At 38.8% G+C, this 144,179-nt stretch overlaps 7 protein-coding genes and 5 pseudogenes across 16 annotated transcripts in view; 5 read left to right on the top strand and 7 right to left on the bottom strand.

The window, feature by feature from the left end:
* LOC110063004 (uncharacterized) overlaps nucleotides 1–3,058 on the bottom strand; it is a 14,583-nt gene extending 11,525 nt beyond the window's left edge. Inside the window, exons 1-2 of the mRNA XM_089275825.1 lie at nucleotides 2,875–3,058; nucleotides 1,229–1,388 (exon numbers count right to left, since the gene is read on the bottom strand). Of these exons, the coding sequence (XP_089131951.1) occupies nucleotides 1,229–1,388; nucleotides 2,875–2,985 (271 nt within the window). The 5' untranslated portion in view covers nucleotides 2,986–3,058. The remainder of the gene's footprint in view (nucleotides 1–1,228; nucleotides 1,389–2,874) is intronic.
* Nucleotides 3,059–3,962: 904 nt separating this feature from the next.
* LOC149101327 (jmjC domain-containing protein 8-like) lies at nucleotides 3,963–9,805 on the top strand (annotated as a pseudogene). Its single transcript, XR_016203169.1, has 7 exons — nucleotides 3,963–5,041; nucleotides 5,663–5,741; nucleotides 6,593–6,734; nucleotides 7,372–7,554; nucleotides 8,407–8,609; nucleotides 8,790–8,825; nucleotides 9,369–9,805. The product of XR_016203169.1 is annotated as a jmjC domain-containing protein 8-like (transcript).
* A 3,267-nt stretch (nucleotides 9,806–13,072) lies between these two features.
* LOC110062992 (uncharacterized) lies at nucleotides 13,073–25,539 on the top strand. 2 transcript variants are annotated; one of them, XM_089275962.1, is made up of 8 exons: nucleotides 13,073–13,912; nucleotides 18,027–19,655; nucleotides 20,272–20,505; nucleotides 21,892–22,169; nucleotides 22,788–22,908; nucleotides 23,286–23,446; nucleotides 23,802–24,039; nucleotides 24,818–25,539. In XM_089275962.1, exons 1-8 carry the CDS (start codon nucleotides 13,819–13,821, stop codon nucleotides 25,327–25,329), a joined length of 3,267 nt encoding a protein of 1,088 aa, XP_089132088.1. In that variant the 5' UTR covers nucleotides 13,073–13,818; the 3' UTR covers nucleotides 25,330–25,539. The 2 variants fall into 2 exon arrangements, with proteins under 2 accessions (XP_089132088.1, XP_089132089.1); XM_089275963.1 differs by having other exon boundaries at nucleotides 13,074–13,912; nucleotides 18,030–19,655.
* Nucleotides 25,540–26,028: 489 nt separating this feature from the next.
* Nucleotides 26,029–31,883, bottom strand: LOC149101326 (S-adenosylmethionine sensor upstream of mTORC1-like). The gene is made up of 4 exons (XM_089275964.1): nucleotides 31,730–31,883; nucleotides 29,359–29,641; nucleotides 29,140–29,254; nucleotides 26,029–28,095 (listed from the first exon to the last, which is right to left on the bottom strand). Exons 1-4 carry the CDS (start codon nucleotides 31,812–31,814, stop codon nucleotides 27,346–27,348), a joined length of 1,233 nt encoding a protein of 410 aa, XP_089132090.1. The 5' UTR covers nucleotides 31,815–31,883; the 3' UTR covers nucleotides 26,029–27,345.
* A 231-nt stretch (nucleotides 31,884–32,114) lies between these two features.
* LOC110048728 (transmembrane protein 168-like) lies at nucleotides 32,115–35,412 on the top strand. Its single transcript, XM_020754505.2, has one exon. The coding sequence runs from the start codon at nucleotides 32,115–32,117 to the stop codon at nucleotides 34,179–34,181; it is 2,067 nt and encodes a 688-aa protein (XP_020610164.2). The 3' UTR covers nucleotides 34,182–35,412.
* On the bottom strand, nucleotides 34,611–42,963 carry LOC110063005 (queuosine 5'-phosphate N-glycosylase/hydrolase-like). The gene is made up of 2 exons (XM_020769959.2): nucleotides 42,568–42,963; nucleotides 34,611–37,107 (listed from the first exon to the last, which is right to left on the bottom strand). Exons 1-2 carry the CDS (start codon nucleotides 42,898–42,900, stop codon nucleotides 36,394–36,396), a joined length of 1,047 nt encoding a protein of 348 aa, XP_020625618.2. The 5' UTR covers nucleotides 42,901–42,963; the 3' UTR covers nucleotides 34,611–36,393.
* Nucleotides 42,964–43,182: 219 nt separating this feature from the next.
* Nucleotides 43,183–56,320, top strand: LOC110063006 (uncharacterized). The gene is made up of 9 exons (XM_020769960.2): nucleotides 43,183–43,414; nucleotides 43,492–43,617; nucleotides 44,944–45,421; nucleotides 45,916–46,186; nucleotides 46,461–47,363; nucleotides 47,767–47,924; nucleotides 48,815–53,614; nucleotides 54,358–54,410; nucleotides 54,910–56,320. The coding sequence occupies exons 1-9, from the start codon at nucleotides 43,320–43,322 to the stop codon at nucleotides 55,019–55,021; spliced, it is 6,996 nt and encodes a 2,331-aa protein (XP_020625619.2). The 5' UTR covers nucleotides 43,183–43,319; the 3' UTR covers nucleotides 55,022–56,320.
* Nucleotides 56,321–60,156: 3,836 nt separating this feature from the next.
* LOC110062989 (uncharacterized) lies at nucleotides 60,157–138,195 on the bottom strand. Of its 8 annotated transcripts, none has more exons than XM_089275956.1 (34): nucleotides 137,945–138,195; nucleotides 134,207–134,534; nucleotides 131,931–132,057; nucleotides 127,149–127,188; nucleotides 122,047–122,574; nucleotides 121,376–121,654; nucleotides 120,146–120,417; nucleotides 118,928–119,033; nucleotides 117,905–117,951; nucleotides 116,660–116,795; nucleotides 114,735–114,956; nucleotides 109,027–109,258; nucleotides 108,661–108,752; nucleotides 107,618–107,782; nucleotides 107,040–107,296; nucleotides 106,771–106,816; nucleotides 104,623–104,703; nucleotides 101,342–101,422; nucleotides 96,042–96,122; nucleotides 92,761–92,841; nucleotides 89,481–89,561; nucleotides 86,203–86,283; nucleotides 82,927–83,007; nucleotides 76,736–76,816; nucleotides 68,573–68,656; nucleotides 68,109–68,182; nucleotides 67,422–67,461; nucleotides 66,179–66,274; nucleotides 65,578–65,676; nucleotides 65,110–65,193; nucleotides 64,518–64,604; nucleotides 63,848–63,906; nucleotides 61,902–63,424; nucleotides 60,157–61,237 (listed from the first exon to the last, which is right to left on the bottom strand). In XM_089275956.1, the coding sequence occupies exons 2-33, from the start codon at nucleotides 134,503–134,505 to the stop codon at nucleotides 61,904–61,906; spliced, it is 5,640 nt and encodes a 1,879-aa protein (XP_089132082.1). In that variant the 5' UTR covers nucleotides 134,506–134,534; nucleotides 137,945–138,195; the 3' UTR covers nucleotides 60,157–61,237; nucleotides 61,902–61,903. The 8 variants fall into 8 exon arrangements, with proteins under 8 accessions (XP_089132082.1, XP_089132083.1, XP_089132080.1 ...); XM_089275957.1 differs by having other exon boundaries at nucleotides 60,157–61,241; nucleotides 114,750–114,956; XM_089275954.1 differs by having other exon boundaries at nucleotides 60,157–61,241; nucleotides 137,945–138,194.
* LOC149101325 (uncharacterized) lies at nucleotides 98,220–100,101 on the bottom strand (annotated as a pseudogene).
* LOC149101324 (uncharacterized) lies at nucleotides 111,901–113,626 on the top strand (annotated as a pseudogene).
* Nucleotides 138,196–138,998: 803 nt separating the features above from the next.
* LOC149101323 (uncharacterized) lies at nucleotides 138,999–141,228 on the bottom strand (annotated as a pseudogene).
* Nucleotides 141,229–141,859: 631 nt separating this feature from the next.
* On the bottom strand, nucleotides 141,860–143,090 carry LOC149101322 (uncharacterized; annotated as a pseudogene).
* Between the last annotated feature and the right edge of the window lie 1,089 nt (nucleotides 143,091–144,179).

Genomic DNA, 144,179 nt, shown 5'->3' with positions numbered 1-144,179 from the left:
GGGGTGAAGGGGAAGGCAACTATATGTGGCCTACCATGAATTATATGCCAATTGTCCCTGCAACCTAATTCTCCTAGTGTGTGTCGACCTTTAGTCATTTGGTGTTCAAATGAATACAAGAGTTTGATTTGTTAAGAACTCTTGTTGCAACATCTTGTTCTTAAATGATCCAGCCTTAACCCATTGACCCCTGTGCCGCCCGTAACCAGCTGTGACAAGCCTTGGCCTTTGTTCCACTTCTGGCATCATCACCTTTGACCAAAATTGACATCATCTATACTCAACTTCTGCAAGAGGAAGAGATCTTTCCAATGATACCCAGATCAGAGTGACTGGCTCAATTTGAGCCTGAAATATGCACAAAAGTGCTCAGAAATTTGAGTGAAAAGCTCAGAGCAAAGTTTCCTGCGACTACAAGTGGTTACTGCATGGTAAAAATTGCCCGTCTTGATGATGATTTCTCAGAATTTTTTGAACTGGAACCAAGCCCAGTAGAAGGTCAATCACTGCAGCAAAAAGATAAGAAAAGGAGAAAAAGGAAAGGCAAAAAAATGAAAAAAAAAAGAAAAGCCTAAAGATGTAGGTCTCTTTCTCATCCAAAAAATCTCAAAATTTTGATTTCTGCGCATGCCCAAGCAAAAATGTTGTAAAATGCCATGCTAGTGGAAAGAAAGGCATGCTGTCATGTTGCAAAATGCATTTTTGAGTAGATTGGAGCTAATTTGGCCCATATCCAGCCTGAAAATCTCCAAAGTGTCCAAAAAATGCGTTTTAGACAAAAAGCTCTGAGAGTCATTATGGATTAATGCACATTAATTATCACACAGACAACATGGTTATTACACTAAGAGCATGTTAGTAAAAACCGAGAGACATCTACCACTGATTAATCTAATAAAGAGTTGATAATTAGCTAGGGAGGAAGAATTAGGAAAGCAGCGTGGCCGAGTAGTTTAGGGTGCTCGATTCGAAATCGGGAGGTTCCTAATTCAAATCCCCCACCCCACTGTTATATAGATTTGTTCTCACTAGTTACGAGTTCAACTCCTCTACCACATTGTGTAAATAGCCAACTGATCAACTGATATAGTTTATGTTCTATTTGTAATATTTTTTTATTTATTTACAGTGTCCCCAATTACTGTAGCACAACCGTGTAAATACAGTACTGTTATAATTATTTTTTCATTATTATAGCTGTAAAGAGGTGCTAAGAGTCAAGTCGTACCTATGTTGATGAAGAGGATGATGGCAAACGTGTAGTCTGGCGTATCTTTCTTTAGTTCCACTAATCTGTCAATTGTGAGACCAATTGCGATCAACACATTTACTACAGATATGATAAGAAATGCCACCTCATCGACCTCCAGCCCAGCAAAGGTTTTCACCTAAAAACATCAAAGTCATGTAACGAAATATTAAAATGTGCAAACTAAGCATGCTACAAGCACGAATGGCACTTAATGTCAAGGCAAATTGCTCATTCTCACATAGGTTTGATTTTTAGCTACTTTTCAGGAAACAAGCCCGCATTCCTCTACAAAGACCAGAAGCGGGAGAGTGGCGGAAATCAAGCCTACCGGTAGTTCTCACACAGCTGGCAAGCAAAACACGTAAGCCCTGCAAAACCCTGTATGAGACCCTTCAAAGCATGGTCGTGCTGACCACTAACCAGCATTGGCTTGAGTCAAACTTTACCTAAATTACATTTAGCCATATAAAAAGTATCATTATCTCCCTTATCCCCATAGAAGGACAATGTTGGTTTGAATCCCCCCTCTCCCACCCCCTCTGGAAATTCCAGTTAAGCATCATTCGTATCTGAGACCCCTCTCCCTCTTGAAATTTCTAATGACCTTCCTAGGGGTGGGTAAGGATAATTGTTTCTCAGAGAACAACACAATTATTATCAAGTATCAAATATATGTCATTTAGACTGAACTACAGTTAACACAGAAAACATAATTATTAACCAATATAAAAACCAATTCAAGAATAATGCTGCATACTTAAACGGATCATTTTATGTTTTCAGTTAAACTTGTCAACCTTCTGCTTAAATTATTTCATATCTTTATAAAACTATATTTTCATGTCAAATATAGCTATCCTACTTTTCCACACTTTTCAACTGAAATTGCATAGGAAGAAATGGCAAATTTCTGTGACCTAAATAAATTATGTTCGTTATAACAATGAGCGTTCATCTGAAACTGAATTACCATTGCACTTCACTTTCCAAAAAAAAAAATTAAAATTAACTTTATTTGCTGTGAAAGTGGAATGTTTTGATATTCAGTCTTGCATTCTGTGTGTAGACAGAAAAAACCTGGTATCACAACATTTAGAATATAACGCAAATATTTCTTGTATGAAGCATCAGCAAGCTTGTACCGAGGCATCGGGGTAGGGTCCGGCGGGTTGGATAAAGGAGCAGGGAACTCTGACTATGGGAGGCACAGGATGAGGGGGCAGAAAGTGGAAGTGGAAGTTTGGATAATGAAATCCCTTCAACTTCACTGGCCTTTGCATTTATACAGGGATATGTCTTGGCGATCGAATGGCAAAAACTACAATTTTCATAGACTCTAAAGTGAGCCAGTCATGTGAGCTTTACGTCTAAGATTATGTTTTGACTAAAAGAAGTAAACTTATAAAATTGCAAATATTCAATTATAATAATGGTTATGTAAATATCGCAATCGAAACAGCACATACATCGACCTACATGGCTACAAAATACCCAACGAAGGAGTTAAGTTATGTTAGGTTACAAATCCATGTAAACAGCAGAAACAGTCGTGCTTCCACCGATCCCTGCATGTGTAGTTGGTATCATGAATGGATATATTGAAAATTACAAATTTGATTCACCTTTCCAATCGTTGTAACAGTCGTTTTCTCTTTAAGACTGTCTTCAGAGCATCTTAAGCTATCTGTTTCTTGCTCATCTTCCCGAACAATCTGGTCACGAGAGCTGAACATCCTAACAAGCACCTTTGCTCTTCTCGGTTTCCCAGGCAGAAAAAATCGTGCAGCTTTCAGTGCAGCAACAACATTTCGTGACGAGCGTGACTAGTCACGTGGATAAACCAAACCAGATCCCAGGCGGCTGACTACAACGTGGGTCCGCAATGCGTTCATGTCTGAACATGATATCGCCCTGCCAAAACGTGCAGCTTAGAAATATTATTGTACCACTTTTCATCATTGTCATATCATAATTATAAGGAAAATCTTTCCTTTATCACCTTTCCTGGATCGTAAGGTAATGTAGATAGGGGCTTCAAAGGACGCTTGCAGTCAAAATATTTAGGTATTTTCTTAGATGAAGAATACAAAAGCAGAAACCGACGCAACGTAGGATGATTTTTTGAAGGTCCTTCTTCAGGTACAATGAGAATTTTACATTGGGACGTGTTTTTATGTGTCCGATATTTTCGTAATACCGGGAATACGTAAAGCTAATTGACAGTGTAAATTAAAGATAAGCAGACGGTAAAATAAAAGAACATAATGAAAGAACATTATAAAAGGAAACAAATGGAAACAATTAATATGTTTCTTCACGGATGTTCAGACCATCAGGATCAATTGTTCTGCCTTTTTGAATTAAAAAAGCTTCCCTGGCCTTACGGATAGACTTTCGGTTGGAAAAAATTTTTTCAATGGGGATTGATTGCATGTCGTTAGCAGTGTGGTTAGAGGAGGAAACGAAATGTTCGGCGGCTGTAGTAGGTTTAGATTTGTTGTTAGGGTTATCTATGGTACGGCGGTGTTTATTGAATCGGTCTTGTAATCATCGTTTCGTCTCTCCTATGTGTTTTAAATTACAGCGGTTACACTGAATCATGTAGATGAGGTTTTTAGTGTGACAGGTCAGGTTAGATTTTATGGGGTGAATTTCCCCGGTAGAAAAGAAGGTATATATAGTAAGTTCGTGAGAAATGTAGGTACAAGTAGCACAGTTTTGCTACAACGGAAAGAACCAGAAGGGAGTTGGGGATTAGAAGAATTAGAAGAGAGTTTAGCTGTAACTAGTAAGTCACGAAGGTTAGGGGAGCGTCTGAAGGCTGCAACAGGCAAATGCTGAAAAACGTTTTTGCAGCGGTTAGAAGAGAGCAACAAATTGTAATGTTTTTTTGTTGATGTTAGAGATGTGAGGAAGTGATGGATTGAAGGTAGTTATAAATGGTATACATTTAGGTTTGTTGACGTCTTTGGTTTGTAAAGTGAGTCTGCGGGGGATGTCGGTGGCTCGTCGTATTTGTTTGGTGACGAAGTTACGGTTGTAACCTCGTTTAAGGAGGTAAGTTGTAAGTTGAGCAGCGCGAGTATTAAACGTGGCGTCGGTAGAACAGATACGTCGTAAGCGGAGTGCTAGACTGAAAGGAATGGCTTTTTTAGTATGTAAGGGATGACAAGATGAATAGAGTAGATGTTGGTGTTTGCCTGTAAGTTTGGTGTAGAGGTCAGTAGATATACTACTGTCGTTAGTAAAAGAGACACTAACATCAAGAAAAGGTATGTTAGTAGAAGAGTGTGAACTGGTGAATTTAATGGTGAAGTGAATGTTGTTAAGATAATCGATGAAAATTTTTAGGTTATCTGGAACTCCGGTCCAGATCATAAAAATATCATCGATATATCGTAGCCAAGTGTGGGGTTGAAATGGGGCATTTTCCAAAGCGTTGGCTTCGAAATAACCTAGAAAAAGGTTAGCATAAGAGGGGGCCATGAAATACAACACCACTTTATGCACGATTGAAAGAAGAGACGCGGCAAGTTTGAATTCTGAAGAATTTGAGAGAATCTGCAGGCATAAGAAACCATTGATAGTGCACTTTAGAAACGGCGCGGCTGATTTGACAGATCCTATGAAATGGACAAAGTCAAGTCTGTTAAGGTTGTACAGTCAGTGGTCTATTCTAAGCGGGACATCAGAGGATATTGTGCGGAGAGAACGCAATGAAGATACACAAACATCGTTTAAGAAATATTTAGACATGATGCATAAAAAGAAACATAACGACGAACCCATGTAAGTTAACTTCAATTTTTTATAAAGGTAAAGGAACCAAATGCAGCTCGCAATTGTTTTACGTACACTGCTATCGATGACTTCGCTGGCCCCCAGAGCCCGGGCCCAGAGCTTTTCCATTAAAGTTTGGACGGGGCGTCCCATTCAAATTTCAAGGAAAACCCTGGGTTTCGGCTGGTAATTGAAGGAAGAAACAAGAAGAAACATCGAATGAAGCTAAAAAGAATTCTATACTTTTGGCGCAGTTCGAGAAAGATCTTTGCAGTGTGAACTGTAGACTGATTGTTACACTATATTTAATTTTTCGCGAGTAAGAACCAGTCAATCAATCAGAGAGTACATATGCACAAATGCGTGAGCCGGCGCTCAGTCATCGCGACATGAGTTTTTGGCTCAAATCCCGAACTTTCGATCGGAAGGAAAGTCGTGAATGTCGATGAGAAAATTCAGATATTTTAGGCAAGAGAGCAGTAGACTCAAAAATGATTGAAGATAAAACACATGAGACGAGCATGATAGATGACGTCATTCGGTAACACGGCTTAGCAAACGGCCCTCGCAGTCTAATTAATTTTGAAACCCGCTGTTTATTCACTCGCACTTCTGTTTTAATCTCTTTAGGTACGTCTTTGATAGGGGTTTCTATAACGATTCTGATGTGTCTAAGAGTATCAAAGTACCGGACTATTTCAACATCAAGGTATTCAAAACAAGCCCGGTCATAAGGTACTCCGTAGTAGAGGTCATTCTTAACTGACTACAAGTACAACCGGTACTAACCACATGCAATGCTTCTCCTACCCTGACCCTAACAAAAAAAAAAGGGTGTCTCCCTCTCTAGCCTGTTAACAAGCTCTCTAATGAGGATGGGACGATGAGAAAGCGGGGAGAAAGAGAATGGAAGAGAGAGGAGGGATCGCCCCAACCCCCAATCCAATCACACACCCCACCCCCTTCTCTCTCAACCACTTCACACCGTCAGTTCCTTTTCGGTCCTTCTGTCCTCCACCGGCTGGTTCTATAGACAACACTCCACTCCAACCAAATACATCTATCTATACATAACCCTTACCACATGAAAAAAAGGATCTCCATTCTCCAAGTCGCAAATGTCTTGCACAACTTTCTGAAGAGCTGCTAATTTACTTTTGGTACCTCAAGGGAGGCGGTTAATTGGAGAGTTAGCGCTTATCTCTTTTTGAGCATATGCATCTGAGTGTGGTCAAGAGATTATCATCTCTTGATGCGGTACAATACGTAATGAAAAAAAAACAGTCGGATACTTAAATTCAAGAACTATAACAACAGGTTCTCTGATAGCCACAATGTTCAATATTACGTTCAGATAAAGCAGACTTCATAATTTATTCGTGTAGTCAGCCTATTCTTTGTCACTGACTGGAATAAGGGTGCTTATAAAAAAAAAAAAAACGGCGCTTGAGAGGGACGCTTATTAGAAAGGGTGTGCTTATTCGAAGGGGGGCACTTAATCGATCAATACGGTATATTCATTGTAAAAAATTTGTTTGCTGTTTAAATCTTTCTTTTCAGGATGAAGTGGACTCCAGTATATTTTTTCTTGGTGGATCTGGTTCCGGCGTCAGTTTTCATAAGCACGCGGACGCTTGGAATGGTGTAATTTTCGGACGAAAACGTTGGTTTCTTTATCCACCTCAGAAGACACCATCAGGAGGTAAGATGGAGCACGCACTCATGTAGCAGACAACGTTGAAAGTTATCATGTACCTGTGGCTTTTACTAGGATCCTCAGGAGTTTTAGCCTACCCAAATTCGAAATTAGCCAATTAGAAGCCGTGTCTACTGTGCTGATATCCTGTGATATCAAGTCACTGACTTGATAAGGTTACGATATCATGGTCACTTGACCGAATTTGGTGAAATACCTAATCGTACCCTTTTGGGTACGCTCAGTGGCATATCAGACTCATTTGGTCTCTCCATGGGAATTTTGGCTCGACTAAGTCTCGCCAGAATACGAACCATGGCTAAACCAAACTCGCCCGATATACTGCCGAAGCGTACAAACAACGTACGATTAGGTATAAAAATCAAATGACCCCGGACAGCAAACAAAAGTCAAATATCTTCTTCTCTGGTAACCATTGTCAACTTAAGCTTTTCATCATCAAGTTTTAAATGCTAAATGAGAACTTTACTCAGTGGTCACTGGTGAGACCCGAAGCGGGCCAGAAACATAAACATCAATATTCTGGTTGGTCCATCCGTCGGAGACGAGTCTGTTCTTAAGGTTACCTTCTGTAACCATAACAATATTTTATGAGTTTTTCAGTTTATGAAGGATAATTTAGCTCGGTTCATAAATATTACTTTCGGTGTTTGGCCAAGTTTTTCTCAACTGGATTGGATCAATAACGTTTATCCTAACTTGCCATCGAAAGACAAACCATTGGACTGAGTTCAAGAAGAAGGGGAAATTCTCTACTTGGTAAGTCCAGTAGGAATAAGGAAGTATTTGAAAAGGGTTTTGCAGTTATTTTGAAACTCGCCACTTTTCTTATGCAACTGGAAGAGCAAGTAGTTAGTCGGTCCCGATGACGCATTTCCGCTCCCAGAACTGACCCTGCAATTCTCTTCTCAGCTAGCAAGGAGGTTGCTAAGTAGTAGTAGTAGCCTATATGCGACTTGTCCAGTTCTGTTTTACACGAAACGCATGACACGATACCCGCTGTACCTAAATTTATACTGAAGCTTGGACCAAAAAACATTTCGAATGCGCACCATGACAATCTCTGTAAACTAAGTTGAGGAGCTTCGCGGGCGCATGCTAGCCTTCCACGAACTCGTTTTGTCCTTCGGATTCCATAGCCCTTGTGAATCCGCCCCCTTCCCTCAAAAAAACCGGGGATAGGGGCGGATGTACACAGGCCAGGATACCAGGGAAAATAAGAAGAAAGGAAGACAGGTAAAGCGACGCATGTTGTAAAATTAGTAGCCAAAGGAGATCGCTAAATGTTTTTCACAGGGTGTTGTTCCACATCCCGACCTCAGACTAAGAAGCGGGGAGCCCCCCAGTTGTGTGAACTCGATAAAAGCCATTTTAGAAATTGGTCAAAATACTGGAGTAAACTGTAACATGAGCTAGAATCTCAAGGCTATGTGAGGACCTCCTAGGGGCATTCCTAGGGGGATACGTGTTCCCTTGATCCCTTAAAATTTCGCACTTTTCCTCTTGTTTCCCATCGATATCACATTGGTCTCTGAAATATTTCGACAAAGTGAGCATATCCCTTATTTCCTTGAAGTAAATGATTGCGTTCCCTTGTTCCCTAACCCACCTAGGAGGCCTCCCTAAATATCTTGACATAATAATCAAAGAAAGTAAGTCCCTCCTTTGTTTCCCCTACAGACACTGGAGAAGGCTGTGCGAATGGACCCTTTGTTTGTAATAGTCAAACTCGACCTCGCCGGATATTACAGTCACCATGGAAACGAGGAAAGAGCAGAACAAACATTTGAACAAGCCCTTGAAGTTCATCCTGACAGTTTTGATGGACACATTCACTATGGAGAATTTCTTTATGACGAGGTGTCCGAGTTCATCGCTTTTTAACCTCGTCAAAGGGCAGTTTGAAATAATCTCAGTTAAAAGTGTGTGTTTAATTGTCGCGTTGACTCCTTTTCAGACTTAACGTCAGTAGTTATGAAAAGTTTTGTAAATGAAAGAGCGAGAAACAGGTTCTTGAATTGGTTTCTTTTGTCTTGTCAGGGTGATTATGGAAAGGCAGCAAGCCAATACAGACAAGTAAGTATATAAACGAATTAAACTTCTCACAAAAAGCTGGAGTCTAAACTCTAATCCTTCGTTTTTCATCTTTCATCTTTCTGAGTAGTGAAGACTAGAAAAGCGCTGGAAAAGATTCTAATTCCGTACAAGGGGGGCAGAGGAGAGAGAGTCTGGGAACGATGTTGCGTTTTGCTAAGCAACAGACAAATCACGCGGGCTTATTCAGTCCTCGGGGTTGGTTTTAGAACGTGAGCAGTCTCTTTTTTTGCCCGAAGCAATCTAAAATCCCAAAGGAATTCACGAACAAGATAAAACTGGTAATTAGATTAAATTTTGGAAACCGAACAGAAAGGTCAAACAGTAATAATGGAGACGTTAGCCACTACACGTCACTGCTACAACCCGATACAACACTAGTCTTTCATCTTATTCACTTGCTTCACTTGCCGTCCTATGCTTGTTAAACTCAATTTGTATTTCCATCATCACATAGCCTGTCTCTGACCGATCCTTAGAACTCACTACTCTCTACTTTATTGAGTTATCTTGCTTGATTTTCAGCTCACCAAGTTAAGGCCTGACAAACCATTTGGTTACTACCAGTTAGCCAAGTGTCTTGATGAAATCGGTGACAAAGATGGAGCGAAGACTGCTCGACATACAGGGCAGCGGGAATCCTAAACAAGCGTAACGCAACCTCGTGATCGACGCTTTTTTCTCAAGAAAACATCTTTAACTAGCAAAATGGGTTTTCAGCACGCCTGAAAGACTTGCCAAATAAGTTGTTGTTACTGTTGAAACCAACTGGTAGGAAAGCCTAAACACTGAATTAGGTTTTAATGACCTGCGAACAAATGACTTCTGTGGTTCTATTGTAATCAATCCCGTTATCGCGGAGCGGAAATTGAGGTCTGTAGGAGCTGTCTATCTTGAGTGACTATAAAGAATGCGATAATGTGCAAATGAAATAAATGATATATGCCATAAAAGCGATCAAACACTTGTCGAAATGATACTTTGACATCAGACCGTCTCAGAGAAAAAATACTGGGCCCGCGTTTCGTTTCGGCAGCGGGGTTGCTTAGTAACCCTAAGCATCCTAATGGCGCGAGCTCACGTAATCGTGTTTGCTTCAACAAAAATATAGGGGCATGGAAACGAGATCAGAGTAACGGCCCAGGGACTGGGGACATGATTACGTGACAGCAAAAGGCAGAAAGCACGTGATTGGTGCATCTATCATTACCGTTTGAAAATAATACGCCCTTTCTCACTGACTCATTATTTAACAAACACTTAATCTTTCCTAATAGAAAGCACTTTAATGATAGAAAAGACCAGTGAAAATCAAGTGCCGATTGCAAGCAATCAATAATTTGAATTTCAAAAAATAAAAACTTTGACTGGAAATTGTCCAGCAAAACTATTTCTAAGACCCGAATTAGTTTACCCAACAAGTTAAATAAGCCCTTGAATTAAGTACTAACTTATAAATTATAGATATCTGTATATTTTCAAAGACTAGTAGCTATTTTAATAGCAGTTCACTTAGCTTTTTCGAAAGATACTTGACCAATAAACGTTCTATTTTAATGGCAAAGGTGGCAAAATAGCTTTGCAGTTCGATTTAATTTGGGTGAGGATTTTAATCGCAAAATAAAATGCAACAGGTTTTAATAGCAGGGGTCACTTTGAATGGTTGGTAACATGTATATTTAGAATACAACAAAATTGTTTTCTTTTACCTCTCAAGAAGCTAATAAAAGTAGTTTTTGTACTGTGAAATTTTCATAGTGACATATTTCAAGAGAAGTCGTTGACAAAAGTATCTGTGGGTGAAAACTTGGCTCGAACAGCTATGTCAACAGTTTACATTGTAAGCTTTCATTCTCGCGCCAAACTTAGACAACCATATATACAGAGAGAAATAACAGGTGGTCCCTTGTAAGCTCCATGCAGAAAGCTGAATAACACAATGTGATTGGTAAAGAGGTTGCACGGGCTGTCATATTTCCAGTGTTGACAAGCATTACTATAGCAACCTGTCGACTGAACGCTTTTTAAATATTTTATGTCATTTCGCGCGTGGGTGAAGAGCATAACGAAGCTGTTCAACTATAAACAACATAACAAGCATTGGAATAAGGCAGTCGACAAGTTGTAAGTTCTTAGAAGTGGCCATATTTGCTTCAGGTTTTAACAATGGCAGACGCCGAAGCTGAACCCCAGCCTGAAGCCACGCCGCCGGCCGAAGGAGAACAGCCTGCAGAACCTGCCGCCGAGGAAGGTGGAGCGGAAAAACCCGTCGAGGAAAACGCGAACGAAGAAGCCGGAGGGGATAACGATGCTAAAGACGGCGGCCAAGCGGAAGAGAAAAAGGACGAGGAGAAACCGACTGAATCTACGGATGACAAGACTAGCGACGAAAAGAAAGACGAAGAGAAAAAAATCGAAGAAGAGGAGCAGGGCTGCTGTTGTGTATTAGTGTAACAACCCTTATGGGCCTCAATTTTAAACTTATTAGCTGACTTTCATCACCATCATCTTAGAAAAAAGGACTGAATAAACAACAGTGAAGAAACATTTGCTGAGCTTTGCTTCAATAAGAAGCCAACGGTAATGAACATTTTTATGGCTGTCGGTGAATAGTTAGAAGTTGAAAACACTGCAAACAGAAAGGAAAATTTCCCGTGAGAACTTCGTGGCAAACAAAGCATCTTCTTGGAGTTTGAAGACGATTGTGCCAGCTAGCAAAGGATACTTTCGGGAAATATTATAATCGTTTGCAGAAATGTTCAACTTTTGGGAGCAGAAATGACAAGATTCGTATTTTGCAGTTTTTGATGCATCTAAATTTTCGAGCGACCACACCTTAGATAAATTGATGTAAATATGAACATGCGGGTTTTTTTTTTCAAATTTATTTGCAAATTAAGATATAACGATAGTTTTGGAATTATTGTACAGTTGCTAATATCGTGTTGTAAACTACATCAGTGTAGAGATCTTCAGAATAGAAACAAGTCGAAATATTCCGTTTTGTATTACAGAGCAGACATATTGCTTTCCAAATTGTAACTTGTACCTGTTAATCCACAAATTTTTACATTTTGTTAATACATTTAGATATGACCGGTGTTTTTTGTCTTATTTTTTATGGTTTAATTGTAATTATTAGACCAAAGAATGGGAGGAAATTTAAAAACGGGAAGGCGTGTGTAATTTCTGTTCGCTTTCAGAGAAAATTGTCGTGTTTATCCTGGTTTTGCGGGTAGAAATAAAATTTTAATGACCAAACAGTCTTGATGTGTCTTTTTTTCGTCCAATTCCACTTCTCGGCTCTTGACATAAACAAATGACTGTTATCTAAAACCTTGATTGAAATTCTGCTTATATATAAGCGAGCCAGGATAACTGACTCTGTAGTTACAAACCTGCAAGTCACTTAAGCTCAATTAGCCGGTGTCACTTTCAGACTGGCCAACTTCAACAACCTGTTCGTTTAATGTAGCCAGTAACAAAAACAGAACTTCAGAACTCAATTGTATGTCTATAAAAAGAACCACGGAGATTTTAGGTAGCAACAGCATCACGAGAACGTCACATGATTTAACGCGCGCTGCACGTGCACTATACACAGGTCCCAGTTGTTCAAAGGGTGGGTAACACTCTCCACTGGCTGAGTCTCTATCAATTGGATAGCGTGGTTTGTTTTGTCAACACTCATTCACTAAACTAAGATTTATCCGGTAGATAGCGTTATTCACCCTTTGAACAACTGGTTCATTTCTTAACCATCTTCTTCGACTTAAGCATCATAAAGTAACCAACTGAGTGAACGTTTTAAGGATATAAATTTTCTAATATTTTTATTAGGTCTGAGAGGCTCTTTACATACTCTGGCCTGCAATGGCTGCGGAAGCCCTTTCTTTTCTCGTCCCCAGTGCTACTCGTTTTAAAGTATCGTTTAGACGACTACGTGATCAAAAGAAACGGCTCTGGGGAAGAGAACAGTCCCCAGCTGTTCGAAAGGTGGATAACGCTATCCACTGGATAAATCGCTATCCACTGGATAAATCACTATCCACTGGATAAATCGCTATCCACTGGATAAATCACTATCCACTGGATAAATCACTATCCACTGGATAAATCGCTATCCACTGGATAAATCGCTATCCACTGGATAAATCACTATCCACTGGATAAATCACTATCCACTGGATAAATCACTATCCACTGGATAAATCGCTATCCACTGGATAAATCACTATCCACTGGATAAATCGCTATCCAGTGGATAGCGATTTATTCGGTGAATAGCGTTATCCACCTTTCGACTCGCAACCTGGGCCTAGGGCCCATTTCTCGAAGGTCCCGATATGTTTTCGCACCCGCAAAGCCGTAGCAAAATCTCAAACCTTATGATTATCGAGGCATTTTAATTTAATTGATTTAAATCTACAAGTATAAAATATACAATTTGCAAGTATAAAAGCAATGTGAGGTCATGTAACCGCGCATTCAAATGGTATTCCATTTGAAAAATAATAATTTCAGATTTGTGAATGGCTGGCGATAATGTACATACAGCCTTACAGTTGTAGCCGTTACGTCAGTCCTGCGTTGTGTTCGTATGCAAACAAAACGGCTGATGCGCGCGCAGTATAGTAGACGAAATAGTTGAGGTTTGTGATTAATTCCCCAAGGATTTTACACAACAGTGTGCGTGAGACATTGATGAAAAGTTGTTTCCATGACTTGCTTTGTCATCATTGCCGACACAAGAAAATCTCTCTTTGTGATAGGCATTTCACTGCAAGAAAACTCTTTTTTTAAAAACCCTTCTTTCCCTCCCCTCCCCGAAGGAAACGCTCGCGTAGCCGCGGGAATTCAGCGTGTGACGTCACGCTGGCGTTAGTCAAGGAAACGGACAATTTCGATTTCGCATCGAGAGTAATCCGTCGATGTTGTTTTTGGTTTAGCTTGGTTCATAGTATTTAACCATAAGATGTTACATGGACGACGACTAACCACGCTTCTTCTTATTGTGGTCCTTTTAAATCCGAGTCGAATTGACAGCGACGGAAGTCGGGGAACTCGAGGTGAGCTATTTCAGTTGGCTAGTAAACCACACGCTTTTGCGTGTAAAGATATTGAAGAAAATATATCTCTTTGGTTTTAAATGGTTTCTTTCTGATAAGATTTTTCACGTCGGGCCTAATTCATGTCCAAATTTGATAGATACAGAATACAATGCTTAAGATTCGTTCTTTTTCCAGTTGTTTTCAAAAGTCGTTGTTGTCGGAATCGAAACCAACGACCGGCGTTAAAAAAAATAGCTAGTTTCAATCCAAATTGTACATTATCCGAGCCTTAAGCTTATGTTTAATGGCTTGTGGCTTATTTTTACCCTGGAATTCTTAAATTATCCATTTTCAGCCCAAATTTTTTTTAAAAAAGAGGCTCATCTATGTAGACTGCAAGTTTCACGAAGCAATATTGCAAACTGAATTCAATTACAAGATACCATTCAAATTTGAGCAATGGCAGAGAGTTGACAAGAAAGATAAGCTAATCAGATAAATTGTGTGAGATTTGGAGGCATTGGTTGTGTTTAAAGGCCAAAAAACGAAATATTGAAGGATTTAGCTGCGAATGACAATTTCAAAGTAAGAAAACGGTAAAAAGTTTTCCTGAAACCACTTTCAGCGTTCTGCTTTCTAACTACCTTTCGAAAATACATACCTTTAGCGGAACACAAACACAAGTTAAGTAACTGGAAGGGATCCATATTCTAATACTGTATTCCTGAAAAAATGCTCTCAAAAGCTGACATTTCAGAAATTACTACTTGCTTACTTTGGGTTTGTATACGGTTTTTGCGTTTCTGTAGAGAAGTCGCTCGTATACTTCTTTTGGTAATAGAAACCCGGCCTTTGATTTGTAGTTATTTGTTGATGTACGGAACAATCCTTATAGCAGAAACTAGAAAATTCTTGCTGCCTAATCGTAATTGAATAAACGCCGGAGTAACTACAATTATTTGAAATATCTTGAAGCACAATCAAGCCAAAGTTTCGAGAACTTCATTTGATACGAAACTAGTTCGAACCAACAATTTGACCGTTTCGTAACAAGTAATGAGATAGTTTCGTAACAATTCCATAGCAATCTCTCAAAAATCAAACACCAGCTAACGCCAAAAATAACAAAATATCAAAAGTGCACAAAAATAACACATGAATCAGCACATGAATATAAGGTGTGATGTTGAATAACACTTCTCTACAAAAAAAAGATAAATGCAAAATGCATATTTTAACATAGTTTTACCTCTAAACAGTCGCTTTCTGTTCAGATTGAAATTGCCTTGAATTACGGCAATGGGATAGCATTCATAACTTAAACTTGACGCTCTAGGAGCGTTTACTCGGGCTTCGTACCGCAAGTAAGCGTACCGAACACAATAAAAACTTTACATTGTGTCTAGATACCAGACAGCCGGGAACTGTTTTCAAAAAACTAGTACTAGATACCCGGCAGTCTGAAATTATTATAGAATTTCCACGAAATAACTCATTGCTTAGAATAGTAGATCTTTGTTTAGAAATGCCAAGCGATTTCAGGTATTATTTTTGTAGTTGAGGAAATTTTCGAGCTTGGACAAACTATAAAATCTCGATGTTTTGACATTTTGTCCACAATGAAAATATTTTTTTTTTTCAGAAATGCCAAGCGACTCTAAATAATGTTTTGGTTTTGTAGTGGACGAATTCTCCCAGCCATACTACAAAAATCTTGACTCACGGGCAAGGTTGTTCAAAATACTAGCTACCCGGCGGTCAAAACTTCATAGATTATCAATTTCCACAAAGATTATCGTTATTATTTGAAACCTCCAGCGGGTATTTGAGTATTTTGATCTTTGGTCATAAACACCACGCGATCATGTTATTCAATGATTTGAGTTGGCAAGTTGTCCGATGAACTTTGTGTGACTCACAGGCACGGTTTTCAAAAAAACTATATATACCCGGCAGTCAGAAATTCTTTCTGTTTTTCCACCGAAATGTCCATTCAAACCTGCTGAGAATGCTCGATCTCTGTGTAGAAATACCAATGGATTTCCGAACTGCAATTGACCACATCACATCGAAAGTCCGCCACAGGGTGCGTGACATTGTTGATACCAAGACCTACTTAGTTACGGCAGATCTATTATTCTACTGTATTCTAAGAATTAGATGAATTATTCCGTGGAAATTCTATAATAATTTCAGACTGCCAGGTCTCTAGCTTTTCGAAAACACTTCCCAGCTGCCGGTTAAAAACAAATAACAGAATCAGATCAGGATACTTTTTTAACACAAAGAGTTACAGTTATACACCTGTCACTGTGAACCCCCAGCCCCTTACCCCGGGGAATCATGGGGCATGGGTGGGGCTTTGTGGGGTCTTTGACTCTTTGCCTTGCCCGAGGAGGTGGGGGATTAATTCATATTTTTGCGTTGCCTTCCCAGAGAGGTGGAGGATTAGTACATTTTAGTACGTTGCCTAATCAATTTTAAAATAAAAATACTTCTGGGGCAGCACGCAGCAACAACTAATGATCTTGTACAACTGAGTTTATTAATCGACCGGTTTCATCGGCTAGTGAGACTTCGTCAGGATTAAACTACAAGATACAAAGATGGAACTTATTTTATACTTAACATTGGTAGTACAAAGTACGCTCCTACTGTAGGATGTGAACAACAAAACACCCACAAGAAATACGTGCAGAATATGACTAAAATGCTATGCTAGAAAATGTACCATGTAATATAACCGGTGGCTCATGGATTCAACGTTAAATCATAGGCATCATGATTTGTTTTTGTCTGTGTTTTCTTAGTTTGAACTCGTAAATGGCTCCTTTGTTATCTCGTGAGAAGGAGCATGAACTTTGCTTATCCGGCAGGCTGTCAAGCAATATAATTCGTGGGCCAACCCGTTCCGAAAACAATCCCGAACAATCCCAAACTTTTTCTTTGCAAATCACAGCATTCTCACGAAGAACGAGAGCTGCCGCATTCTCATCCCCAGTTTCCTCGCACTACGCTAGGAACGCCTGGGACCATGACCCCCATTTGGCGACCAAATACGACGAAGACGACGACGAACGGCTTGCATTTTTAGACTCAGGTTTTCCTACGGAAGCCTTAGTAAAAAAACATGCCAAAATGCTCTAGAAAAGAAAATATTTTTACGCCACGTCTTTGGAATAGATTGCGTCCTTATCTTGCGATTTTTAGTTGAGAAATTTTGAAGCGCAACCTGAATAATGTTTTTTTAGATTTACCGCGTATCTCATGAACCGAAAAAGCACTTGTATCAACCGAGATGGCGGGGAACCTAAGCGAAGAAATTCGAATGACACTTCAATCTCCCCGAGATATCATTATCTCCTAATTTTTATTTCTGAAGGGAACTAAGGAAAATTCCAATCATATAGTTGAATCTCTAAGTAATTGAGTTTGACCAATCCTATCTTTTCCTATTGTCGAAAGTCTTTTTTCGCTAGTTCATATTCTTCCACGGCTGGAAAGAGGTGTGCGTCTCCTTGCGAGGTCATGGGGGATTGGTGTAGAGTCTCTGACTAGCAATTCATCCGTTTTGAATTTCACATTTTAAGATGAACTCCAATAGAAAATCGAACAATTTCAGTTTTAAGTGAACAAAAACCTTGTTCTAGAATAATTTTAGGTATATAACAGTCCTTTTTTTATTTTCTAAAAGCTAAAGATAGAAATATTTGCCTGAAATGACACCAAAAATAATTTCATGGAAAGTCGAGGAAATAAATTCCAAGTTCAGAGAAAGTGTGCAAGCGCAGGTAAAATTTCATCATCAGTGTCATTTCACCAATACTTTCAAATGTTTCATATGAACTTCAAAATATGTTTTCTACATTTGATGTTGTTAGAAATCATCTCTTTTGAGAAGATATTAAAAACAGCCTCAGCGAATTTTGCGATACAATTCAAATCATCTTGGTACAAAGTTTTTGTCCACTTGTTACACGACCTTCTAGTGGATTCCCTCTTAAAAACAAGTCATGGGACACTGATCCCTGTACAACTTTGCTATAAGTACAGGAATTTTGGGCCAAATTTCAGACGCTCGTTTCGAGCGGGAGAAAATTTCCTGAGGCTAAAATACACCTTATTTTCAAAGCAGATGTTGATAAAGATGGCAGTATCATAGCGGGCTCGTCAAAGAAGGCATTTCAACAAAACGACGAAACAAAGCTGATTCGTGACGTAGCCGCTGCGTTTCAACATGCGCAACATCACCACACTCACGAACGTCAGATACAGGAAAAACTGGTTATTCACCATGCTAAGGAGCCAGGCCTGGGGAGCGAGAAACATGACGAAAATAGCATCGAAAATGAAAGCCATTCTGAAAAAGATGGAGAGGTTCATGTGAAAGTGTCGGACAGGCTTGGGCGAGATGAGGGAGCGGAGAAAGAGAGTTATTCTGGCGATGAGAGCCGTGTTGAGGTCAAAGGCGTTCATTTTCATATCCATAGAAGTGACCCTCGTGGAGAGAAACGTCTGGAAGAAAGAAAAGAGATCGACCCCGAAGATGGTGAGCATGAATTCTCTGGAGAAGACGGTGATCCAAAAAAGCTTCATGTTCATGGCAAGGAGGTCCGTGATTTTAACAGCCATGGCCCAGTTGACGACGAAGACACGAGAACCGAATGGGAACACTTTCAAATGCATCTTCACTCCCACGAAAAGAACGACGATGAGTTTGGTTATATCACCAATGAAGAAGAAGATGATGATTCTGAAGAAAACGACGACGAATCACTCTCGGGTGAACGGGACGACGATCACGCGCACATCAAAACCTTGCACGTGCATCGCAGATCGAAGCAGGTGAAACACGCACGTGATAGTCACGTGATGGGCAAGATCGTGGGAGAAGAGGACGAGGAAGTCGAAGATGGACATTCCGGAGAGGGCCGAGGCCTCAACAGGATTTACGATCGGCGGGATTTACAAACCATCGAGCAAGACAATGAATCAGAGGATCATGAGGGGAGCTTAATCTTCGAAGACGAAGAAGATGTGGTGAATTTATCCGGGGCAGAAGGCCTTTCTGTTAGAGACGAAGACAAGATCCTAGAAGAGGACGACGGAGACACAGTGTTGCAAGCAGAAAAAGCCAGAAAGAAGAGAGAGGAATCAGGCAAAAAAGGGATCCCAGAAGAGAACAAAGTAGACCCACACCGGCAAACCAAAAACAACAGGAAAGGAAACAAACTCGGTAACAAAACAAAGATCCCGAAGAAAAAAATTATCAGAGAAAAACAGAAAAAACCCTCTTCGAGTAAAAAGAAAGGTCCTGCAGTTAACAATCAAATCTCGCATCAATCTGAAAAGCTTAAAGTTCACGCAGAAATCGATCTCTCGCACAGGAAAAACCATTTATTTCCCAAAGGAAAGACCAGCAAAAAACCGAAAGATGCAATTTATGTCTTTAAAACTCGAAAAACCCCGAAGATTAGGGACGTGGAATCTCAAACAGGAGCAGAAAACGATTTAAACAACGATGAGGACTTTTACATTGATGAAAGCGATAAACCAAAAGAGAGAATGTTTGCTGTTGAGATGCAAGACGCCAAGAACGACAAGGACCATGGCGAGAATACCAATCCAGGACATCGAAAGATCAACAAACGAACGCAGACTGAAGATGGTAAAGCTGAGCGTGGTCAGGAGTTCAGGAGAGGCAACTCTAGACATCTACTGCAGTTCATGAACATGAGTGATCCTTTTAATGCCTTACCAGGTCAGTGGCATATTTGGTACATGATTTTTTTTCCGGAAAAGTTTTCGAAGTAATTAAGCAATAATAGCACTGGCTTGAAACTCTTTCAATTCGTTCTACGACGGGTTTAAACGGTTTTGTTTAACAATCGATGCCTGTGGGAGACCAACACACATTACGCATTGTGTTTTCAATCGGCGTGTTAACACAAGATGTTCTATTTTCCGTTATTTTTGACGCAGTAGGCAAATCCTAATGTTAAAAATCACGTAGCCAGAATCGCTATCGAAGTTGGATTAACTAACAAAGAGAAACAAAAAGCTTCAAAAGCTTGGTACTTTTCCTTTCAGAGGAGAAAAATCGAAAAATAGATAGTGGTGTTAAAGGTAGAGATTGGATAGCTAGAAGGCAAGCAATTCTGCCAGGTTATTGTGCGCAATGTTGAAGATTGCGAAGACGCGTTGAAAATGCCGCGCATAATGTCATAGCTATGATTCTACGGGAGATAATTTTAGGGGTTGACACATTGTGAAATTCAGACCTTGTAGCAATATTGCAATGTCTTTCCAGGCCTTGAAAAAAATTTACCTTGATAGTTGCCTTCTTATATTGAACCATGATTTCATTTCTGCGACAGAATCCTCGACCTTCTGTTCTCACCAAGCCCTCGGTGAGAAGATAGCAGACCAAAGCATAGTCTACATTCGAACGGAATGCCGCTTGTGCCAGTGTAAAATGGGTGAGCTCATCTGCAATCCAAAGCCTGAACGTTGTGATCAACATCTTGCTAAGCCGTGTGTTATGTCAAAGGGAGAACTGTTCGATGGCGCAAGGCACTTTGATGGATGCAACAACTGCGTTTGTCGTAATGGTAAGAGATGTAAAAATCGTTGGAATCTAAACTAGTGTAAGACGGCCAAAACGGTCGACGTAACAACGGCAAATACGAGTGTACGATTTACGAGTTTATTGACAAAAATAGCGGAGACAATAACAACAGGAACAAAATAAACCGGAACGAGTAACACAAGGGTTATTGAGAATATAGCATTCGAACTAAACCAGTGCTTGACTTGAGAACTTGAGTATAGCTCAGAATAAACCAACTGAATCAACTGAATTTGCTGAACAAATGGTTGCCAATTTATAACAGATTTGAGGAAACTGTAGGAATAACTCTAAACCAAATAAGGCTAGGGAGTGTATTTGTTGCCCACGAATACAGGATTTACCTAAGGGAACTAGGAGGTAACTTCTGCTACACAACAGGATTTAGCTAAGAGAAGTGTGTGGGAATGAATCACAAACACATACCAAAATAAGGGGTGTAAGGAAACCAAACTAATGTAGGAAAATAACCCAAATAGTAAGAAGAAAAATAACAACACAACACTAATAAAAAAGTTTGAAAATTAGAACTGAAAATGAACTAAAGTGACCTTGTCACACTAGAAAAAAAGATACCTAGACCAGGAAAGAGTATGGAACATAACGATAATGACCGGTATGGACTCTTTTCCAGACTGCGACAAGTGCTTAAAATACCCGGGGGTGGGGGATGGGGTACTCTACAGAGGTTTTGTTCGGGGAGGCTCCACCCCTAGGTCCAACCCCTTACCCTTTTGTATACCACAATTAAGACAAAAAAGGTACCCTTTGCTATACCTTTCATAGAAAAAAGGTCTCCCTCTCACGTACCTATTAAGAACACTGCATCCTTGCAAGTCAGTGAACAAAACTACAGGTGAACATCAAGCAATACCAGAAAAGATGTTAACCAAAAGATAAGTATCATTTATTCAGTTCCCGTTAACGTTACACCTGAATGACAGATTTCCCTACCCTTTCATACACCTCATCTTGTGAAATCCCTAACCTTTTATATACCTGAAGCCTGAAAAAGGTACCCCCTTAGGGCGTAGTTTCCCCGTATAGCCATTTGTAGGGAGTATCCCCCGGGGCTTAAATGTTGAGTGGTCAATTGCTAAACGGTCAATAGCAGAAACTCAAAAACCCTCTCCACCCCACCCCTTTGATATTTGCTCCGTTAGAGATTGACCATTGTGTCACGGTTACTGTGCGTTCGCAGTCCATCACATTGAGGTTCAACGTTTGTTGAGCTTTGTACCTCTGATCTGTAGATTCATAACCCAAGTCTGGAAACGAAATTAATGGCCTGGAAGAGGTATTGAAAACGACCTGAATTTTGAATACAAACGATGTGTTCTAATCCTGGGCATCAATTATATATTTTCAGGCGAGCTGCTATGCACCCGTACTCGCTGCGCCGCCGTTAATTACAACTACACCAATTACCGAACGGGTTCCGACAATAAAAGCACTCCGGAAAACCTGCTCCTGGCCATTGTGAACGAAGGGGTCGTCAGAGGCAAGGACTGGTGCATGGAATGCGATAATGTTCTAGTCTCCCCTGTGTGTGGCCCTAATTGGAAAACGTATCGATCAGTTTGCCATGCTCACCACTGCGGAGGATATAGCATCGAGGATGTAAGACAGGGAAAGTGCGAGAATTTCGTAAGTGTTTTTTTTTTTGTTAATGTAGTCTAATGCTACACACGGTCTGTTTTATTTGTGTACTAATGCTTTTCCAAACCGTTGCTGCTTCGTTCTCTTTTGAAAACATATATTAAGAAAAACTGGCTAGACAGAAACGTTTAGAGACGGCGAACAGACCCAATTAAATTAAGACAGATCACTCTGCGGTATTCACTGAGGCGGGTCTGTTTTAAGTAACAAAAGTTCTGACCAGAAAGTTCTTTCTTCTTTTCACCGTATTTACCAGTTAATGAACGAGCAACAGCGCCACAAACTCAAAGGGAAAGAAAGAAAAATAGAAAAATTTGTCTGACTATGGACCCAGCTTCAAGATTTTCAGATTTTGCTTACTGAACTGCACCAGGACGCTTATCTATCATCCAGTTGTTCATAGAAAACCCTTGACCAGCGACTGAAATTTTGCTATGGCGTTGTTTCAATGCTGCAATTTCATTCTCTGAATAAGTTTATCCACTACTCTTGAAACAAGCTGGCCAAGGAAATATTGGTGGATTTTTTTTGTTATTTAGGAAGTCTGGTCTCTTCTTTGTTTTAAATTGGCCCCTGAATGTTTTCAAAACTAAATTGTTATTTCAGCACCCCTGCGATGGTATCAAATGTGCAGACCACGAGATTTGCATTATAGACAGGCGAGGACCTTGCCTAGCGACTACCTCAAGGGATGGAGATGTTATTGAATGCCCACAACATCGGTGTGGTAAGAAATCAGATAAGTTATGCGTTAACTTTAATTTTGCGTCGGCTTCGAATTCTTGCCGGTTCATAAAACACACGCAATACTCTAACCAATCAGAAGAAACATGCTGTGACCTCTTCCAATCACATCACAGAAAAAAACTGAAACCAATCATGAATTGGCTGACGCGCGTTTTTCCGCGCTTGGCACACCGGTTGTAATTTTTCTCGCGCTTAGAACCAGTTACATATTTTCCCGCGCGTATATTAACACTGGTATTAGCACCGGCTCTTTGCATACTTTTGCTGAGAGTTTTGATTGGTTCAATGCGTAACTTCAGTCTGTCGTGATTGGCCGCAACCGTATGTGAAACACTTCTCGTATTGTTTGTTTTCCAGTCACCCCCAAAGACAAGTTAAACTGCAGCATGGCGAAGGTGGAAAAGATGTGTGGAGAGGACCACAACATTTACATGAGCAAGTGTTCTATGTTCGGCAGAGGAGTGGCATTGGCTTATTACGGGTCGTGTAAAGACGAATGTCTCAAAACTGAAGCAAAGGTGAGATTATCTTCATTATGTGCGACTTGCGTGAGTCACGGAGATTAGTCACGCAACAATACTAAGCAAATAAGTCAATCAGACGCCTGCAAAGGAGATTGTTTGTAACGCTTGACGAGCTGATCCAATATCGAAATTCTCTTTGTTTGTATCTATACTTTTCTTATAGTACCTGTAAGGAGAATTTTTTAATCAAACGCGTGAAATATTTGGTGGCCTAGTCCGCAGACGTGCAACAAGGTAGCAAGAGATGTCTTGTTCCACGTTCGCTAGAAAGCTCTTGTCATTTTCTGGGTGAAATTCGAACTGGCTTCTAAACTGAGTTTAAATTATTTACACGTCCTTTCATTCTCAGGTGTGTGGTGTAGATGGTGTGACGTATCAGAGCTCCTGTCACGCATCTCTTCACAACAGTTACGTAGACTATCCCGGACAGTGTGACGAAGTGTATCCGACGAACAACCCTTTTCCGAACAGCGCGTTGGGGGGGCATTTCAACGCTCGCTGTAAAACTGTCTCAGAACTCCTTAGATGTCCTGGAGCAGCCTGTGAAAATCCTGTCATTCCTGAGGGAAGCTGTTGCCCCATATGTGGTAAGGAGTTCATCCCAAAAGTGAACATTTAAAAATGGTATAAAAATAATCGACAAATGTAACAAGCCAAAGAGTTGGGCTGATATTAAACTGGTCTGGTCATAAAACAGGGCAGGAATTCTACAACACGAGGGAAATGTAAAAAGCGCGAATCATAAGGTAAAAGTTTTCACCTGTCTCAATTGTTTCCAGTTGCCAAAGTTGGTCTGTTTAGATTCATGTGATAGAGATGTATACCGACCTGAAAGCATAAAGCACCATTTTTCCTTTATATTCTATATTTCCTTAGCCAAAGAGTGCATGCGCGCAACTAAAACTGTGTCAAGTCTACTAACCATTTCAAAAACCCTCTTGCACAGAATCTAATCTACATTTGTCTCAGGCCCCGTCCACACTACACGGGAGAAATTTGAAATGGCAGTTTTATTTTCATGGTTGGGCCTAGCGTCCACACCAACCCGTCTCGAAAACGGGGCTATTTGGAAATGCCGGCTTTGTGTTCTAGTGTGGACGGAAAATATTTGGAAAAGGGAGCTTTTCGAAAGCAATTACATCACAATAATCATGTGAATCCCTGCACGAGTTTTCCTCAAACACAAATCCACAATGACCGGTGGTGGTTGTTGCGTTATCAAATTCCTCCGGTGTAGTACGGACGGAAAACATTTGATGCGTTTTCAGAATGAAAACGCCTTTTTAAAATTTTCCGGCGTAGTGTAGATGGGCGTTAAAGCGAATACTCAATTGTAGTCGTTTCTAACTAGTTTCATTCAAACAGGCACTGCTATAAGCATTCGATTGGACACTGCAGCAAAAGATATGATCAGCTTGAACGCCAAAGTGCAACCACCTCAAGACCTTAACCGAGTCGATGCTATCTTCACCGACATAAAAAACCTGTTTGACCAGACAAGTCATGTTGATATGTGTCAGCTGACCATAGATCTTGTGGACACCCACGACATTTCAGTGGTTTACGAACCAATCACATCCCAGGATGAGGACACGTGCAAGCAGGTGGCGATGAAAGCTGTCGCGTTCATTAATTCTCCCGCCAAAAGTGACGAGGAGCCCGCCAAAGCGCTGCTTGCTGTCGCTGTCATCAAAGACCGCGCGGAAGGGATTGGTTTACCCAGAGCCGAGTCACTGAAGGCTAAACGGCTAATGAAGCGAGACGGTCATCATGACCATGAGCCGTTTTTCAACAAAAGTCACCGGATTCGTCTTCATCATAACCTTCTCCTGTTTCTGGCGATCCTGAGTTTGTACTGGTCTACAAACCATAGCTAAACTCTGAACTGATTTGACCTTGATTCCGATCTCCAATAAATCAATTATTTCCTGCTGGATAGAAAAATGTTCTCATTTCAACCTAATTTCAAGATACATGTAAACATGTTGCTAATTTCTGCTCTTTGATGTAAATTTATTTCCTTAAGGCTGGAGAACAACAAATACTTTGTATGCTGGATATTCAATAAAAAAATCTACTATGTTCTACGCCGGCGTATTTTGTCATTACGATCACTTCGCAAGTAGAAGGGGCTGACAATTACGTGCAAAGGCTAAATTTCATCAGATGTTTGTCCATCACGAAAACTTTCGCGCGTAGAATGTAGGGATGGCGTAGCGGTGAGAGAGTGCTTGCCTCCCACCAATGTGACCCGGTGTCATATGTGGGTTGAGTTTGTTGTTGGTTCTCGCCTTGCTCCGAGGGTTTTTCTCCGGGTTCTCCGGTTTTCCTCCCTCCATCAAAAACCAACACTCCAAATTCCAATTCGACCAGGATTGAGGACCTGCATGAAAACCAGCTAGGGCTGACGTTGCTTCCTCTCTAAATATTGTAAATTGATTTTATTTACATTGCGTGCAACGTTTTCAACGCGTGTCCGCTGTCTGAACGTTACGCGCAAGATAATGGCCAAATTTCATGTGTCCATTCCTAAAGCTGTTGCGCGCAATATCTCGAAATCTACGCGTACAACACTGAGTGCAACGATTTAAATGTGTCCACCATCTATCATTGCAAGTAATGGCTAAATTTCATTATCTGCCATCCCTTAAGTTGTCACGCGCAATATCGCAGAAACGTTCCACTTCCACAACTTTGCGCGCAACAATTTCAACACGTGTTTAATGTCTGTATATACAAAATCAGGGGCAGTTTCTGAGAACGACGCTCCATTGAAAACCGTTCTAGTCAACGTTGCTCGCCTAATGACACCTAGCATGTGTACCGATAAGGAGCAACAACTACAAGAGATGACTTGCTGAATCTTTTGTGATTTTAACGACAACATTTTGCCACATAGTCTTTCTTCTCTATCTACAAGCTCAATTCTTCGGGTGTTAACGCTTCCTTGTAAAACGCGCACGTGATACAAAAGTCAGGAGAAGAATTGCAGTTTTTGTTAAATCTTCGTTTCAGTATTCCTACGGTTTCGGATCTTTATTCTTCAATCAAAGAATAGAACGAGCATACGAGAGTGCTACGAAGGTATGTCACGTCATCACGGTTTGATTGGTTGCTTAGTTACTTCAGGAAGAAGATTGCGGCTCAATCCAGTGTTGGAGATCGGAATTTGTCGTCAACTGATACTCATATCCCGGCTACCCGATGTACAGAGCTTGACATGCGAACCAATGCAACAGGCAAGAGTTCAAAGAAAGTAAAGATGTTTCCCCGGGGGGCACTCCCATAAAAAAAAAGGACGGGGCTGCTCGTCGGATAATTTTGAAAAGAACCCCTAAGAGGTACCAAGATCCTGTTTTATGGGCGTGGCTTGAAATTTTTTTTCCCCTAAGAGGCACCAATTCTGAGACGAAGTTAAAAATCAGTTGATTTTCAACTATCTCCTGTCATATTTTTTCGGCTTAATAGCACCACAAAAGCTCCCGCTGTGGACCTTTTGAGGCTAAACACCCTTAGAGGTACGAAAACCGCGTTTTTAACCCCTAAAAGGTACCTTACGACAAGCACTCCCGTCCTTTTTATATGGAGGTCCCCCCAGGGCCCTGTTTCTCGAAAGCCCCGGAAACTTTTCGGGCCCGGAAAGCCATAGTAAAATCTCGAACCGTACGATTACAGAGCTGTTTTATTCACATTTTCTTAACATGAACATAGGTTTCCTTCATACAAGAAGTTTCAGGGGTATACACTTCTCCGTTTTTAGATACGGATGAACTGAGAATGGCTTTACGGGCCCGAAAAGTTTTGGGGGCTTTCGAGAAACGGGCCCCAGGGGTTGTTTCAAGCTAGCTGAACAGAGGAAGGAAAAGAGCACAATCAGCTCACAGCAGCTAGAATTATAAATCCGGAAGTCCGCTAAAACACTCCATTACTACCGATTCGTCATCCTCTCTTTGCCAACTCACACAAGAGCCACCATCTTCTTCCTCTTGGAAATCTTGCGGGATGTACATCATTTCAGCGTTACCGTTGCTACGGTTACAGGAGTGGCACGGAGCCACCTTACGAAAAGCCATGCAATGAAGATGAGTTTGTTTCTGATATTTCCATCGCACAAATCCTAAAGACTCAATCCCAGCCTTCCATGATTTCATCATGGCCGCGTTCTTATTCTGGTGGCTTGAGTCGGGTGTTATTATCAATAAGAGCCCATTAGGGCGTAAGAGTTGATGAGCTTTACGGCAACAGTTCCATCTTTGTTCAGCAGAAGGAAAATAGGACAGCAGAAGAGAAAATACAACAACATGGAACAGTCCAGATGGTAAAATCTTGACTTGTTTTCCTTCTGTTAAAAAGCTCTCCAAGTATACAATCTTTGTTCTGTCTATATGAGGAGAATCCGCTAAGTTTGACTTATATGAGTTTGTTTCATGTTCATCATTTGGATGTGAAGTTACAGTACTTCCCTGTTGCATTATCCTGCCTTCTTCAAGGCTCGTGACAAGTCTAGAGCGTTCATTTGACAAGTACTGAAGTTTGGAATATTTTGTCTCTGTTACATCACCCCCACAATCAGAGTGTAAGTCTTGCTGTGAGTGTGGCACATCTTGAATTTCCAGATTTAGAAAGTCACATTCATATACCATCTGTGCAGATAAAAGAAAAAGTGCAATACGTTCAAATATCTAATATCAACCCTTAACTAATTGTCACAAGCACACTAGCATAAGTATAGACAACATACACAGACTCGGCAAGGTGTTGCTAACTACTGTATTTTTTCGGCGCAGCGTTTTTGTGAAAATATGCCTGTTCAATCGAAATTTGTTCTAAACTCGGGGTGCGTCTTATAGCCGAGTATGGTCGCGCCACAAAAAATAAAATTTGCCAAATTTCCCTGATGATTAAACCTGTCAAAGGACTCAAGTACTCTAAATACCGTAAACATAAAACAAATATTCCTGGTCATTGACTTTTTCAGATTTGTGGTTCAGAAAAGAACCTTCGTTTCCCTCGGCTTCGCTTTCCGTCTCGAACTCGTAGTCAATTGCGTCTTCTGCATCTTCTGCTTCCGTAATGCCAATAGCATTAGTGATACCACAGGATGTGAAGGATATGGAAATCAGCGCTGCTGGGATTTCATTCCGTGCTCGATCGATCCACCTCCAGTGGCGGATCCAGAGTTTGAGCTGGGAGAGTACTTCCACAGCCAGCTTTTCTTCCTTCTGCGATTTTTTTTACCCAAAATAAGAGGGGGCCGGGCCCCCCGGGCCTCCCCTTGATCCGCCACTGACCTCTGCTGGGCGCCCGCTTCTTTCCGGAAGGCGTGTAGGTAAACGGGCCTTTCACCATCCAAGCTTCATACTGCGCACAGACCTTCGCTTTAAACGGCTTATTGATGACCTATCCAAGGGCTACAAAACTGGAGTTAGTCCACCGAGGATCACAGCAACATTAACGTTTCTTCTGGAAGAGAGATCTTTGACTGCAACCGTTAAATGCCAAAACAAGAAGTGCTTGATTAGCCTGTGTACAGCCGGATATACACAGGCTATGCTTGATGCTCTGGCGTGAATCGAAGAAGGTACCAACATCTTAGAGTGTCTGCGTATATCGGCTTATGTTTATATTTATGCGCTAGTGAAAACCAGTCTCAACCCCTCGTAGTGTGATTTTCAAGTTTAACTTACTTTCTCTGCCGGCTGAAGGTCTATAGCAACTGAATAAACATCTTCATACGGGGAAAATGGATCAAAACAGCTTCCAACATCAAGAAGTAAAAGTTTTTCACTGACTGCCGGATATCTGGTGGTAGATTCATCAGGAAAAGATGTTAGCTCAAACTTTTGGGACAAAGGTTATCATTTTGGGATAACAGACTGTTCACTGGACAAACAAAATGTACCTACACTGTAGTTGAACAAATCTTAGTCTTTTCTGTAACAAAGCAACAGCAACACTCTCTCACATCTCCAGAAAACTGCCTCTTCCTCCTCTGTTTCTCCATTAACTTTTTCAGTCCTTCCCCTTTAAAGAATTCAATTGCCGCCTTGTAACACCACTCAACCCTCCCTTCAGGGGCCTGTTTCGTCCAGTGATTGACGGCCAGCTTACGCATGGCTGAAGCATACTCCTCCAGGGTTTCCTTGTCATTGCAGTGGTTCTCCCAGACTTTTTTGTGGTCACCATTAGCTTCAGGAGAAGCAGACAGTAGAGAACAAATAATAATAATAATTTTAGATGGGGTATAGGAATTTTAAAAAGTGGAGGCGCAGTGGCCTCATGGTCAGTGTGCTCATCCCTAGATTGAGCGGTCCAGGTTCGAGCCCTAGCTGGGGCCCGGGAGGGGGGCTACTCCCAGAAAAATCGGATGGGGGTGTGCAGCCCGCTTCCCAAATCCCTTACCCTATTTATGACCAAAATCTGCGATATTCCCTACCCTATTTATAACCTGACCAAAAATTTGAAACCATATTTATGACCTAACCCTTAAATCAAAACCCTGTTTCAGAGCCGTGTTATAATAAGTCCCCTAGTTCAGACCAATGTTTAATTACTGTAAACATAATTTGTGAAGGGCTTTTGTTGATTTTCTTTTCGATAATGACGAAAAAGTGGCCTCTTTTTAAAAACATACCCATATCAAGGCTAGAGTGCAAAAACCATACCCTATATATGACCAAAATGGCCAAAATAAGCTAAAATCGATACCCTATTTATGACCAAAACAGCTGAAAAACCATACCCTTAGGGGCTGCACACACCTATATAGCCCATATAAGGGAGTACCCCTCCCCTGGGGGGCTGGGGACACTGTGTTGTGTTCTTGGGCAAGACACTTTACTCTCACAGTGCCTCTCTCCACCCAGGTGTATAAATGGGTACCAGCAAACTTAATGCTGGGGGTAACCCTGCGATGGACTAGCATCCCATCCAGGGGGGAGTAGAAATATTCCTAGCCGCTTCATGCTATGGAAACCAGGATAAGCTCCGGTAGCTATGAGCCAGTCGGCTCCAAGGCTTCACTTTACTTAGGAATTTTAAAAGGGTAAACTTGGGTGATAGTGAACCCACCATTGGAGCATCAGCTTATCCAGATCTCCATAGCATAAAACAGCTAGTTAGGACTAATGCTAGATGGGTTGTAACACTGTAGGCTACTGCAGATGACCACTCTCCCCAAGCCCCGGCATTTTATCCCATATCAAGTTACCCTAACACTCCACATGAACCTATTTTTCCTCCCAAGTAGAGTCGGAGTAGCACTGTGAAAATCCAGTCTCAGACAATTCAGGAGTCAATGTGCCTTTTAAGTGCATACACAAAGGGGGAGTGGGAGGGGGGTAGGGCGAGGGGTGAGAGAGTGGTGGGCTGCTTTTCATGTACACCCACATGCAAGATACCCCAATGCTAAGGTTAATTTAGCCACAAGTTGATCTACTAAGGCGGAGCTTGCAAAGAGAAAGATGTCTGTGATGGTGCAAATGGCATGAGGTAGAGGAGCTCAAATTTACACTGGAAGTAGCTATTCAGCAAAAACTGAATGACTTTCAGGAAGCCTTACCCCAAGGGTTCTCAAGTTCTGTGCCAAAGGAGTCATCTATAAGCCAGCTTACGTAATTTGGTTCATGCCAAAGATTATGACAGACAGAGGAGTGGTGGTGGCGGGAGGGGGTGGGGTTGGTAAAAGGGCCAACAACCATGAATTTCTGTCTTTATGGCATTTAACTACTTTGCATCAGCCAGATTTTTTAATTTTAAAACTTTTGTCGGGAATCTTCTTCTTCTTCCTCTTCTTGAAACGCAGAATAATCAAACCATGACATTCTATCAGACATTAGTTTAAATCTACTAGTGTTCTATCACGAATGCCGTTCTCTGATTGGCTACGCTACCCACTATCTATTCTATGATAGATAGTGAGTAGCGTAGCGGTGTGTGCTTGTCAACAAAATGACGGCCGCTTCTTGGCGTTTTTGAAGTGTCTGTGAAGAGGATTTAGATAAAGTTTTGAACGACTAGTAGATTTATACTAAAACAATTAGATTATTCGCTCTCGATTTCTATCGCGTGATAGTTGACGAGAGCGCCACGCGATAGAAATCTCGAGCTCATAATCTTATTGCTAATACATCAGTGCGTAGTTAGTAGTATGATCAGTGAAATGTCCTGGCTAGCCATGCTGTTTGTTCAGCGTTTTTAACGCTTCTTATTTCGTGCAGGGATAACCATTTCCGCATCTTAGTGTTAGTTGATAAATTAAAAAAATTAATTTCTAACCTTCTCTTAGTTGTTTTCTTAGTCTGCCGTGCAATCCTTTCACGATATCTGAAAGTTTTTGTTGATCGCCCAAACCATCCGCCATCTTGGAACATGAGCTGCAAAATGACAGGAAATGTACAGCAGTCACTGGTTACTAAAACGTGCGCAGTCAGAAGTGATATAATTAAAAATGGCGGACGCTCAACGTGTCAAAGCAAACGTCAAAAATAGGAACCATTTGATTTGAATAAGTGTGTTTCAGCTTTGACCACACCAGATTTCAGGAAGGAACGGCGAGTTGCACGTATAGAGCCTAAGGGGCAGGATCAAACTCGAAGGCCCTACACAATCTTAAAAGAGAAAGCATCATTTGCAACGGATGTGATTTTTCTTCAAATTTTAAATGTTTGCTACGTTCAACATGCTGCCGACAGTCTCAAGCAAGCTTTCGCAGTATTTGTCTGCCCTTTGCTTTCTCCTTTTCTTCGCCGGAGCTGCAAATGGCATCAGAGAGCGCTGGCTGCATCATACTACAGATGGAAGCATTCATTTTCTCGCCATTGCGGTAGCCTTTGCAGTATTGATTTCAATCGTGAGCTATTTGTACGGGTACAGAGATTTTGGACGCGGATTTATTCATCTTTGGATGGGTGTTCTCTTCAGTGTGTTATCCTTCACGGAGATCGCATTCGACCATTTAATCGATTCTTTGCACGACTTAGATGTCACTGACATTCTTATTATGGCGAGCACTGGTGTACATTGTCTCAAGGTTTTGGTTCAACGAACATGTTCCTCGTCAGAATACGAGTCGATATTCCTTACTCTTGAAGAGTGCTTGTTCCTACTAGGATTTCTCTCAGGCGCAACGGGAACGCTGCATTTTGGTAGCATGGTAACAATAATCCTTGCAGTAACTATGCACTTAATGGCTTTTCATATGAAGTCTAGCATTTCTCTCCTGGGTGCCATTTGTTTGTGTTTTTTTGGAAGTGTCTACTTCTTTCCTGCCAGTGATGTCAACTACAATCCGTACATTTTATCAGCTTTCATTGTCCACCTTTCCTTTGAATCACTGGTTGATATTTATTTCTCCAGGTTGTCGCTTTTGGAAACCTGGAAAAAGTTTATCTTCCAAGGACGGTGCATTCACAGATTGCAAATTCTTGCAGTATTAGTTCTGGAAGCAATGTTTTATGCATTCAGTACTCAGCTTATCAAAGAACCTGACTTGCCAGTCTACAGATTACCCATATTTGTGTTTTTGTCCATACCATGGGTGTGGTTTCATTTTATGTTTATTGTAACTTGCTGGGGATTTGTTGGAAAACTCGAGGAATGTTCCAATGTCTTGAAAGCAAGAGGAGAATTTAGTGACAACAGCATGTCAGAGGTAATGGCATCCAAAGGGCTCCGTCATTTCTGCCTGGTGTCGCAGATTGTCACGCTATATACGCTGCTGTCGACATTTCTTGTCATAGCTTCAGGATGGCAAGAAACCAACCCTGTATTCATTGGAATGCTCTTGGCCATTCTTCCAGTTGAACTTCTCATGTATGACATCCTGGCCAAGCTTGGTAAATCTGTTGGGGGAACAGCCATTGGTTATGCCGTGGTCGCACCTGCCCACAAGTACAGTCCAACTGGCGATGTTGTGATTCTTGCTGAGAATGCATTCCAAGCTGTCAACACTAAAGCAATGGAACTAATAACTATTGTGTCAAGATTTTTTTCCAGTCACATGATTCACAACTTTGGCACAGACTTCTCAACAAGTGGCATTTCGGCTGACTACATTGAAAAGAAAATCACGTCATTTTTTGAGCAGCGTGTTCTTCCAGGCTTACATTATGACACTTACATTCTGTACTACAGTGGCCATGTGATAAGCAATGGAGACTGGGCCCTTACAGAAGACAAAACCCTCTCATTTGATAGCATCTTGAAGTGGTGGAGGAACACAAATGCGACAACAGGGGCCAGACTTTTGTTGTTTCTAGATACTGCTCATTCAGATAAATGGGTGGACAATATTTGGAAAGTTGAAAAAGACTTTATAGCAATCCAAACTGGAAAGCTGACTGCCACATTTGACGCTGAGCTAGGGAATTCATTTCCTTTGGGTGAATTTACCAAAATGTGGGATGATTTCAACACTACTGCTGTCAGCGGCAAGCCTGGAGACTTCTGGGACAAGAACAGCATGAAAGTGAAACCAGTTTATGGTGTTTCAAGAGAATGGTGTTGTTTTAAGTTCCATGAACCAACAGTGGAAGATATAGCTCAGCACGTGGAACAAAACTTCCCTAGATTTATCAAACCAATAACAAAGATTTTCACTCATTTGCCATGCAACACAAATGTGCTCAGTGTCTTTGACTGGCTTACACGTGGCTGTCGTCGACTGAAGATGCGTTGGTTCCCTCCAGCAGTATATGATACTGGTCACGGATTTAAACTTGTTCGATAAATTTTAGTGCCAATACTAACTAGTCACTGACTGACATTTGAAATGCCAGCCGTCAGCCCGGGGTAATGCTGAGGGTGGGAGAGGACTGACATTTCAGGCTATGCGTATGCTAATAAGCAATAAAATAGTTTTTGTTACCGTTTGGCCTCCTAGAAATGGTGCTTTTTGAAAATCAGCAAGAGCTACATGTACACTTAAGGCCATTTTTGTTCTTTTCTGGTCAAATTCTGAATTCTCCTTACAGATTGTTATACATTTATGTTCATGCTAGTTATGAGAATTTCTTGGTGCATCAGTTACATAAAACATTCCAAACTTGATAATTTTTTTTACTCTTACCACCTGTTAACTTAAAGGTGTTTGTGTTGTTGGGAGAAATTGGACGACATTGATCATCAGGGTATGACAGAAATTGTGACAATCCCAGGGTTTGTTAAGTCATGACCAAAACTAAAACACAGTTTATTTAATTTAACAAAGGAAAAATAAGTACAACTTGTTAGGAAATTAAACAAAAGATTGGTCTAATAAAAAAAAACCTGCTTTGTATATTTTCATGTATTGTACAGAATGGTATTAACACTGTTTAGACAGGTATTAGATTGATTTGGAAAAAGCTGTTGTGATTTACCAATATTATTATTGCCTTATTGTGTTTATTTTTCATCTTGATATCAAGGCATATCTTTTCCCTTCAGGCCACGAAGGCCTGAAGATCATAATTATTTATCTGCTAAGTCAGATGTGTGAAATCCGATATTTTAACATTAGAGGTTGCAAAACAGGAAATTTCTGAGAAAACATGCTTTGTTATTCCTAAAGTAAAAAAAAAACTTATGGTTTGAACTTTTATATATATGCTCAATTTATAACAGGTTCTGCATACAGTGGAACCCTGTTAGTCTGGTCACCTACGGGCCTAAAATAATTTATACGGCTGTGTTAATGGGTTGGTTGTATTAAAAAAGTTCTTAAAATACAAAAATGACTAACTGAGCTTTTATTCTGGCCAGAATAAAGTGGCCACAATAATGAGCTGGTCATATTAACATGGTAGCTGTAAGGTGAGGTTCCACTGTCTTTCACGATGTTATCTAAATGTAAGCTGAGAATGCTTTGATATTGCACACAAAAATATTTAACATGGGGTTGACATTATTATTAAAGTATAGCAGCCATATTTCAAATGTTTAAATAAATAAATAAATAAAATGTTGAAAACAAGAGTAAAGTTCCAGTATTGTTAAATAACCATCACTTATAACCTCTTATTTATTAACAAACAATGAGGCCTCTGCTTATTACAGTGGGTTTCAACATAAACCTTTTTATCTGTCCTACAATGTGCTACAATCAGCAACTGCATGATCATAGAATACATCCAGAACAGATTTCATTTTCATTTGACAAAATGAAAAACGATCAACGCTGGCTTGGAAAAATGACATCAGACTTGCTGACTCTTTTTCAATTAAAACTCGTATAAAATACCACCAGAAGAATACAAAAGAAAGTAACACAAATGTCAACAACCATGTAGGTTATAAGTTCTGAGAGAGTAATGTCTGCAGAACTTAAATTGTACATGACATATATTTTTTTAATTTATAATTTTTATGGAATCTACACAAGATCGTTATATGGAAACCAGAAAACAAAAATACTGTTGTTTTCTTCACCACATTTTAGCCGTCTAAAAACAAGAAATTTCACTTCCGGTTAAGCCAGAAACCATGGGGGGTTAAATACTGGGACTAGGCAGGCTTTGATGCTAAAACAAGAACAGAATGAACCAAACAAATGAAAAAATAAGTGAAATATGCTAGGAATTAGGTAATCAAGCATTATTCCATTTTTGGGTCAAAATTGTACACATTTATGAAAGATATGTAGACCTACCTTCTTGTTTTGATGTCACAGCCTGACTAGTTCCATCAAGCAAATAACAGAATATCTGTCATATACATGTACAGTTTAACTCTTCATCTTTGCAACGCCTACAAGTCTTAGTTTATACAATAACATTTAGCCCACATGGCAGGAGTCTAAAAGGGAGAAGGTAGGGGATCAGAACTGAAAAACATGACGGGGAAACTCGAACGGTGAATTCCCTTCAGTTGCCTCTCTCCTGTCTATGTCCCAGTTTTACACCTGCAATGCAGGCTAACCAGATTTAAGGACATTTAAATTCAACATATAAAAGGCCATACTATCAATAAAATATGGTTCTTGTTTTATGACATGGCAAGTTAGTTGACCCTTCCAACTTTTCTTTGGCAAAGTCCCACAAGTAAAAATCAATGATAACAGAATTTATAATCAAACTTAGTTTCTCAGGTGACAACAAACTGAATTCTGCATCGATCTTTGCCTTTGCTTTCACTTCTTGGTAAATTAGCTCCACAGCCCAGATAGAATTTCCTCTGATCTCCAATTCTAATCTGTCACCAGCAGGAATGATCTCTCCACTTTGTAACCTTTGCATCAATTTGTCAGTATATTTCAAGATTCCCAAATGCAACAGCGACTGCGGCACTTTGTAATCAGCAAACATGGTCAGGCAAGTAATATCAGTGAACTTCCCCAGGGATTCCCCTTCAAAGCAAGCCCAGATGTCAGAAACCAAAATCTGTGCACGCTTGTAAAAAGACACTTTTTTACCATCAAATTCTGACTCGTCTTGAAAACATTTGAAGGTGCTTGTGATTAGGCCAAGAAGCTTATCTGCACTGTGGTCACATTGTGACAGCACATTTACAAATGAGTTCTTGTAGTCCTTCACTAGCACTTTGCCAACTTCATTTAAATTGCTTGTCCTTCCTTCCAGAAGAGGTATTTCAGTTGGTGTTTCTGATCTGAAGATGTGCTGACACTGAGTTTTGGTGATGTTAGCATAATATGATGGTGTCGTGATGGGGATTCCCTCCTGACAACACAAATAAACTACCAGGTTAGTTTTAACCCTTGTGGAATTAAAAAAAGAGGTTCCTGAGATGGGTGGTACTTCATAACTCCCTGACTCCCCTGCTCAGTCAGCATACTTAAGTTCTTTTATGGGGGTGTCGGGCATGCTTCCATAAAAGCTTGTTCTATTTAAGACCAAGATATTTCATTTTACATCAGAAATAGAAGCAATAAAATAAATTTATTATAGATGTGTCTAGAATGCTCCCCCTCTGCTAATAGGAGACACCTACAACTATGTATAACAAAATAGGGGACACCTTAAAACCTGAGTTGAGTTGAGTTGACAACTTTATTATGATAATAGCATAATGCCTAAGTCTTCCTAACTTTATTAAATCCATTTTGAAATCACTGGTTATCCTTGCAATCTGATTGGCTCTCAGTGGTGCAATTTATTCACGAATCGCACTATTTTTGCTCTAAATCCCATCTTTTTCTCAGCTAATGAGAATGGGACAGTAAAACAAAACAACCAATCAGATTTCAAGATTGGTTTAAAATAATCAATAAAATTTCAGGAAAATGAAAGGCAAAAAGCCATTGTGTGGAGAATTTTGCAACTACTATTGCCAAAACTTTGTTGTTATAGTAGTTTTTTTCCAAAAAAATTGACGAATTTAATTAATTACAGTTTCTGAATGATGATTATGAGCTCCCTCAGGCTGAAGACCTACTTTAATGGAAACTTCCAACTTTCAGTGTCCATTTTGACGAATATTTTGGTGATTTTTCTTGAACATCTGCTCAAGATCTGTATGATACCGAGTCCAGTAAAACATAAACAAACGAAAACCACACAACAACAAATTGAGAGCCATCTCAAGAAGGTAGATGTTTCCAGGTTTCCGGTAGTTTCAAACAAAGCAACAAAAGAGCTCAACTCTGTCGCTGTGAATAAACAGTCAAAATACGCCACACTACACAAAATAGTGAATGAACGAACGTCTTAGGAAGCCCGTGCCAGTCCCGCCATCTTGGAAATATCTTAAAACAAATGGCGCCGCAAGAACTTGACGAGGTGCTGAGTACTGAGTCCTATGCTGAGGTTACAAAAAGAAACGGAGATGATAACGAGCTGGACTCCCTTAAAATCATGCCATTGAACAGTATTTAAAAGGGAAAAAAACGTACTATCCACTGGGCATCGTACATTCGAGGGAATTTCACAACTCAAAAGAAATTGATCACAGAATTACACAGGATATGCACCTTCAAATTCCTTCTCCAAAGACAATGAAAAGTCTCAGCCTCAACCACAGAAGAAAGGAAGGCCTTCCATAATTGATTCAGGCGACGAGAATTGAACTTTTATACCTGAAGTTGACTATTTTCGTTCTGACTTCAGAACTGCTTGTTTCTTTGTCATGCTCGAATGAGTTTTCGTCACATGACATCATTTTGCATACTAAATGAGACGTAAAGGCTTTTCCAGTTCCGCTTTTTTTAACAAACCGGCTACTGGAACAATACATCAAAAATCTAAAAAAAATTGTGCGATTTCAAAATGGATCTAATAAAGTGGCAATTGAACTTCGGGTCGTGCAATTTTGGTCTGAAATCATACTTGTGATTTCAAATCAAACTCGTGCTGCACGCTCGTTCGATTTTGAAATCACGCGTATGATTTCAGACCAAATTGCACTCCACTCAGTTCAATTACCATTATAAACTTACTAGTAATTAATACAGTATTATAGGAAATAAAAACCTATCATATCACTAAAGCTGCTTTTCAAGGATGCCGTGTCTCATTCAAAGCTGTAATGGCACAGTTTAAGTTTAAATTTGCTTAAAAGAAACTGTACACCGGAGTTCATGAGACAGGCTGCGGGGCTGTTATATTCCTCAGTCGATACGCAGGAACATCATTTCTAGATGCGAATCAAGATTGTAGATATTCAGGGGTCAATGCATGTAAAGTTTTGAACATTATAACAGAGGTGGTTACTAGCCTTTGATGACTAAGTTTTTGCCAGCCGAGTGCCTGGAATAGCTTATCAATATCATCTTCATACTTTGCTTGCACACAATAAAATGACTGGGCTGTGCGGTTTCAGATCTGATCTAAAATTTAATACCCTTTTTCAGACCTCTTAATTCAGTTCACATCTCTTATTTGTAAACTCATGTAGTCATGAATGGTTTCAATTTGCATAAACATTTACAGGGCTGCTTCAAATTCCACTTTTTAATAAGGGAAAACACAGGAAAATCCCTTTAATTTGTGTACCTCACTGGCCAGTATTTGCCAAAATAAAGGATACCCTTTGACCACTCATACCTATATTTAAGAAACAGAAAACATGAACCATGTTTCTATTGAGCTAAAGAAACACGAGTAGAAGTTTGGGAGAACGAGAAATGCTCTGGGTACACAAGTCAACAGGCGAGTGTCTCCACAGTTTTTTTTTAGTTCTCCCAAACTTCCACAAGTGTCTCTATGACTCAAGAGAAACACAGAGAACACGTTCTCTATTTCTTTTAGAAAATTTTGTAACAAAAAAAAAACAACTTGTTTACTTTGATCATCAAAATGTAAATTCCCTTTGCTTGCACCATCATTACATCAACAGCTTGTGCTAGTTCTGTGTTTCCATTGAGTTATAGAAACAAGATTTTAAACCAATCAGCACGCATATTATCATAGGGACATTTTCTAAAGCTAACATATAAGGGAAACCGAAAAACCCTAAGCCTCACTGGATTTACTTGTTAACTATACATTCACAGACCAATAAAATACATTTTTTACCCCCCTTTGACACACTACCCTGTTAAAGATGGAAGACCTGCCAGAACTATACCCTTTCTGATGTCATCAAAAGGGGAAGTGTCCCAGGTAAAAAAGGTTTGTAAAGACCATTGCAGGTTGAAAAAAAAGGTGATTAATAGAATTTCTGAAAAGAGAAGAAATAGGAGGGAAGGGAAGAGAAAGCAGTTTTGTTGAAATTGAGAGGAACATTCCTCTTGAAAGGCCAAACGACAAGTGCCTTAAGAAAGGTTTTATAGTACCCAGTGTCTTCCATAACAACCCTTGTACACTCAAGCACTTTAAGGCCTGGGTCAAAGACTTTTACTGGTAAAAATAATTTATTAGTTATATTTCTGATGACATAAATGACAGTGAAACCAAACCTAGCACACAGTTTGGTTTTAACATCCTCAACATTTAAAGGTAGAATTGGTACTTCTGACAGGTCATGTGATGTGTCACATGCTGTTTAGAGGAATTGGTGGAGCTTTTCAGTAATCATCCAACAATAACGCTTTTCCTCTCATGTTTGGCCAAATGACCGTCCCTCTTTTTGCAAAAAAATGTTATAGGGTCAAAGGTCGTTTTTTTTCAACAAAATTTGACCTTTGATCATTTATATCTTCTAAAACCAAATCAAGGGAGATCATTCCAAACGTTGGAAGGTAGATAATTTAAATTTGCATTGGAAATGCTCATTTATTGATCAATACAATTAAATTTTGCCATCATTTTGCCGATTAACCAAATTTAAGAAAATGATCACGTGACAGGTCACGTGATCAAAATAATATGTTCAGGCAAGGCAGGGCACTGAGTTTTATAATCAGGGAAAATTTCAGCTTGGAGAAGCAAATAATTATAAGCAAACAATGGCCTCCATTTTGCACGAAAATATGCCCAGGTATTTGTCCGCAGACATTATCTGTTCCGAGAAGCAAACAGCATTCCAAGATCGTAGTTTGAGGAAAACTGTGAGCTCCAAGGAATGGATAATGTCCAAGGACAAACATCCATGCCTATTATTGCACCAAATGGAGGCTATTTGTCCGCAGACATCATCTGTTCTGAGAAGCAAACAGCTTTCTGAGAGTGTAGCTCAAAGAAAACTGTGAGCTTCAAGGAACAAATAATGTCCAAGGACAAATATCCGTGCCTATTTTTGCACCAAATAGTGGCTATTGTGTTTATTATCCTTCAAATATTTTTTGCAACACATGCAGTTTTGAAAACTGGGGAATATTCTCATGACATCTTTAGCCCAATCATGCGCGAGCAAAAATATTTCATGGATTATAATAGACAAAAGACTATGAGCTCGAGATTTCTATCATGTGATAGTTGATGAGGGCACAGCCTGAGTCAACTATCATGCATAGAAATTGAGAACAAATAATCTAATTGTTTTAGTATAATCCATCAATATTTTCAGTCGTGCAAAAATACTCGAGCAGTCTCAGTCAGTGCAGTCGAGCAAGACTAAACCAAACACAAAATTGGTGTTGAAATTACTTTAAGGTAAGAAACCATTGCTTTGTCTCAAATTTAACATAACCAATAAGCAAAGTGTTTATGTCATTAATTTATTTAAAAAATTCAACTTTTGTCAGTCTCACAATTGTTGACACAGTTCGATTCCAGGAAATAACATCAAAACATCATCAGTTTGATGAATAACCACATAACCTTAAGTTTAACCTTGTTTTCCAACGCGAAAGTTCCAGTCCGTTTCAGGGCACAGTAGCGAGAAAAGTAGAGCTCACTACCAGCTCACGGCCAACTGTATCCCAGCTCCAATATTCAAGACAACATCCAAGCTTTTTGGCTCACAGGGCTGCTCTAATGACAAAAACTGCCTTGACGTTTTGGCACTTTCTTTAACATTTCTAGATCTCTCAGTTCAATTCTGCTTTTGCTGTAAGTTTTCAATCCACGAGAAGCGATTTTCGACTGAAGTTTGACAGTAGCATGATTTTCCTGGACCAATCACAATTCTTTGCTACACATAGCAACCAGTGAGATTGCTTCATTTTGTATAGATAATAGATCATGTCAAATGGCTTTTTTCATGTTTGGCAAAGTGGGCAAATGCCAGCTTTTGAGTTATGTTGAAAGATTTTGAAATAAAAAGATCTTTATCTGAAGTGGTTTGTTTCATTATTACATAAAACAAAAAGATTCCATGTTGCCGTGCATCTGTTCAGTAATAGATCACAGAAGACGTCAAAATGTGGTAAGAACATCAGTGACACACTCAGCTATCGCCTTGTGTGCCACTTATTTATTCTTACCACATTTTGATGTCATCTGTGATCTATTACTGAACAGATGCACGGCAACATGCATATGGTATCTATTTATTAAATAGATAGTGAGTAGCGTAGCCAATCCGAGAACAGCATTCATGATAGAACGCTAGTATTTATACTGAAAAGAGATACAGCTGCCCAACCACAATTCTACTTTACACTTCTGACCCAGGCCTTAAACTGCTTGAACAGAGAAAAGCAAAGATAACTAACACACAACAAGTGACCTTGACACTTCAATAAAGTCCTACTCTACTACTCCTACTACTCACATGTACAAAATTGTGATGACGCAATGTTCTTCCTGACACAACATACTAATAAGAGTTAAGACTGTTCAAAGTTACTTTCTTCATACCTTAAGAGCTCTGTTTATGGAGGCACAAAGGGCCCAGTAACCTGTGTAATCCTTTCCTTCGTAGCGTACCGTCCACGGCTCGATATCTTCATCGGTCCAAAAAGAAAAGTTTAACGTATCCAATACAACAATCCAGTCTACAGTCTCCTTCGTCATTTCGCTCGGGTGCAATTCGTGTGATTTCCATATCTTAAAACTGTATTTCTTCGATTTGAAGCAGTCGAAAAGGATCTTAGACGCTTCCTCTACGCCTTTTCGGCATATAGAAACGTCCTTACTCTTATAGGAGATCAATTTAGCTGATTCTCGAGGACTTAGCGGTTTCATACGCATTTTAACAATACTACACGTGGCTTGCCATTAGCAGTCAAAAACCGGCTTTTTTAAGGGAGGGAGGCTAAGTACAAAAATGTTCTCTAGAGGGGGGTGGTGAGGTGTAATCAGTGATATTAGCAATCTGTATATTTAATGATTTTATATTAAAAAGCTTAAGATTTGGGAATCCCCCTATTTCACTTTCTTTATGGGAGAGTTTCAAAATTATTTTAAGAAGGAGAATTATGAATTTAGTTTTATCGGCCGCGCAAATCAGTCGGAGTTTGGTACGTGTGAAAATCGATCCGTAAAAATAAAAGGTGACACAGTCCAGAGCTTCCGGCGTGAAGAAGTTTCGTGTTTCATTTGTGCAGTCGACGATCGGACCAGAAGTTCATTGGTGTTCAACTCCAAGCTCTCTTATGACATTATAAATAATGCCCTCAATAGGTGGAGACTTCTTAGAAGTTCGAGATTGTGTCTTCATCAAAGGATTTCCATCGGACTCGGGAATCGACGTTTCCGACGTGAGGTAAATCTGAGCGCCTCGCATCTCAATTTTTGGCATGTATATTGTTCATTGTTGATTTGTGCTTATGCTTTGTTTAGGGAGTATTTTGAAAACAAAGTCGGAAAATGTTGCGTTCAAATGACTGCTCTTTCGAAGGACAAGCGCTGGGCTTTCATCACTCTCAAGTTTGACTCGAATGCGCTTGCTGAAGATGCCATTGACAGGTAAAGTTGAGCTCAAGTAAAACTTCAGAACGTGCTGGCTGAAATAAGGCTAATAGCCCTTTTGTTTATCGAAATATACGCTTTGCACGGTTACATAATTCACGAAAATTCCAGTGTCTTATTAACGAGTTGATTTCTAGTTGTTTGCAATACGTTAAGCCGGTAATAAATGCATTCGTGAAAATGACCACGCGGTTTTCGCGCAGTGTCAGATTCAGCAGTTTTTGCTGACCCGTTTTCCTACAGTGAACATTATTGAGGAAGACACATTTATTACTTGTATCGCCTTGCGTCAATGTTGTATTTAATTCTGCAGTTATTAAATGATTAACTATTGTCTTCTTCCAATTTTTCATTCAATGAAAGATGTTTTCAACATTGTTTAAGGCAGCCATATTGCTTGTCCCAAGAGACTGTTGTTAAAGCCCCTCGACGTCACATTGTAAAACGACTGTAAAAACTTTATTCACTTGGACGCTGGCAACCGCAGCAGTTATACTTTGACAGATCAATACTACTACTCTTTAATATCAAGTGATGTTACCTCAGAACAAGTCAGGTTATGTTCTTGCATAATAGGTTTCCATAGTAACAGCACAACCTGTTGAAAAGACCCTATAACTTATCTAAATTCTTCCTAAACTGATTTATCTATAATAAATAACTACTGGAAAGTGCCAGAAACTGTTGCCAGCAAACTTAAATCATCATCTTGAACTCCACTCCCCTGTAGAATCTTTTTTTTTGATAAGCCCTCCCCTGCTAAAAACAATAAGCCCTTCCCATATCACCTCTGGTTAATCAATTTTCTTGAAATTTTACAATTTTTGGAAGTGTAGAAAATAGGAATTTTTCTTTTAGCTTTAAAACCATGATCTATGATTTCTTCATCAAAATGGACAGACTAGCCTGAACAAATATTTTATATGTTTCCTTGTGGGAGGATTATATGATGATAAATAAACAATAACCTACATTTGGCATGAAAATATGCTGGGATATTTGCCCACGGACATTATCTGTTGCGAGAAGCGATCAGTTTTCCGCAAGTGCAGCTGAAGGAAACTGTGAGCTTTTGAGGAACAGATAATGTGTATGGACAAATTATCCGAGCTTATTTTTGCACCAAATGGAGGTTATTTGTTTATAATTTTATCCTTCAAATACTTTTTGCAACATGCATGATTTTGAAAATTGGGGAATACTACTTGGATGTTCCCCAGTTTTAGCTGGGGAATATTCAGTCAAGTGATGCATTTAGACCAGTTGCGCAGGAGTGAAACTATTTGATAGATTATAATGAGATATTATATTTTTATTATTAAGGTTCAATGGAAAATATCTTTGGGGATATAAAGTACAGATAAGTTTTTGGAGAGTACCTAAGAGCTTGGCTCAATCAGGAAGATTTCAAAGAAATAATCACAACCTTAACAGCAGAAGATGGGACGACAAGAGAAGCTTTGAGGAAGCAACAGAAAAATCCTCAAGGCATAACAACGACTTTTCAAGGGAGACTAATACAAAGCCTACAGTGTCAAGAGAATCTGTGGGTTATGATGGTAAAGAGGAGTTTAGGGTTGATCAAGATAATAGAAGGTATCCTGAAGGAACTTTTGCTGAAAGAAGAAAGAATTTCAATTATAAAGAACACTGCAATGGGTATTCACAACAATACTGGAATGGTGATGAAGGAGAAGAAGAAGCTTATCCAATATTTGATGAGAACAGGGCTGGATGGGACTCTGACTTCAGTGGCAGAAATGAAAACCTTTCGGAAAGAGAATACTATGACAGAGAAGAGGTTTGTGCAACCTACATGCAATAGACATTGTGCATTTTCACATGGAAATGTCCCAGGTTCAAAATAAGAATTTTTGCTAATTGCTATAGTAACAGTTATGTGAATGTTCCATGGAAGATCGAGTATCCCTGTTAATGTCGCTAAATACAATAATATTGTTCCACCAGAGGTAAATGACGGTGAACTATTCGTCAAATGATGTCATTTCATAAGTGATGTGATTACCATCATAACACTGATATCTTGTGCCACAGTGTACTATGGAGTAATGAGTTTTATCTTAATTGTGATGTTTACCCATCTGAATTCAGTGGTGGAAGTGGTGGAACTAGATCTTGAGCTATGGGGGGGGGGGGGGGAGGGGGTTGTTTTGCTTGCCCTGTCGGCTTTTCTTCCTTCTGTGATTTCTTCTTTCTTACCCAAAATAGGGGGGGGATATGGGTCCCCCTGGGCTCCCCCCTAGATCCACCACTGAAATTGTATTTGTACGTTAGGAATTGTCACATGCTCATGAGGGAGATATTTGGCCAGAAAGGGAAGAAGATCATGAAAGAGAGCAAGATTTTGGTCAATATGACAATTATCCTGAGATATATCAAGATAACTTGAGAGAAGAGTGTGAGGATAACCATTATGCCTACAGTGAGAGACTGTTTGAAGATACACGGGAAGAACCACCTTATAGAGGTGAAGATCTGATGCCAAGGAACAGACAGTGGTATGATGACAGGGAGTGCATCAACACACAAGATTGCAGAAATCAAGGTACAGTGAGGGTTATTAAGATCTAATTTCTCTTTGCAGTGTCACTATGTTGTCAAGCAGGCAGGTTATGAGAATATTGAATATCATAAATAGAGGCTTTTTTTCTTGATTTACCACCAAATTCCCAGATCTAATATTTGAAGAGATTGTTAAGAAATCAGCGGAGAGAATTGATTATTTTCAGTCTTGGAAGTTACAGATTTAAAATTGCCAAATTTTGGTTCCGCATTTCTGTTGTAACAGCATTACTATCTCACTTACCATTTTTCTATAGAGGGCAATCATAACAGTTTCCCTTCATTCGATAAAGAAAGGCAGTGGCCAAGATGGGAGGCAGTTACACCTAGCAGCCCAAATAGGAAGAAGCCATCTGACCCAGCCGTCATCACAGACACACCCAAAGACAGTCCGTGGGTACAGAACCCAAGATTCTGCAACAAGCTTAGAGAGTTCACCGGTAGAAGAGCTGCAGCATTGTCAGACGAAAGGTCACGATCAGATGAGTGGGTAAGCAATACTCACAGACATTTCAGAGATAGAGGTCGTCATAGTGCTTCGCCTGTGAATGTACGTCCGAAGGCCTATGGTGACCGAGAGCCCCATCTCTTGGACAAAACGTTAAAAGATTCCCCAGAAATAACTTCTAATTCTGCTCATTCAAGAAGAGGTCGTGGCAGCATTTCGCCAGCCAGAAATAGACACTCTTCGGCGAAAAGGGAAAGCAGTAGAAGTTTGTCTGCAGAAAGGAGTTCTGATTTTAGACATCAGGGAACCTCACCGGGCAGCGAAAGATCAAGTCAGGCCTTCAATAAACAGCGGCTAGATCGAAGAAAAATGGAGAGTCGCAGTTACTCCCCAAATCCAAATACCAAGGTGCCATTGTTGAGAGAAAGAAGTGTCGAGAATGGAAATGTAAATGGTGGCAGAAGAGGGACTGATCTGCGACGTTCTCTGATGTTACACCAACAAAGAAAACATTCTTCATTAAGAGAGAGAAGTAGAGAGAACAGTATAAAGTATTCGGAAAGAGCCACAAAAACCTCTCCAGATAAACGTGATAAATCACCGGGTTCTTACAGCTCGGCCGAGTCTTCCTCTTCCAATCAAGGTACAAACAGGAAACGGCATAAGTACGATGATGAAAAAAGACGAGATGACGTTGAGACTATTAAAAGAAGTAAGTTCGCTTCTGGGTTATTGTTAATTCGTTGGAAACGTTCTTATTTCTGGGTTAAGAGCAGGTAAACGTGATTATGACTTCAAAATATAAGTACTCCAAGTTGTTGTGATCTGCTGTTACCTTCTCTTGCCATTCTGGAAAAAAAATTCCTTTTTAGTCTTTCTAGTGACAATTTAATTTGAACCCGTCATCGATAGAGCGAATATATAGAAGCAAAAAACTGATAAGAACAAACAATAAATGAAAAAACAATAAGTGATGATACTTTTACAAAATGTACATGGCACAAAACATTCCATCGCTCTTTTCTCAGTAGTTACAGGCAAAACTGAATGACACCAAAAGTTTCGCAGCATTAAAATCTATGTTTTCTCGTTTCTTTGTAATTATTCCTTTACAGGACGAAAAACGAGCCTGAATCACTCTGATAATGCCTCAACGTATTCTGACCCAGAAAACGGAAACAGGGATTCCACCGGGAAGAAGAGGCTAAAAACAATAAATGAAAGTAGGATCAAGAAACTACTTCCTCAGGAGCAAAAAAGAAAATCAGGACAGGTAAGTATTGAAATTTAGTTGGACAATGATACATGGCCATTCCCTCACTCCACGTTGCACCAGAAATGCTTGTAATGGTGCGAACAAGCAATAACACATGGCAAGTGCACTTGCAGGAAAAGAACGTTTTCACTCACGTGACCAGGAGACCAACATGGCCGCTGTTTCATTGTTTTGGAACACCAATATGGCTGCCATGACGTCATGTCCAAACGCTCTATACAGTTTCTCAACAGGCGAACTTTGCTGACATCACTGTTTACATTTTTCCTCAATAAATTACGCTTTTGCGCAGAGAAGTCATCACGCCAGACACGAATTGACTACAAACATTTAAAGAGCTTGTGAAACTTAGTAGTTTGTGAAATATTTGGGTCTTTGGATTTAATATTCGAGGAGAAATTGGCTTTCCAAAACTGCAGAATTTCTGGGTGGTAAAAGCGCTAATGAGCTCATACATTCAAGTTTTGAGTTTCTAAACCCGCGTCGCACAAAACGTATTCAATACATCGGGCTCAAATTTTTTGCGACAGTTAATCGTGCTGTGCCCTTTCAATATTCACAACTAATGTTTTGCAACTCCATCAGAAACTGTTTCGCTTATGCTGATGAGGCAAATATTTTACTGAAAAGAAGATTCTCCTGTAGATAGTGCTCTTCACAGAAGACGACCGTTTGCACGTTTTGTTTTGGTGGAGAAGCGCTGAACATCTTGATGACAACACATGTAGCCAAAAATTGTGCTAGGCGTCATGATTAGGTCTGACATATTATTTGGCTACGTGTTTAAATTGTTTATATTGATAAAGCACGACAACCTAAGTTCTTGTATTTACAACCACTTTTTCCAAATCTACTGACATTTGTGCTCGTGTTCTTGTTGTCCACAGCAAAGACAGCATGTCACAGACTATTCCATCAAAAAAAGAGCAGATCACCTTTTGAATGCGGTAGCTGTCACTTTGACAGAATGCAAGATACTCTTGAGAAGACCAGGAAGTAAAGAAGGTTCCTCTAAAGAAGGCACATCGAGCAGTATTACTTCTGTCGCACTTAAAGGTGTTGACAGTGTAAGAGGTTACACCACGAAGCCCGCTGGACAATCTGAAGAATATCGTCCTAGTGAAAAGAGTCGCCTGGAGCATGCCCAGCCTGTGGCCACTGAGAATCTGCAATCGCTGGATACATTTGAGGTTGATCGGTGTACGAATGAAACACCAGTTGAGGAGTGGGCTGTAGGAGGGACACCTGAAGGAAACATTACTACCCCTGACAACAACGCCAGTCACCTAGCAGTCCCCTGCTGCGAAGGCAGTTCAGATCAGGACATGAGCGAGGTTGAAGAAGATTACAGCGGTTATGACTTGTCGAAAGAGAATTTAGATTATACCGAGAAAAACGCTCGGACTGAAGACATCTCAACAGAGAACGATGACTTTATGGATGTAAAGAAAAACTCTACCTTTATTGTAGATGACCCTAAGACAACGGACAGAGTGGAGGTTCCTGAAACTGATTTTCAAAGGACAAGTAAAGCGGATTTTATGGCGGAAATGGAAGATAAAGAAAACTCTTTGCAAGGAAACTGTCACATGGACGAACTGAAGACCACTAATGAACCGGCTGAAAAACCTGTTCATCCGGCTGAAAAACCGGTTCCTAATTCTTACGATTTCGCCTTATGCCAGAGCCCCGTGAAAGAAAGTAAGATTTACACAGAAAATGACACATCCAATGAGATATTGTCAACCAATTTGCAACATGCTCACATGGAAATTTCTTCAACTGAAGAAAACACACCTAAACTGGACTTAGTTCAAGAAACGTGGCTGCCAGAGGATTTTAGTGTTTGCGGAGAAGGCGAAAACCAGCTTGGAACAAGTAACAGTTCCATAATTGAAGTTGGCAAGGAAATTGATGGTAGTGTCTGTCGGAAGGACTTGCAAAGGAGTGTTTCCTCTGACGAGACTTCGCCAGGAGTTCTTTTACCAAACAAAGTGTTTTGTCACCCTATGGAATTGAACAACACAGAAAATGCTATGGTTGAGAGGGGCGAGGAAGATCATATTATGGAGGAAGATAGTCCTGATATTACAAAAGCAGAGCACAATACCTCCGAATTAGGTAATGATTGTCACAACGTCAGTCCCACAAGATCTGAAGTCCCACCCCCGGAAGTAGATGTTTGCAGTATTGTACGCAATGCAGAGGCCTTGAAACAGGGAGGTTATAACACGGAGCAATCTAATTGTAATAACAGTGGAATATATGCAGCATGTACCATGGAAAAAGTGCAAGATAATGCCATCTACGTAGGAAAGGAGCAGTATGTCTCTGAGAATGAATACGGTACTCAATCCCACCAAGTAAATAATTTCGACACGGGGGCTTGCAAAACAGAATGCCGTGAGGTAATTCCTCAATATATCGATGGCGACAATGGAGATATGACTGATGTGATTAGTGCGGTGCAAGAAGCTCATGAATTGGAAGATGATGTTAGTTTCTTCAAATGCCAGGAGGTTACGTATATTATCGAAAAAGTGTATATCCTTGAAGGTGCCAAGGTCACAAAACGAGAGGTTTATGACATCAGGGACATTGATCACGTTTGTAATTCTAGAAATCAGGAGTGCCAAGGAAATGATGCTGATTTTGATGTCACTAACACAGAACAAGTCTGCGTCACTGGTGTTAATAACACACAACAAAACCTGTCTAACAAGGTAAGTGTTGGCGAGGATATTCCTGACAGAGAGTGTACCAATGTGGAGGATGTTGTGGTTGATGCCGGTGGCCTAGATCAAGAACACGGTGTCATAGAAAGTATCGATGTCATGCGCAGAGAGGAAAACAGTAATAACGTTTGGAACATGAAAGACAAGAAACACAACTCTGAAAATGCTGGATTTAATGGATTTAACACAGAAAAGGTTTGTGATGCGAAGAGTAATGATGTCACGAATGGTGTTAACAATGCAAAGAAAGAAAAGCACACTTCAAATAACGGTTATTTTATCAGCGAAGAACGGAAATATGATGACATAGAGCATAAAGTGTATAACATGGTGGATGGTTGTGTCATGCAACAGGATGTGTATTGCTCCAACGATGGAAATCGGTCAGATAACACGAGAAAGGAGAACCACACTGAGATCAGTGGAGGAGTTAATGAGACAGATACAGACCAGGAAAGTTATCACGTGGATACGAATTCATATAACATGGCTGATGCTCAAATAAAACAAGAGACTCGATCCATAGCAAACAACACCACTGAGGTTGTAAGGTTAAAATTCAGTAGTCAAGAGGTTCAGCTGAGCGAAATAGCATCAAAAGGCAAACCTGCTGATATTGGAACACATCATCCGAGTTGGACAAGCTTAGAACCTTGCAACTCGAGTGCGGCACAAGCTCAGTACTCAACGACTAATGTTGATGCTACTAAATCAAGCGCTTCTTTCTTTAGTATCAGTAGTGTCAATCCGCAAGTGAAAGAACATCATTTGATTACCGAAGATTTTGAACACGTCGATAAGGAGATATCCTCAGCGGAGGAACCTCGAGATCACTTCAATGGGTCATCAATCTGTGTGAATACCAGCACCAGCAGTATAGAAAGTGATGGTGGCAAGCCTTATTCTCCGAGCAGCCCAACTTGGACAAGTGACGAACATCGTTCCCCACTTCCTAAAAATGATACATCTCCGTATTCTCCAAGTCACCCCACAAACGTGAGTGGAGGTGATGTTGAGGTATGTACCAATGAGGACGTGTCGTGCCAGGGTGGTGGACATGAGACGGATGCACCTATTTGTGAAGCGATAGAAGTTGTCCATCCTGAAGTATGTAAGAACAAACCAAGAAGCAGGGCTGCTGACGAGGAAGAAGAGGTTTTGCATTTCAATCAGATAGTCAAGGGTGATAGTATGAGTGATACAACCCCAAGGTCTTCCAGGTATTTTAGATCACCTAAATCTGGGGCTCCAAGAAAAAGCGTTTCGCTAGCCAAACATTTCATTGATGGGAATTTGCCAACCAAAGACCTGATGAAAAATCACATAGTTGCTACCAGCGATAAAGACGGGAAGAGTGTTGCCAAAGATAGTGAGGTTTGTTCGGATAATTCCATGACAGGCGAAGGGAGCAAACACAATGTAAAGCCTTTGTTAAGAAGCGAAAAGAGAACGAAAAGTTTACCAGCAACTGTCTCCATGGATGCAAAACCTAAGGTAGTGTATGTGACCGCTGCCAAGACGTACGACTTTAATACCAACAGAGTCACTCAACATAAACCCCGCATACTTTATGCAACCAATGATAAAAGTGCTAGACCTGTGAGGTCTCTCTCTCTGGATACAGCGTTAAGAAAAGGTTGGCCTCTCTGCGAGAACTCTAACAATCGCCCAGTTGATTGTGATCAGCAATCAAAGTTTGTTGCTGAAGCGATCTCGACTGTTGAAGTAGAGAAACGAAAGGATGGCAGAGAGACTGATGGTCACTTGAGACTGATGCTTCCAGATGGTTCTTTCATTAGTGATGTTCCTTTGAAAAGGATGAAATTTGTAGCTCACGATGATGACCAGGAAGTCGTCAAAATCAACAGTGCACCCAAGAGTGTAAGGTCTGAAGAAGGACCTGATAATTGCACCGACTGTGATGGTACAAGCGGTGCTTTTAGTGTTGCCAAAGAATCGTTACCTTCGTGTTGTAAAGCAAATCAAGATACATTTCTATCGGGAGATCTTCCAGAAAGTGATGGGTTATTAGTTACACAGCCGCCATTGGACTTGAGACAAAGTCATGTGCCTAATGAACATTGTCTTAGCACAGACCAGATACCAAGTCAAATAACAGGAAGTGAGACTAACTGGGGAAGATCTGATGTCAGCAACATGAGTGAGACTCCAGGGACATCTGATAAGAGACCTTTTGCGTCTGCTGGTGAGAATAAGGATTTTGGATTTAGTGATCAGGGAACGTCGATGCCAAAGAGTTCTGTCCTGCCAGGAAGTATAGTTTTAGAAATAGAAGGTGAAAACGAAAAAGATGCGCAAAGTGAATGCTTGAGGAAAATTCAGCAGCAAGTTTTACCTCTTGGAAATGGGGAAACGCTTTCCAATTCGACGTCTTGCTCTGCTAACAAGAGGACCCACCCCGATTCTACAAGAGATGCATCTCGTCCTTGTAAAGTACCACGTAAGCCGCTCAAGCTTATCATACCAACCACTCCACTGTTTAATCACGATATCAAAAGGACACCTCAAGCTGCTCACTGCGGGAGATATTTCAAGAAAACTAGCACGTCTACAGTTACCCATGTAAGTGTGAATATGGTTCCAGAGAGCAACTCTTTGAAGATTTTGCAAGGTGATGGTTCATCCATCAATGAGTTCTCTGGTGACAAATATACTGCGATGACAGAAAAAGACACTTACAGCGAGAATGCGGAGTTGGCGTGTAGCTTATCACCCGCGGTAAGCGGTACCCCTGCTACAACTGACTGTCCACCCCGTACTTGTAAAACCAGAAATACGTCACCATTTACAGCTCATAGTCCGCCGTGTAAAATGTCCAATGAAAATACCAATATCATGGAAAAAAAAGCAAACAGCTGCAGTGGAAAAGAAAGTGAGTGCATCGCTTTAAGGATGGAACGACTTAGGAGAAAGAAAGAAGAAATAGAGCAGGTAACCATGTCTACTTGTCAAGTGCTTGTTGTCAAGTGCTTGTGGTTATTATGTCCTGACAAACCGAGAGGGGGTTGGGTGGGGCCTGATAAGGACATTTTGGGCAATATTCCCAGAAGTTGCTCTCGGGATGATGGTTCGTAACCACTCTATCTGCTGGATAGTGATTTATCTGTTGGACAGCGTTATCCCCCTTTGGAACAACTTGGGCCAGGTATTTTGTTCTTGATCAGTTCTTTCTTCACATTCACCGTGGAGGATCATTAAAAAACACAGGTTCAGTAATTTGTAATCTTTACATACAAGGTGAAAATTCATCAGGATTTACAGTACTTTTATTTTAGGTCTTGTAAGGTTTTTTACTGGGAGAGTAGCATTGCTCAAAAGAAAATTCTGATAATTCCAGATGGTAAAGGATATTGCTTGTCTAAACGAATTAACGCCGCAACAAAGTAAAGTTTTTTTTCTTTGTCGCCGGCGCAGTACGCTTCTTAAAACGTACGCTAGGGAAACATCGCGGGGGGAGGGAAGGAAAGAGTGGGGAGAGGGGGGGGGGGTGTTCATCTATTATTCTGCACAGAAAGTCAAGCTACATTCGAGGTCGCTTTTTTCGCTACTACCGGTACATTACAGCATGCTTGTCAGTCTTGCCGCACGTGTTTCCCTTAACATTTTCTTTACACTCGACATGATCATCTTACAGTTATTGGATTCATGACGCTTTTTTTTCTTTGTTGTCGCAGGTGTACAAAAGGGAATGCCATACTGTTGTCAATGTAGTTAAGATGTTGGTAAGGTAAGTGATTGAGTCAATCTTCACTGAATGAGTTTTCTCGTTGATTCTCTGCGGGCCTTTTCCTCAACCTCCACTATGTTAGTTGCAAAAACCGTCTGAATTGGCGATGACTGTCTGTAGAATTTTCCATCTAGTGTGATATAGGTTATAAAGACTTAATGATTTAATGGAATCGTTCTCCTCACAGGAGTATGTCGTTTCGGAGCAGAATTGCCGCTACGGATGCTCTACAGTGGCGGATCAAGGAAGGACAGGCCCCTCCGCACCCTTTCCCTCCATATTGGCGAAAATACGTCAGGCCCGAGGAGTCGCAAACCTTTTTGAACCCCTACCTTAATTTAAGGCTCGAAGGATGGGAAACATTTTGGGTCCCCTACCTTTAAAAGAGGTCTGGATCTGTCTTGAACCCGACGTGGAATTTAAGAAAGGCAAACAACAAACAACGTTCACTGAAAACCTTTTCTGTTCACGTTTTCAATGGATTTATTCTCTTTTGCAGCAATGATCCAAGACTGGAAGGACTTTTACAGAATGCTGTTCGTCGTAGCTTGCAGGATATGGGACGAAGATGCGTGCAAGAGTTGGAGAAACAAGTTCGTCCTGGATCTTGAATGTATTACCTCTATTGGCGAAGATGTTTGGTTTCCATTCCGGTAGTCCAGTCCTGCGTTAGATATTTTTGGTGTATACAAATGGTCTAGGCCTATAAGATCACTACCGTGCTGCTATTTGTTGACCAGTTGAATACACTAATTGATTGGCAACCGCAACTAAAGACATTAAACGATGCGAAAAGTGTAGTTGCCATGTCAAGAAGCGCAACTGGTGGAAGCCTCCCATGTGACAAGGTTGGGATGCTCTTCGGGCAATTTGAATTAAACCCCTAAAAGAGACCACTCTGGGAGACCAAGTGGCTGGAGCTGTATTTAACCCCTACAACATACCACTTTGAAAAGGACAGACAGTGTTCTTCTATTATTATTTCGAGTGCAACCCTAAAAGATACCTTGAAGGCTAAGCATAGTGGCGTTTCGTCGTCAACACCCTAAGTGAGACCAAAATCCGTGATTTACACCCCTAAGGGAGACGACGCGCATCCCTAACCTATTCACATGGGAGTCCCCCTCCCCCCACCCCCCGACGGGACTAGAGGAACCATTCGAAGAGCGCAGACATGGTGCGAAATCAGCAGTATATGTCAATCAAACGTAAAACGTCAAGTTAAATAATGCCCGTAATATGTTGCTTCTGAGATCACAATTTCTCGAGTTAAGAAACCTAGCAATATGTTCTTAATCACATTTGACGTCGGGATCATAGATGTATACCTAAACAAGCGTAGGTAAGACTAAAGAAGATTGTTTAGACTACAAACGGCGAGCTTGAAAAGAATAGTGTAAGTTTTTCAAGACGCGCCGCCTGTGGCCATGGAAAGAGTTCCATGCGAAACGTCACTGTACTCTAACAAATTAGAGCTCTCGCGAAGTGAATTGAGTTTTATAACAGACCGCGAAAATTTAATGAGAAGCAATCATGCATCTTTAGGTGATCTGATTTCACATTAAACACTGTATCTCGGGCAATGTTCTTCCTTCTCTAACTGGATAACAGGCTGAGTCATATTGGAACGCTTGTAGAAACAAACTAACACTGTATTCACCAGGCTGATGACCGTTTTCCGTTGAGTTTTCCTTTTAACGAGCCTTACTTAAATTTTTAGATGATTGAATTTTTTTCTGTTTCCTGTTACAAAGCATAGTTTTGGTTCGTAATAGCAGACTTCAATCAGTGTTGCAAGTAGCAGGCGTGTTAATTTAAGGGTGAAGTTTGTTTTAAACATCTTAGTATCATGAGTGATATTTTGATTTCTTGTATAGAATTTTTCAAATAAATTAACTTTATTCAAAGTGGTTTTCTAGCGTAATCCCTTTGTAGAAGAAAGAAAGGTGCATACTGGATTTAAACTAATTAATTACAAGAGAAATGGAAAATATAAACTAACGAGCAACAAAAACAAACCAGGCTCTTCTTTCGATTGGCTTTTCATTCCTTGTTTGGATAAACGTCAGAGTGAAATTTGTTTAGGAGTGGCCCTAATACCTAATACAGTGGACCTAATACAATCACTTCGCACGTTTGGTCGCGAAGTAGTCGTACCTTTGAGCGAGGAATTTTAACCTTCGCGCGCATGTTTAATTAAAAGGAAATTTGAATAGCCAATCAAAGAAAAGAATCAATCGGACTCGGCCAGATTCTCACCGGCTTAGTAACTTCTCCTCTGGCTTGAGAGTAACGTGAGCACGCGAATGAACGACGATGAAAGAATTAATCACCAACAGGAATAAAGTTAAATGGAATCAAAGGCTCTTGTGAGCCAGCTCTGGACGAATTGGATCAGTCTAGAAAAAAATAGTCGAATAATAAAGAGGAATTGGTGGGATGAGAGTATTGAAAGTTATTTGGAACGTTAAGGAACCCACGACAAGACAAAATATAGGTCCGCAGAGCATACACGTGCCTGCTTACATTTAGTTGATATAGTTAGTTTATAGTTGACAATTTTTGAAATGACTTTTTGAACGCCAGTTTGAAAGCTCAAGGAGTGCATGTACAGTGAAACTAGGTAAGTATACAAAAATTAAATCACAGGCTGTTTATACAGACCGCTTATAAATTTTAAAATGGAATATATTATTTTGATTGGCACTGGAACATTGTTATTGTAAATGCCATCATAGCTCCTAGCTCTCATCTGGAAGAATAGTGTCAAATAACTTCTACAATCTATTGCACAATGAAGCCATTAAATGAGAATTCACCATATTCACCCAGTCAGAGGAGTTGGTTATAATATGTATAATACATGTATTAGTGAGTCTGCAGTGCATTTTGGGTCAAGGTAATTTGTTCGTGGTCCTTGTCCAGTCAACATTCGACTGTTGCATTATGAAATGGCTATATTGCAACTATATAGACAGTACGTCACATTGTTTTGACAGTTATAATTTAAAGACAATCAGCTTGAGAATGCCAAGAATATTTTGCACAATTTTACTTTACTGGGACGCAGGTATTGCCAAACTCTTGTTTATTTCATGCCATCGCAAATGTAAACAATCTGGTTTTAGCTAGCTGGTAAATGGGAACAGAGAGAAAAGTATTTCTCGAAATATTCTAAGAATCATTTCAGGCAGTTTCCAGCATCCCTCCCAGAAAGGGCTACTTGAAACAGTAACACTCTGCCATGAAAACCCCCTGCTAAATCTTGTACCAAAAAAGTTCAATTTTGTTTTGACCTTGAACCTGAAGTGAAGGGGATATTTTTACTTACAATATAAGTTTTCTCCATACAACCATACCCAGGGAGAGAGGGAAGGGACTTAAAAAAGTTTTATACAAGGAGGCTCTGCCTAAAGGTCCAAATCTTTTCCCTTGTGTTTTTTCCAGAAAAGGTTACCTGTCACATACATGTGGCCTCGAACTTGAAACCCCTTTCACATACCCACAGTAGACCCAGTACATCTCTTTTCATGAATAAATTTGCAATTATTGTTTAAAATCCCTGCCTTTTTATCATACCTCCTCCTAAAAAGTGCACCTTTAGTCAACTATAACAAAATAGAGGGTATTGCAGATTGTAATGCAGACAAAAATAACCATAATTTTCTTTCTTGGAAATGGAAATCACAGTGTTCTATTCCTATCTTGGCAATTGTTTGTGTTAATTTCACCAGCAATGCATAGATATTCAAAACGATTGTTGACAGGTACACTATTTATGTTTATTTCGAGCTTTGATTCCAATTGTTTACATGTCTCGTGTCTAGAAGCAAAATAGAACACTACGTACATCACCAGCCACCATGCGTGTTTGACATGATTGGACAGTAAATCTCTCTTGCAAAAAGTAGATCTACACAGGCGTTGATAAAACCCAGAACATGGAACATTCTGGAACATCCTGGCACATCAAAAAATTATAATAATCATGAGAAAAATATGAAAAATTAAATTTTTAAAAATAAAATAAACAAAAATAAACCGGTATCAGCTCAAAATATGAAAAGAGATTTCTTGGGGTAGTGGAGTCTGTAGCGGAGGGTTAGGGAGCGTTGTTTATTCATTCAACTGACCACAATGAGCACAGGGTCCTCTTCTTTCCTGCCATTTGCGTCATATGGCTTTACATCACTCTGTTTTTCAACACAAACATGGATGATTCGGATGATCAATGCCAGGTAATTCATTGCGTTTCCTTTGTTAATGTTGTTATCATTCCCAGTTTTGCACTCTCCAATAGGAATGCCTGGCACTATGACCCACCAAGTGCAGACTCAACTTTTCCAGAAGCCTGAGTAACAAGCAAGTTATTATTAATAAGACAAGAAACTCAATACTAAAGAGTTTCCATTTCTATCTCATAGAGAAACTATTTCTTCATGAGAAATCATGTATACGCATATCTTTGAATTGACGTAATGAATTGAATAAAGAAATCACACTCGGGTACTCATATTTTTCAGTCTGATTAAAGAGTTTGAACGCTACCATCTCGATTTTCTATGAAAGAAATCTGGGAATAAGGGACAGTCACATGATTATACTGATGGCGAACAACTGGAAGGTATCCTTCACTCATAACAGTCATTTCCATCTTCCTTTCTTTTTTTCTTGTTATGTTTTTGTTTTTGTTTTGTTTTTATATTCCGAGCTGATCCCAGTTTATTTTTGTTTAATTCAAATTTTGAAAATGTAGTTTCACATATTTTTCTCATAACTGTTATAACTATTCGATGTTGCAGGATGTTCCAGAATGTTGCATGTTCCTGGTTTTATCGACGCTCGATCTACACAGTCTCTTGGATGTTCATTGGTCTAACCATGATCCCTCTCTCAAATTTTACAGTATATTTACTCTGTCATGAAGGCTGACTTATATACCATCCGTGAAGAAATGTTTACTCTGGTCGAACTGCATAGAATACAGAAATGTAGAGTGATCAACAGCAACTTCTTGCTTTAAGTAAGCTCATTTTCAAATACACATTTAAAAACTTCGATAGGAGCACCGCCAGAATTTCCATGTGTACAAAAAAATAATACAATACAGAAACAATGAAGCCAAAACTTAACAAGAACTTAGGCTTACCTTGGACTCTACAAGGAGAGAAAGCAAGTGGAAACCATCAAATTCTCTAGCTAGACAAGAAAAAAAAGCTTTCATGTTTGCTAAACACAATGTCACTTTCTAACTTCGTCTTGTATCAATTTCTTTGACCTCGTCGGTCATGCTGTTGTGACTGATACAGGACCACAGTCATAAATACCTCTCTCAGCTTTCATCTATGTGCAAGCAAAAGCCCATAGGTAAAATACTACATATTTACAAAAGCGAGACACATGAAACTGAAATGGCTGATCCTTCCAGAACCTCGTACCCAGGCTCTCCCTGATATCGGACGAAAATGTATGCCTTTCTAGTCCCCCCTAAAACCTGCCAAACATGGGCTGAAGACTCTTTGACAAAACAATACTTAGCGGGGGAGGAAGGGGAAAAATGTATAATCCAGGTTTAATGAATAAATTAATTACAATGGAGTGAGTGAGTGAGGGAGTGCCCATCTGACTGCCTGCTAAAGCTCATGGATGATGTCATCCATGAGCTAAAAGTCAGGATTCCTGTTATAATTGCAGTATCAAAACAGCTAGCCACACAGAAAAAGAGAAAAAAACGTTGACCACCATGTCATAAAGACAACTCTTCAGTTTATTGAGTAATAATGGGTTCATGTTTCTAATTTACTGCCTTAATAACACTCCTGTACATTTTTCAACTTAACTTAGGCTCTTATTTCTCATCAGTTGAGGCTGATAACTCTTTTTGAAATAAAAAGAAACTTATGTTTTTTAAGGAGCCCACAAGCTCCTAAGCAACAAGATTAAAAGATTGATCGCTCTATTGATTGATTGACACAAGAAATAAGTTAAACCTTGCATATTAATTAGATGTTGAACCATTTTGATCATCTAAGGTATTCTCTTTGTGATTCAGTAACGTTCTCGCCAGTGAACCTTCCAAAAATGTGAACTGTCTTCCCCCTGTGCACACACTATTTGTACTCACTCTGTTCTTACTAACCAGGATATGACAGTATAATACGCTCTCTGATATTGCGTGTTTCAACAAATCAATAATAAAAGTGTTCACAAAAGCAATATTATCATACATGCAAAGGATTTTTACTTTCGGACAGATTCTCTGTCTAACAGGTATCACTAATCAAGACAAAGACATGCAAAACATTTGCGACTTCTATACTATCACATTAAAATGTGTTCCTTTTGTCGAAGATGTCTACCAGTTCGATATTTTTACAAAAAAACTGATTAGAAAATTACTACATTATGTAATAAGACTCTGCTAAATAAACCAGTGCTTTCAAAACACTACCATAATTTTGACTTAAAATTCACCTTAACTGCAATTTCAAACTATTATACAATGCCTGTAATTCTCTCGAAATCTTTTTTCAGTAAAAACTGCATGAGTAGTCATATTTAAAGGGACTAAAATCAGTTATCATCAGTTAACAATCTACCAAAAAATTTTGTTGCACTAATTGCTCAAAAATACATTATGTGGTACAGTACTAGCAGATAACTATAATGCAAGAATGACCAGTTCAGAGTGTTAATGCTAAGAAGAGAAACATGTGCATGACACTTGTTATTAACGATTATGCTTTATTCAGACGATGTACCCAAACAGAAAACAACAAAGTCACCGCTTGTTTTTCTTGAATCGACTTTTCCTTCCATAAATCTTCCTTTCTAAAACAGAAAAAGAGAGCCAAAGAAAACAGAATTAATTTGAAGGAATTCATCGTAGTTTTTGTTCCTCAAATTAGTCTTGACTAGTGTATAATACAATTCTCATTGAGTACAATTATGTTAACTCTTATCCTAAAGCTCTCAGGTAAATGTGCCCAGGGTGGTACAGTAAAAATGCAGTCTGTCGTTTCTTGTTTTGGTTGAGAAGGAAAGGGGCAGGGGGAGAGGAGGGGGTGGGGGATTAATTGCTTGTTCCAAAAAGGGAGCGCTTGCTCGTTGCTTGTTTTTAGGTGTGTGTGTGGCAGGGGGGGGGGGGAGGGGGGGAAGGAGGGTGGGGGGAGGGGCTTAATAGAGGCAGGATTAAAGAAAAGATATTGAGTGAATAAAATGGCATGTGACAATAGGCATGAGAGTCAGGGTCAACAATGGCTGATAAACAGGGAGAGCTCAGGCTTGGAGGTTGCTATGAGATGCCAAACTAACAAAGATATAGCTTACATCCCTTCTGTAGCGTGAAGCCAATTAGGAGGCAGAAGGAAAAAAACACAAACATTAGTCCGGGTTTTGGATTCTGACCTACGCACTTTAAATTGTGAGTTAACTCCCTCAGGTTAAGGGTTATTGACTTGTTAACACCCCCAAGCAGCATAACAAACTTACTTTTATTCTCCAAAGTCAAATGTCACGTCATCTCCAATCAGAGTAAACGGTGCCCAGTCAGAAACCTTGGTAAAGCCGCTACCTCTCATCCACTTCATGGCCTGGTGAAGAGACTCACTGGCACTCTCCCCACGAAGAAGATGCTCGTAGAAATGACACATCAGCTGCTCTGTTGCTCCGTCATTTAATGCCCCTAATGCCACCAGAACTGAGCGTGCACCGGATCCTAAGAACGCTTGAGCTATTCCAATCATTCCCTCGGATCTAATCTGTCCGCAGGCACTGTGACAAGAGCTTAGTACAACCAGTTTAGCTCGCAGCTGAACTTGTGAAATGTCAGACGTTGTTAAGAGATAGTCGTCTTCTTGTGGAGTTACAGTAGTAGGGTCTAGAGGGGCAAGAGCAATTTCTCCGCTTTCAGCATTACCATGTGCAGCAATATGTATCAGACTCACTGACATTAGCCTTTGAAGTACCACTTGCTTTGTTGCGTACTGTCCTAACAATGGCTGAACACCCAACAGTAGTCCAACCATCTCTGCTTCTTTTCTTGCACCAGGCAACGGTACAAACTTTCTACTGACACTTCCCCTGTAAATCACCTCACCAACAGTAGGATCACCCACTACCAGAGCACCAGTCTGACTGTGATAGTCTGCAGGACTGTCCTGAATGAGCTTGAGAGTCGTCAAAGAAGGAATGATGCGGATCCTGAAAGTCTCTGATAAATACTTCCCGCTTTTATCATCGAGTAACGCTGCAAATGGAACTAGACACAAGCCACCTTCTGGAACAATGAGGATGGAAGGCTCCTCGAGTAAGCCAGACACAGGATCGATGAGTAGTTTGTAGCACCAAGTTAAAATCTGAGAAGAATCAGGTTTCGGCTCATTGCCATGTACAGATTGATCGTTGCAATCCTCTTCAGATAAAATGCTATTAGCCATGTTAGCAAAAACTGCATCCAAATTTGTAGCTAATTTGGCAGGTGGCATGTTGTTATCCACTGTTATTTTGCGGAGAGAAATTGCTCCACTCATCTTGAGAATCCATAAAAAGACTTCTTGACCATAACAAGAAATGTATAGACAAGTGCTATTACATTCATTCTTCATGATTTCATCAAGGTAAGTCCACGAATGCGGATTACATGAGATTTCCCTTTCAAAAGAGTATTGAGTTGCCATCAATTCTGCCAGCGCTCTAGCCCGTCCCAGCTCTTCGAAATAGAGGGCAGTTTTAGGATTTGCTGCACTGAAAAAATGGCAGGACAAAAGGTGCTCTGATGAAACGTCACTGCAATCATCCAGAAGAAGTTGCCAAAGTTTGAAAACTGAATTGTCGACTGGCAGTATACTATCTGGAGTAAGTGGTGTTGGTGGGTGTTCTTTTTGGGCCATTTGCTCCTCACACTCCACCTGGTGGATAGGACCCCCTGTTGTTCCCAAAATGGGAGTATTTTTTGGGCCTTTTACCACTGCAGTTGGGAAGTTCTGATTTGCCTTGTCAGATACCAAGAGAAACTAAAAAACAAACAAATTAATTTTGAATCACCTTTATGGCGATTAAAGACTAAGGCATTGTCATGTACCAAATGAAAAATAAATGAATCAGGACTAATGGCAGCCAGTAAGCCAAACACCAAAAAAATGTTTTGGGGTGTTAAGTTTACTGGCTGCCATTAGTCTTAATTTTTCAAGTAAGTTTGGTAAGGCTTCTAACCATGGAGCAGTCATTGTACTAGGCAATAGGTAAATTGTTTCCTGCAGATGGCATCCACAAGCAACTTGTTGCTCAGTTGCACACCAATTCGATCCAGCACTAGATTACTTTACAACCCTGAAGTTAATGGATAACTAATCCAAAGCCAACACAAACATTTTTCTTATACTCAGTCTGTTTTGCAGCTTAAATTGCACAGAGTAGGCTGACTAGTTTTTGCTTACCTTCATTTCTGCCCATTCAGAGACTGAATCATGGTGGAACCAATGGTCAAATAAGCGTGCTGAAGACAAGGAGGGATTCATGTGTGTGTCAGACAAGTTTCACTATTCGATAGCACTTGGTTTTTCAAAGAGAATGCTAAGATATTTTTAGTGGTTAGTCAGGAACTTTTTCGAGCTTGTTCTTGCATTTCTTCAGGGTGTGAAACTACTTTATGAGGACCTTCTCATGCTGGTTGCAATAGTGTTTACATATGGATAATTACAATAGATCATATATTTCCGCTCGCACACGATTGGTCTAAACATGTCACGTGACTGAATATGCCCCAGCTAAAACTGGGGAATATCCGAGTGATATTCCCCACTTTTCAAAACTGCACGTGTTATGAAAAATATTTGAATAGCAATAAATGCAATAGCCTCCATGACATCATCCATTCCTAACAGCTCACTGTTTGCTTCTCAGAACAGATATGTCCGCAGACAAGCATCTGAGAATATTTTGTGCTATTGTTTATTTAGGGTTGTTTGTGGCCCTCTATACCTTCACGTGAGTACGTGTGCGTGTATCCATAATAACCTGCATCGCACAGGTCACAGTGAAAACAATATACGACATACTTGTTAGTTAGGTATCCCTTGCAAATTGATCCCTAAGTGATAAACTTACATGTCTCTCTAACTCCCCCAAGTCTTCGTTCCAAGCAGCTTGTCATGGCTTCAGTTACATCAAGAAGTGTAATTTCCTCATTATCCCCTAACCAAATGAATCATAATTGATGAGCCAATTGACGTACACAACAGAGCAAGACGTGGTAAGAAAAAACAAGCTAAAAGGAAAACTGCATTAACGCATGGCATATTTGCGCAGAAATGTTTCTTTTTTTTATGAGTTTGTCTTCGCTGATGGCATAAAGGAAGAATTACTATTAATCCCCTTGTGGTTCTCTTCAACCCACTTCTGGCTTCTATGAGAGTTAATGCTCGCAGTGACAGTTTATTTTACTATGTTATCTCCATGTTGATAATAAGCAGGGGGTAAATTTCCATTGCCACTAACTCTGCACAACATTAACTTGAGGTGAGAATTTTTCCACAATAAAACGTTGAGCTGTTTGACTATTCAACAGATTAATGATATGGTAAAGCAATATCACTGCAAGAGGTGTAATACAGGTGTATACATGGTCTGTGATTCCATGGTTATCTCATTAGTCAGGTATCACTTGTAAATAAGGTTGACCTCTAGGTAACAAACTTACATCTCTCTACAAGTTCCAAGGTGAATCTTGTTTCCGAGATAATTCCATCCAAGTCGCCAGCGACGGCTACAAGAAGTGTTTTTCCTTGAACCATTAACCAACAAAATCATAATTGATAAGCCATTTACACTACAGAATAAGAGGTAATAAGGAAAAAGGCAAAGAACAAGACTGCAAAAGGCATTGCACATGTGGACAGGAATGTTTTTTTTTATGACCTTGTGTTCGCCAATGGCATAAAAAGAAAGATTATTATAGCAATAAAATTGTTAGTAATCCCCTTCTGAATCTCTTCAACCCACTTCTGGCTTTGAAGAAGGGCTAAAGCTCACGACGACGGAAGTTTCATTTACCATATTACCATATTAAGAGAGTACATCACCCTTCCTTTCAGGTGTATTCATGGTCTGTGATTCCATGGTTATCTGACTTGCAAATAAAGTTGACCTATAGGTAAAAAAAACTTACTTCTTTCGATGAGTTCCCTGACTCTTGGTTCCGAGTTCATTCGTTCCAAGTTGCTTGTGGTGGCTTTAATTCCGTCAAAAAGTGTTTCTTCGCGATTCCCTAACAAACAGAATCACAATATATAAACCATTTACATTAGAGAAAAAGACTTGGTCAGGAAAAAACAAAAGCTAAGAGGAAAACTGCAAAATGGGTTGCATATTCCCACAGGGACGGGGTTTTTTTTTTATGACCTTGTCTTCACTGCTGGCATAAAAAGAAAGATTACTCTAGTAAAAACATTACTACTTATTCTCTTCCGTGTCTCTTCAACCTACTCATGCTCACAGTGGCGGTTAATTTACTATGTTCAATCCATGATAACAATAAACAGAGTCTAAAGTTTCTTTGTCGCAGACCCTGAACAACAGCAGCTTTACATGAGGCTTTCTCTCACAATAAAATGTTAAACTGTTTGACCGCTTAACAGTTGAATAATGTCGAAAAATAAAATCACCACTAGGGGTGTAATACAGGTGTATACATGGTCTGTGATTCCATGCTTATCTCATTAGTTAGGTATCACTTGCAAAGAAAATTGACCTCTAAGTAATAAACATACTTCTTTCTATGAGTTCCCCGAGTCTTCGTTCTGAGTTAATACGTTCCAAGATACATGTTCTGGCTTTAATCATTTCAAGACGACATCTCAAATTACCTATTGAACAGAATCGTAATTGATAAGCCATTTTAAATTACAGAAAAGTCTTGGTAAGGGAAAATGCAAAGAGGAAAACAGCAAAAAGGCACTGAATAATTGAACAGGGATGTGTTTTATGGCCTTATCTTAGCAGAAGGAATAAGAAGAAAAATTGCTATTAATTACTATTACAGTTATTTCCCCTTCTGGGTCTCTTCAGTCTACTTCTGGCTTTGATCAAGGAATAGTGCTCACAATGACAGTTCTCTTTACCATGTGAATTGCATGTGGATCATAAACAGAGTGTAAATTTCCTTGGTAGTAGACTATGTACAACAGCAAATTGGGGAGGAATTTTCTCACAATAATATGTGAAGCTGCACTATAGCGTAAACAATTTAATGATATGGTAAAAAAAAATCACTGCTTGAAGTGTAATACAAGTGCACATATGGTCTATGATTCCATGGTTATCTTCTCTCTGCACGTTCCCTGAGTTCTTGTACAAAGTAGTATACTAAACAGAGTAACGAGTAATGAGTTACGAAGTAAAGAGAAACCCAATAACAGTAAAAAATTTCAAAGGGTAAAAAATTATAAAATCTTTTAAAAATGCTCATAATCGATTATAATTGTTTTTTTAGAATTGATATATAAATAGTATCTACAAAACCAACTCACAAAGAAAGCCTGATGAGTAGTGGTTTTCCTGCGATGCTATTTAATTAACCCATATGCTCAGAAATAAAAGTTAAATAAAAGCTAACAAAATCACTGTGACTTAACAACCAGGGGCCGGTCAAGGTTGTCAAAACCCTAAGTGAACGGCAATCCAAATTTTTAAATTAACTTTAAATTAATTAATTCCAGTAAATAAAAGGACCTTAGCCAATCCAAACTATGATATGTCGACTAAGAAGTACCACACGATTCACATGAGTCCAAGGTTTTAGCAACGCTGCACATAGAATACTGACGAAGCCACGAGTTGTGACACTTAAAAAAAATTCTGCATAGTGTACCCTTCAAGGTTTCCAAAACATGACCAGCAGTCTGATTTTTAATTGTTTTAATTATTGTGGTAAATCATAGTTTGGATTGGCGAAATTCTTCTGACTCGGTCACCATGGCTTAGTTACAATTTCTTCTTTCTTCACAAACTTACGTTCTTCAAACAGCAGATCTAGTCCTGAGGCGATAGTCCCCTAAACAATAGAATTGTAACTGATAAGCCACTTACACAACAGAACAAGACGTTGTAAGGATAAAACAAAAGAGCAAGGAGGAAAACTTCAAAAATACATTCCCTGTTTGCACAGGAATAGAAACCTTAAGCAATAACAATGGCGATGTCAAGGACAATGATGCCTAGTCAGAAAGGGATTGTAATTTACCGTTGAATTTCACAATAATCTAGATTTGTTGAGCCTGCCAATCAGTCTAAAAACCTGCTCAAACTAAATATGTAACACCAGCAATCAGTTCCAAGAGAAAATACCAAAAATTAGCCTTCATTGCTCACATTCTACAAAACACCAGGAACTTGATCATCTCACATTGTTAGAGACCTTAAGCATGTCAAGACAGTAATGGCAACGAGAACGTCACCAAACAAAAGGTTTGATGAGCAAAACAATGGCTGTGCACGTGCATCTTTAGTTTGCGAAAGGGTTTTAGACCGCTTGGCGTACTGAAAAGTGCTAGATAATCGTGAAATTCAAAGGTAAAATATATTAAATGCATTTTTTCCAGCCCTCGTCCTTGGAGTCGCCCTCATTATTGCTTAAGCTCCCTATATCTGTTCTTGAGAGATAGATCTACATCTCCTCTTGAGTTCCCTGAGTTTTCGTACTTTTTCCAAGACATTTTGTTCCAAGTTGCTCATGCTGGCTTTAATTTCATCAAGAGCTGTTTTCCTGTGATTCCCTAACGAACAGAATTGTAATTGATGAGCCATTTTATTTCACACCACATAACAAGAAGTGGTAAGAGAAAAAAAAGGCAAGAGGAACACTGCAAAAAAAATATTGTATATTTGCAGAGGGATGTTTTGTTTATGGCCTTGTCTTCACTGATGGCATAAAAAGAAAAATTACTATCAATTATTATCACTATTAATCCGACTCCTGGTTCACTTCAACCTTCTTTGCGCTTAGATCAATGACTAATGCTCGCAATGATAATTCTCTTTACCATGTGAACTCCACGCTGATTATAAACAAAGTGGTACAAATACAGGTGTGTACCAATTCCATGCCTATCTAGTTAGTTAGATATCACTTGCAAATTAATTTGACCCCTAGGTAATAAACTTACTTTGGCTTAGGAGTACCTTGACCCTTACTTCCAGGAGGTGTAGTTGCCGGTCAATAGAAGTATCATCCTCAATTTGAAACTGACCTAGTTGTGATCAATAAGCCATTTAAACAACAGAGCAAACAGAACAAGAACGGACAATGTAGAGACACAATTCTGCTTCAACTTGCAAGGTTTTAATATGTATATTACATAGTTAACTACTGTAATCATTTCCAGGATTCATTACAGTCAAAACAGCAGAAGTGTTCCACCCAAATAATGACCAGTACCTTTACTAATTCAATACATGTACGGTATGGCTTCGATATTCAACATTTCAACTGGATAATGTAATGTTTCAAATATAGGACCAACTGAATAATTATCTAACATTGATGGAATTAATGACTTGATTAATGAACTATCTCTTTCCATTGCAGCAAGAGAGGTGATGGTAAATCTTGAAAACAAAGTGAAAATCTGAGTGACTTGAAAAGAAAAGTACAGGGGTTTGGTCCACTGACTGAGATTTGACTGAAATTTGCATATCTGACAGTTATCCAACAGCAATTTGTGGTGCACACTCCTCCAAATAGGTGATGGCAAATGCTGCACCTGGTTTGACATCGCTGTGAGACATGCAACTTTCAGTCAACTGTAGAATTTGTCTGGTCTGAAAAGAATATCAGAAGCAGTCATGGTAATAACACACTGTAGTTTTTAATTATCAAAACACTCAAATTTCCTCTTTTTGTCCTCATTTGATGTCATCTCTCACAGGGATGGAAAAGGATACTTGGTCATTAATCCAGTGAAACTGCAAAATGCATTGCATATTTGCACAGGGATGGGGTTTTTATGACCTTGTCTTCACTGCTGGCATAAAAAATAAAGATTACTCTACTAAAAACATCACTACTAATCCTCTTCCGTGTCTCTTCAACCCACTAATACTCGCAGTGGCAGTTCATTTACCATGTTCACTCCATGATAACAATAAACAGAGGGTAAATTTTCTTTCCCACAGACCCTGAACAATGGCAACTTTACATGAGGATTTCTCTCACAATATGTTAAACTGTTAAACTGTTTGACTGCTTAACAGTATAATGATATAGAAAAATAAAATCAGTGCTAGGGGTGTAATACAGGTGTATACATGGTCTGTGATTCCATGCTTATCTCATTAGTTCGGTATGACTTGAAAATAAGGATGACCCCTAGGTAATAAACTAAGTTCTCTCTTGGAGTTCCATGATGAATCTTGTTTTGAAGAAAAGCATAGGTAAGACGTCAATGGAGGCTTCAAATGTTGTTCCTTGAACCATTAACGAACAAAATAATTGATAAGCCATTTACAAAAAACAAAAAGCTAAGAAGAAAACTGCAAAATGCATTGCATATTAGCACTGGGAAGGGTTTTTTATACCCTTTTCTTCACTACTGGCAAGAAAAGAAAGATTTTACTCTAGCAAAAACATTACCATTAATTCTCTTCCGTGTCTCTTCAACTCACGTATGCTCGCAGTGGCAGTTCATTTACCATGTTTACTCCATGATAACAATAAACAGAGTGTAAATTTCCCTTGCCGTAGACCCTGAACAACTGCAACTTTACATGGGGATTTCTCTCACAATAAAATGTTGAACTGTTTGACTGCCTAATAGTTTAATGATGTAGAAAAATAAAATCACTGCTAGGGGTGTAATACAGGTGTATACATGGCGTGTGATTCCATGCTTATCTCATTAGTTAGGTATCACTTGCAAAGAAAATTGACCTCTAAGTAATAAAAATACTTCTTTCTACGGGTTCCCCGAGTCTTCGTTCCGAGTTAATACGTTCTAAGATACGCGTTTTGACTTAATTATATCAAAATGAGCTTTTAAGTTCCGTAATGAACACAATCATAATTATTGATAAGCCATTTAGATTACAGAAAAGTATTGGTAAGGGAAAATGCAAAGAGGAAAACAGCAAAAAGGCACTGAATAATTGAACAGGGATGTATTTTATGACCCTGTCTTAGCCGAAGGCATAAGAAGAAAAATTACTATTAATTACTATTACAGTTATTTCCCCTTCTGGGTCTCTTCAGTCTACTTCTGGCTTTGATCAAGGAGTAGTGCTCACAATGACAGTTCTCTTTACCATGTAATAATAGTAATAATAATCATAATCATAATCATAATCATAATCATAATCATAATCATAATAGTGACTTTATTATTGTGTCAATTAGGGCCTAGATATCGAATTGAATGTTTTCTATACGTAACAGTGTTAAATCTAGGTAAATGAAAATCTCTCTGCCGTAAACTATAAGTGTGGCTATTAGTATAAAACATGTTACAAATAGTCCACGGGCACAAATTGTGTTTAACCTTATACCTTAAAATACATATGTCTTGTAATCTCCTATTATACAATGTTGGTAGATTGGCTTTCTCTAACAGCTGCTTGTAGCTAGACAACTTATCTCTAAAAATAGCATGCAGTCCTCACTCCTGTACTCTCTCTAATCTACAAGTGTCTAAGGCTCCGCAAAAATGCCACACCAGGTGGCAATATGTAAGATAAGGGAGAATAGCTGCTTTGTAGAGGTGTAATTTGGCTGCAGTTGGGATAAGATTCCTCAACCTCATGATCACTCCAATTCACTGGCTAGCTTTCTTACAGACATTACAAATATGCACATTGAAATTAAGATCGCAGTCTATCGTTACACCCAGGAGTTTCAAATCTTCTGATTCCATTATATCCTTGCTGTTCACGGTTAGACACATTTTGTCTCCACAGGTCAGTCAGACTTTTATTCCGAATGCTCATCGTTTGATATTTCTTCAGGTCACCCTGAAGGAGTTTTGAATCATACCAATTGGTCGCTAGGGTGGCACTCTTCTGAAGTTTCGCAAGTACTGTACACATGTTTTGCCCTTCCTCATAGGTTTGATGATCATCCGCGTACATTGATAACGCAGAATCTACGTTGTATGAAAGATCATTCTGAAAGATGTTCCACAATAGTGGCCCTAACACGGATCCCTAAGGACAGCCACATTCCACATTTCTCCATAAGCTAGTTACTGACCAAATGTGCACTCTGCATAAGCGATTGCACAAGTAACTGTGCAGCAAATCCAGTGCTCTGTGCTGGAAACCATAAGCTTTTAATTTGCATAGCATAAGAGGTGGGTGTAAGCTATCGAAAGCTTTGGACATATCTGTTGATAATATTCCCACTGTCAGATGATCGTCCCGAGCCAATTTCCAATCGTCTACTAACCTGATCAATGTTGTTTCACAACTATTGTGCTTTCGATAAGTCGTAAGGCCATCACCAAGATGATCATCATACTTTGTTGTCACCCGATTTCCCAGTAAAACTGGAAATGAACTGCATGTTGATCATAAACAGAGTGTAAATTTCCTTGGTAGCAGACTACGTACAACAGCAAATTGGGGAGGAATTTAATGGCATGGTAAAACAAATCACTGCTTGAAGTGTAATACAAGTGGACATTATGGTCTATGATTCCATGGTTATCTTCTCTCTGCAAGTTCCCTGAGTTCTTGACTGTACAAAGTAGTTTCCACTGGTTTTAATAACAACCAACCATTCATTTACCAGAAAATAAAGAATAAGTAAAACTGTGGCTCTCTCCAACAAACTTCTGGCTTTGATAAAGGGCAGGTGCTACTACATGTACACAGAGTAACGAGTAACGAGTTATGGAATAACAGTCAGAAACCGAGCAACAGTAAAAAATTTCAAAGGGTAAATAATTACAAAATCTTTTCCAAATGCATATAATCGATTATAATTAAGTTTTTAGAATTGATATATAAATAGTATCTACAAAACCAATTCACAAAGCAACTCTGGTGAGCAGTGGTTTTCCGCGATGTTATTTAATTAACCCATATGCTCAGAAATAAAAGTTAAAGAAAAGGTAATAAAATAACTGTGACTTAATGACTAGTGGCTGGTTGAGGTCGTCAAAACACTAAATGACTGGCGATCCAAATTTTTTAATTACCTAAAAATTAATTAATTCCAGTAAATAAAAGGAACTTGGCCATTCCAAACTATATGTTGATTAAGAAGTATCATGTGATTCACACGAGTCCAAGGTCTTAGTAATGCTGTGCATAGAATACTGATGAAGCCATGAATTGTGACACTTAAAAAAATTCTGCATAGTGCACTGGACCCCTCAAGGTTTCCAAAACATGACTAGCAGTCTAACTTTTAATTGTTTTAATTCTAGTAAATCATAGTTTGGATTAGCTAAGGTCTTTTGACTCAGTTGCTATTGCTTAGTTGCAATTTCTTCTTTCTTCACTTTTCTAGTTATCATCGTAAGTTGATGTCTGCTCTGAGGGGGCTAAATTGAATCTGAGTAACGATACCGTTCAACTTTGAGTGACTAGAGCAACACCATAATCAATCCAACAGAAAATCAAACATTACTGGTGTGCTAGAGAAAGATGAAAGTCTCAAATGGGCTACATTTCACCAGGATCTGAGTTACCATAGCAACAAAATGATGCCATGCCCCATGTTACATAAGATGGAATAACTTGCCACCAGGGATAATTTTGAAAGTACGAAGTCAGGATCTCAGACTTGACATAGTTGTCTTAACAATGGCAAATTTAAAAAAAAAATCCATGAAAGCGTTTTCGAGAAAATGACTGAAGTTTCAAGGTGTCAAAATACAACAAAACAAAGCCGTTTTAAATGTAATTGTAAACTATGTCCACAAGACTTCACTAAATGGTATTCTGGTCTTAAATGAATCTGACAACATCTAATTATCTCGAGTGAAAATCTCAGAGAAATCGCTCTGCTTGACTTTCAGAAACATTGGCTTGAATATCAACTAGTGTGGGGTGTCATTTTGCTTTTTATCAAAAATTGCCCCTAAAATTACTAAACTGGGAGACTTGGTCCTCGATGGGATAAATTCATATTCAACGTAATCCCGGAGTTTCAAATTAATTGAAACATTTTAAGGCTATTATTTTTCAGTGTCTCCTCAGGAAAATATTGCACTGATTTTCACTCATGTTGTTTCTTGTCTGCATTATAATGTTCTTTTGTCTTGAATCACCATGGTATGGTACATTTCTGTATATCGATCACGAATTCATAAAATGTGCAATTGCTTTATGAATTCAAGATATACAGAAATGTACAATAGCATGGTGATTCAAGACAAAAGAACATTATAATGAAGACAACAACCAACATCAGTGAAAATCAGCGCAATATTTTCCTGGGTTGACGCTGAAAAATAGCAGCCTTAAAATGTTTTAATTACTTTGAAACTCCTAGATTACAGTCGAAAACTTCAGCAAAAGGTTTCTCATAATCACTCTCATAGAATTTGCTTAAACTCACTACACATTAGGCACACTATCTAAACTACAAGTACAGTAGACAGTTTAGAAGGAAAACCTCTAGATTTCAAGAAAATCAATCGTGAGTAAAAACAGCAATGTCATTGGATTGCTATGGTAACTCCGATCTATATAAAATACACCGCACCCGAAAATTTTGGTCTATCCCTAGCAAGAGTGTGGATATCAATCTCCTACATTATGTTTTAGTGCATTGTGATTTACACACGTATTTTAAGTTGGAAGGTGTCACTATTGAAAAATCCAATCGGGCCACTTTGAGTTATTCGACCACTGCAACTGTCCGTCAGGTGAAAGATTTCCTTTCTACCAAATTTACTGACAAAGATGATATGTATAGTATCAAATTTCAGGTTTCGAAAACTTTCCACGGTGATCCGCCGCAATAGTCTTGGGCATTGGCCTCTATAAAATTTAAGAGTTTTAGACCTTACCCGCTTTGCCTATAATTTTGAACACTTTGAAATAAGAAAGAAAAATATACACACTATCCAGGTCCTTCCTTCAGTGCGGTATCATGTGTACATTTAATGATATAGGCAGCCATTACATGCATTTAAAACAGCGAAATGCCTTTCTGTGCCTTGAAAGACATTCTTTCTTCGGGGCTGTCATTAAGGGCCGTAACCCGTAACACCTGTTACGGCTGAGTTCACTCGATGTTACAGGTGAAGATGTCGATTGATGGTACGAACATGCTACACTTACCTAATTTATTTTTAAACATTTACCTGTTGAAATAAACATAAAGGTTTCTTGGTGTCTTCCCTCCTTGGTTCTACTATTTATATTTTACTCTGGAGACAAACTTTCAGTTTGCTTAATCGTCGTAAATTACATTTAGACGCCATTTTAAGCAGCAATACTTATTATGCAATACGTTGCTCCTACCTTTTGAGAAATTCCGCCGACCGATGTAGAGTGTTGTCTAGGCTGCTCAATCGTGTTTGGTCCCGCGCGTGTGTAGAGAAAGTTATGTTTTAATATGAATAAGAGAAAAGAACCCACGTCAAAACAGCCTGGGATCGACAGAGTTTTTTCTAAATCCCAATGGACCGATGGAAATGAGGAAGCTCACAAAACAGCTGGTCGAGGTGGTCGACAAATACCAGGGATCACAACTTCAAGTACTGCAAGTACTTCAGCCGCACGTGGGCAGCCTGTGGAACCGACTATTATGCTACAAAGAGTGGAAGAAAAATTTCCCGAGTCTAGAAATGGTAAAGTATTTCATTCTTATTACCACTGTAACGGAAAGAGATGTTCAATGTATGATCCAGCTTATTTGAGCTCCTCTAATGGTGAGATAGCTCGGTAATGTAGAGATGTTATTATAATTTTTATTTCCGGTTTCACTCCCGTTTTATGCATTTGACCATAATAACGAATTATTATAACTAACAGCAAGCATCAAACCATATTGCTGATTACGGACTGTCATTTTTTTTTTTGTTAACAAGGAACACTCAAGTCTGTTGGAGATATTTTATAACTTTATTCATTTGATCTCTGTAAATTAAGGTGTATGAATTTTAAATTATGCACTGTGAAAAACAAACAGTACTAAAATAAGGACCACTTGCATAGGTTGTTGCAACAAAGATGTTATTTCACTATTTGCTGATGATGCACTATAACCTAATATCACTCTGTTTTATCAGCATTTTTGATTAGGAAAATTGCCATTTTCATGCCCTAGAAAGCAGGAAAATGCATTTCCAGGGGTTTCATGTTCAAAAAATTTCTGAACCCCCTAGATGCTCAGGCCCTTTCGGGCCTTTGGAATATGGCCGTGGGACAAGTATTTCACTGCTACGGGTGATAACTTACATGCAACGGCTGCTTCAAAACTTAATGACAGCCCTGTTTCTTTACTTTTTATCTGGTTCAATCACTTTTACACGTGTCTAAAAGATTTTACAATTTTTCCCCGTTACTCGGTTTCTTGTTATTTTGTTCTTCTGTTACATAACACCCCATGAATGGCCAAAGCTCACAATGACAGTTTCATTTACCATGTTACCATATAAACAGGGTGTAAATTTCCTTTCCTTTCTAGCACCACTTGAGGTGCAATACACATGCATACATGGTCTATGATTCCATGCTTATCTTATCAGTTAGGTATGATTTGAAAATAAGGTTGACCCCTTGGTAACGAACTCTCTCGGAATCTTGTTTTCGAGATAATTCCATCCAATTAAGCAAGTGGCCAATGACAGCTTCAAGAAGTGTTTTTCCTTGAACCATTCACCAACAAAATCATAATTGATAAGCCACTTACACTACAGAATAAGAAGTAATAAAGAAAAAGGCAGAAAGAAGACTGCAAACGCATTGCATATGTGGACAGCAATGCTTTTTTATGACCTTGTGTTTGCCAATGGCATAAAAAGAAAGACTACTATAGTAATAAAATTGTTAGTAATCCCCTTCTGAATCTCTTCAACCCACTTCTGGCTTTGAAGAAGGGCTAAAGCTCACAATGATGGAAGTTTCATTTACCATGTTACCAGATTAACAGAGTGTATATCTCCTATTCTTTCTAGCACTGCTTGAGGTGCAATAAAGCTGTAAAAATGGTCTGCAATTCCATCCTTATCTCACTTGCAAATAAAGTTGACCTATAGGTTAAAGACTTACTTCATTGCTAGGGGTATAATACAGATGTATACATGGTCTGTGATTCCATGCTTATCTCATTAGTTAGGTATCACTTGCAAAGAAAATTGACCTCTAAGTAACAAACATACCTCTGATTTCTCTGCATCTTTCTAGCGAGGCAATCAGTTTTTTTCTGGCTTCCATCATATCAAGACGAGCTTCTGATTTCCCTAACGAACAGAATCATAATTGATAAGCCATTTAAATCACAGAAGAGTCTTGCACCAGCAGTCCAACTTTTAATTGCTTTCATTCTAGAAAATCATAGTTTGGATTGGCTAAGGTCTTTTGACTCGGTCGCCATGGCTTAGTTGCAATTTCTTCTTTCTTCACTTTTCTAGTCGTCATCGTAAGTTGATGTCTGCTCTGAGGTGGCTAAATCGAATTTGTGAGTAACAATACCGTTCAACTTTGAGTGACTAGAGCAGCACCACAATTAATCCAACAGAAAATCGAACATTACTGGTGTGCTAGAGAAAGATGAAAGTCTCAAATGGGGTACACTTAACCAGGATCTGAGTTACCATAGCAACAAAATGACGCCATGCCCCATTTTACATAACACAGAATAACTTGCCACCAGGGATAAGTCGGGATCTCAGACTTCACACAGTTGTCTTAACAATGGCAAAATTAAAAAAAAAAATCCATGAAAGCTTTTTCGAGAAAATTACGACTGAAGTTTCAAGGTGTCAAAATACAACAAAACAAAGCTGTTTTAAATGTAATTGTAAACTTATGTCCACAAGACTTGACTAAATGGTATTCTGGTCTTAAATGAATCTTATAACATCTAATTACCTCGAGTAAAAATCTGAGAGAAATTGCTCTGCTTGACTTTCAGAAACATTGCCTTGAATATCAACTAGTGTGGGGTGTTATTTTGCTTTCTATCAAAAATTGCTCCTAAAATTACTAAACGGGGAGACTTGGTCCTTGATGGGATAAATTCATATTCAACGTAATCCTGGAGTTTCAAATTAATTAAAACATTTTAAGGCTACTATTTTTCAGTGTCTCCTCAGGAAAATATTGCCCTGATTTTCACTCATGTTGTTTCTTGTCTGCATTATAATGTTCTTTTGTCTTGAATCACCATGCTATTGTACATTTCTGTATATCACGAATTCATAAAACGTGCAACTGCTTTCCGGCGCTTTTCCAAAGCATGCTAAAATATCCCATGCTAGCTCTACAATAGCAATAAAATATACGTCTTGCTTACGTTTATGTTGAACATAAACAAGATATCAGGCATAGTGATTTTCCACTTGCACTCACAACTCATACATGTTTTAGCATGCTACGGGACAATCGCCGGAAAGCAATTGAAAGGCCGCGTGCAAGAACGTCCCCTAGATTTTTCGGCCATTTTTGAAAGTGTTTAAAACTAGCTGAATTTTGGCATGTGGGCTTCGTTTCACCTGAGAAACATTGCTCTGAAGTTTTTTTCGGTGGGTTGCTTTTCGTTCTCGAGAAATAACGTATGCAAAAAAGGCACACAGGTTGGAAAAACCGAGTGGTTTATTGCATACGCAATATCTCGAGAACGAAGCGAACCTTAGTGCGAAAATTACGGGACATTGCTTAACATACCTGAACGAAACTGCATGCGAAATTTGGAGCGTTTTCGACAAAGTTCACCTTTGATTAAAACACCTGATGCCCTTTTCCCGCCGAGTCCTTCAAATAAACAAAGCCAGGCCTTTGCTATGATAAACAGAGCCGATCCTTTGTTATAATAGCCAAGCCAAGCCTTTGTCGTAAGTCTCCTTGGTTTATTATAACAAAGGATCGGCCCGCCGCGACCGCAAGGACTTTGATTTTACTTAGAAACCAGCAAAATGTCAATTTCACGCAGCTTATATAAGCTCAAATTTGTTGATTTCAGGTCAAAAGTGCTTAAAATGTTGACTCATGTTAACGCGCGACGGCAAGGATGTTGATTTCTCTTAGAAAGCAGCAAAATGTCAATTTTATGCAACGTAAAAGCTCAAAAATGTTGATTTTAGGTCAAAATAGGTTTAAATGTTGATTTCATGTTAACCCGTGACGGTAGGTATGTTGATTTCACTTAGAAAACAGCAAAATGTTAATTTTACGCAGCGTATAAACTCAAAAATGTTGATTTCAGGTCTAAATAGGTAAAAATGCTGATTTCACGTTAACACGTACCGGCAAGGATGTTGATTTCACTTAGAAAACAGCAAAATATTAATTTCACGCAACGTATAAGCTCAAAAATGTTGATTTCAGGTCTAAATAGGTAAAAATGCTGATTTCACGTTAACGCGTGACGGCAAGGATGTTGATTTCACTTAGAAAACAGTAAAATGTTAATTTCACGCACCGTATAAGCTCAAAAATGTTGATTTCAGGTCTAAATAGGTAAAAATGCTGATTTCACGTTAACGCGTGACGGTAAGGATGTTGATTTCACTTAGGAAACAGCAAAATGTTGATTTCACGCTGCGTATAAGCTCAAAAATGTTGATTTCAGGTCTAAATAGGTAAAAATGCTGATTTCACGTTAACGCGTGACGGCAAGCATGTTGATTTCACTTAGGAAACAGCAAAATGTTGATTTCACGCAGCGTATAAGCTCAAAAATGTTGATTTCAGGTGTAAATAGGAAAAAATGCTGATTTCACGTTAACGCGTGACGGCAAGGATGTTGATTTCACTTAGAAAACAGCAAAATGTTAATTTCACGCAACTTATAAGCTAAAAATTGTTGATTTCAGGTCTAAATAGGTAAAAATGCTGATTTCATGTTAACGCGTGACGGCAAGGATGTTGATTTCACTTAGAAAACAGCAAAATGTTAATTTCACGCAGCGTATAAGCTCAAAAATGTTGATTTCAGGTGTAAATAGGAAAAAATGTTGATTTCACGTAACGCGTGACGGAAGGGATGTTGATTTCACTTAGAAAACAGCAAAACGTTAATTTCACGCAACGTATAAGCTCAAAAATGTTGATTTCAGGTTTAAATAGGTAAAATATGGCGGCCGGAAAATAGTGTTAACATCTGGAACTTACTTTGGTTATCTGGGACAATGATTATCTGCACTGAACAAATAAACATCAAATAAGCACTTTTCTAAATACAGCAACGTCTTAAATGGCTAAAAATCACGAGATAAATACATATTTTTAGACAAACGCGATCGTAGCTTTATGTCACGCACCGCCTAACAGATTAACAAATTAACCCGTCTGCGCAACGTACGGGTCTCCATACATCTGCATGTCCGCTGATCCCAGAAGTTCAAAACACTACAAATCATGCCGATATGAAATAAAATCAACGCAACCTGGATCACAGATCTATGTTACAATCGATCGCTACTTGTTGGCCATTATTACCTTTAAATGAAAAAAGCCGAAACAATCTAGTTACCAGTTCGAGAAACGCGAGCAGAACGTGATCGCAATGCATGCCGGGAAGGGTCTTTACACCTCGTGCGCGGGAAAACATGGCGGTCGATACAAGACAAATTTTATCACTCAAAAACCAGTTCTCGCTTTCCAAACTTTGACACTAGCAACGCTTGGCAAATGGGCCACAACTCACGAGAGGGTATTTTTCTTGGGCAAGAACTGCTCTTGGACTTTGCTGCCTGGCTCGATCTGACTTCGAACGCCGATAACACGATTACGGTATATCAGCTACCTTCGAAGTTTCAGAACACATTTTGATTCTTTAAAACGTGCTGATGACTTACGGGTTTATCGAGGCTTTATGATGCCTCTCAACCACCAGGCAGGCACACAAGGTACTTTAACACTATGCTTAAGATACTAGTTGACAGAGCTCTAATGCGGCACATCTCTTTTTCGTTCGATGGTATTTCGTTTGCCGCTCGATCGATTCACGTGTTGTGTTTACGTCACAATAACCGATGTAAACAATCTGTTCCCAGATTTCCGCTCTATATACTATTTTCCTTTGACTTTAAGACAGCTAAGATTCAGTGGAATACACTATAAACAGTCTGCCTGTTTGCTGTTCAACAAAATAATAAGGTTTCTTTTGTTTTTTGTTCAACAAAAGATCTCCAAAAGATGCCGCTTGGAAAACTGAGCTTTTTGCATACGTTATTTCTCGAGAACGAAGAGCGCCCCAGCCAAAAAAAATCCAGAGCAATGTTTCTGAGGTACAACGAAGCCTACATGCCAAAATTCAGCTATTTTTGAACACTTTCAAAATGGCCAAAAAATCTAGGGGACGTTCTTACACGCGGCCTTTCAATTGTGCGCTTTAGCAATTCATGATATACAGAAATGTACAATAGCATGGTGATTCAAGACAAAAGAACATTATAATAAAGACAACAACCAACACCAGTGAAAATCAGTGCAATATTTTCCTGGGTTGATGCTGAAAATAGCACCCTTAAAATGTTTCATTTAATTTGAAACTCCTGGATTACGCTGAATATGAATTTATCTCATTGAGGGCTGAGTTTAAAAGAAATTCATCAAGAATATTTTTTAATATTTGCCTCAGTGTAAAAACATAGCCAAGTTTTCACAAAAAAGCAAAATAGCCACCTTATTCAAGTTCATATTTTTCCAAATCAAATGAAGCGATTTTGTTCCACTTTGTAGGAAATGTGGTTCATGTGTATAAAAATAATGTGCTCCAAATGCGCTTTCCCTGAGCCCGGTAAACATATACTGGAACGACTCGATTAGATTTGTGTCATGTTAACAGTTGAAAACTTCAGCAAAAGTTTTCTCATAATCACTCTCATAGAATTTCTTTAAACTCGCTACACATTAGGCACACTATCTAAACTACAAGTACAGTAGACAGTTTAGAAAGAAAACCTCTAGATTTCAAGAAAATCAATCGTGAGTAAAAACAGCAATGACGTCATTGGATTGCTATAAAAACTCCAATTTCGATAAAATACACCGCACCCGAAACTTTGGTCTATCCCTAGCAAAAGTGTGGATATCAATCTCCTACATTATGTTTTAATGCATTGTGATTTACACACGTATTTTAAGTTGGAAGGTGTCACTATTGAAAAATCCAATCGGGCCACTTTAAGTTATTCAACCACTGCAACCGTCCGTCAGGTGAAAGATTTCCTTTCTACCAACTGACAAAGATGATATGTATAGTATCAAATTTCACGTTTCGAAAACTTTCCACGGTGATCAGCCACAATAGTCTTGGGCATTGGCCTCTTTAAAATTTAAGAGTTTTAGACCTTAGCCACTTTGCCTATAATTTTGAACACTTTGACGTAAGAAAGAAAAATATACACACTATTCAGGTCCTTCCTTCAGCGCAGTATCATGTGTACATTTAATGATATAGGCAGCCATTACATCAATTTCAAACAGCAAAATGCCTTTCTGTGCCTTGAAAGACATTCTTTCTTTACTTTTTATCTGTTTCAATCAATTTTACACATGTCTAAAAGATTTGACAATTTTTTCCTGTTACTCAGTTTTTTGTTACTTTGTTTCTCTGTTTAGTAACACCCCGTGAATGGCCAAAGCTCACAATGACAGTTTCATTTACCATGTTACCATATAAACAGGGTGTAAATTTCCTTTCCTTTCTAGCACCACTTGAGGTGCAATACACATGAATACATGGTCTGTGATTCCATGCTTATCTTATCAGTTAGGTATGATTTGAAAATAAGATTGACTGCTAGGTAATGAACTCTCTCAGAATCTTGTTTTCGAGATAACACCATCCAATTAAGAGAGTGGCCAATGACGGCTTCAAGAAGTGTTTTTCCTTGAACCATTCACCAACAAAATCATAATTGATAAGCCACTTACACTACAGAATAAGAAGTAATAAAGAAAAAGGCAGAAAGAAGACTGCAAACGCATTGCATATGTGGACAGCAATGTTTTTTTATGACCTTGTGTTTGCCAATGGCATAAACAGAAAGACTGCTATAGTAATAAAATTGTTAGTAATCCCCTTCTGAATCTCTTCAACCTACTTCTGGCTTTGAAGAAGGGCTAAAGCTCACAATGATGGAAGTTTCATTTACCATGTTACCATATTAACAGAGTGTATATCTCCTTTTCTTTCTAGCACTGCTTGAGGTGCAATACAGGTGTATCAATGGTCTGCGTTTCTATGCTTATCTCACTTGCATATAAAGTTGACCTACAGGTTAAACACTTACTTCATTGCTAGGGGTGTAATAGAGGTGTATACATGGTCTGTGATTACATGCTTATCTCATTAGTTAGGTATCAATTACAAAGAAAATTGACCTCTAAGTAACAAACATACCCATCATTTCTCTGCATCTTTCTAGCGAGGCCATCATTTCTTTTCTGGCTTCCATCACATCAAGAAGAGCTTCTGATTTCCCTAACGAACAAAATCGTAATTGATAAGCCATTTAAATCACAGAAGAGTCTTGCACCAGCAGTCCAACTTTTAATTGCTTTCATTCTAGAAAATCATAGTTTGGATTGGCTAAGGTCTTTTGACTCGGTCGCCATGGCTTAGTTACAATTTCTTCTTTCTTCACTTTTCTAGTTGTCATCGTAAGTTGATGTCTGCTCTGAGGTGGCTAAATCGAATTTGTGAGTAACAATACCGTTCAACTTTGAGTGACTAGAGCAGCACCACAATTAATCCAACACAAAATCGAACATTACTGGTGTGCTAGAGAAAGATGAAAGTCTCAAATGGGGTACACTTAACCAGGATCTGAGTTACCATAGCAACAAAATGACGCCATGCCCATTTTACATAACACAGAATAACTGGCCACCAGGGACAATTTTGACAGTACACAGTCAGGATCTCAGACTTGACATGGTTGTCATAACAATGGCAAATTTAAAAAAAACTTCCATGAAAACTTTTTCGAGAAAATTATGACTGAAGTTTCAAGGTGTCAAAATACAACAAAACAAAGCCGTTTTAAATGTAATTGTAAACTATGTCCACAAGACTTCACTAAATGGTATTTTGGTCTTAAATGAATCTTATAACATCTAATTACCTTGAGTGAAAATCTGAGAGAAATTGCTCTGCTTGACTTTCAGAAACATTGCCTTGAATATCAACTAGTTTGGGGTGTTATTTTGCTTTCTATCAACAATTGCCCCTAAAATTACTAAACTGGGAGACTTGGTCCTTGATGGGATAAATTCATATTCAATGTAATCCCGGAGTTTCAAATTAATTGAAACATTTTAAGGCTACTATTTTTCAGTGTCTCCTCAGGAAAATATTGCGCTGATTTTCATTCATGTTGTTTCTTGTCTGCATTATAATGTTCTGTTGTCTTGAATCACCATGCTATTGTACATTTCTGTATATCATGAATTCATGAAACGTGCAATTGCTTTCTGGCACTTTTCCAAAGCATGCTAAAATATCCCATGCTAGCTCTAGAATAGCAATAAAAAATACGTCTTGTTTACGTTTATGTTAAACATAAACAAGATATCAGGCATAGTGATTTTCCACTTCCACTCACAACTCATACATGTTTTAGCATGCTATGAAACAATTGCCGGAAAGCAATTGTGTGCTTTATGAATTCTTGATATACAGAAATGTACAATAGCATGGTCATTCAAGACAAAAGAACATTACAATAAAGACAACAACCAACCAGAGTGAAAATCAGCACAATATTTTCCTGGGTTGATGCTGAAAAATAGCAGACTTGAAATGTTTCATTTAATTTGAAACTCCTGGATTACGCTGAATATGAATTTATCTCATTGAGGGCTGAGTTTAAAAGAAATTCATCAAGAACATTTTTTAATATTTGCCTCAGTGTAAAAACATAGCCAAGTTTTCACAAAAAAGCAAAATAGCCACCTTATTCAAGTTCATATTTTTCCAACTCAAATGAAGCGATTTTGTTCCACTTTGCAGGAAATGTGGTTCATGTGTATAAAAATAACATGTGCCAAATGCGCTTTCTGTGAGCCCGGCAAACATATACTGGAACGACTCGATTAGATTTGTTTCATGTTAACAGTCTAAAACTTCAGCAAAAGTTTTCTCATAATCACTCTCATAGAATTTCTTTAAACTCGCTACACATTAGGCACACTATCTAAACTACAAGTACAGTAGACAGTTTAGAAAGAAAACCTCTAGATTTCAACAAAATCAATCGCGAGTAAAAACAGCAATGACGTCACTGGATTGCTATGGTAACTCCGATCTCGATAAAATACACCGCACCTGAAACTTTGGTCTATCCCTAGCAAAAGTGTGGATATCAATCTCCTACATTATGTTTTAATGTATTGTGATTTACACACGTATTTTAAGTTGGAAGGTGTCACTATTGAAAAATCCAATCGGGCCACTTTAAGTTATTCGACCACTGCAACCGTCCGTCAGGTGAAAGATTTCCTTTCTACCAACTCAGAAAGATGATATGTATAGTATCAAATTTCAGGTTTCGAAAACTTTCCACAGTGATCCGCCACAATAGTCTTGGGCATTGGCCTCTTGAAAATTTAAGAGTTTTAAACCTTGACCTTTTTGCCCATAATTTTGAACACTTTGACGTCAGAAAGAAAAATATACACACTATCCAGGTCCTTCCTTCAGCGCGGTATCATGTGTACATTTAATGATATAGGCAGCCATTACATCAATTTCAAACAGCAAAATGCCTTTCTGTGCCTTGAAAGACATTCTTTCTTTACTTTTTATCTGTTTCAATCAATTTTACACATGTCTAAAAGATTTGACAATTTTTTCCTGTTACTCAGTTTCTTGTTACTTTGTTTCTCTGTTTAGTAACACCTCGTGAATGGCCAAAGCTCACAATGACAGTTTCATTTACCATGTCACCATATAAACAGGGTGTAAATTTCCTTTCCTTTCTAGCACAACTTGAGGCGCAATATATGTGAATACATAGTCTGTGATTCCATGCTTATCTTATCAGTTAGGTATGATTTGAAAATAAGGTTGACCCCTTGGTAATGAACTCTCTCGGAATCTTGTTTTCAAGATAACGCCATCCAATTAAGCAAGTGGCCAACGACGGCTTGAAGAAGTGTTTTTCCTTGAACCATTAACCAACAAAATCATATTTGATAAGCCACTTACACTACAGAATAAGAAGTAATAAAGGAAAAGGCAAAAAGAAGACTGCAAAAGGCATTGCATATGTGGACAGCAATGTTTTTTTATGACCTTGTGTTTGCCAACGGCATAAGAAAAAAGGCTACTATAGTAATAGAATTGCTAGTAATCCCCTTCTGAATCTCTTCAACCCACTTCTGGCTTTGAAGAAGGGCTAAAGCTCACAATAATGGAAGTTTCATTTACCTTGTTACCATATTAACAGTGGATATCTCCTTTTCTTTCTAGCACTGCTTGAGGTGCAATACAGGTGTATAAATGGTCTGTTACTCCATGCTTATCTCACTTGCAAATAAAGTTGACCTATAGGTTAAAAACTTACTTCATTGCTAGGGGTGTAATACAGGTGTATACATGGTCTGTGATTCCATGCTTGTCTCATTAGTTAGGTATCACTTGCAAAGAAAATTGACCTCTAAGTAACAAACATACCTGTGATTTCTCTGCATCTTTCTACCAAGGCAATCAATTCTTTTCTGGCTTCCATCACATCAAGACGAGCTTCTGATTTCCCTAACGAACAGAATCGTAATTGATAACCCATTTAAATCTCAGAAGAGTCTTGCACCAGCAGTCCAACTTTTAATTGTTTTCATTCTAGAAAATCATAGTTTGGATTGGCTAAGGTCTTCTGACTCGGTCGCCATGGCTTAGTTGCAATTTCTTCTTTCTTCACTTTTCTAGTGATCATCGTAAGTTGATGTCTGCTCTGAGGTGGCTAAATCGAATTTGTGAGTAACAATACCGTTCAACTTTGAGTGACTAGAGCAGCACCACAATCCATCCAAAAGAAAATCGAACATTACTGGTGTGCTAGAGAAAGATGAAAGTCTCAAATGGGGTACACTTAACCAGGATCTGAGTTACCATAGCAACAAAATGACGCCATGCGTCATTTTACATAACACAGAATAACTTGCCACCAGGGATAATTTTGACAGTACGCAGTGGGGATCTCAGACTTGACATAGTTGTCTTAACAATGGCAAAATTTAAAAAAAAAATCCATGAAAGCTTTTTCGAGAAAATTACGACTGAAGTTTCAAGGTGTCAAAATACAACAAAACAAAGCCGTTTTAAATGCAATTGTAAACTATGTCCACAAGACTTGAGTAAATGATATTCTGGTCTTAAATGAATCTTATAACATGTAATTACCTCCAGTGAAAATCTGAGAGAAATTGCTCTGCTTGACTTTCAGAAACATTGCCTTGAATATCAACTAGTGTGGGGTGTTATTTTGCTTTCTATCAAAAATTGCTCCTAAAATTACTAAACGGGGAGACTTGGTCCTTGATGGGATAAATTCATATTCAACGTAATCCTGGAGTTTCAAATTAATTGAAACATTTTAAGGCTACTATTTTTCAGTGTCTCCTCAGGAAAATTTTGCACTGATTTTCTCTCATGTTGTTTCTTGTCTGCATTATAATGTTCTTTTGTCTCTAATGACCATGCTATTGTACATTTCTGTATAGCACGAATTCATAAAACGTGCAATTGCTTTCCGGCGCTTTTCCAAAGCATGCTAAAATATCCCATGCTAGCTCTACAATAGCAATAAAATATGCGTCTTGCTTACGTTTATGGTGAACATAAACAAGATATCAGGCATAGTGATTTTCCATTTGCACTCACAACTCATACATGTTTTAGCATGCTACTGGACAATCGCCGGAAAGCAATTGTGCGCTTTATGAATTCATGATATACAGAAATGTACAATAGCATGGTGATTCAAGACAAAAGAACATTATAATAAAGACAACAACCAACACCAGTGAAAATCAGCGCAATATTTTCCTGGGTTGATTCTGAAAATAGCAGACTTAAAATGTTTTATTTAATTTGAAACTCCTGGATTACGCTGAATATGAATTTATCTCGTTAAGGGCTGAGTTTAAAAGAAATTCATCCAGACCATTTTTTAATATTTGCCTCAGTGTAAAAACATAGCCAAGTTTTCACAAAAAAGCAAAATAGCCAGCTTATTTAAGTTCATATTTTACGAAATCAAATGAAGCGATTTTGTTCCACTTTGCAGGAAATGTGGTTCATGTGTATAAAAATAACGTGCTCCAAATGCGTTTTCCGTGAGCCCGGCAAACATATACTGGAACGACTCGATTAGATTTGTGTCATGTTAACAGTCGAAAACTTCAGCAAAAAATTTCTCATAATCACTCTCATAGAATTTCTTTAAACTCGCTACACATTAGGCACACTATCTAAACTACAAGTACAGTAGACAGTTTAGAAAGAAAACCTCTAGATTTCAACAAAATCAATCGTTAGTAAAAACAGCAATGACGTCATTGGATTGCTATAGTAACTCCGATCTCGATAAAATACACCGCACCATAAACTTTGGTCTCTCCCTAGCAAAAGTGTGGATATCAATCTCCTACATTATGTTTTAATGCATTGTGATTTACACACGTATTTTAAGTTGGAAGGTGTCACTATTGAAAAATCCAATCGGGCCACTTTAAGTTATTCGACCACTGCAACCATCCGTCAGGTGAAAGATTTCCTTTCTACCAACTGACAAAGATGATATGTATAGTATCAAATTTCAGGTTTTGAAAACTTTCCAGGGTGATCCGCTGCAATAGTCTTGGGCATTGGCCTCTTGAAAATTTAACAGTTTTAGACCTTAGCAACTTTGCCTATACTTTTGAACACTTTGACGTAAGAAAGAAAAATATACACACTATTCAGGTCCTTCCTTCAGCGCGGTATCATGTGTACATTTAATGACATAGGCAGCCATTACATCAATTTCAAACAGCAAAATGCCTTTCTGTGCCTTGAAAGATATTCTTTCTTTACTTTTTATCTGTTTCAATCAATTTTACACATGTCTAAAAGATTTTACAATGTTTTCCTGTTACTCAGTTTCTTGTTACTTTGTTTCTCTGTTTAGTAACACCCCGTGAATGGCCAAAGCTCACAATGACAGTTTCATTTACCATGTTACCATATAAACAGGGTGTAAATTTGCTTTCCTTTCTAGCACCACTTGAGGTGCAATAGACGTGAATACATGGTCTGTGATTCCATGCTTATCTTATCAGTTAGGTATGATTTGAAAATAACGTTGACTGCTAGGTAATGAACTCTCTCAGAATCTTGTTTTTGAGATAACGCCATCCAATTAAGCAAGTGGCCAACGACGGCTTCAAGAAGTGTTTTTCCTTGAACCATTCACCAACAAAATCATAATTGATAAGCCACTTACACTACAGAATAAGAAGTAATAAAGAAAAAGGCAGAAAGAAGACTGCAAACGCATTGCATATGTGGACAGCAATGTTTTTTTATGACCTTGTGTTTGCCAATGGCATAAAAAGAAAGACTACTATAGTAATAAAATTGCTAGTAATCCCCTTCTGAATCTCTTCAACCTACTTCTGGCTTTGAAGAAGGGCTAAAGCTCACAATGATGGAAGTTTCATTTACCATGTTACCATATTAACAGAGTGTATATCTCCTTTTCTTTCTAGCACTGCTTGAGGTGCAATACAGGTGTATAAATGGTCTGCGATTCCATGCTTATCTCACTTGCAAATAAAGTTGACCTATAGGTTAAAGACTTACTTCATTGCTAGGGGTGTAATAGAGGTGTATACATGGTCTGTGATTCCATGCTTATCTCATTAGTTAGGTATCACTTGCAAAGAAAATTGACCTCTAAGTAACAAACATACCTCTGATTTCTCTCAATCTTTCTAGGGAGGGAATCATTTCTTTTCTGGCTTCCATCACATCAAGAAGAGCTTCTGATTTCCCTAACGAACAAAATCGTAATTCATAAGCCATTTAAATCACAGAAGAGTCTTGGACCAGCAGTCCACCTTTTAATTGTTTTAATTCTAAAAAATCATAGTTTGGATTGCCTAAAGTCTTTTGACTCGGTCGCCATGGCTTAGTTACAATTTCTTCTTTCTTCACTTTTCTAGTTGTCATCGTAAGTTGATGTCTGCTCTGAGGTGGCTAAATCGAATTTGTGAGTAACAATACCGTTCAACTTTGAGTGACTAGAGCAGCACCACAATTAATCCAACAGAAAATCGAACATTACTGGTGTGCTAGAGAAAGATGAAAGTCTCAAATGGGGTACACTTAAAGAGGATCTGAGTTACCATAGCAACAAAATGACGCCATGCGTCATTTTACATAACACAGAATAACTTGCTACCAGGGATAATTTTGACAGTACGCAGTCGGGATCTCAGACTTCACATAATTGTCTTAACAATGGCAAAATTAAAAAAAAAAAATCCATGAAAGCTTTTTCGAGAAAATTACGACTGAAGTTTCAAGGTGTCAAAATACAAAAAAACAAAGCCGTTTTAAATGCAATTGTAAACTATGTCCACAAGACTTAACTAAATGGTATTCTGGTCTTAAATGAATCTTATAACATCTAATTACTCCGAGTGAAAATCGCAGAGAAATTGCTCTGCTTGACTTTCAGAAACATTGCCTTGAATATCAACTAGTGTGGGGTGTTATTTTGCTTTCTATCAAAAATTCCCCCAAAAATTACTAAACTGGGAGACTTGGTCCTTGATGGGATAAATTCATATTCAATGTAATCCCGGAGTTTCAAATTAATTGAAACATTTTAAGGCTACTATTTTTCAGTGTCTCCTCAGGAAAATATTGTGCTGATTTTCACTCATGTTGTTTCTTGTCTGCATTATAATGTTCTTTTCTCCTGAATCACCATGCTATTGTACATTTCTGTAAATCACGAATTCATGAAACGTGCAATTGCTTTCCGGCGCTTTTCCAAAGCATGCTCAAACATCCCATGCTAGCTCTACAATAGCAATAAAATATACGTCTTGTTTACGTTTATGTTAAACATAAACAAGATATCAGGCATAGTGATTTTCCACTTGCACTCACAACTCATACATGTTTTAGCATGCTACGGGACAATCGCCGGAAAGCAATTGTGTGCTTTATGAATTCATGAGATACAGAAATGTACAATAGCATGGTGATTCAAGACAAAAGAACATTATAATAAAGACAACAACCAACATGAGTGAAAATCAGTGCAATATTTTCCTGGGTTGATGCGCAAAATAGCAGACTTAAAATGTTTCATTTAATTTGAAACTCGTGGATTACGCTAAATATGAATTTATCTCATTGAGGGCTGAGTTTAAAAGAAATTCATCCAGAACATTTTTTTAATATTTGTCTAAGTGTAAAAACATAGCCAAGTTTTCACAAAAAAGCAAAATAGCCATCTTATTCAAGTTCATATTTTACGAAATCAAATGAAGCGATTTTGTTCCACTTTGCAGGAAATGTGGTTCATGTGTATAAATATAACATGTGCCAAATACGCTTTCCGTGAGCCCGGCAAACATATACTGGAACAACTTGATTAGATTTGTTTCATGTTAACAGTCGAAAACTTCAGCAAAAGTTTTCTCGTAATCACTCTCATAGAATTTCTTTAAACTCGCTACACATTAGGCACACTATCTACATTACAAGTACAGTAGACAGTTTAGAAAGAAAACCTCTAGATTTCAAGAAAATCAATCGTAAGTAAAAACAGCAATGACGTCATTGAATTACTATGGTAAGTCCGATCTCAATAAAATACACCGCACCATAAACTTTGGTCTATCCCTAGCAAAAGTGTGGATATCAATCTCCTACATTATGTTTTAATGCATTGTGATTTACACACGTATTTTAAGTTGGAAGGTGTCACTATTGAAAAATCCAATCGGGCCACTTTAAGTTATTCGACCACTGCAACCATCCGTCAGGTGAAAGATTTCCTTTCTACCAACTGACAAAGATGATAGGTATACTATCAAATTTCAGGTTTCGAAAACTTTCCACAGTGATCCGCCGCAATAGCCTTGGGCATTGGCCTCTTGAAAATTTAAGAGTTTTAAACCTTAGCCACTTTGCTTAAAATTTTGAACACTTTGACGTAAGAAAGAAAAATATACACACTATTCAGGTCCTTCCTTCAGCGCGGTATCATGTGTACATTTAATGATATAGGCAGCCATTACATCAATTTCAAACAGCAAAATGCCTTTCTGTGCCTTGAAAGACATTCTTTCTTTACTTTTTATCTGTTTCAATCAATTTTACACATGTCTAAAAGATTTGACAATTTTTTCCTGTTACTCAGTTTCTTGTTACTTTGTTTCTCTGTTTAGTAACACCCCGTGAATGGCCAAAGCTCACAATGACAGTTTCATTTACCATGTCACCATATAAACAGGGTGTAAATTTCCTTTCCTTTCTAGCACCACTTGAGGTGCAATAGACGTGAATACATGGTCTGTGATTCCATGCTTATCTTATCAGTTAGGTATGATTTGAAAGTAAGGTTGACCCCTAGGAAATGAACTCTCTCAGAATCTTGTTTTCGAGATAACGCCATCCAATTAAGCAAGTAGCCTACGACGGCTTCAAGAAGTGTTTTTTCTTGAACCATTCATCAACAAAATCATAATTGATAAGCCACTTACACTACAGAATAAGAAGTAATAAAGAAAAAGGCAAAAAGAAGACTGCAAACGCATTGCATATGTGGACAGCAATGTTTTTTTATGACCTTGTGTTTGCCAATGGCATAAAAAGAAAGACTACTATAGTAATAAAATTGCTAGTAATCCCCTTCTGAATCTCTTCAACCTGCTTCTGGCTTTGAAGAAGGGCTAAAGCTCACAATGATGGAAGTTTCATTTACCATGTTACCATTTTAACAGAGTGTATATCTCCTTTTCTTTCTAGCACTGCTTGAGGTGCAATACAGGTGTATAAATGGTCTGCGATTCCATGCTTATCTCACTTGCAAATAAAGTTGACCTATAGGTTAAAGACTTACTTCATTACTAGGGGTGTAATAGAGGTGTATACATGGTCTGTGATTCCATGCTTATCTCATTAGTTACGTATCACTTGCAAAGAAAATTGACCTCTAAGTAACAAACATACCTCTGATTTCTCTCAATCTTTCTACTGAGGCAATCAATTCTTTTTGGACTTCCATCACATCAAGACGAGCTTCTGATTTTCCTAACGAACAGAATCGTAATTCATAAGCCATTTAAATCACAGAAGAGTCTTGCACCAGCAGTCCACCTTTTAATTGTTTTCATTCTAGAAAATCATAGTTTGGATTGGCTAAGGTCTTTTGACTCGGTCGCCATGGCTTAGTTGCAATTTCTTCTTTCTTCACTTTTCTAGTTGTCATCGTAAGTTGATGTCTGCTCTGAGGTGGCTAAATCGAATTTGTGAGTAACAATACCGTTCAACTTTGAGTGACTAGAGCAGCACCACAATTAATCCAACAGAAAATCGAACATTACTGGTGTCCTAGAAAAAGATGAAAGTCTCAAATGGGGTACACTTAACCAGGATCTGAGTTACCATAGCAACAAAATGACGCCATGCCTCATTTTACATAACACGGAATAACTTGCCACCAGGGATAATTTTGACAGTACGCAGTCGGGATCTCAGACTTCACATAGTTGTCTTAACAATGGCAAAATTTAAAAAAAAAAATCCATGAAAGCTTTTTCGAGAAAATTACGACTGAAGTTTCAAGGTGTCAAAATACAAAAAAACAAAGCCGTTTTAAATGTAATTGTAAACTATGTCCACAAGACTTCACTAAATGGTATTTTGGTCTTAAATGAATCTTATAACATCTAATTACTCCGAGTGAAAATCTTAGAGAAATTGCTCTGCTTGACTTTCAGAAACATTGCCTTGAATATCAACTAGTGTGGGGTGTTATTTTGCTTTCTATCAAAAATTGCCCCCAAAATTACTAAACTGGGAGACTTGGTCCTTGATGGGATAAATTCATATTCAACGTAATCCTGGAGTTTCAAATTAATTGAAACATTTTAAGGCTACTATTTTTCAGTGTCTCCTCAGGAAAATATTGCGCCGATTTTCATTCATGTTGTTTCTTGTCTGCATTATAATATTCTTTTGTCTTGAATCACCATGCTATTGTACATTTCTGTACATCACGAATTCATAAAACGTGCAATTGCTTTCCGGCGCTTTTCCAAAGCATGCTAAAATATCCCATGCTAGCTCTACAATAGCAATAAAATATACGTCTAGTTTACGTTTATGTTAAACATAAACAAGATATCAGGCATAGTGATTTTCCACTTGCACTCACAACTCATACATGTTTTAGCATGCTACGGGACAATCGCCGGAAGGCAATTGTGGGCTTTATCAATTCATGATGTACAGAAATGTACAATAGCATGGTGATTCAAGACAAAAGAACATTATAATAAAGACAACAACCAACACCAGTGAAAATCAGCGCAATATTTTCCTGGGTTGATGCTGAAAAATAGCAGACTTAAAATGTTTCATTTAATTTGAAACTCCTGGATTACGCTGAACATGAATTTATCTCATTGAGGGCTGAGTTTAAAAGAAATTCATCAGGAACATTTTTTTAATATTTGCCTCAGTGTAAAAACATAGCCAAGTTTTCACAAAAAAGCAAAATAGCCACCTTATTCAAGTGCATATTTTTCGAAATCAAATGAAGCGATTTTGTTCCACTTTGCAGGAAATGTGGTTCATGTGTATAAAAATAACGTGCTCCAAATGCGCTTTCCGTGAGCCCGGCAAACATATACTGGAACGACTCGATTAGATTTGTTTCATGTTAACAGTCGAAAACTTCAGCAAAAGTTTTCTCATAATCACTCTCATAGAATTTCTTTAAACTCGCTACACATTAGGCACACTATCTAAACTACAAGTACAGTAGACAGTTTAGAAAGAAAACCTCTAGATTTCATCAAAATCAATCGTGAGTAAAAACACCAATGACGTCATTGGATTGCTATGGTAACTCCGATCTCGATAAAATACACTGCACCCGAAACTTTGGTCTATCCCTAGCAAAAGTGTGGATATCAATCTCCTACATTATGTTTTAATGCATTGTGATTTACACACATATTTTAAGTTGGAAGGTGTCACTATTGAAAAATCCAATCGGGCCACTTTAAGTTATTCGACCACTGCAACCGTCCGTCAGGTGAAAGATTTCCTTTCTACCAACTGACAAAGATGATATGTATAGTATCAAATTTCAGGTTTGGAAAACTTTCCACCGTGATCCACCGCAATAGTCTTGGGCATTGGCCTCTTTAAAATTTAAGAGTTTTAAACCTTAGCCACTTTGCTTAAAATTTTGAACACTTTGACGTAAGAAAGAAAAATATACACACTATTCAGGTCCTTCCTTCAGCGCAGTATCATGTGTACATTTAATGATATAGGCAGCCATTACATCAATGTCAAACAGCAAAATGCCTTTCTGTGCCTTGAAAGACATTCTTTCTTTACTTTTTATCTGTTTCAATCAATTTTACACATGTCTAAAAGATTTGACAATTTTTTCCTGTTACTCAGTTTCTTGTTACTTTGTTTCTCTGTTTAGTAACACCCCGTGAATGGCCAAAGCTCACAATGACAGTTTCATTTACCATGTCACCACATAAACAGGGTGTAAATTTGCTTTCCTTTCTAGCACCACTTGAGGTGCAATACACGTGAATACATGGTCTGTGATTCCATGCTTATCTTATCAGTTAGGTATGATTTGAAAGTAAGGTTGACCCCTAGGTAATGAACTCTCTCAGAATCTTGTTTTCGAGATAACGCCATCCAATTAAGCAAGTAGCCTACGACGGCTTCAAGAAGTGTTTTTCCTTGAACCATTCATCAACAAAATCATAATTGATAAGCCACTTACACTACAGAATAAGAAGTAATAAAGAAAAAGGCAAAAAGAAGACTGCAAACGCATTGCATATGTGGACAGCAATGTTTTTTTATCACCTTGTGTTTGCCAATGGCATAAAAAGAAAGACTACTATAGTAATAAAATTGCTAGTAATCCCCTTCTGAATCTCTTCAACCCACTTCTGGCTTTGAAGAAGGGCTAAAGCTCACAATGATGGAAGTTTCATTTACCATGTTACCATATTAACAGAGTGTATATCTCCTTTTCTTTCTAGCACTGCTTGAGGTGCAATACAGGTGTATAAATGGTCTGCGATTCCATGCTTATCTCACTTGCAAATAAAGTTGACCTATAGGTTAAAGACTTACTTCATTGCTAGGGGTGTAATAGAGGTGTATACATGGTCTGTGATTCCATGCTTATCTCATTAGTTACGTATCACTTGCAAAGAAAATTGACCTCTAAGTAACAAACATACCTCTGATTTCTCTCAATCTTTCTACTGAGGCAATAAATTCTTTTCTGGCTTCCATCACATCAAGACGAGCTTCTGATTTTCCTAACGAACAGAATCGTAATTGATAAGCCATTTAAATCACAGAAGAGTCTTGCACCAGCAGTCCAACTTTTAATTGTTTTCATTCTAGAAAATCATAGTTTGGATTGGCTAAGGTCTTTTGACTCAGTCGCCATGGCTTAGTTACAATTTCTTCTTTCTTCACTTTTCTAGTTGTCATCGTAAGTTGATGTCTGCTCTGAGGTGGCTAAATCGAATTTGTGAGTAACAATACCGTTCAACTTTGAGTGACTAGAGCAGCACCACAATTAATCCAACAGAAAATCGAACATTACTGGTGTGCTAGAGAAAGATGAAAGTCTCAAATGGGGTACACTTAACCAGGATCTGAGTTACCATAGCAACAAAATGACGCCATGCCTCATTTTACATAACACGGAATAACTTGCCACCAGGGATAATTTTGACAGTACGCACTCGGGATCTCAGACTTCACATAGTTGTCAGAACAATGGCAAAATTCAACAAAAAAAAAATCCACGAAAGGGTTTTCGAGAAAATTATGACTGAAGTTTCGAGATGTCAAAATACAAAAAAACAAAGCCGTTTTAAATGTAATTGTAAACTATGTCCAGAAGACTTGACTAAATGGTATTCTGGTCTTAAATGAATCTTATAACATCTAATTACCTCGAGTGAAAATCTCAGAGAAATTGCTCTGCTTGACTTTGAGAAACATTGGCTTGAAGATCAACTAGTGTGGGGTGTTATTTTGCTTTCTATCAAAAATTGCCCCTAAAATTACTAATCTAAGAGACTTGGTCCTTGATGGGATAAATTCATATTCAACGTAATCCTGGAATTCATCAGGAACATTTTTTTAATATTTGCCTCAGTGTAAAAACATAGCCAAGTTTTCACAAAAAAGCAAAATAGCCACCTTATTCAAGTTCATATTTTTCGAAATCAAATGAAGCGATTTTGTTCCACTTTGCAGGAAATGTGGTTCATGTGTAAAAAAATAACGTGTGCCAAATGCGCTTTCCGTGAGCCCGGTAAACATATACTGGAACAACTTGATTAGATTTGTTTCATGTTAACAGTCGAAAACTTCAGCAAAAGTTTTCTCATAATCACTCTCATAGAATTTCTTTAAACTCGCTACACATTAGGCACACTATCTAAACTACAAGTACAGTAGACAGTTTAGAAAGAAAACCTCTAGATTTCAAGGAAATCAATCGAAAGTAAAAACAGCAATGACATCATTGGATTACTATGGTAACTCCGATCTCGATAAATTACACCGTACCCGAAACTTTGGTCTATCCCTAGCAAAAGTGTGGATATCAATCTCTTACATTATGTTTTAATGCATTGTGATTTACACACGTATTTTAAGTTGGAAGGTGTCACTATTGAAAAATCCAATCGGGCCACTTTAAGTTATTCAACCACTGCAACCATCCGTCAGGTGAAAGATTTCCTTTCTACCAACTGACAAAGATGATATGTATGGTATCAAATTTCAGGTTTCGAAAACTTTCCAGGGTGATCGGCCGCAATAGTCTTGGGCATTGGCCTCTTTAAAATTTAAGAGTTTTAAACCTTAGCCACTTTGCCTATAATTTTGAACACTTTGACATAAGAAAGAAAAATATACACACTATCCAGGTCCTTCCTTCAGCGCGGTATCACGTGTACATTTAATGATATAGGCAGCCATTACATCAATGTCAAACAGCAAAATGCCTTTCTGTGCCTTGAAAGACATTCTTTCTTTACTTTTTATCTGTTTCAATCAATTTTACACATGTCTAAAAGATTTGACAATTTTTTCCTGTTACTCAGTTTCTTGTTACTTTGTTTCTCTGTTTAGTAACACCCCGTGAACGGCCAAAGCTCAATGACAGTTTCATTTACCATGTGACCATATAAACAGGGTGTAAATTTCCTTGAAGCGATAATGGATGTATAAATATCGGAAAGTGTCAAAAATGTTCATGAAAACACAGACGTTTCGGGTTTATGACCCTTCTTCAGTGTTAAAAAACCGCTAAAAAAACCGTTAAAATACGCAGTAGATTTGTAACTACGTTAGATGGGCGCGCGCACGTAGAAAAATTGCACGTGCATTGCTTAAATGTAGCTGAAGTTTATGTTTAGTCCATGCGGCTGCACTGTTCCTAGCCTAAAAATCAGCCTCATCTCCTGTTGTTTTCGCTGGATGTTGGTGCCTCTACACAAACGCATACCACTCACCTGGACATCCGTGATACTGTGGCCCGCAGAGTTGAAATTTTGGACCACAGGAAATCCAGGAGTGTTCTTGCGTATGCTTCTGAAATGCTCACCAAATCGACTTCTGAAGCTTCGACCGGTTTCACCGATGTAGAGATGGGAGCATCTGTGACAGGATATGCAATACACCAGATTTTCCGACATACATGTAAAATGTTCTCGGATGGTAAAGGTGCATTTAGGACCTGGTATCACAGTGAGAGGATTGATGTACTCACAGGTGTTGCAACGAGAGCGTTGACATGCACATGACCCAGGCTGCTCAGTCGAAGAGTTGTTGGTGGAGCGTACCAGCATGTTTCGTAGGTTGAGGTCGCGTTTGTATGCCACAAAAGGTGCTCGTGGGAAGATGTCACACGTTTGCAGATCCGTTGATAGAATGCGAAAGTTCTGAATTAGATACCGTTTAATTTGGGTGTTAAAGGAGTGGTATGTGAGGACCACAGGCACTCTATCAACTGTTCTTTCACCACGTTCGGACCTGCTCAGAGCGTCTGGACGACGGATGGTTGTTACCCTACGCAGATCATGCTCGAGCGAAGTACACGGATAACCACGCTGTGTAAAAAATGTAGTCATGTCCTGAGATTTAACCAGGAAGTCATCGTCGTCGGAGCAAAGTCGACGCAGGCAGAGGAACTGGCTGTAAGGGATAGCACGCTTGCAGTGGTCAGGATGAAAAGAAGAGAAATGGAGGTAGTTGTGAGTATCTGTTTCCTTGCAGAAGACAGAGGTTTGAATCTTATCATCAGAAATGCGTAGGTTGATGTCCAGGAAGGGTAGTTCCGTGTCAGCAATACTGGATGTGAATTGAAGTGCTGGGTGGAAGTTAGAAACAAAGTCAATGAAGGCTTCGAGTTCCTCTCTCCGGCATCACGCTGCTCCGACAACGTCATCGATGTACCTTTTGTGCAGCTGAGGTATCAATCCGGTGTACTGCTCGCGAATTTGTTGTTCTACATGTCCAACGAACAAGCAGGCATAGTTTGGCCCCATTTTGCTACCCATTGCAACTCCACCAAGTTGACGATAGTATTCGTTGTTGAAAGAGAATGAGTTTAAGGTTACCACCAGCTCGGCTAGTCTCGTGAGGGTGGACGTTGAAGGTTCTTTGACATCGCGCTTGTCAAGGAAGTAGGCCAGCGCTTGCAGTCCAGAGTTGTTAGGAATAACCGTGTACAGTGATTTGATGTCCATAGTAAACAGAAAGTGATGATCTTGTGAAGCGGTGTCGAATCTGAACGAATCGAAAATGTGGAGTGCATGGTTAGTGTCCTTAACATAGGTTGGGAGACTTTTTACAAATGGAGCCAAACCTTCATCAAGATAGGCAGAAATGTTCTCCGTAGGACAACTGCAAGCAGACACTATCGGCCGTCCGGGGTTGTTGGGTTTATGTATCTTCGGTAGAAGATAAAATCGAGATGTGCGCGGTGTGGTGACGACAAGGTTCTTAGCTGAGGGTGGTAGTGCAAACACGTGACATCTTCCCACGAGCACCTTTTATGGCATACAAACGCGACCTCAACCTACGAAACATACTGGTACGCTCCACCAACAACTCCTCGACTGAGCAGCCTGGGTCATGTGCATGTCAACGCTCTCGTTGCAACACCTGTGAGTACATCAATCCTCTCACTGTGATACCAGGTCCTAAATGCACCTTTACCATCCGAGAACATTTTACATGTATGTCGGAAAATCTCGTGTATTGCATATCCTGTCGCAGATGCTCCCATCTCTACATCGGTGAAACCGGTCAAAACCTCAGAAGTCGATTTGGTGAGCATTTGCGAAGCATACGCAAAAACACTCCTGGATTTCCTGTGGCCCAACATTTTAGCTCTACGGGCCACAGTATCACAGATGTCCAGGTGTGTGGTATGCGTTTGTGTGGAGGCACCAACCTCCAGCGAAAACCACAGGAGATGAGGCCTATTTTTCGGCTAGGAACAGTGCAGCCGCATGGACTAAACATAAACTTCAGCTACATTTAAGCAATGTACACGCAATTTTTCTACGTGCGCGCGCCCATCTAACGTAGTTACAAATCTACTGCGTATTTTAACGGTTTTTTAACGGTTTTTTATCACCGAAGAAGGGTCATATACCCGAAACGTCTGTGTTTTCATGAACATTTTTGACACTTTCCGATATTGATACATCCAGTATCGCTTCAATCCTTTTTAACCAAGTGTCACGCATCAGCAACGACTTCTTAGTCTACCAATAAACTTTTATTTGAAAATTTCCTTTCCTTTCTAGCACCACTTGAGGTGAAATAGACGTGAATACATGGTCTGTGATTCCATGCTTATCTTATCAGTTAGGTATGATTTGAAAATAAGGTTGACCCCTAGGTAATGAACTCTCCTGGACTCTTGTTTTCCAGATAACGCCATCCAATTAAGCAAGTGGCCAATGACGGCTTCAAGAAGTGTTTTTCCTTGAACCATTAATCAACAAAATCATAATTGATAAGCCACTTACACTACAGAATAAGAAGTAATAAAGAAAAAGGCAAAAAGAAAACTGCAACAGGAATTGCATATGTGGACAGCAATGTTTTTTTATGACCTTGTGTTTGCCAATGGCATAAACAGAAAGACTACTATAGTAATAAAATTGTTAGTAATCCCCTTCTGAATCTCTTCAACCTACTTCTGGCTTTGAAGAAGGGCTAAAGCTTACAATGATGGACGTTTCATTTACCATGTTACCATATTAACAGAGTGTATATCTCCTTTTCTTTCTAGCACTGCTTGAGGTGCAATACAGGTGTATCAATGGTCTGCGTTTCTATACTTATCTCACTTGCATATAAAGTTGACCTATAGGTTAAACACTAACTTCATTGCTAGGGGTGTAATACAGGTGTATACATGGTCTGTGATTACATGCTTATCTCATTAGTTAGGTATCAATTGCAAAGAAAATTGACCTCTAAGTAACAAACATACCCATCATTTCTCTGCATCTTTCTAGCGAGGCCATCATTTCTTTTCTGGCTTCCATCAACTCAAGACAAGCTTCAGATTTCCCTAACGAACAGAATCGTAATTGATAAGCCATTTAAATCACAGAAGAGTCTTGCAACAGCAGTCCAACTTTTAATTGTTTTCATTCTAGAAAATCATAGTTTGGATTGGCTAAGGTCTTTTGACTTGGTCGCCATGGCTTAGTTGCAATTTCTTCTTTCTTCACTTTTCTAGTCGTCATCGTAAGTTGATGTCTGCTCTGAGGTGGCTAAATCGAATTAGTGAGTAACAATACCGTTCAACTTTGAGTGACTAGAGCAGCACCACAATTAATCCAACAGAAAATCGAACATTACTGGTGTGCTAGAGAAAGATGAAAGTCTCAAATGGGGTACACTTAACCAGGATCTGAGTTACCATAGCAACAAAATGACGCCATGCCTCATTTTACATAACACGGAATAACTTGCCACCAGGGATAATTTTGACAGTACGCACTCGGGATCTCAGACTTGACATAGTTGTCTTAACAATGGCAAAATTTAAAAAAAAAATCCATGAAAGCTTTTTGGAAAAAATTACGACTGAAGTTTCAAGGTGTCAAACTACAACAAAACAAAGCCATTTCACATGTAATTGTTAACTATCTCCACAAGACTTGACTAAAAGGTATTCTGGTCTTAAATGAATCTTATAACATCTAATTACCTCGAGTGAAAATCTCAGAGAAATTGCTCTGCTTGACTTTCAGAAACATTGGCTTGAATATCAACTAGTGTGGGGTGTTATTTTGCTTTCTATCAACCATTGCCCCTAAAATTACTAAACTGGGAGACTTGGTCCTTGATGGGATAAATTCATATTCAACGTAATCCTGGAGTTTCAAATTAATTGAAACATTTTAAGGCTACTATTTTTCAGTGTCTCCTCAGGAAAATATTGTGCCGATTTTGAGTCATGTTGTTTCTTGTCTGCATTATAATGTTCTTTTGTCTTGAATCACCATGCTATTGTACATTTCTGTATATCACGAATTTATAAAACGTTCAATTGCTTTCTGGCACTTTTCCAAAGCATGCTAAAATATCCCATGCTAGCTCTACAATAGCAATAAAAAATACGTCTTGTTTACATTTACCTTAAACATAAACAAGATATCAGACATAGTGATTTTCCACTTGCACTCACAACTCATACATGTTTTAGCATGCTACGGGACAATCGCCGGAAAGCAATTGTGCGCTTTATGAATTCATGATATACAGAAATGTACAGTAGCATGGTGATTCAAGACAAAAGAACATTATAATAAAGACAACAACCAACATGAGTGAAAATCAGTGCAATATTTTCCTGGGTTGATGCTGAAAAATAGCAGACTTGAAATGTTTCATTTAATTTGAAACTCCTGGATTGTGCTGAATATGAATTTATCTCATTGAGGGCTGAGTTTAAAAGAAATTCATCAGGAACATTTTTTTAATATTTGCCTCAGTGTAAAAACATAGCCAAGTTTTCACAAAAAAGCAAAATAGCCACCTTATTCAAGTTCATATTTTACGAAATCAAATGAAGCGATTTTGTTCCACTTTGCAGGAAATGTGGTTCATGTGTATAAAAATAACGTGTGCCAAATGCGCTTTCCGAGAGCCCGGCAAACATATACTGGAACAACTCGATTAGATTTGTTTCATGTTAACAGTCGAAAACTTCAGCAAAAGTTTTCTCATAATCACTCTCATAGAATTTCTTTAAACTCGCTACAAATTAGGCACACTATCTAAACTACAAGTACAGTAGACAGTTTAGAAAGAAAACCTCTAGATTTCAACAAAATCAATCGTGAGTAAAAACAGCAATGACGTCATTGGATTGCTATGATAACTCCGATCTCGATAAAATACACCGCACCCGAAACTTTGGTCTATCCCTAGCGAAAGTGTGGATATCAATCTCCTACATTATGTTTTAATGCATTGTGATTTACACACATATTTTAAGTTGGAAGGTGTCACTATTGAAAAATCCAATCGGGCCACTTTAAGTTATTCGACCACTGCAACCGTCCGTCAGGTGAAAGATTTCCTTTCTACCAACTGACAAAGATGATATGTATAGTATCAAATTTCAGGTTTTGAAAACTTTCCAGGGTGATCCGCTGCAATAGTCTTGGGCATTGGCCTCTTGAAAATTTAAGAGTTTTAAACCTTAGCCACTTTGCCTATAGTTTTGAACACTTTGACGTAAGAAAGAAAAATATACACACTATCCAGGTCCTTCCTTCAGCGCAGTATCATGTGTACATTTAATGATATAGGCAGCCATTACATCAATTTCAAACAGCAAAATGCCTTTCTGTGCATTGAAAGACATTCTTTTTCTACTTTTTATCTGTTTCAATCAATTTTACACGTGTCTAAAAGATTTTACAATTTTTTTCCTGTTACTCAGTTTCTTGTTACTTTGTTTCTCTGTTTAGTAACACCCTGTGAATGGCCAAAGCTCATAATGACAGGTTCATTTACCGTGTCACCATATAAACAGGGTGTAAATTTCCTTTCCTTTCTAGCACCACTTGAGGTGCAATACATGTGAATACATGGTCTGTGATTCCATGCTTATCTTATCAGTTAGGTATGATTTGAAAATAAGGTTGACCCCTAGGTAATGAACTCTCTCGGAATCTTGTTTTCGAGATAATGCCACCCAATTAAGCAAGTGGCGAACAACGGCTTCAAGAAGTGTTTTTCCTTGAACCATTAACCAACAAAATCATAATTGATAAGCCACTTACACTACAGAATAAGAAGTAATAAAGAAAAAGGCAAAAAGGAAACTGCAAAAGGCATTGCACATGTGGACAGCAATGTTCTTTATGACCTTGTGTTTGCGAATGGCATAAAAAGAAAGACTACTATAGTAATAAAATTGCTAGTAATCCCGTTCTGAATCTCTTCAACCTACTTCTGGCTTTGAAGAAGGGCTAAAGCTCGCAATAATGGAAGTTTTATTTACCATGTTACCATATTAACAGAGTGTATATCTCCTTTTCTTTCTAGCACTGCTTGAGGTGCAATACAGGTGTATAAATGGTCTGCGATTCCATGCTTATCTCACTTGCAAATAAAGTTGACCTATAGGTTAAAAACTTACTTCATTGCTAGGGGTGTAATACAGGTGTATACATGGTCTGTGATTCCATGTTTATCTCATTAGTTAGGTATCACTTGCAAAGGAAATTGACCTCTAAGTAACAAACATACCTATGATTTCTCTGCATCTTTCTAGCGAGGCAATCATTTCTTTTCTGGCTTCCATCAAATCATGGCGAGCTTGTGATTTCCCTAACGAACAGAATCATAATTGATAAGCCATTTAAATCACAGAAGAGTCTTGGACCAGCAGTCCAACTTTTGACAGTACGCAGGCGGGATCTCAGACTTGACATAGTTGTCTTAACAATGGCAAAATTTAAAAAAAAATTCCATGAAAGCTTTTTCAAGAAAATTACGACTGAAGTTGCAAGGTGTCAAAATACAACAAAACAAAGCCGTTTTAAATGTAATTGTAAACTATGTCCACAAGACTTGACTAAATGGTATTCTGGTCTTAAATGAATCTTATGACATCTAATTACCTCGAGTGAAAATCTCAGAGAAATCACTCCTCTTGACTTTCAGAAAGATTGACTTGAACATCAACTACTACGCGCTTTATGAATTCATGATATACAGAAATGTACAATAGCATGGTGATTTGAGAGAAAAGAACATTGTAATGTCAAAGACAACAAACAACATGAGTGAAAATCAGCGCAATATTTTCCTGGGTTGAGGCTGAAAAATATCAGCCTTAAAATGTTTCAAATAATTTGAAACTCCGGGATGACGTTGAATATGAATTTATCCCATTGAGGGCCGAGTTTAAAAAAAATTTATCACGAAGTTTTTTTAATATTCGCCTCGGTGTAAAAACATAGCCAAGTTTTGACCAAAAAGCAAAATAGCCACCTAAATGAAGCGATTTTGTTCCACTTTTCAGGAAATGTGGTTCATGTGTATAAAAAATGACATGTGCTCCAAATGCGCTTTCCGTAAGCTCGGCAAACATATGCTAGAGCGACTCCATTAGATTTGTTTCATGCTAACAGTAGAAAACTTCAGCAAAAGATTTCTCACAATCGGTCTCATAGAATTTGTTAAAACTCGCTACACATCAGGCACACTATCTAAACTACAAGTACAGCAGACAGTTTAGAAAGAAAACCTCTAGATTTCAGGAAAATTGACCGGCCTGGACAAAAATCTTTCCAGGGGACCGTGGAGCAAAGTATCTAGCTTGTCGAGAACTGTGCCCTCCCTTGCCCTGGTCAGGTTCAATTTGTTAGCGCGGCATTCCGCTCGGGTTTCGAATGTGTCCGTGGTTGGTCCCAGCAGCATGATCACTGATTTCGGATGGTTAGGTTTCTTCGATTCAGAGCTTTGTATCGTGCGCTGTGGAGATGAATTTGGCTTGGAATTTAACTGAAAGGGAGTGCTTAACCCTGTACTAGGATTCTGCGGAGGAATTGGGGTGGCTGGCGGGATTTCAGTGTTTTTTTTTCGCTTCGAGTGGGGGTCAGTCCACAATCGAGTGTCGTAAAATGTAGTAGTAGATGTTGGCAGTAACTGTGTCACGTTTCGCGCGCTGAACGTTCGCATAAAGATTTAAAAAAAATAATAACTCCTCGCATTGTGAGCTTGGGCAGTCTGTGGTGTCACCATTGAAAAATCTAACTGGGCCACTTTAAGTTATTCGACCACTGCAACCGTCAGGTGATAGATTTGTTTTCCACCAACTGACAAAGAAGATATGCATAGTATCAAATTTCAGGTTTCGCAAACTTTCCACGGTGGTCTGCCACAATAGTCTTGGGCATTGGCCTCTTCAAAATTTAAGAATTTTAGACCTGATTTGCATATAATTTTGAACACTTTGATGTAAGAAAGAAAAATATATACACTATCCAGGTCCTTCCTTCAGCGCGGTATCATGTGTACATGGAATGATATAGGCAGCTGTTACGTGAATTTTAAACAACGAAATGCCTTTCCATGCCTTGAAAAACATTCTTCCTTTACTTTTTATCTGTTTTAATCAATTTTACACATGTTTAAAAGATTTTACAATTTTTTCCCATTACTCGGTTTCTTGTTACTTCGTTATGCTGTTTAGTAACACCCCAAGAATGGCCAAACCTCACAATGACAGAAGTTTCATTCACCATGTTACCATATAAACAGGGTGTAAATTCCTTTCCTTTCTCGCACCACTTCAGATGCAATACAGGTGTATACATGGTCTGTGATTCTATGCTTATCTCATTAGATATCACTTGCAAATAAGGTTGACCTTTTAGGTAATAAACTTACATAATTGATATCGCATAGCTTTAATACTTGCTGAGGCGATGATCTCCTAACCAATAGAATTATAATTGATTAGCCATTTACACAACAGAACAAGACGCTGTGAGGATAAAACAAAAGAGAAAGGAGGAAAACTTCAAAAATGCATTCCATGTTTGCACAGGAATAGAAACCTTAAGCAATGACGATGGCCACTTCACAGAGAATGACGCCTAGTCACAAAGGGATTGTAATTTACCTTTCAGGTAGCGTAGTTGGCAGTAAACACTTACACTTTCAATCTGATTGAGACCATGTTGATCAGTTTTAAAACTGACACATTCATACTCATTTTCATTCATGTCATCTTCACTGCTGTGTGACTCCACCTCTCCAGAGTCTAGCTGTTTGTGCTCATTTGCACCATTTTCAGCCTTGATAAAAGGAATGACTTCAAGTTGGTTTCCAACAAGGCGCAAAGAGAACAAAGACAAATCATCGTTTTCCACTGGATGATTCTCTTCATTTACCTTCTTCAAACTCCGATAAGCTGTCAATAAGGATGAAAAACAGTTTAAAATGAACACTGCCATAGTAGTGTCATATGGTTTGTTCAAATCTGCTAGCAGGTTCACTGTAATCAATTCAAGATAAGATGGATCAAGACAAAAAAATGGAGGCGATGTTGAAATCAATTTTGGATGAAAGTATTAAACACCTCCCCCTTAAAATTTTCAAAAAAGTTAAGCAACCGTATTGAGTTTTCATGAGTTTTCACCTGGCACTAACTAGTGACTTATTTATTACTATATTACAGGGAAAATTATATGATACAAATTGCAAGTCAACCATATAATTATTCCAAACATACTTATTGTATCTTGACTATGGTCTTCATGTTCTGTATCAGACAATTCACTGTGAGATGGTGATGAACAAGCTGACATTTCATCATCTGCTAAGTAGTCACTTCCATCATGATCACTTTGAAGACTTGAAGGTTGACAATTCTTCAACATCTGTGCATCATCAGTGCCTGCAGTGGCCAATCACACCAGAAATATTACAGCCAAACACCTTAATTCATGAGAATTTTGTGAGAAAGAGAGAGTGCGACTGGTCTGACAACACCAACAAGAATGCCAGTAAAGTTCTGGCCTCAGTTGTTCAAAGGGTGGATAATGCTATCTACCAGATAAATCATTATCCTGTGAATGGTGTAGTTTGTTTTACCAACACTTATTCACTGGATAGCGAATTATCTGGTGGATAGCATTATCCACCCTGCGAACCACTGGTCCCAACACGTTTTATCAAAAGTGAAGCCTTGGAGCCGATGGCTCATAGCTGCCTGAGCTTATCCTGGTTTCTGTAGCATGAAGCGGCTAGGAGTATTTCTACTCCCCCTGGATGGGATGCTAGTCCATCACAGGTCACTCCCCCGCAATTTGTTAGGTTTCCTCAACAATTCGCTGCTACCCATTTATACTCCTGGGTGTAGAGAGGCACTGTGAGAGTTAAGTGTCTTGCCCAAGAACACAACACAGTGTCCCCGGCCAGGGCTCGAGCCCGGACCACTCACTCCAGGGACGAGAACACTAACCATGAGGCCACTGTATAATTTCACAGTTTAACCCAGAGATGTGGACTGCTCAAGGGGTCTCACTACATTGCTGTAGGGAGATCGATAATGTCATTGTTTTTGTCTCTAATATTTTGAAAGTTTCTAGTAACAAAGATGCTGCAGGTAAACAGGCCCTGTTTGGAGGTTAACTGAACCTGACATTGAAAATTTCTGGAAGCTTAAGCTGTTAAAGTCGTCAACCAATTACCAGTCTGGTCTGGTCTCAGAAGTGAAACCATGTAAAAAATGGTTAGCAGCCAGACATGAAACCGAAAATGGCAAAAGCTTACAAGGCAGACTCTGCTCCTTATCTACAGTATGCTTCAGTTCCAACCAATCAATGTTTTCAGTCCCTGTATCATTGCTGCTTTCTTTTGAAAACCTACACATTGAGACAGAGTGAAAGCACTCAGGTTAGTATGCCAACATTGTTTAGTTTGCAGCAGACACTTCCTGTACATTTTGTTTGGAGATAAGACAGATAAGTATTCAAAATTACCTAACTTAAACTTATGTTGCCTTAGAAAACTGACTTTGCTACATTTGGATGGAACAAATATCATCAAAAAGTGCCAAGGGGAAACAGCTAATCATTTTAGAATTACCAATTGTCCCAATATACTTCTCAGGTCTAAATAATCTGACTGAATCTTTACCTGGTGTTTAAGTCTTGAAGGTAATCAGCCAAGGTTGTATGTCCATTGGCTCTGGCAACATCCTCTGGTAATGTAGCACTGTCCTTGTAATTGGAAAATACTATTTTTCCAGCAGAAGTACTGAAGATAGTTTTGACAAATTCAAAACCACCAATTTGCGCTGCCTTGTACACAAGTACTTTTAAAACCTTAACAGACCAGGCACCTTTATTCTCACTTGAGCTCATCGAACCTATAGAAAGAGACCCATACCAGAGGCATTTAATTCTATGTACATACCGATAATTGTAATAATCAATTTAACTGTTATATTTTCAGCATATTTACAGCTCAATTAGAGCTATATTTTGCTTAGTCCACAAGTTTTGCACATTGAAATAGCTGGTGCCCTAATCAGAGTTTTCAGATTTGCCTGCCCTCTGTTCCTAAAATGAGTTGAGTAAAATTACACTTGGAAATATGAATATAAAATTGCATATTACAAAGCAAACCACGTACTGCAATGAGATACTAGTTTCTATCACAGACTTTATATTACATACTAAACATATGAAAGACATGGGTGAACTGTGATTGAAACATGAAATAAATGAAATGATCTTCTCATTGTGTAAACCATTGTGTGAACCATTTAGATAATTGCCTTGTTTAGCCTGCACAATCTAATTTGTTTAAATACACTTTTGTTCTTTTACCTATCAAGGAGCTACCTATGAGCTGCCTTCCCTGCCCTTTGTTTACTGGCCAATAAACAAGGCAACAAGTACTGGACTAAAATATAATGTAGCTATGATCGAGCACAGGCCACTCATTGCCATGGTCACAACAAGCTGACCCAAGATGAATGCCACGCATGTGGCTTTGGTAATTGCTTGACATGCAGTGACATAAGAATGGGTATACACTTTATCCCATTGTATCCTAACCTAAACCAGGCAATACAACTGAGACAACAATGAGCATTTTATATGCAACCAAACATATTTTTATAACTACCACTTAAGTTGACTACAAAGTACAAAGATAATTTCATTCATTACATTTACTACATGTATATAACCATCCACAACACCTAGTTTAGTTGAAATTCTGAACTCCTCTATATTTACCACCTTGGATTGAGACAATATCGATCTACAAACTCCCTCGGTCCATAAACACAAGTTACATGAACATGCTGTTTCAACTTTATATGGTAGTTTTATGTTAACATTTGCAGTTAAACTGTTTCAATCTTTTTTTTTAACATTTCTTTTCATTTAATATCGACTTATTTATGATACACACTCACAAACCATCCAACCCCTTCACTCATTTGATCAGCAACAAACCTTCATAAACATAAAATATTTTATGCTTAAAAACCTCAGATGAAAGATCAGATGAAAAAACACTGATGAAAAAATTAAATACGAAATATGAAACTGCACTTATTCGTTTGGTTGACCAGTTGCTGTTTAACCTCGACAACAATAAAGTCACTGGCCTTGTTTTCATAGACTATCAAAACTGAAGGTGCTTGGAGTGAACGAGACCTTTCTTCCCCTGTTCTGCAACTATTTGAGTTGAAGAAGTCAGTATGTAACTATGGGCAGGTGCCATTCCACTATAAGGCCTGTGACGCTCGGAGTGCCACAGGGCAGCATTTTAGTCCCCATCTTATTCCTTGTATTTATTAATGATCTGCCTAAAGCACTGCAGCACTCTGTCGCTAATACATATGCTGATGACACTACAATCAGCCACTACACTGACTATCAGGCAGCTTTGGAGGGCCTACAGAAGAACATTGATGAAGTCGTAAATTGGTCATCAAGTATTAAAATGTTGTTCAACGAGTCCAAAACAAAACCTATGCTTATCACGGAAAATGATTGGAGAGGAAGATGGAACTTTCCTCCCTTCAGTTATGTTTAAAGTCTTCTGAACTTGATCAAGTACACTCACACAAACTGCTTGGGGTGATGGTCAACAGTCAGCTTTCCTTTGACCAGCACATGGATGACCTATGCAAGAAGTTAGCACAGAGAATCGCTGCTCACTGCCTCTTGATCAAAGAAAACTTTATTATAATGCAACGATCAAGCAGACAATGCTGTATGCCTCAACCGTGTGAACATCCTGCTCTGTAGAAAACATTCAGAAAGTGTTCAGGATATGGAAACACGCAACCTTTGTACTACTTGGTGCTGACACAAAAGCGAACAGAGTAAAACTTTTTAAAGAATTAGGTTAGGTTCCATTTCACCATGACGCGAAAATAAATAAGTCAATATTGGTATATAAACGGATTTTAGGGGAGTGCCCTCAATAAATAAAGTTGCTTATTATTATTATGATTGTGAATATGATTATGATTATGATTATTATTATTATTGCTTTGATGAACCACACAATGTTTTTGAAGTTCATTTCTTAATGAAGACAAGACATGTTTCAGATGAGACATCATCCATCATCAGTTGTGCAGTGAGAAGTAAAATGAAAATATGCTATAAATAGTATAACAAAGTGAGATATTAACAAGAATAATTGAGGATGAAGGTGCAAACCAAGAAAAGGTAAAACTATTTAAGCTAAGAAAGGAGACTAATTAGTATGAAAGGGATAAATTAAGATGTTTGACCTGGGAATTTAAAGACGGCTGCTCCCAAAGGACGTGCATGGTTTCCTTGATTTTCGATTGGAAACTTGTGGAAGCAGAGTGGAGAATTTTAAAACAATCTTCTGAACAAAGGGAGAGACAATTTTCAGAACTTCTCAGGTGTTTAAAGATGTGAGAATGTTTGTCAGAGGAGAGATGTTCGCGGACACGAGTGGTAAAGTGTCTGTTGGTAACCAACAATTATTAGTATTATTTATTATTATTATTAATATTATTATTATTATTATTATTATTATTGCTACTATTATTATTCCTATATACATGTACCGATATCAGTCCTTTAACCAATCATCCTCAAGGCTGTGCAATGCATTGGCCACAATGACAGAGAAAATCTGTACACAATACATTGACCCTACAACCATAGAGCCTTTGATAGCAAGCTGCCTGATCCCCTTGGATAAAGACGAAGGTGCGGTGAGACCAATAGGAGTCAGGGAAGTCATACGGAGAATCACTGGCAAGTGTGTGAGGAACGTTGCTATGAAGGATGTGATTGAAGCTAGTGGATCACTCCAACTATGTGCTGGGCAAAAGTCCAGAAGTGAGGCTGCAGTACATGCTGTGCACATGATATCTGAAGCAGATGATACTGACGCCGTACACAGTACTGCTGATTGATGCCTGCATGTAATGCTTTTAATGCCTTGAATAGAGCAGCAGCTCTGCATAACATCCAAGTTTTATGCCCTATGATTGCAGTCTACGCCATCAATACCTATAGAGAACCAGCTCGGCTGTTCGTCACTACTGGTAGAGAGATCTTGTCAGTAGAAGGGACCATGCAAGGAGATCTGCTCTCTATGACCATTTACATATGTATGTATGTATGTACATATGCACTATTTACACTCTTAGCTTCCAGCCTCTGATCAAGTGCCTGCAGGCGGCGTCTACAGTAAAGCAGTGCTGCTTTGCCGATGATACAAGTGGGGCAGGTTCTGCTACAGAGATAAAGATGTGGTGGGATACGCTGAATACCCTGGGTCCAGATTTTGGCTTCTTCCTATTTTTCTCATTTTTATTCTGTAAGAGCATTGAGATTTTTTAATGTAATGCACTAGAAATAAATTATTATTATTATTATTATTATTATTATTATTCCTGAATGATAAGAAGTGCTGGATTATTGCAAAGCTGGGCAAGAAGGGAAGTGTAAAAGAGGTATTCAAGGAAACGAACATTAATGTAACAGTTGAAGGGAAGAAACATCTGGGTGCGGCGATAGGCTCATGAGAGTATTTGGACAAATATGTCACTGGGAAGGTATCTGAGTGGGTCGGAGAAGTAGTTAAATTGGCAGAGCTCGCCCTGGCGCAGCCACAGGCATGCTATGCTGCATGCTACACTTTCGGTTTAAAACATTGGTGGACTTACTTTCTAAGAACACTAACGGGCATTCAGGATCTACTAGAGCCACTGGAGAATGCAATGTCTCAAGTGCTTATTCCAGGGATAATGGAATGTAACTGTGAACAGTTAGTTAGAGACATCCTAGCACTTCCAGTCTGCCTGGGAGGCTTGTGCCTTGGAAACCCAAGCCGGGAAGCAAGTCGGGAGTATGCTTCATCAGTCAAAGTGACAACATCCCTCGTTGAGCATATTATGTCCTAAACACACCAGCTGCCAGACGAGTCTCTTGTTAAGTTGGCACAGCAGACAGTCAAGAGTGAAAGAGCAGAAGAACTTAAGGACACAGTAGAGAGGATTAGGGAGAGTGCACTGCCAAAGACCAAGCGAGCACTAAACCCAGCAGCAGACAAAGGGTCATCGGTGTGGCTGACAGTGCTTCCCCTCCTAGAAATGGGCTTCAACCAGAATAAATGGGAGTTCCGTGATGCCATCAAACCATGCTATGACTGGCCAGTTGACATTCCCTCTAACTGTGTTTGTGGGGAAATCTTTGTGGTAAACCACGTCATGATTTGTAAATGAGGTGGATTTGTCATTCATTGAGATAATGAGCTGAGAGACCTGGAAGGTGAACTCCTGAATACAGTATGTAGTGATCTTAAAGTCGAACCCGTCCTCCAAGACATCAGTGGAGAACAGCTCAGTAGAGGAGCTAACAAGATTGGATATTCACACATGTGGAACTTTCTGGGAACACCAACGATTGGCCATCTTCGATGTCAGGGTTTGCCACCCAAATGTCGAATCATAGAGGGACCTAGAGCCACAACAGATTTACAGAATGCATGAAAATTAGAAGAAACATCAGTACTCAAGCAGAGTTCTCTCGCATTGACCTCTGCCTCCTCTATCATCTATTAAAATATGTGACAGTATCCTGTTCTTCTAATGCATGTAACATGGGTGTTAGGTCAGTCTCTCTGTATGGTTCCTCATGTGACATCTGTTTGAAAATCACCTTTTTTCCATCTTCACAATATTGGTATGATTCGAAAGTACCTCACACAGGAAGCTGCACAGTACCTTATTCGCGCCTTTGTTACCTCAAAACTTGACCATGGTAACTCCCTGATGTATGTTTTACCTTAGTTAATACACCAAAATGTACAAAATGTTGCTTCCCGCCTCGTATCATTGTCACCAAGATGTGCAGATATTACATTCATACTTGCTAATCTTCACTGCCTTCCTATATGTCTACGTATTGAATTCAAAATCCTCCTTATCACTTACAAAGCCTTTCATGATTCTTTAACAATATCAACTACCGTGTGCAACCTCAGATCGTCTCAAAAATACCTCCTTACACCATCCAAAATTTTAATCTTTAATCAAAATGCTTTTTCTGTTGCAGCACCTCCTCTGAAAGAGTTTGCCAGATGATATCAAAAATGCTGACTCTATTGCCCTTTTTAAACGTGAACTAATTAAAGTTCAACTTTTAAGTTCTTTTGACTTTTAAGTGAACTTTTAAAGTCTTAAAAGACATTACTTTTTAAACGAGCTTCTTATTTACTTGTATTTAATTTAATGTTTTCTTTTCGCTTTTTCAATAATATTGATTTTAGGGAGCTACTCATACAAGAAGCTTATAATAGTCATACATGTCGGATTAAATAAATAAACCTACCTGGTAATGCTTTACCCGAAGGATCTGATGTTTGTAGGTCACTGGAGATTCCTTTATGCATGCATTCAAACATCTTACGTTGCATTTCAGTGTCCGTTACCAACTGAAGAAATAATTCTTCCTTTGTGAACCGGTCAACATAAAGGAATTGAGTTTTACCACCCACCCAGGATCCATCTTCAGACATCAATGTGACATTTACTAAACCAGGATTCTTGGAGCCTGAAATTTAAACAATATCATAATCGTGATCAGTTTTTCAATTTTATTTAGGCAGCTATGTTTTTGAAGTGAAATTACATGTATACAGAGATAATCGAAATAGCTCCAGTGGAGTGACCCTGATTAATGCAGTAATGTTTGAGACAATTCAGTTCCAGGTCGTTATCCTTCTCAGTTTCATCTCCAAAATGCCAGACATAATGAATCTGATAAAAAACATCACAGGTAATCAGTGGTAATCAATAAGCGATCAGTTAAAGAAGAAATGCTCCGGACTCAGTGAACTTAATGTCTTGGCAAGCAAGATAGTGGCTATATTTGGCGCTTCAGGTGGCAACTGTCAAATTTGATTTGCAAAGGAAGAAAGGTAGGCAGTCCAGAATGATGGATGGATTGTGTAGATAGTACTGTGCACATAGGCTTGTGCTTGCATTTGAAAGATGAGGTTGACTTGGTTGGTAACAGTGAAAGGGTCTGAAACTAAGTTGAGGGGGCTGAAAGACATCTACAGAAAAGAGAAAAACAATTAGAAGGCTTTTTCAAAGTTGAACCATCGGGCGGAACAAGCCATGTAAGTAAGTAGTGGGGGTGTGCATGGTCATCTGCTTGAAATGGTTCTTATGAAAGGGAGACAGGTGAGAGCAGCTAAGGTGGTCTGCCAGGGCCTTGTGATGCCCAGGAGATTGTGGACAGTGGTCATGTCAAAATCATGGAAAGCAGAGAGGAATCAGATCTCTCGCAATCATAATTACATGCCAAGTGGATGCAAATGACCTGAAGTGAGTGCCAGAATGCTGCTATTGTTGTCACAATGGAGGATGAAACATTTGCCACTCAGGAAATGGCTTCAAAGTTTAAGTGCTTCCAATAGACAAAGGTTCAACATGAAAACATGGACAGAGTAACTGCAGACCTTAACAAAGGAAATGACACTAACCAGTGATTGCAGGTCATGGCATGAGATGTGGGAGAGGGAAAGTGCAGAGGAATAACTATGGACGAGTCCTCAAAGGTGGTCTGGTGTGATGGCCATGGACATGTCAAGGGTATCCAGCTTAAGACATTTTGGGCTTAAGACACTTAGCTGCTGTAACTGCCCATACATCAGAGAGACTGGAGCGCAGCAAGAACCTCTGCAGTATTCGAAACTGATCTCATGAGCTTCCCGTGGCTGAACATTTCAACTCCGCCTCTCACTCTCTGGATGACATTATGCTCTGTGGCTTAAAGCAACCCACTGGCAGCAACATCAGCCACAAGTAGCATGAGATAAAACTAGGCTTTAAGCTGGGCATGCGTAGACCAAATGGATTTAACATTAACTTTAATGTTTCCAGCACATATTACACATACACATACTAAAACAATAGTTAACTTTGTACTTCACGCGTGCGCTTTTCGTGCGTGCGTACACATCCAATTTTTTGTATGACATGGCCCGCTCATTTCATTTCCTGAAGAAGGGTCAAGCCTGAAACGTTTAGCAAATAAGCTATTATTTGACACATGAAAGAGCCTTCAGTCTGATATATATTTAGTTTATACAAAAATCAGCTTTGTTATGTAGTACATACATGTATGTGGTTAGGAATACCAACAAAATGAGTTGACGGAAAAGTATTGTTATTGAGAATTAAATACATACACGTAATTTGGAGGAATTAAGATGACGAATATATCTTACTTGGGGTAAAAAAACTTACTTGGAGTACTACCCGTCAAGGTAGAAAGGCTTTTTTGCTTTAAGGGCACTTTTCCACAACCTTCAAAATGAGCCACACATGAGTGAATGTGTAAGGGAACTATGTGCGGTGAGAGTATACAGAACCGTTCTCCACCCTGTTTACAGAAAATGGGAATAATTCTACATCAACAATGATGTATTATCAAATAACAGTTAAAAAATTAACTCAAACAAAATTAATTCAAAATCATAAAAACATTCAAATCCCGTGATTTCAAGAATAGAACAAAATTTCATTAACATAAAAATAACTTAGAAACCAATCAAATTTTCTCACCGAATTTCCAGGCAATGATTGGATGCTTGAGAGAAATTAAGACTAACTCTGAACTTCTCTATTTTGGAATTATATCTGGCCTGTTCAGGACTTTTTCAATTAATACCAAACCTTTCAATAATTTTTAGAACACTCTGCGGTATTAGTCATTATAATCAATCAAATATTTTCGCTTTCACACGATTGGTCTAAACGCATCATGCAACCAAATATTCCCCAGCTAAAACTGGAGAATATCTGGGGATATTCCCCAATTTTCAAAACTGCACGTGTTGTGAAAAATATTTGAAGGATAATAAACACAATGTAGCCGCCATTTGGCATGAAAATAAATGTATATGCTTGGATATTTGTCCTTGGACATTATCTGTTTCTCAAAGCTCACAGTTTTCCTTGAGCTACGCTCTAGGAAAACGCTCACAGTTTTCCTTGAGCTGTGTTCTAGGAAAACTGTTCGCCTCTCAGAATGTTCATATAATGTCCACGGACAAATACCCATGCATATTTTTGCGCCAAATGGATGACCTCTGGCACATTTTCACAACCACCATCAGCCCTCTACCTTAGTCACTACATCAACAGTTTTGACTTTAAAAAGAAACACATTTGATCCTAATAAAAGTGGGTGTTCTGTGTAAAATGATTTTAGAGGTGTAAAATCTAGTTTGAATTTAAGCCATATTTTGCTTCAGCTTTTTTTGTTTGCCAGGAACAATGAGACAATGCATGGCCACGTGTTTTCAATAGGCATCATTACATTGCTTGAATTTAGAGATATATTTTAAACATGTGCTTTTTAAACATGTGTACTTGAGCGATTTTCTTCTATCACACCTCTGTCAGGTAATTTTGCAAGACCTGAGCAATGATTCAAGAATGAGTATTTTTGTTCCTCCTTTGTTCTATTAAATAACGGTTCAAAAATACCTTTGTGGATCCTTCATTAGGAATTATTTCAGTAACTGGAACAGTATCTGTAATAAGACATTCCATTGGTTTCAAAGTTAATATTTTTAAGTACTATGAAAAGCAGCTTCCTGATACACATAACTGGAGCATAAGAATTTATTTAGGAAATAGAAAACATGGACCATGTTTCTATTGAGTTATACAAACATGAGTGAAACTTTGGGAGTACGAGAAATACTGTGGGAACACAAGCCGCAGCTTTTTTCAAGTTCTCCCAACCTTCCATGAGAGTTGATCTATTAAACAACTAGGTTATGAGCTTGATATTTCTATCACGCATAATCTAATTGTTTTAGTATAAATCTACTAGACAAGTCGTTCAAAAACATATAAATCTACTAGCATTCTATCAAATGCCATTCTCTGATTGGCTACACTACTCACTATCTATTCTGTGATTGATAGTGAGTAGCATAACAGGGTGCCCTTGTCAACAATATGACGGCCGCTTCTTGGCGTTTTCGAAGTGTCTGTGAAGAGAATTTAGAAGGACTAGTAGATTTATACTATAAAACAATAAGATTATTCGCTCTTGATTTCTAAGCATGATACAATATAGTTGACTCAGAAACACGATTTTAAACCAATCAGCACACCTATTTTCTTAGTGTTATTTCTAATCTGTTTCGCTTACAACATGTGACAGCAAAATTGGTATTTGGTACTGTATGCATTACAAACATTTTGAGAATTGTTGTGAAAGTTAAACACTGCTGCATGAATCTGCTGCACGAGCCTGGGAGCAGCATGTGCAGACATCTAGTATTACCTGTCAAGCTGAAAGTGTGATTAGCAATAAGCACCAGCATTACATAACTGTATGTTGATCGTGCTCCAGTATGTTGATGTTCGTGCTTACTATTGTGTCTGCCTTTAAAAAGACCTGTAGATGTAGCTGTGTTGAACAGATAATCAAATTTCATATTATTTAACTTTGTAAGGAATACTGTTTAAAGATTAAGTTATTCCTGATATACTAACCTTCAGACTGCCCAGTGTCAAAATCAGACTTGGTACTTTCTTTTGGGCAGGTAGAATCATACCCAAGGTCCAAATTATCGTCACTAGACAAAATATCCGAAAGCAGCTGAATGGTGAGAATAAAGAGTAAGAAGAGATTAAAAAGTTATTAAGTGATGAAAACTTTTGTATCCGCAAACTTTATAAAGTACATAAGAAAGACCATTCAACAATAAGTTCACCTAGCTAGCTCATTTAATCAACTGATGCAAAAGTTGACGTCCTGCTCAAGACCAATTAACCAAATTGAGGTACCCACCAATGAAAAATCAGCTTATCACCGGACTAAATTAAATTACATTTTACATGGAAAATCAAGATTATCACAATGACTCCTAGTTTGGACATGATAAATTGGCATGGAGGAATGACTTAATAGAGAAATCAAATGTGGTTTAGCATTGTCTGTACTCTTATCAACAATGATATGTGTCATCACAGTGTTCAAAATGTTGTGGACTCACCAGGCCCAGCTGAGTGAATCTACAACAAATTTTGACCACTGTGATGACGCATTAATTGTTGTCGATAAGAGTACAGGCAACACTAAACCACATTCAATTTGTCTTTTACCACAATATCAACATCAAAGAAAATGTTTTTTTTCTCAGAGTGTAACCAACAGCGTGACACGTTGACGTGAGCAGCGTTGTCTGCTGTGGACTCTTATTGACAACGGCAAATTAGCCAATCAGATTGTGAGATTAGTAGCAATTGTGGTAAATAAGATTGATTTTATGTACAGCACTACAATTATTATACATGTACTTATGATTTGCTTGAGTGTTATCTTAATCGATTTCCAGATTGCTTAAGATCATCATGGGTGGATGCACAGAGAATTAAAACATTAAATGCCTTCCTTTAGGAACAGGTATTACTTTTCAATGATATTAAGTTTATATCCCATACATAAACCTAGAGCTACAGATGTTGCACCACCAATTTATTTGAAGGCAGTAAAATAGATTTTTTAAAATTGAAAACATAGCCAACAAACTTAATTGCAAGCTTTTCCTTTTCATTTGAAATGCAAAATGCAAGCTAGAAAAAAGAATTTTTTCTGTTAATTCTGGTGAAATTGCAATTCACACTTGTGTACTGTATACCAGCACATGTGGCACTGAAAGAATAAAATAATTTGACTGAAAAAGAATGGGAAAACATATTTACATGTACCTGATCTACATGTAATTCTAAATTTTCTCGGTGATTGTGAGCATGAGGGTGCCTTTTTCTTTTCCTTTCGTTCACTGACAGCTTCTCTGTAGATGGCAATGTTGTTTCCTGTATGAAGATTGGAACTGGAACATTTTTGTGTGCTACTGCTGCTGCTGCTGTTGCTGAAGGAACCTGCTGCCAAGTGCGTTCTTGTTCCAAAGTTTGATCAATCAACTCCCTCTGTTGACTTCCTGATGCCATGGAAACTGGCTTCACTGAGTCTTGTGCAGCTGCAAAAATATTGGACATCATATAGTGTTACATATAAATACATTTATTCTTATTTCAGGTTTATAAAATTGATACATGCATTTTTTCGGTACACAGTTTCTTTTAAATGCTTTCCTTCACTTCCTTGTTAATTATGTTGTACTTTCATTAGCAACAATCAGAAAAAGACTGGTGCAACTCACTCGCTGTCCAAATATGAATCCTAGTCAGGCAATAATAGAACATTCTATACTAGTCACAAGGCTTATGACAATCTACTTGCAAGAACATTAAATTTTGATTGTTTGTCTCACAACATGGAGTCACAGTCAATAGTTGATATCAGCGTTTCAATGTATAATGCTAGTCATTGTCAGGCAATGACATCGACTGATGTGTTGACCACTGTGTAGCATATTGGTGCACCAACATTGGTGTGTTTTAGTGCACTGCTATTGAGGTTCTATTTGGTCCCCATTATTATTTCAACTAGTTGTACCTCTCGGTAAATGCCAATGAGCGAATGAATCATTGTTGAAGAGGATAAATGGTTGTTGAGCAAGTGTTTGGATATGTAACAATAATAATTATTCTTTGAAATCAAGGTAAATAGTGGCAGAATATCTACTGAGCCACAAAGTGGCGAGGTAAATATTCTGCTGCTATTCACTGAAATTGAAAAGAATAATTGTTTGAGAACATACAAGTTTCATACAGCTTTAAAGAAACAAAATTTAGGCAAATTACTTCTTGAAATAACCGATGAATCTACACCTAACTGAAGAACCCAATGACTGAACACTGAAAAAGAATGATCTCCGGACACTTCAACGCTTTGAAGCCTTGTAACATCCCAAAGGAAAATAGTGTTGTGATTGGCTTGTCCCAAATATCAACAACATGCAACTATATCCCAATATAGCCAAAAAAATCCCACTGACACACTGGAAATCCCTTACATGTATGCCACCTGTTTACCTGGGTCTGCAATTATTGTCTGTACAATGGAATCATTCTGCCTTTTCTGTACCAGTGACAGACCTTGCTGAGGAAAGCCTCTCATGGGATGATCATGAGGTGCCTGTGTTGTTAAATCTTCCGGCCCTCTCTGCAGCAAATTTTCAGGATTCCCCTGTTGGTTTGCATTTGAGACTAAAGCACTCGAGGGATCTCGTTTTTCAGTTAAATACCCGTGATCAGCAATTGAAGATATCTGTGTTAGATCTTTAAGTTTTTGTGATGCCACTAAAGCACTACCTGGACCGAAGAAGAACACATCGTTAAATTCACACACAGAAATTGGTCAAAATGAGTACTTACATTCATAAACAATGTTGAAAAAGCAACCAAACACCAGACTCATGCATGTATATGTACATGCATTGTATGACTGCTAATATTTTAAAAAAATGTTACAAAGTATGACATAATGCACAGCAAGAGACAAATTTCTGCAAAACATGTGGTCACATTATGGTTTAAACATACATTATACTGTTCATTTGACATAACGGGTGCATAATCAAGCCCAATCTTTTATGTGGTAGTCATCCTATGACTAATTAGAAAGCCACAGTGTTATTCTTTCTTCTTTTTACCTTGATTCTCACAATAAAATCATTACATAAATACGAAAGGCTTTTCCTTGCCTTGTGCCACTGAAGACTGCATTCTTTGTTTTGATGAACTTCCCCACATTGTCGCTTTATCACCCAGATCTGCCTGGTAATGGTGCTGAAAAGGGTTTGTCATACTATCTTCATTTACTGATTGTTGTAAGGCTAAACCCTCCATTTGCAAACTGCTTTTTTGAGTTGATGTCCCTGATGAACTGAATCCATGTGGCATACGTTGGAATGTCAAATTTTCTGTGGCACTCTGACCATGGTCTTGAATTCCAAGTAAAGCAACTGAAGAAGTTCCATTTTCCTGTTTCCTTGAAGGTGACGTAAAGGTACTGTGTTGTAAAAGGCTTTTCCAACAAGTCCATATCCCAGTAGTCCTATCTTGCTCCAAATATCGCTGTGAACCTCTGCGTAAGACTTCTGTGCTTCTGTTCACACATGTATTGTAAGTTGGTGGTGCTGAGAAGTCCCCCTGTCTTGTTTTCACCAACAGAGGTTGCATCTGTCGACTAAGAACATTCTGTGGTGCTGTGGCAGCTTCTGAAACTGCACCTTCAAAAAGAATGGAAGTCCTAAAGTGAATAAATCTCTCTTCCATTGCAACTCAACAAAGGTTTTAACTGTTACCTACTGATCAGCTTGAACCTGACAAAGGTAAATTAACTGCCACTGGGTTCCAAGTCCATATTATTAAAGCTGAAACTTCAAGCATAAGTCTTTCATCACAGCAAAGCCGAGGATTATTATTGTGGGTTATTATGTGCATGATGTCTATTAGTAGAGAAGGGAGTTATGCTATCGAAGGAAATCATGTCATTGATCCCATAGAAACCCAAGGTACCAAGTTGAAAGATAAATTTCTGTTCTGAATTTTTGCAAATTTCAGTATTGCCTTGATGAAGTGAAATCCCTAAGTAAGCAATCAAGTTTTTCAAAATATTCCAAGATATGAAGTTTAGGTGTATCTTTGTTGTTGTTTTTAAGAGCCAGTGCCCATAACTATGGACCAAACAACGGCACAAGTCAAAAAATCGATTTTGCTCATTTTTTGCCCATAGATTGGCCCTAGCTAGTAAACAAACGGACCATAGTTAGTTTCTGCCTATGCAGCTTTTTGGGGGAGAAATTTGCGAAAAACGATTTCGCCCCGATTGAGCTCAAAATCTACTTCCAGTTATGATAAATTTTCTGAAAATTTGATTGCTTTGCGCGTCGCACAGCAGCTACTTGAGAATCTTTCAATGGTCTTTACATTCAGTTCAGGTCTTCATGGCATGACTGAGTGAAAAATAAAATAAATCGAGGTTTCGTTTGAGCCCAAAACGAGACCGAGCAGAAATGCAAAATATTACGATGTGTTGCAAACGAATTATAGCACTAAAATATCGCCATATTTTTCTATGGGCTATAACTTTAAACCCCATAAAAACACTTTCTATGGGTTAACTGTACACCCATCTGTTTGAAAATCAAAAAACATCTCTGGGCAAATGGTTTTAAGTCGCCCGCCTTGGCCTGTGCTTCTCATAAATTTTTCCTTGAACCGCCGTGAGAATGTAAACAATTGCGTGACGCGGGCGGTCACCCTGAATACATAATTCGTTTCCAACAAACCGCAGATGGCTATCTTAGAACATTTGGGTGAAAAAAGAAAAACATAATGGACCACTTTTAACTTTAATATTTTGAAAGTCATCGCTTTGGAAATTTCGTTAATTAAAAACGCCAATTAAAAGCAATTACTTGGAGTTCGGGTGTTACCACTATGTCGTTTTAAGCTGTCGTTCTTTCTTTGATCATTTTAATTACGAGAACGAGTTCTAAAAGAGAATCGTTCTAAGTTCATTTGTTAAGCGTAATGACAAGTTAATATTGTTGGTTTGTAGCCTTACGTGATCTGAAGGAACGTTACAGTGATTAAATTTGTATTTGTTGATTTCGACGGATCGATTTTCGGTTAAACCTTTTTATTTGTACCAGCACATTAAGTGCCTTTTCTCCTGCTATAAAGTCGGAAAAAGTAAAGTAAACAAATCCTAAAAGTTTAAATCATAAATAAGAGGCATCAACAGTGCGAGTGGCTCGGTAAGCTGTTAGTTTGAACAATTACTGTGCTGGACGGATTGCTTTCCAGGTTACGAACGTACTATACATATAGTTGATTGTGCGCGATAAACAACTGAAATGCTCAATGCTTTTTTTCTTTTTTTCTTCAGTCTTAAAACTTAAGGTTAGAGTTAGGCTAAACCCTAAACTGTTTTGGTGGCCAACCTATTTTTGGCTAATTACTTAATCAAATTATATATATATTTCATTGAAATTCGCTCTTCCGTGGCCGACTTCCGCGAACAAAACAAGATGGATGTTCGCTGTTTATTTAAGACTACAATCCTGGTCAAAAGTGTTGGGACAGTTACGGCAGATGACTTCACAGGCAGCCTCTCTTAAGACCAAAACCGCGCAAGCCCGCCTACCCCTCTCCCCCCTGTCAATGTTGATAAAAATCTCGAAGAAAGAAAAATCTTTGACAATAGCTCTAGAATAACCACGTTTCATGAATTGTTCGCCGCCTAGAACAATATTCTCGAACTAAAGAGACGATAAGATAGATATTCACGTCTTATTCCAATAATAACGATTTTTCAGCAATCGCGTTCAGTTCCAACACAACTGTCTAAACACTTTCTATTGTCCCTTTTTCCTTTTTTCCCACATCCGATCTAGTCTTCAGAATAGCTTCATTTTCTTGCAACATTGCTAGGGGGAGGGGGGTCAATTGTACTTGCTTCTATTCATCTTTTGTTCTAATACGTTAAGGACGTAGTTGAAATCGAGGGTCTTAGTGCGCAAAAGGGGGAGGTGTCCCAACCACTTATGGCCAGGATTGTAGGTTTACACTAGAGGAAATTGTTCCGGATTTGTGATGAATCCGGAACGTTTTAGTGCCGGATTGATTTTGCCGTTTACACAAAAGTGGACGAATCCGAAATAAAAACTCCCCGGTTTGGTCGTGTCTCCGGAGATTTTGAATCCGAAATTTAAAGTGGGAACTTTGAATCCGGAAACCTTTGAATCCGGAGAGTCGTGTAAACAATTTTCTGTCGAATCCGGATATTTTTCCGCCTGTGATCTTCTGAGTTTGCGGTGGAACGAAAATGGCGGATTACATGATCCAGTCGTAGTCGAGTCGTAGGCACATTGATGGCCATTTGATGGCGGTCGCTGGGTGATTACCTCATGCTGTTTCAGGTGTAGGTAATCACTTTTATAATGGGTAATGCCATATTCCTCAGAAACCCAATTTATACTTTACTGCGCAGATGACGACGATGGCACCATTGAAAACCTCGACGGTTCTAGATATCAAGTAAAGACCAGAATAAATACCTGGAGGGACCTGACATGACGGACAACAGCACTGTGGTCAGCGAGTTGAAAGAAAACTTCAGACTGTCTCAACCTACCCCTAGCCTTATTTTCGGAGCCATTTTGTTTCTCGTTGTCGAGGCAACAAACTGCTTGTTAACCATTCCATCATGAATGTTCCCGGAGTTATCGTCGTGTGTAAACGGTTAAGAATCCGAATATCCTTTCACTGTAAACCCCTACTAATCCGAATACTCTAAAATTGATGAATCCGGGAACGTTTATGAGTCCAAAAAACTCCTTTAGTGTAAACCTAGTCCTACATCGACCACTGTAATGTTTATTTGTCTACCAGTGTTATGATCTGCAAATTTCAGTTAAATTGATCGAACAACCAAAGTAGAAAAGATGGATTTTTTTTCCAGTATGATTGAAACTTAAACGCAATTTCTTCCTCGGTTAATTCAATTCAAGAAATTCCGGGTTTTCTAGCTGAGTTTGAGTATATTGTGTAGGTACAAATTTCCTACACAGCTAGTAGAGCTGAGATGCCGTCACGCAGTTAGTAGTTTATAGAATTTATGGTATTTCCACTTGACTTTATTTGTCAGTCAATGATTCAATTGCCATAAACTATAGAGGATTGGTTAAGTGTATCTCTAAAACTGCCAGTGTATTGTAAGTTATCAGGGAAATCAATAAAATAAACAAGTGTTAAAGTCATTTCCCGGAGACTGTAGTAACGTTCTTTATCGGGGATGTCGTGGGTGTTGCAATGCAAATGAAAAAATATATATATTTATACTAACTTAAAAAAAAAAGGAAAACATTTTCCATTATTTTATCCACACAACGTTTCAAAAATTGCTTTCATCGGATTGCTGGAAACAAATATCTACTCGAGAGTGGCTATCCGCGTCACGCAATTGTTTACATTCCAACGGCGGATTTTGGGCAAAATCTATGAGAAACACAGGCCAAGGCAGACGACTTGAAACCATTTGCCCAGAGATATTTTTTGATATCCTAACAGGTGGGTGTATATTTAACCCGTAGAAAGTGTTTTTATGGTATTTAAAGTTATAGCCCATAGAAAAATATGGCGATGTTTTTATGTAATAATTTTCTTGCGACACATTGTAAAATTTTGCGTGTCAGTTTGATCTCTTTTCGGGCTCAAAACTAACTGATTTTTTTTTTTTTTCCGCTCAGTCATACCACGAAGACCTGAACTGAATATAAAATCCATTGAAAGATTCTCAAGTAGCTGTTCTGCGGAGCACGAAGCAATCAAATATTCGGAAAATTCAGCAAAACCGGAAGTAGATTTTGAGCCCAATCAGGTCGAAATCGTTTTTGGCATATTTCTACCAAAGAAAGCTGTATTAGCAGAAACTAACTATGGTCCGTTTCTATTCTTACTAGGACCTATCTATGGACAAAATACAAGAGAAGTCAATTTTTCGACTTGTGCCATTGATAGGCGATTTAGGTCTATTTTTATAGGCATTCACTCTTAAGTATCTGCCAGGCTTCCTCCTGAATCACCAATGTTAACCATTTTGCAAGTTATGCTGCAGTAGATTATTCTGGCATGACAGTCAGCAATGCTCTTAAAACTGGCCACTCTACTTTCTTACACAGTAAACCTACTTCAAACTGAGTTTACCAGTTACATTTCTTCAGAAGAACTATTACTACTTTTAAAACATCTCACTATTACATAATGAGGAAACAAGGTACAGTGTGGCATATCTTACCTGAAGGTAGCACTTGTGACTCATCAGATTCACGACTTCCCTTTAATAAAAAAAATTGTACTTGTCTAATTACTAAATCAAAAGTTGTCTGAGGTTTCACCCAAGAAGCAAGGTCTGATCTGTTGCATAAACAATTTCACAGGGGTTTCATTAAATGTTTTAAGCAGGAGGGACATTGGTTTTCACATGCAGGAAAAACTTTCTTAGTCCTTGCTGGCTAAGGGTCTAATTGTTTTTGTATCACCCAACTAGTCGGACAGAAAAGGCAATAATAAAGTTAGCATTTGCAAGCTGAAGAAATATTTATTTGGGAATAAAACAAAAGAAAGTGTCACCCTCGATTGCATCAATTTCGCTACTAGAGGACTATTAGCCAATTAAAATGCAGGATTTACATTAGACCACTAGTTGGGTGATACTAATCTTGGATGTTCCCCAGTTTTAGCCGGGGAATATTCGGTCATGTGACACGTTTAGACCAATCGTGTGCGAGCAAATGTATTTGATGGTTTGTAAAAGGGTATAAGGGCATAAGGGGTATAAAGGTATAAGGATATAAGGTGTATGAGGGTATAAGAGTATCAGGGTATAAGGGTATAAGGGTGACTTTTTGCGGTTTTTGGTTTGACCTCTTCGCAGATTTGTTCTAAGGAACATTCATCTGTTCTGACAAAGCTGCTTTTCGGTTCAATGTCGTTGTTGCAGGCAAAACTTCAGTTTGATTCCACTGATTAGCCTGACTATCCAATTTCATGCTTAAATTATCGCCAGCGCTGTCAATTCAGTGGTGAAATCGTCGCCAAGCTCATAGCGGTTGGTAGCCATGTTGTTCTGCCGTGTGTTTTGGCAGGCTTTGGCGATGTGACTTGATTACCCTGGTTAGGCGGGTTACCCCACTCTGGCACTTTCACATGGAGAAAACTCACCTCACCGAAGCAGGTTACCTGAACCGCCTGACCGGGTAACCCGCCTTGGTGGGGTACCCACTTAACATGTGAATGCAATCAAGAAAAAAAGAGAGATTGTATGGATAGATAGGTTACCCCACCAAGGCAGGGGACCTCACCTGCCTGAGGTCCCCCACTTCCATGTGAACAGGCCCTAAATGTATAAGGGTATAAGGGTATTATGGTATAAGGGTATAAGGGTATAAGGGTATAAGGGTACAAGGGTATAAGGGTATAAGGGATTAAGGGTATAAGGATATAATGTTATAAGGGTATAAGGGGTATAACGGTATAAGAGGTATTAAGGTTAAGGGTTATAAGGGTATAAGGGGTATAAGGGTAAAAGGGTAAAAGGGTATAAGGGTAAAGGGGTATAAGGGTATAGGGGGTATAATGGTATAAGGGGTATTAAGGTTAAGAGGTATAAGGGTATAAGAGTAAAAGGGTAAAAGGGTATAAGGGTAAAGGGGTATAAGGGTATAATGATATAAGGGTATAAGGATATAAGGGTATAACGGTCAAAACCGGTCAATAGATAAAGTCCAGAATCTGGGAAATGAAAGAAGGTAAATATACAAAGACTCTCACCAAAATTCTGGTCACAGCAATTTTTCTTATGCGAGATATGCGGAGAAATTTTTTACCCAAATTTATAGAGATTTGTATGCAGATGCCATGCTGGTGCCCATCCGTATGGGCACCAACATGGCGGCCGGAAACCAACAGAAACATCTGTCACTGGGTTTTGCTACAAAAGCGTGAATTCATCCCTCGAGAAACTCTAAAACTCTTAAAGACATGAACTGTTCAGATAGCCAAGTTCCCCGAAATAAGTCACTTTTTTAACCACCATGACAGCTGTCTACGCCACCTTGTAAATGCCGTGTCACGCAAAAGCTTAGAAATTCAAGCGTAGTGTATCACAAAACCAAGAACCCATTCAGCGCAAAAATTTGTATGAATAGTAGTTTTCAGCTGCTCTTATACATCATCAAAGTAAAATCTCAGGAAGATCAATAGTTTTGTAGTTTGAATTTTAGTGACGTCATGTGAAAACCAGCTAGAAGGGTAAAGGGGTATAAGGGGTATAAGGGTGTAACGATATAAGGGTATAAGGGTATAAGGGGCATAAGGGTATGAGGGTATAAGGGTAAAGGGGTATAAGGGTATAAGAGTTATAAGGGTATTTAACAAATAAAGAAGCCTCGACTGTGCTCTGTTCTGTTGTAAAGCACGCAGGAAGCGGTAGGGCACAAAAGAAGTGTAGGGGAAAACATGAGACATATTTGTTAGAATTGTTCAAATAATTTGATTGGCTAACGAAGCAACAGCTGCCAATCGCAAACTGGACTTCAGCTAAGCTTTCAGTTTCAAGTAGTTTGAGCGGCTTTCGAGAGAAAAACGATGCCTTCAAAGTTCACTTTTAAGTTAATTTTTAAATATGGATCTAAAGACAGGTGAAGGTTTATAGTCCAGAGGAATCCGGCCGTATTGTGGCCCATGAAAACGTGCACTTTTCCAGTGGAAATTACGAAACGCTGAGCTCAAAGCTTGCTCAAAGCTTGCGGATGAATATGTGAAATGCCGAGTTGAATTTGAAAGGAGCTACAGTTATTTACGGCTTGTAGCTGCATGCAGCAAGATTGCCCGAACTAGCGTAGACTAAACGGCTCCCACTGATTCTACTCCGAGCACAGAAGAGAATATCAGAGCAAGCTTTGCACTGACCATTCGTCGGTTTGCTTTGCTGAGATGACCGGAGAACAAGCATTACTACACTGCATGTAAGTGTTGTTTGAGCAATTGAGCATTTTTACAAAAGTAAAGTTTCTCATCATAAACAGAGACTGTTCAATTGTTGTTTTCTGTAGTTGTTTTACTTCTTAAGTATAATTTCTGCCTTCGTAACAAAAATAATGTCTTTTATCAAAGCACTGTTTAGGTTGAGAATTTGTTTATTTTGCTACGTGTTTTGTCGGCGGAAATCTAGCAAAACTTGTTATTTTAGTACAGTTGCTACTACTGTTGCTAACAATGGTCTCTGTGAGCCATACTTACTACAAACAAATAGCTCATTTCCATTGCGTTTGTCTGAATCACAGGGGATGTTTAATTTGGGGCAAATTTGTCACAATTTCGAAGCAAAAATTTGAAAGCCAACTTACCGTCATCAACCCGTGCTATGTTCTCTGATAAAGCACGCTCTTTCAGCCAATCAGAGCGCGTGTTATATGGAAACTTTATTATAAAAGGGTATCAGGGACATACGGGTATAAGAGGTATAGGTAAAGGTAAAGGTAAAATCTTTATTTAGAAACGGTATTTCCTTCAGGACTTGACAATGTTAAGGGGGATAAGGGTATAATGCGTTCCCTATTAGGTTTCTTCTGATCAGTACTGTGATTACTAATTATAATAATTAATTAATGTATTAAATCCATTTTGAAATCACTGGTTATCCTTGCAATCTGATTGGCTCTCAATGGTGCGATTTATTCACGAATTGCACTGTTTTTTGCTCTAAATCACATCTTTCTCTCAGCCATTGAGAATGGGACAGTAAAACAAAACAACCAATCAGATTTCAATATTAGTTTAAAGTAAACAATAAAATTTCAGGAAAATGAGAGGCAAAAAGCCATTGTGTGGGGAATTTAGCAACTACTATTACCAAAACTTTGTTGTTCTTGCTGCTTTTTCCAAAAAAATTGACGAATGTAATTAATTACAGTTTCTAAATGACGATTATGAGCTCCTTCAGGCTGAACACCTACTTTAATGGAAGTTTCCAACTTTCAGTGTCCATTTTGACGAATATTTTGGCAATTTTTCTTCAACATCTGCTCAAAATCCGTATAATACCGAGTCCAGTAAAACATAAACAAATGAAAACCACACAACAACAAATTCAGGGCCATCTCAAGAAGGTAGATGTTTCCAGGTTTCCGGTAGTTTCAAACGAAGCAACAAAAGAGCTCAACTCTGTCGCTGTGAATAAACATAGTCAAAATACGCCCCGCGCCACAAAACAGTGAATGAATGAACGTCTCACAAAGCTGGTGCTAGTCCCGCCATCTTGGAAATATCTTGAAACAAATGGCGCCGCAAGAACTTGACAAGGTCCTGAGTATTGAGTCCTTCGCCGAGGTCACAAAAAGAAACGGAGATGATAACGAGCTGGACTCCCTTAAAATCATGCCATTAAATGGTATGAAAGAAAAAAAAAACGTACCATCCACTGGGCATTGTGCACTCGAGTTTCACAACTCAAAAGAAATCCATTGCAGAATTACGCAGGATGCACCTTCAAATTCCTTCTCCAAAGACAATGAAAAGTCTCAGCCTCAACCACAGAAGAAAGAAAGACCTTCCATCACTGATTCAGGCGACGAGAATTGAACTTTTATACCTGAAGTAGACTATTTTCATTCTCACTTCAAAACCGCTTGTTTCTTTGTCATGCTCGGATGAGTTTTCGTCACATGACATCGTTTTGCATACTAAATGAAACGTAAAGGCGTTTCCAGTTCCACTTTTTTTTTAACAAACCGGCTACTGGAACAATACATCAAAAATCTAAAAATTAAGGCGATAAAATTGTGCAATTTCAAAATGGATCTAATAAAGTGGCAATTGAACTGAGTGGAGTGCAATTTTGGTCTGAAATCATACTTGTGATTTCAAATCGAACTCAAGCTGCGCGCTCGTTCGATTTTGAAATCACGTGTATGATTTCAGACCAAATTGCACTCCACTCAGTTCAATTACCATGATTAATCATATGAAACTTATCATTATCAAATACATGTAAGATTTACATTTCGGGTTTACAGACCTCGGCAAGCAAATAAAGAGCTGAATTGCCTCTGATGAGTCTCTTAATGAGAGCTCCATCCCACAGTCTCGGATCACCATGAAATTCTAGCCTTGTCCGGTTTTCAATGGCTGAAGCACACCTAAGTCTGAATATTTAAATGAAAAGAAATATTCATGGTTACAATGAACAATATATGTTGATCTCATGATTCTACTGACAACAATTATGCTGTTAAGCTGTTTTAGAGGAATCACCTATGACATCATCACTCTCCTCATTTGCACAATACAAAAATGTAAATAACTCTAAAATGAAAAAAGATATTCCAAAAGGGAAAACACCATTCTTCTTTACTTTGAAAAGCCTTTCATATAAGCAGGAATTATTTTTTACTTCATAGGTACTTTAAACAATTTGTGTGTGTGTGATCTAATTGAACAGCTCACTAGTAAATTAACTTGACGTATAAATAGACACTTTTAATCTATACTCTAGTTTAATTTAACTTAATTTTAATTAATTTAATGCTAGTTTAAATTGTGTAATCACTGTTGCTCAGGCTTTCGGCCTGTAATAAATAAATATGACATCACTGTAATCACAAAATTGTACACCACCACATTAAACACATTACTGAATATCTGCAATATAAATTAAGACTGTGTCCATGACAAAACCAGGCAGGAGGTGATACAGCTCAAATCACCAATTTCACTCACACTTAACACAAATGTTGGGTTTGGTGAGTGAATGATGGTGACAAAAAAAGTAGGTCAAAATATTTTATTCCCTTCAAGTTAAGGGGACCTCCTGCAAAAATGGCCATTTGACACTAATTAATGCATATATTATTAGCCATCTTTGGTTTAGTATTTCTGCAACAAGAAAAGCCATGTAAAAATGAAATCTACTGGATCATGTTCTACAACTATCAGATGAGTCTAAAAGCAAGGCAATTCAATTTCTCTCCGTGGATTCATCTTAAGTAATGTGCATATTTTGTGGTGTTGTGAGTAGCCTTTCGATTATGAGTAAAATTCACAGAAAAGAAGCACTTGAGACATTTCTAACGAATATTTTTGGAGCAATACCTTGAGGAATTCTCATGATATCGATAAAAATACAGCAACAGAAGACTTACCTCACAAGCCTCCTCAACACTTTCAGGTGTAAAATAGAATGGAAACAAGAAACAACTACTAACTACTAACATGTCACTTAGACGCGATTTTGCGAATGTGTGATTTGAGCTGTATCACCTCCAATCCTGTCTGGTTCTGCCTGGTACACTCGTCATTAATATAACTCAGTCATTACAAGCTTAGTGTAACTGTATAACAAGGACCTGGTAAGTTATTGATCATGAAGTCTTGTAACACAAAAGTTATTTTTAAAAATAACTTACACACGACTATCAGCATTGCCTATATGTTCACTTATGTTGCTGCCATGCACTACTTATTAGCTGTATAGTACACGTGTAGTTTAATTAATCTAAATATTACCAAATACAAAATGGCATAAGGATAATATTTGCTGATGGTCGATTCCAGAAAATATTCCATACCCTTTCAAAAGCAGCATCTAAATTACCCCTTGGCTTGCCTTTGGAAATTTCAAAATGCTCACCCCCTCCCCCCCCCCCCCCTTGCCTTCAGATGAAAACTGTTTTGCCTCAACAACAACAAGCTTTAATTCCCCTTGAACTAACAGAAACAGTTTTACAAGGTTACATTTTAACAGAGAACTTTAGGGGCCTGGCTACCTGAAATAAGTAGAGTTAAAAAGGGCAGGAAGCCAGGTCTACAGGTTCTACCACCCATGCCTTCCAATCATTGAAAAACCCCTCAGGAATTCCTGTTTTTTAATTCCAACTTATCTCAAAAGCCCTCTCTAACTTCCAAACACCTCGAACAAAAATTCATCCTTTTACTCTGTCCAAAAAAATGTATGTTGATCATTTTCAGCCCAGCCAATGAGTAATGCAGCAATGACTCGAAGTGATCAGGCAAGTTGCTTGACTTCCACCAAAAGAAAACAAAATATAGTCCACAATCAAAGTTCAGGCTTGATCTGTGAACCTGTATTCTCCTGCTGGCAGTCTAGCCATGAAAACCCTATCCCCATGCCTTCAAAATTCCAGTTCAACAAACCCTCCCCTCCCCCCCCCCCCCCCACCCCCCATACCGTTGGAATCCAGGCTATCTATAGGAGCCCTTCTCCCTTTCAGAATTCCGAAGTAACTGTGGTAGGGGTATAGATATTTTCTAAAACTGCTCAACGAAAACATTTACCTTATTTTATTGCTCAAAATAGGGAAATTAACACAAAGTGCCCTATGGACATCCTCTTCTGCCATCTCTGAGGTAAAGGATATCTTGGCAAACCGTCCTTTTCCTTGTTTTTTGAGCTCTGCCATTTCAATGGTGTTTGGCATGCGCACTTCACCATTCTCTCCAACCCTGACATCACTATCAAACAGAACCACGACACTCTTGGCAGGTGTTGGTGCATTAGGGCCTCCCCTATGCCTTTTTGCATTTGGCTCTTCGCCAATGGATGTATCATTCTCTCCACCCTTAACCTGTTCCATTACCTGCTAAGGGTGGCATGACAGCATTCCTAGAAAAAATACCATCATAATATTATTAATTTCCATTCTCTTGGAAAAGGATATCTATCCAATATGAAGAACTTGGTTTGTTAAAGATGGATTTAACCAATCTAGTACTAGTATCATCTTAAACTCTAGTTAAATATATCAGTTATCAGCAATCCAAATTTCCAAATTAAAGCAACACTAAGTAAGAAATAATCCTCAGATACATGCTAATGATTTCAATTTGAAAAACATGGTCTGGGTGATCTGCATCTATCATCAGTTTCAACTTACAGTAAAGACCACAAAATACAATGAATCTAGAATATTATTTTAGTAATAGAATATTTTTTTGAAATTGTGTGGAGGTGCAGTGGCCTCATGGTTAGTATGCTCATCTCCAAATTGAGCAGTCTGGGTTTGAACCCTGGCTGTGGACATTTTGCTGTGTTTTTGGACAAGACACCTTGCTCTCACAGAGCCTCTCTCCACCCAGGTGTGTAAACGGGTACTGGCGAACTTAATGCTAGTAGTTAACCCCGCGATGGACTAGCATCCCATCCCGGGTGGAGAAGAAATATTGCTAGTTGCTTCATGCTACTGAAACCAGAGATAAGCATTGATGATGGGCGACCTGGCTTGCACACAGAGTTTACCTTTACCTTATTATTGTGTCAGAAATTGCAATCATAAAAATGACTGAGCAAAATACAATCATGGTGCATAAAACAAAAGAGGATAAAGAATGAAAGCCAATAAACATCAAAAGGAAAGTGATAAATCTTGGAAAACATTACAGCTCCCATTTGCTACAAAAAAAAATCATAATACCTCAGTTAGGGTATCTAGCATTTAACAAGGTTTGTACTCTTTTGAGATGTTAAAATTCCATGACCTTTTCCACGACCTTTCCAAGTTTTCCATGACCTATGTGAAGCAGTTGTTCTCAAAGTATTATCAAAACAATCTGTTATTTAAGTTATTTTCCCATATTATGACCCACAGAATGAGAACTAGTGTTTGATTTTTACTGGAATAGTTAAAACCATTTAACTGACTAGCCTGTTATGTTTTTAAGCCTTGGTCAAATGGCACATGATTGTCGATAATAGTTGGTGATAGTCGGTGAAAATTCGGGGAGAATCATTCAACTATCGACTATCATACACCGTTTGACCAAGGCTTTCAAAGCCTGGCCAAATGGTGCATGACAGTCAATGATAGTTGAATGATTCTTCCCGAACTTTCACCGACTAGCATCAACTATCATCGACTATTATGCACCGTTTGACCAGGGCTTTAACTTTTGATCTTTTTGAAATTTTTTTTCTCTGAAAGTATATTGCTTTTCCATGACTTTCCATGACCCACACTTCAATTCCATGCCTTTCCAGGCCTTGAAAATGAAATGATAAAATCCATGACTTTCCAGGTTTTCTATGACCCATGCGAACCCTGTTTTATCACATCCTAGGTTGCAGTGCACTAGTGGATTTCACACTCCTGATAATGCTAAAGTAAGTAAAAATGTTTATTTAAGAATTCATTTGTGAAACAGACAGTTGCATTTTGACACCAGTCTTTGCATTTCCTTAATAATTATTATTGTTGAATTGTACACAGCTATCAAAGTTAATCCACACTGGTGAAGAAGGCAAGAAATCTGGGAAAAAGGTTGAAATTTGAAACAAAAATGTATAAATGGGAACGTTATTGAACAACACCTCAATCCTTTACTGCCACCCACAACTCCCTCCCCTCCATTTCACCTCCCCCCCCCCCCCACCCATCGTAACTGAGAGTGGCCATCAAAATCACCTAATGTAAAACAGAGGAAAAGTATAGAAAGTTTAATGAAGCTTTTTGACAAATTTGAAATGCACACTAGCTTTTTCACTTACCACAATAATTTTCTTGGGGTTATAAGCTCAAGCGTGAGTAAAACTTAAGCGTAGACTCAAACCTTCGGTAGACTAGCCAAATACAAGAATGGCTGTATTTGTATAGGTAATCATATGGTTTCGAGTTCAATTTGGAATTAATTTACACGAGTGAGTTTTTCAAAAAGCTGAAATTGTGTGCATGAGCTGCTTTGTGCAGTAAGTGCAATTTCAGCTTTGTAAAAAACTCACAAGTGTAAATTAATTCCAAATTGAACTTATTACGGTAATAATATAAACAGGAAAAAATTTGTGTGTAGAAAGTGCTGGAAGATCTTTTTTCTCATCGGAGAAAACTTTTTTCAAAGTTTCCGCACAAAATTTTTGTCATCATTTTACGTGACATCATTGGCTTAGAAAATTTGCTATTTCCTTTCAGCCAGTCATAATCCAGAATTACAATGTGTAATTTGCACTGATGTTACACTTTTTGCACTGGTGTTATACTTGAACAGCACTGCTCTCAGCCAATCAGAATCGAGAAATTTTTTCATGTATATTATTATGGTTGTAAGCTATTAATTTAAAAATTGAAGCTTATGCCACTTTATGCGGCGAAATTAAAGGATGACAGAGAATGTGAATAGAAGTAGACGTTACTGATTCAGACTACAACCCCCAAGCACAATTGCAAATAAAGATTATTCTTACTTCCTTGCTGTGCTCAAGCTCTAAGTGACCTCAAAGAGAATATTTTCCCACGCTGTTCTGGAGCTGGTGCTATCATTAGAGAACAACCCAAAGTGAAGCCTTCCTCTCGAGTGGATAGCCACAATTCGGAGACTAATACTATGTCTTAAAAAGGAAGAACACTATGCAGTTCTTTTCAGAGGTAGAAATTACTTCAAGTTAAGTGAAGTTACCACAGAAGTAAAACCGTACTTTGCACAGAGCTCAATTTTTGGCACAAACAATATTTTCCTTATTTGGTGCGAGTATCGTGCGCGCGCATAAACGGAAGTTATCCTACCTTGGCGTGATTGATACAACCTTTTCGTGACCTGTGTTCATTTGTCATGTGATCGTGCTGAAAATATAGCTCGCAGAAATGCAAATTGAACGAGGTCTTTCGAGATACTACATACTAGATTACAAATAAACTTGAAAGGGCCAATACACAGTATCGTTTTCCAGTAAATAGTCAAATCTGTGATTATGGAAGAAGCGCAACAAAAACAATTTACAATAGGTTCTGCAAAAACATTTTGCAATTGAAATCTTTGCCTGGATAAAATAAAAATATGAAGCCCCCTTTTGACGCCCGTAGTCTTAAGTTGAACAAAATATTATTTTCGCGTGGCTCAGTGCCTGTCGCAAACTTGTAAATTCTAGATCGTAATGGACTCGATCGAGATCACACATTTGCCGTTTGTCGTACAACGTGCAGATTACTCTCTATCCGAATTTATGTGAAAATTGAAGCCCAACAGTAACAAAGAAATGAAAATAAGCGATCGAGTTGAATGGCCTGGTATTACAGACAATTGACTTACTGTTTTGGTAACGTGTAGACACATGCTCCAAGCCTGCTCCGAGTGTGGATGTTGCACAGAACGCTGCTAAATTTGTACAGTGAACGAACTACATATACCGTACGTATTTATAGTGCGAAGAGCTGCGTGCGCAGAACACAGATTTAAATGCTATTGTTTACTGATACAACCTTTCGTGACCCGTGTTCATTTTGCCACGTGATCGCGCAGAAACGTAAAAAACAAAAAGCTCTCACAAAGGTCCGCTGTCTAGCCAAAATGCAAATCGCAACGAAGTCGTATTAAACTTTCAACACCACGAAGTTAACACCCACACCACCCTCAATAAAACAACAATAACTACACACACTTTATTTAATACCAAAATAGAAAAACTCTGAGTTACAAAAATGGTAATTGAAACAGAAAATTAGGTTAATTCATCCAGAATTACTTAGTGAAAATAAATAGCTTAGTATTTATACAAAGAAGTTGGTTGGCCGTAAAACTTCAAGGGGGGGGGGCAAGGGGGGGGGGGCACGGGGGAAGTAAGGAGACAAAATGAGGGGACAAAGAAAAAAAAAACAATCAGCAAAATAAATCATTCAGTAAATCGCTAAATACCTGGGAATAAACTAAATTTAGTAGTAACTGCGACTCTAACCAGGTGGGATCAAGATAAACATTGTGACTGGGGCGGAATGGCGGAATATTGAGCTAAAAGTAGTGGCGGGATGCAGGATTTAAAAAAACTATATTGGACCCTCCAGCAATAGTCCATGGGCCAAGACCCCCAAAAGTGGTTTTTTTGTACCATGTGGAGGGACCAGTGCTATCACGTATTTTCTCAATCTGCAATAACTGAAGTCTATTTTAAGGTATGATAGCACGCTTCTATCAGTAGCTTTCTTGCTCTAAACATGTGATAAAATGACGTCATCTAAACTGCCTAATGACCACGGATCCGGTCAACAGCTTCAGATTCTGAGCGATGTCCATCGTACAATTCTCTTCAAACAACATTTTATACATTTTAGGCCTAGCAGAATATGACATTGATTCAATTGCAAAAGAAGGAAATTATTTTAAGGTTGTCTCGTTGCCATGGAGACGGAAATGGTCAATGAACCCACAACTGAAATAAAAGTCACTGAAAATAAGGCTTTTCACCTTCTAATTTTAAAAAATAACAACTGCAATATACGTTGTCAAAAAGTTCAATCATTTGTAGATCACTCTAGCACTGGCTTGGATTAACTATTCAGCTAATGAGTTTTAAAGAGCTCCCTTAACGAGTCCTCTTTGTCCTGATATCATCCATTCTGAAGCCATACCAGTACCAAACACATTGGAGACTTGTCCTTTTCGCGTCAGTCAAGCATCATTTTCACTTAAATGTAAACAGACTCATGTTTATTGTCAGCAACAATAACAGCTAAGTTATTTTAAAGCATTTAGCGGTTGCCATGACAACCACAAACAGTTACTCGATACATTAAAAAGAGTACATCGTTCGAAACTAAACCTTACGAATGTAAGAGTATGTATAAGGAAAGTTATTTCATATTTTTCCTATGGTTATGAGATTCTTACCTTTCGCTTTCTTCATCGTCATTGTCGTCAACGGATAATACATCGTCGTCATCATCTGGCCTGTTTGTGCAATCTTGAAGCCGGCACATATCAGTACATTTCAGCCCATTGACAATGCGGGAGCACGATGGAAGTTTGCAGGACCTACTGCACTGACAATTCTAGAACAGCTTGCGGAGCTGGCTGACCACCCATCCAGTCTACGACCAGCTTGTCGTCTTCACTACACCAGCCAAATCCCACTGGTGATGGGATGGCTGGGCATCTTTGTAAACTTCGTCTCCAGACAGCAGCCTGGTAGTTTGCTCGTAGCGAGTGTTTGTGCAGCGTATCATTGCAGGGTGGCAGCTGGTTGGAATCAACGTCTCCTCTCTTCAAACAGAACAGTCGATATCGCAGCTCATTGATGTCGCTTGTCCCAGGGTTGCTGCAGTACATGGCACACGTAAATTTCTGAAGACTATGGTACAGGTGATCAGACATATTCCAGAACATACCCAAATGCTGGAACATCTCTTGAAATTCAGCATTTTGCTTTACAATTCGATAACCTGCAACCTTTCCCCGTCCGGCAAAAGCACTAACAGTGTCGCACCCTGTGAATGCATGAAAGCCCGGTAGTGATCTGCATACACTTGCTCCAACCCTCTCAACTACTCTTGAGATATCGATGTACTTGACTTTGGTCTGTGAACCACTTTTAATGAATACTGAAGAAGGAATAAAGCTCTTGAAGGCCAAAAGAAGTACCAACACATCAGTGTCTTCTGATACTATGACGACCGAAGCAAACCTCGATTTAGCTGCATGGGCTGCATGTAAGAGGATTCGGGTGTCAGCCTCCTCTTGGGTTGATTCGAGCTCACTGATAGATTGCATTATTCTAGACGATAATTGGTAAAATGTTTCGCCACATGTGACAACCAGAGTCTTTCCAGATATAGCTTCTCTGTGTACTTTTCTTTCTTCCACTCGCTGGTTACAAACACTATGAAAGCTTGTTTGTTCTTTGAGCTACACAGGAATCTTCTCCACTGTTTAACCTTGTGTTCGGCTTGAATATTGCGGTATTCGCTTCCTAAACCGTCACCCCTGTTCTCTCTTTCGGCGTTCTTTATGGATTCCTCTCTGTAATCATCGAAGACGACATCAATCCTGTTACTTGTTCCACCTTCGTTTAGAACTCTGCAAAGAAGAGTTTCAGCAACTGCCGCAAATGTCTTCTTATCACCTTTCAAACACTGGACAAGAGCCATCCCATCTATTACACATGCTGAGGGTTGGGGAATGGCATCTGCTGCTTCGAAATTTTTATGCAATTCTTTAGCCAAGGACGCTTTGTTCGTCTTACGCATCAAGCCATCCGCGGTAGCTAATGACCAAGGGAGTGGTCCGAGAGGATGGGATAACACTTCTCTCATCTGTAAGTCTCTGCTCTCTGCGATGACAATCATTTGAGCAAACAGTCTTCTGTCGGCCTTGATGATCACTTCTTGGTTCTTACCAGCTTTAACTGATACCTCCTGGTTCAAGTGAGCAAAAGTCTTCAGCTTAGCTCTCGTGATTGAAAGCCGAGAGCAACGACCTCAGTCTAATCCACCCAAAGTCAAGTTCCATGATTCAATCAACAACAACAACAACAACAACAGTTTATTTCTACTACTGTAAACAACTAAAAGAATTTACAAGACTGTAATTGTAAATTCTTTTAGTTGTTTACAGTAGTAGAAATAAACTGTTGTTGTTGTTGTTGTTGATTGAATCATGGAACTTGACTTTGGGTGGATTAGACTGAAGTCGTTACTCTCGGAATGCTCTGTAGGCTTCCTCTCCTTTATCTTTAGCTTGTAGCAAGTCGTGCTCTACATCAGGAGTGGCAACTTTTCCTGTGGAAAGAGAGACGAGGTCTTGAAGGTCAGGGCTGAATGGGTTGAGCCAAGTGTTTTGAAGAATTGACACTATGGATTGAACATCAGCTTCATCTCTTTGTATTCTTGTTGTTTGTAGATCTTTGTGTTGGGAACAAGAACTACTGATGTGCAATATATCTTTGAGTTGCCTCAGGAAGGTGCTCCGGTATTCAGCGACCAGGTAGAATTTGTAGGATTTCACGTGCGAATTTTTAGTTTTGCTTGCCATTTATGTATGCAAATTACTACTATTTAAACGTTACTGTTTCCTAGCGCGCCAATCTTTTCAACGTTTTCTCTAGCTTCAAGTTAATATCGTTGCGGAATCTATTCTACCTAGCTTCACCGTCTTCGCTATACAGTCAGGAAACATTTGTAAGTCTTTATATTCTGTCCTGTATTTCTCATATCGCTCGGCTCTTCTTCACATGTATTTTTATTTATTTTTCTAGTCGAACCTCGCTCGTTCTATCTTTCAATTCTCAACGGGCTCCTCGAGTCTCTTCAACAGAGCGTGAGTTCGAAATCTCTAGACGTAGCGTCAACAAGGACTGTAAGCTACAGAATTTGCTTACTGCATTAAGCCTTAGACTGAAACCTTTAGTTCCTCCTGACGTTTGAGTGTCTTTGTTGACAGTCTCCTCGCACGTCTGATCAACAGGTATTCTCCCAGAGGGTTGTCTTCGCCAATCTGAACAGAAAATCCTCCGGATCGCAAGTATTCCAGGGTGTCCGGATGCTCTGCTGGTAGATGTGACATTTCATGCAGATATGCTGAAAGGTACCTGGCGTAGTTAAGGTTATCATATGCGAAACACCACGGGACAATTTCACTGATATATGAAAGGTGAAGATCCCAGTCTCCCTCCCGAGATCCTCTTAACAGACCAAGTAATATTTCCACCATGTCAACATAAGACATCCAGAACTTCGATAGCTTCCCATTATCATGTCGGAGATAGCTCGTATACAAGCAGAACAGTTGCGATACTTCTTCAAATGAGGGACTCTCCACTGTGTCTTTGAATTCTTGTTCACATGTGTTATCACAGAGCGCTTTCATGCAGTCCTTTTAAAAACGCATTAACAGTAGGCTTCTTCTCTTTATGATGTTCCTCAATCCAAGAGTTAAATCCCATCCATGCTAGCCTGTTAAGAGCTTCATACATGAGCTTGTGAAATCGTACGGCGCGATTATATGTACGGCCTTCTAGAACACCAGCCACAGATCCTTCAGCAATTAATCCAGACTCGACTATTACGTCTCGTAAACCAGCATCTTGGAAACGCTTTCCGATCACTGAATAGAAAGTGCAAATGGTATGGAGCACACCCATTCTCAACAAAAGGTCATTAAACTGTGCCCTGTGTTTCCACTTTATCTCAGTAGCTTTAGCATACAGTGCCTGATCAAACACAACAACTATGCTTTGGAGGTTTAAAGTTTCCTTAATCTGTAGGGAATTGATGAGGACTTGGTACACAGCTGACATGTTCGTCGCTGGGACATTGATTGTTGGAAGATAGCCCACGTTATCCTTGGCAACTTCTTGGTTATTACGCACCAAAATATTGAAACCAGTCCAACCAGGAACAGATTGCTTCTGACTTGCATGAATGCGTACTAAAACCCATAGCAAGTTCTTTCTCCATGTACATTCCATGATTTGATTTAACTTGACCTCCACATATCCTCTAGTATGGGGTCCACAGCGTTCGCCGGCATTATAGATAGGTACAGTTTCATCATCCACAGACTCGATACTTCTCCTCTTCGATTTCACAATTTCACAATTTCACAAGACAACCATCAAAATGCTGATTGTTTAATTATGTAGCTACTTGTTATAGCTTTTATTGAGTTTTAAACACATACCGGCTTACAAACGATGAGAATTAATGATTAAGGCAACACAGTGCTGGGCTGTCGAGTCCATGTAGATCTCGAAGGACTGTAAGTTTTTATATAATTTGAGGTTCAAAATATCACTATATCGTCATAAAAATGCTTATTGTTTAGTTATACAGCTAATATTTTGTATATATTGTTGATTTCTAATCAGATCTCTACTTAAAGATTATCGAAATCAGTGAATAAGTCAAACGTACTTACCTGCCGTGAAAGTCGCCATCTTGAATTTCCCCATAATGCATTGCAACATTTGAAGTAATCCATAACTTACTATATCATCGCTTTTAAAGAGGTAAATTGAAATTTGGTTCTTAAAAAATGATTTGTGTTCTTTCTTGTTGTATTTATATGTGTGAAGACTATTTTTGATCCAGCTTAATATTTTTAATATGACTTTTGAAAACAAGCCTCGTTTTCATGCAAAAGCGAATTTTGGTGATATTTCAGCCAATAAAATATACAAGAAAGCTACTCTTTAGGGGTTGCTATCATAACATCTTGTAATCACCCCCAACTTAGCTTCAAATTTGTCACACTCTCAGCTGGTCCCTCTGAGTGGTACATCTGAGAGGGTCTGGCCCATGGACTACAAGGGAGACAGTAGACCAAACTGATGCACTGCTCTTTGGATACATGTAGTAAAAAAAAGTAAATCTTATTTATAGTGGTCATGCACTTAACTATAAAAGCACTAAGCTTAGCTAGTTTACAGGCATGCCCCTGAAACAAAGGGAACAAATATTGCAAGTAACCGTAACATTCGTGGAGATTCTCGTATTAGTCATTTGTTCATCATCACCATTGGCACTTTTCCAACCATGCAACTCGATAATTAGGACAA

Source organism: Orbicella faveolata, unplaced genomic scaffold (assembly GCF_042242905.1).
Source record: "Orbicella faveolata isolate gen_17 unplaced genomic scaffold, um_ofav_v1 contig_4, whole genome shotgun sequence".
Classification (NCBI taxonomy): Eukaryota; Metazoa; Cnidaria; class Anthozoa; order Scleractinia; family Merulinidae; genus Orbicella; species Orbicella faveolata.
This window is presented reverse-complemented; position numbering and strand designations above follow the sequence as displayed.

Coding starts and splice junctions, on each gene's coding strand:
- LOC110062992 (XM_089275962.1), top strand. CDS start 13,819: ATGTTACATGGACGACGACTAACCACGCTTCTTCTTATTGTGGTCCTT. Junction 19,656..20,271: donor TCCTTTTAATGCCTTACCAG/GTCAGTGGCATA, acceptor TTTCTGCGACAG/AATCCTCGACCTTCTGTTCT. Junction 20,506..21,891: donor CAACTGCGTTTGTCGTAATG/GTAAGAGATGTA, acceptor ATATATTTTCAG/GCGAGCTGCTATGCACCCGT.
- LOC149101326 (XM_089275964.1), bottom strand. CDS start 31,814: ATGGCGGATGGTTTGGGCGATCAACAAAAACTTTCAGATATCGTGAAA. Junction 29,642..31,729: donor AAGAAAACAACTAAGAGAAG/GTTAGAAATTAA, acceptor CTTCTCCTGAAG/CTAATGGTGACCACAAAAAA. Junction 28,096..29,139: donor ACCTTCAGCCGGCAGAGAAA/GTAAGTTAAACT, acceptor TTATCTGCACAG/ATGGTATATGAATGTGACTT.
- LOC110048728 (XM_020754505.2), top strand. CDS start 32,115: ATGTTTGCTACGTTCAACATGCTGCCGACAGTCTCAAGCAAGCTTTCG.
- LOC110063005 (XM_020769959.2), bottom strand. CDS start 42,900: ATGCGTATGAAACCGCTAAGTCCTCGAGAATCAGCTAAATTGATCTCC. Junction 37,108..42,567: donor CCATAAACAGAGCTCTTAAG/GTATGAAGAAAG, acceptor TTGTGTTGTCAG/GAGGGAATCCCCATCACGAC.
- LOC110063006 (XM_020769960.2), top strand. CDS start 43,320: ATGCCCTCAATAGGTGGAGACTTCTTAGAAGTTCGAGATTGTGTCTTC. Junction 43,618..44,943: donor GCTGAAGATGCCATTGACAG/GTAAAGTTGAGC, acceptor TTTATTATTAAG/GTTCAATGGAAAATATCTTT. Junction 47,925..48,814: donor AAAAAAGAAAATCAGGACAG/GTAAGTATTGAA, acceptor TGTTGTCCACAG/CAAAGACAGCATGTCACAGA.
- LOC110062989 (XM_089275956.1), bottom strand. CDS start 134,505: ATGGAACAGGTTAAGGGTGGAGAGAATGATACATCCATTGGCGAAGAG. Junction 132,058..134,206: donor ATTTTGAGCAATAAAATAAG/GTAAATGTTTTC, acceptor TTAAATATTCAG/ACTTAGGTGTGCTTCAGCCA. Junction 65,194..65,577: donor CAGGGAACTCATCGAAAGAA/GTAAGTTTTTTT, acceptor TAATGGTTCAAG/GAAAAACACTTCTTGTAGCC.